The sequence below is a fragment of the Anabrus simplex genome, chromosome 3 (assembly GCF_040414725.1).
Source record: "Anabrus simplex isolate iqAnaSimp1 chromosome 3, ASM4041472v1, whole genome shotgun sequence".
Lineage (NCBI taxonomy): Eukaryota > Metazoa > Arthropoda > Insecta > Orthoptera > Tettigoniidae > Anabrus > Anabrus simplex.
The window spans coordinates 371855516-371999694 of NC_090267.1; the positions used below are offsets into that span (position 1 = coordinate 371855516).

The window sequence follows — 144179 nt, forward strand, 5'->3', positions numbered from 1 at the left end:
ATAATTTTGCCATCTTGTATACGCAAACTATTTCTTAAACTCATGCTCCAAAGGTTTCTCTGGTACTTAGAATATTATTCCCTCCTTCCCAAGTATCAGTATGCTTACTGTAAAGGTCGAAATGCTCAGGATGCGATCAATATGCTTATAATAGACATCTTATTAGCTAAATCTCGAAAAGAACGCACTTGCTGTCTTCCTCGATATACGAGGTTTCTTTGATTCCGTCCCCCTGAATATGTTATGGGATGTGTTATCACAGAAAGGCATCCCAACCACTTTCATAACTCTTCTACGTCATCTGTTAACGTCTCGCACTCTAATCTTCAAACCCCCTCTCACTACGCCATCCCCTCGTCAAGCTACTGTCGGCGTCCCTCAAGGTGATATCTTCAGTGGAATACTGTTTGCTTTATATTTATCCGGCCTCGAGCAACTTGCCCTCCAATCTGCCCGAATTCTTATGTATGCCGACGACATAGTTCTCTACTTTTCCCATAAAGACGTAGATGTTGCTCGCAAATGCATAACACGGCTGCTCATTCAAGTTCAGTCCTGGTTACACACTCATGGGTTCTCTTTATCACCCGATAAATGCTCTGCAGTAATCTTTACTACCAAGCGGGTTTACAACTCCGAGCCTTTACTGTTCGATACTTATGAAATTCCCATACGTTCGCACCATAAATATCTTGGCATTATCCTTGACCGTAAATTACATTTTTCCCAACATATACAACACCTACGCAACTGTACTGCCACGTATATTAACCTCCTAAAAGCCATTACACGTCCTTCGTGGGGAGCTGATCCTGCTACCGCAAAATTAGTCTACTGCTCCACCATCCGTGCTCGTTTCGACTACTGTGCACGTATAATTGATCTTGCATCACCATCTGCCCTTCAATCCCTCAACACAATTCAAAATCAAGCACTACGAGTTTGTTTTGGTGCGTTGTCTACCACACCTACTAATGCCTTATTAGTTGAAACTGGTGACCCTCCTCTTCTCCTTCGACGCAGATTTCTAGCATCTAAGTATCTCCTCAAACGACTTCTAGTGCTCTCCAATAACCTTCTACCCAAAATACAATTACTCGCTCAATCATTCTCAACACCTATCACACACTCTTACCGAGCCCCTGCCTTAATTTGGGCATTTGAGTCTGTCTCCCCTTTTAAATCTACTATTATTCGTAGTCATGTGCTACCATACTATTCTGTGGCATACGACGTGATTCAATATACTCCTACTATTATTCATTCTAAAGAATCTTCTTTTGCTATGCTCCCTTACCGGCTTTCATTTTTTCCTCTACATTCTAAAAATGTTCGCATTTCATCCACTAATGCCTGTCCCAATTTTTATACTGATGGATCCAAAAATTCTTGTGGTGTCGGCGCTGCTTTTTATTACGAACAGACTCAGTATGCTGAATTGTTTCACTTATCGTCCTACTTTTCTATTTTTTCGGCTGAACTCCTTGCCATACGACAAACATTACTGTACATCAAACATTCATCCATAAAATCTGCTAATATATTCACTGACTCCCTCTCCGTGCTCCAAACACTAAAATCTAACAAGTTTACGCTGAACTGGTATGTTTATAATGTCAAACACATCCTCTTCAATTTACACCAATTAGGTGTCCAAATAACCCTCATTTGGATACCTGCACATAAGACCATACCAGGCAATGAACGAGCCGATCGCTTAGCGAAAGAGGCTTCCCTCTTATCTACAACCCCAGCTACATTTTCTGTTCCAGCCACAGATTTCATCTCTCTCTTCAAATCACAACAACGGCAAATATGGCAAAACCACCGCCGTCTCAATCTCTATATACTGCCTGCTCTGTGCCGCGAGAATTGCGTTTACAGCGACATTGCAGATGATAGCACTTACCGCACCCAGAGCACATGTTGGTTAAATGAGAGTTGGTCCGTAACATCAATATAAAAAGAAAACTAATCCTTACCATGTTACTAATTGAGAAGATAATGCCCATACAGAATCTAATATTTCACATTTGAGATTGGCTTAAGATACAGAAACGTAAAATATATAAAATCTTACTAGTTACAGTAGATATATTAGGATCATCCCACTGCAGCATGGTACATACAAATTTCAGAATTTTCTCGACACGAGTAACAGAGCATCTTTTCAGTCCTTTCTTTACTGTTATTTACTAGCAGCGGAGGCAAAAAAAATAAATTATATCACTATTTCACTGACCCGTGGTTCATGACCTGTCTTCAGGATGGTTTTATAGCACATAATGCAGTGCGTGATTTCGTCATGTCATTAAAGCCACCACCTAATCTCACTGAACTAAATAGGGCTTCTATTGCGTCTCCAGAAAATCATCCAGTGAGTTAATAAAATAACCGATTTAGTAACAGATAAGACACACATTCCACTATAGATGTCACAGTTAGCGAGACTGCATCTGTCGTCTCATTAGTCAGACACTTCAGTTTTTCACGTTTTGATTCCAACTGAATTATTTTAACATACTCGATGAAATCATCATTCAACCATTGTAAGTAGTTTATCTGCTCGTGAATAGAAATGCACACAATCTGGATTGTTCTGCCGAAAGGCATTACAATAATAATTTCTGAACTAAAAAGGATACATCGGATACTTCTAAGCCTTTAACGAGGAAGTAGGCGGCAGGACTAGAGAACTTAAAGGTCGGATTACAAGAAAACACAACAGTTTATTCGGTGGAGCAGGAATTTTACATTATCTGTGTCGCATATACCTTCAACATTGACCACGCAAACGAACTTGTCACTGGTTCGGTCGTAGAGGAGCCGTACCAAATTAGCCATTTAATCGGCGATCACTGTTACACTCCTCTATGTTGGTCTGAGTGTTTTACATTAGATCTTTCCTTCACTAATTGGGAAATCCCGACAAATACTATCGACATTTTCCATTTAGGCTACCTGTCCAGAGTACTTTGTGACAGAGCTGACACTAGACCAGGAGTCCTGCCATATACATAACCGTTTGGGTTAATATTCCCCACCCCACACATTACCCCGTTATTTTGTTCTGACTGGCCGGATTTTGTCTTGCGAATATTATGGATTTAATTTTTTTAAACGGTCGTTTTTCCTTTATATCTGGCTGATCCCTTTACTTTATTCAGTCGATCAATTTCTGGGTTGTCTTCGAATTGCCTCTGTAGTCTTTAACCTCATCATGGTTAGTCATCAGCTGTAATCGGAGTCTCAGAATTCTTGATCGGAGCCTCTAATGTCAGATTTTCTGATCACTGCTGTCATTCTTACTCGCTGGAATATTGACTTGTATTGACACATCGTTGTTCAAATGAATTTCGTACTCGTCATCCAATGTATTTCCTGCTGTTGAAGAGCTTGTTTCATCGCAGATTTCTTCCGAAGAAATATCTTGTCGCTGTCTGATCTTTCGTGGAGTAATTTTTCTGGTTTGAAGGTAATGGGTATAATTCGAAGACCGACTAGGCACGCTCTATGGCTTCAATATATTTTATTTTAGTTTTATCTTTTATCTCCATCTCTAAAATTTAGGCTACAAACACAAGAATAATAGGGTGGAATCCATTGATACCCTTGGTTGATCCTTGCCTTGATATAGCGTTAAGCTATTCCCAAATTTATTTATTAGGGGGATAACAGGAATCTTCACACCTGAAGAATTTGGATTTCCTGCTTTGATATACAGAGAGGAACACAACAATTAATCATTTTACAACCAGAGACGCACACACAAATGCTCGATGTAAACGGATTGGAACACAATAACTTGGGTACGGAGATAAGTTGGGTGCGTTAGCTGGCGCCCCTAGCGGAGGTTCGTGACACTAAGAGCTCACGCTGAGAAGCATGTTAACCGCATAGCATAGAGCAGGCAGTATATAGGATTGAGACGGCGGTGGGCAAAACACATGGACAACATCTGCATGTCAGAAGGGAAAATTCTATCATAGTCTCCAACCCATACTACCTACTACATTCTGGTATCAACACGCCACCTACACTCGTCGTCATATCATCAATATCATACGTCTTCGCTTTAATCATTCCCTTACACCTCTATATAAATTTCGATTTCGCTTACAACCGCATCCCCTATGCCATTGTGGATCTGTAGATGCTGATATCAATCATCTCTTTTTTCAATGCCCATTGTACAACTCTCCTCGCCGATGCCTGTACTCCAGCTTAACACAATACAATTATCCACTCCCCTCGTCAATTGCATGTCTCGTATACAAGCCTTCTCCCACAATTATACGTATCTTAAATCAGTTCTTAGATCACTCTAATTTACAACTCTAACCCCACTTTCCCACAATACATTGACACTACTTACATATTTCATCATATTCTCATTTGCCTCCCGCCCTCCCTAACGCCTCCTCTTCAACCAAGACACATAGCTACCGTTTATTCTCATCTCCCCCTCCACCGATCACGTGTACATTTTCATTGATGTTCATATCAACACACTGTCGCCCCTCTTCATCTTTTGTTTACGATTTCACTGACACTTTGCGCTCTCTACCAACACCTCCTAGATATATAAGGCCTCACAACTGTTCTGGGAATATACTGTGACGTCAAAATCGGGAGGCAAGCTTGAACCTTTTCAGTAATAACACAGCAATGAGTTTGGCCATGTAACGCTGAAATTAGAAGAGTTTTAATTCGTTTAATGGTGCCAATTGTTAATACCGTTGTACGTAATGGTACTGATGTGTTGCGTACTCAACTTTAAGGAGAATTCCGGCAGTGATAACGAAGTGCATGCATTAAGTTTACGAAAGACGAGGTTATGCGGCAGATATGTTTACGTGCAATTCCAAGACAAGACTACAGATTTACTAATAACTCAATGGTGAGTAACTATTATTATTACATTCTCACACAATCATAATGAGTATAGGCCTTTGACGTATTTAACTACACGCAACAGCTGGTGATATGTAGGCATATTTACTCTTTAATGATATAAGGTTATGTTATATCACAATCATGGGATACATTATTTCAACGGTATTATTATTATTATTATTATTATTATTATTATTATTATTATTATTATTATTATACGCATTAAAACATACCACCTACAGGAGCTGCTGGTGTAGGCCGATTCACTCTGTAAATGCACGAATTTCGCTCACGGTGATACATTATTTTACAGGTATGCCACAGACATTTCAAAGTCGGTGATATTTTATGGGAAGTAACTGGTACTGATCCTGCCAGAATGTGACTATAAATATGATGGGCAGTTGGAAAAGATATAAGCCACTGCTGTCTCTGACAATCATGGTCTTGGAAGAGGAGTAGTTAAAAGAACCAGGCAAAAATGTAGAATAGAAAGGAGCAATAAACAGAGCCATTGAAGATAGTACATATCTCATACACAGAATTTCAACACAGCTGAAAAGTACAATAAACACGTTGTTACCTGATGGTTGTTGTACTGTGATGAAGGGAACGTATGTAATTTTTCTGTACGTCGATACATCACGGCAACCATACTGCATGGCATATGTAATCATCTTATAAGACATGGCCTTTATTATAAACGGGTTTTATTAAAGTAAAAATAGTTCTAGTGTATATGTGGACAAAATTTCTAATATAAATGCGGTATATTCTTTAGTTACAAAACATCATAGCTGCATCACAAGGAATGAGTGTAACAATGTGTAGAAAGATTCAATAAATAAGTTAATTCTAGTCCTTTTTGGTGAATTGGACACCGAGGATGATGTCCCCACAGTTAATTTAATAGCCATAGTTAAAACATTTCTTAGTTCATAAAGGAGTATGTGCATGATTTTCTTGTTATTTGTTCAACCTTCTGTCTGATATCTCCTCATGTTTACAAATTTATGGCCGACCCCGTGGTGAGGGGATATAATGCCTGCCTCTTACCCGGAGGCCCCGGTTCGATTCCAGGCCAAGTCAGGGATTTTTACCTAGATCTGAGGGCTGGTTTGAGGTCCACTCAGCCTGCGTGTTTACATTTGCGAGCTATCTGACGGTGAGATAGCGGCCCAGGTCTAGAAAGCCAAGAATAACGGCTGAAAGGATTCGTCATGCGGAACCCAAGACACCTCGTAATCTGCAGGCCTTCGGGCTGAGCAGGATCAAGGCCAAGCCCTTCAGGGCTGTTTTGCCGTGCGATTTTTACAAATTTATGAGACAGTAGCAATTTAATGTTGCCACAATATGTCAATACTTTTAAAAGAGTAGGCTCCAGTCCGAATGGTAGTCCAATATTAGGTTAGAAACTTACATACTTTCTGGAATACATAAAGGTTTCGAACAGAATTACAAATTAGTAACATCGATGGTAGGTGAAATTCTCATTAAACCATACATGAACTTCAAGAGAGGAAACATTGTAGGCTCATGTGCAAATACTGCCAGTGATGCTACATCAGCTTAGATGTTAGGCCTATGCTAATATTATACGTGCTAGTTTTCTTTTAAGATCACGTAATATCTATTTAAATTGAAATATGTTTGTAACATTCTGTTGTGATGTTAGCAGTTCGGCCTAAGTGAGTTAACATTGCAAAATGCTGTCGTGTTTTACAACTGTCTGCTGTTTATCTTTAATGGCAGAGTCACTAAAATACGGTAATAACGACAGTATAATTCAATATCCTTCAAATTTGAAACACTATTTGTTAGTAAATAAATTATTCCATTGGCAAAAAATATTAAATTCATGTCTGTGTTTAACTATGTTCCGCGTTTCTCTGCATTGCCATCGCCTCCGTAGCGTGACGTCACTACGCTGTTGTTAGGCCTTATTATCTAGGAGGTGTTGTCTCTACACCCCCCATATACGTTGCTCAGATATTTCTTTCCATCTGTCCAAAGTCCTACACTCTCACATATATCCACCCCTCCGTCGTTCCACTGCCCTCTCCTGCTTATCCCTTATATGTTGGCCCGGTGTGTATGTTTTGTAGAAGTCGCTGAGACGGCCACTCTAGCGTGAAGATTAGTAGCCTATACCTTGTGTCCCTGTGCTTTTCCTATATCTCCTAGTCTTGTATACGTATTTCCTCACTCTCAGTTGTCTAGGTGATACGTCTTTTCCTGAACTACTGCAAGTGCTTTGAACCCATTTTGTGAGTCCGCTGCATGGTCTACTTCCCTCAATCTTCAAGTACTTCGTACTCAGAAAACATTGTAAACTGCATTGGTGTACTACTTTATTGAAATTGTGTGCGCGTGTAGAACTAGTACAAATATTGTGTCTGGGTGAAATAACGAGCCCAAATCAACTTCACGAACAGAACAGAGTACCACGATTCCAGGCATCACTCGCGCACATCACTAGCAATAGGTCTTTGCTGTAGGTCACAGCAACAGCGCTATCGCAGTCCATGGTCCAGTCCGGTTAGGGGTCGGTTCGCAGCAATGTATCCGTAACACGATGGGACAGGTAAGGCTATCAGCTCGTATGAACAATATTTTTAAATTTTCAAGTAATTGATTGAATATAATCAACGTTAGCTGTTGAACGGTGTAAAATTTCGCTCCACGGTAATCGTATATTTGGAGTTGAGCTAAAATATTGCTTAATTTTGAGGTTGAAAGCAGGAATAGTCCTTCGTATCTGTCAAATTGATACCAGCAAGCATTGAAAACTTAATTTAGAACTTCAGAAAATATTCCTTAGGTGTGAAGTAGGTAGTGTTATATTTATAAAAATTATATCTGTGAGTTGAAAAGTATTACACGTATTTGCATTCGCTGTTCAGCAAGTTATATTGATTTTACTATTTTATTCTTCCCCATTCGAACTTCTGGGGATATACTGAAGACAATGGGTTGGGATATAGTACCATATCTGAAGTACTTATTGATTATTGTTTGCATGAAGGAGCTATTCCGAATTATTGGAGAGTTGCTATAGTAGCCCGTGATAGACAACGCTTAAAATTACAGACCAGCAAATAGCTTAATATGTTAAGCTATTTGAGACCAGTAAGTTTGACACACGTTGCATGTAAGCTTTGGGAAAGCACTCTTTCTGATTTTTTTTTTTTTTTTTGCGAAATTAACTGGTTCGATAGAAGGCAATTCGTCTTTAGGAAAGGTTATTCCACTGAAGTTCAACTTGTAGGATTCTAGCAAGATATAGCGGATACCTTGGATTCAGGTTGTCAGATGGACTGTATCGCGATTCCTATCTAAGGCATTTGATACGATAGATCATGGGAGACTACTGGCAAATAGCACTGCCTTCGTCAATGCAAATATGAGGGTTATAGGACTAGACTAGTGACTGAATAGGTGGCTATATTTCTAGAAAATAGAACTCGGTGAATTAGAATAGGTGATCCTGTAGGCCTAAATCATTAAGAAGGGAATTCCTCAAGGCAGTATTACTGGACTAGCATGTGCCCGCGACTTCGTCCGCTTTTATTAATTCAACTGCATTAAATGTTGCTAAACCATGAACGTTGCTTGCTGATGACTGACAGCTTCATTTCTTGGAGCAAGAATCGCTCTGACATAGCATTAGTGATCGGTGAAATGTTGTCCCCACGTATGTTATCTTCATTTATAGGAAGGGGAGTTACGGATTGGAATAACTTACCAAGGGAGATGTTTAATAAATTTCCAATTTCTTTGAAGTCATTTAAGAAAAGGTTAGGAAAACGACAAATAGGAAATCTGCCACTTGGGCGACTGCCCTAAATGCAGATAATTTTTTTGTTTGCACTTCATTAAAAGGACTCGTGCGGCAAGTTTCATTGCTAGCAAAATTGCAACGTGATACGGTACTTTAGGCTAAAACGGATCCAACACGGTCAGTAATGCTGATTAGTATTTCGGAGTCAATATCGACATTACACTTCAGTGTTGTAGAGACCTTACCTTGATCACTATTACTGTCAGTATTTTGGTCAGTACTTGTGGTATTCCATCAGAACAGATCGTAAAAGACGGACATGTGTAGCTATCATATTAGCACTCTGCACGAAATGCAGTGTTAAACATAAACGTAGGTTAAAGATTGGCTTAAACGAGAAGAGTATTCTGATATGAAGTTGAGAGAAATAAAATATACCGATGCAGAAGATTATCGAACCTACCTCCAAATGAGTAATTTGAGAAATTGCAATACTTAGAATGGTACCGGTAGAGCTTTTTCTAACACGTATGCGAACCTGTTTGTCGGTGACAGATTAGCGGTGACATTGAAGTATCTTTCAACTAGAAATTTTGAAGATTCAAAGTTTTCCGCTACCTGTATGTCACTAGTTTTCATCAGTACGGCAATTGTAGAAACATGTGAAGTATTGTGTTGTTCAAAAGTACCTGTACATGAAGTTAAGACATTCATTATAAAACCTCATTATTATTATTATTATTATTATTATTATTATTATTAAAAATATATATCAGGGCTATGTTTTATTAAATCTAGTCAGTTTATTCCTAGGTAAAGTGAAAAGTTTGAACACCTTTGTTTATGGGAGTGTTGAGCACAACCGGAACTTCCGCTTTATTAAAAAACTGAAGCACATAAAACACCCACGATGGTTCGTAAATAGCCTATCTGTCCCAATTCCTGAGCGTTTTGATTATACTTTTTTAATTATTTACGGTAATTTGAATGTAAGGTACTAATTTTTTTATAACGTCTTAATGGGTTGCATTAGCTTTCAACTTGGCGTATGTTACAACTAAGTTTATCGATTGCCCGATTCAGTTTATTTTTGTTCAAAGACAGGAGGCAATGGAAATATTGTTCGGAGATTAAAAGAATGCACATGCCCGGCGAGGCACGGGGCAAAGGGGTTTTCGCCAGCAGAGCCAGTGACGTAAAGGTTACCATAGCAACCCCGCTACTCCCAGGCGACTTTATATTATCTTCTACTAGCAGCTCTTCGCTCTTCTTGTCAGTTGTAATCCAGCTGTGTCTGCGTTCATTGCCATTGTCTTTAGTATATCCCCCGAAAACTTATCAATTCCAGCTGCTTTTCAAGTTTTCAACTTTTGTATCTTACTGTAAATGTCATTGCTGTCATAGGCAAATTTTAATACTTCTTTAGTGTTAGTCACCTCTATCTGGACATTATCCTTGTAACCAACAATCTTTACATACTGCTGACTGAATACTTCTGCCTTTTGAAGATCCTGGTATACACACTCCCCTTGTTCATTAATGATTCCTGGAATGTCCTTCTTGGAACCAGTTTCTGCCTTAAAGTACCTAAAGTACCTATACAAACTCTTCCATTTTTCGCTAAAATTAGTGTGGCCACCAATTATGCTTGTCATGTTATCCTTAGCCGACTTCTTTGCTAGATTCAATTTCCTAGTAAGTTCCTTCATTCTCCTTGCTTCCACAGCCATTTCTAACTATTTCTTTCCAACCTGCACCTCCTTAGTCTCTTTACTTCCCTGTTATAATATAGTGGATCTTTACCATTCCTTGCCACCTTTAAAGGTACAAACCTGTTTTCACATGCCTCAACAATTGATTTAAACCCATCCCAGAGGCTGTTTACATTTTTATTTACCTTTTTCCACCGATTATAGTTACTTATGAAAAACTCCCTCATGCCTGTTTCATCAGCCATATGGTACTGCCTAACAGTCCTAATTTTAATCTCTTCCTTTCTTTCACATTTATTTTTAATTACAACAAAAACAGCTTTGTGATCACTAATACCTATTACTTTGGTTTCTGTACAGAGCTCATCTGGTTTTACCAGCACCACATCCAGAATATTCTTCCCTCTAGTTGGTTCCATCACTTTCTGAATCAGGTGCCCTTCCCATATTAACTTATTTGCAATTTGTTGGTCATGCTTCCTGTCATTTGCATTACCTTCCCAATTGACATTTGGTAAATTGAGATCACCCGCTACGATCACGTTCCTTTCCTTATCGTTTCCCACATAGCTGATTATCTTATCAAATAATTTGGAATCAGCAACTGCGCTACCCTTTCCTGGTCTGTACACTCCAAAGACATAAAGTTGCCTATTATCTTTAGAAATGAGCCTTACCCCTTGAATTTCGTGCTTGTCATCTTTAACTTTTTCGTAGCTTACAAATTTTTCTTTCATGAGAATTAATTCCCCCCCTCGTCCTACCATTCCTATCCTATCTCTACGATACACCCTCCAGTTCCGTGAGAAAATTTCTGCCTCCATTATATCATTTCTCAGCCATGATTAAACTCCTATTACAATATCTGGTACGGTAAGTATATATCTATTAAATTACTTAATTCGATTCCTTTCTTTACAATACTTCTACAGTTGAGCACTAACAGTTTTGTCATCCCTATTTGATTTCCAGTTCCCTGTTCCCTTAACACCACTCCCTATCGCACCCTGTTTCCCTGAATGTACCTCCCTATAACCCTTCTAAAGAAATTTCCTAACTTATATGTACCACAGCCGTTTAAGTGAAGGCCATCTGAGCGCATATATCTATCTCCTACCCACCCATTAGGATCTAGAAATTTCACTCAGTCTCCCACATACCCACTCCATAGTCTCATTTAAATCTCCAATCACCTTCCAATCAGTATCCCTCCTACACAGTATTTCGCTGACAACAATCTCCGCCTCCTTAAATTTCACCCGTGATGCATTTACCATTTACTGTTTATTTAATTAACTTCATCGTTCATATCTTCGCATAGTGTTCTAAGCAATTTTATGAGCACCATATTGCTAACCTTTATACTAAACTACTGCAATAATTTGCACTTATTTGAAGATTTGTGATAGAAAGTGGAAATTTTATTATTCTGAAAGTATGTCATAGACTTAATGCATTGTAAAGTGATATGATGATGGGATAGAAAAGGCCTAGGAATGGGAAGGAAGCAGCTGTGGCCTTAAGGTACAGCCCCAGCATTTGCCTGGTGTGAAAATGAGAAACCACGGAAAACCATCTTCAGTGCTGCCGACAGTGGGCCTTGAACCCGCTATCTTCCAGTTGCAAGCTTACAGCTGCGCGCCCCTAACTGCACGGCTAACTCGCCTGGTAAATGCCAGAATGGTATCCAACTTAAGGCCACGGCTGCTTCCTTCCCTCTTCCTTTTCTACCCCTTCCAATCTTCTCAGCCCCACACAAGGCCCCTGTTCAACATAGGTGAGGCCGCCTGGGCGAGGTACTGGTCCTTCTCCCCAGTTTTATCCCCCGACCCAAAGTCTCAAGCTCCAGGACACTGCCCTTGTGACGGATGAGTTGGGATCCCTCGCTGAGTTCGAGGGAAAAACCAATCCTGAAAGGTAAATGGATTAAGAAAGAAGGTAAAGGAAGGAAGGTGGAAAGGAGAGAAAAAAATAAGTATAATATTATGTAGGCCTATCTCATATAAGATAGTGATTTTTTTATAAATTGTTATGGATTCATTACTATTGTAGATAAATGACTCTTAAGGGATTAAAAAAAATATTTCTTAACGGACGAGTGTTATGCCAAGGATAATGAGACATCAGTGAAATTTAAAAAAAAAGAAAACGTAAATCAAAATACTGGAACTCGAAATGTCTATGTAATAATGTTTCACCATACATTGGTAATCAGGCAAGTTGGCCGTGCAGTTAGGGGGCGCGCAGCTGCGAGCTTGCATCCGGGAGATAGCATGTTCGAACCACACTGTCGGCAGCCCTGAAGATGGTTATCCGTGGTTTCCCATTTTCACACCATGCAAATGTTGGAGCTGTACATTCATTAAGACTACAGCCGCTTCCTTCTCACTTCTAGCCCTTTCCTACCCCATCGTCGCCATAATATATCAAATTTATAAGCTTTAAACCTTTATCTCCAACTCTTTGGCTCTGGAAGTTTTCGAGGCAATAATCCTGGTTTTCATAGCATGCTGAAATAACGCAAAAGATTTAGCCAGTAATTTTGTAGACTTTTCTTCTTATTAATTCTGTGATTTGATATGTGCGAGCAATACCAGTTGTGGCAAAGCAATATGTGGATCAAAGTAAAAAAAAAAAAGACTGATTCTTCTGAGTGTTCATATATCTGATTTGATCACGCGAGACGCTGAATACTGCCAGTGTGAGTCAATGTTTTCGTGCAGATACGAGCAGATAAGAGCCGATCTGTCTGGCCTGAACAGGAAGTTGGTGCTTGCAGTCACATTCCTCATTCTTGCATTCATCTCATCTCTACACAGTATGTATGTTGACAGTTCCCAGTTTCGTAGAATGAAACGCAGACTGCACGGTTTAGATAACATACTGGTCTGATAATTGTAGTTTCCTAGTCTTTCTTTGCAACACTTTTCCCCATACTTTCCCATACTTTGTTAGTGTTCTTTGTAGATTATTTCTTTTGGGAGGAGTTTTGTTACTGCGTGCCGAGTATTGTTTCAGCATTATATGTATGATCGACTGTCTAAATTTTTTCTTGTATTTTCTAGGAATACTCAACATATACAGAACTGAAAACAAGGCATTGAAAGTGGAATCAGCTCTGTCCAATTCTGGTAGAACAAGCAGCTTGAGGAAAACTGGAAGATGCTCTGGTGTGAACAAAGTTTCCGTCCGTATTGCAGACTTGACAAGCACATTCACCGTAGTCTCAAGTCGTCTATGCTGGTCATGTGTAACTTGGGAAATCATTATTCTCTACAGAAACAGGTCTGTTATGGCATTTTCACTTATGGCTTAATAGTTTTCGATATAAATATGATTTATTGTTGATCATACAAAAATTTGTAAAATGTAACCAGACATAATGCATGACGGATGTGTAACCTACAAACTGTGTGCAGGCTTTGTCTTATGGCTAGAGCCCTGCATGGATGCAGAAGTGATAAACTTATCTTCTTTGACTTTCAGTTTAAAATAACTACCACAGGTACTGGAACATATACCTCTACCAACTGAAGTAATTCTAAGTTTGACACAGTTAGTGTCTTGGCAGATACAAACCTATATCGTAGTGGAGATAAATTTGCTGATAATTTCTAAATAATGGTGGTCATTGGTTTTGTCAGGTGTACTCACATTTTTGCCTGTGCTTAGGCTACTCTTGTCATTGTTATTGGAGAATATATAAAGAGCCTTGAGACCATAAAGCTGTAAATCTGACCTAAGCCTAACTGGCTACTGCCTGCAGTTAATGGAAAGAGCAAAGGTCAATAAGTCGGTAGTTGTCACAAGACAAAATCCCGCATAAACCTGTAACTGTAGGGGTTCTGGTGGCAGGTATCAGGCCTATGTTAACAGATCTATCCGTTTCAATACCGTGGGTGTAATAATAAAATTCATTGGCAACCTCAGTCATTTGAGGAAGAAACTGACAAGAGTATCATACAGTATAAATTTAGTACAGAGTAAAAAACAATTATTCTATTGATTATGTACAGAAAAAAAGTGGTAGATAAATTACTTTAATTGAATTAAGTGGATGGTGCATAGAGGTGATGCCTCGAGATTGCTATTGAGGCATTCAATGTTTGCCCCAGGTCACGATGGTCTCATTCGGCACACCAAAGCGTAAGTAGGTGACCAGTAGTTTAGGAATGGTGCCCCTTGCACCCAGTATGAGCCTTATGACCTCGATGTCCTCACAGTTGTACTTATTGAGCTAATATAGATTGTTGGTGAATATATAATTTTTTCTTTGTCCTCAGTGGGCTGTTAAATATTTACAGTATTCGCAGATGCGGATGAATTTTGTATATCCACGCAGTGGTAGACATCAGCAGCCGTTGATGGTCATGACCGCAAGACATATTTGATACTTTGATTTTTGCAAAGAGAAAGGTGGTTTCTTTTAGAAGTAGCTCTATCCTTTGAAAGCTTATTTGTTTTAAATATATTATGCATAAAGAAACCCTCGTTTTTAAGAGAGAATGGGGTTGGTGTAACTGGAGATTAAATTCACCCATAAATGTATAAATATCTTTTCCGTTGAAATAAACTTTGAATTAGAAACATTTTTTTCCATGCAAGATGGGGAAATTCAGACCTTAGTAGAGGTCGCTTGTATCAAAGTGTGTAGCTTGCAATTACTTCAGTTGGTAAAGGTGTGTCTTCCAGTATCTGTGGTAGTTATTTTGAACTGAGTGAAGTAAAAAAAAGCATAAGTGGATACATTTTCTTACAATGTACATTTTCTGACGCAAAGTGATAGGCTCAAATTTTGAACACATTATCGTAGGTCCTTTCTAAGTCACTTTTTCATTTGTTTGACATACTCAATGCTTATTCCCTATGAAGAAATTTTCATTCTTCCACCCTTAAAGTTTTCTGTGAGTCTCCCATTCAACCACCATCAGCACTGTGGCAAGACTAATTTCTCCTGCATATTGGAGTTTGATCTCATTCTACCTACTTATCAAGAGTAACAAAGCTCCTTAAACAACAAAAATAGACCTAATTTAGAACATAATACTTCTCACTAACATTACTAACACTTCTTATTACAAGCTTAAGGATCAAGATTTTAAGGCCATTATTGAGGCCTATTTGAATATGAATCCAGTGTATGTATACAGATAAGATGTAGTCAGACAACTAGTATTTTAGATAACGCCTGATTAATTTCTATCTACGTTCTGCATTTTCCTATAATTATACAAAAGTGCCCTTACGTGGTTCTTTCTCTGTGTGTATCCAAGTGTTCAGTTTTCTTATTGAAGAACATTGTCTTAAAAAGACAGAACAGTACCTAACTATAAGAATTTTAATGTGTCAAGACATTCAATGAACAATTTAGACTTTTTCAGGAGCATCACTTAATTTTAATAATTTGCTTTGACTGTTAGTATAGTTTTGGACTAAAATGTATTTAACACATAGTATTCTTACAATCATGTGTTAAGTTAATTTATTATGAGAATATCGGAATCCTGACGATTTGTGATTTTGGGGAAAAGGATTTGGCTGAGGATGCCCACAATAAGGAGGAAACATGTCCCAATTGATCATAATGTATAAATCTTAAGCATTCTCTTGAGTGTAATGTAGTAAAAAGGTTGACCATATAATAAACTAATTATTTTTAAGTTAATACTTAAATTATTTTAATAATCGTAAAAAATCATTGCACAAAAATCGCGGCACGACAGATCCATCTTGCACAGTGTCTAACTCGACACTGCCCGTGCTTTCTTCCTGCACCGTGCAGGAACCACTGCTGGGAGGGGTTGTGCGTTCATGTTTCAAGGTGGAGAAACATCACACTTTCAAATGAAAAGAATTCCAATGTCCTCAGAATTACGGTTTATGGGCTGCTAAAAACTTTCGGCATCTCCTTCCTACAGCCTACTAGCTGCTTGCACGGCTCTAGTACAACTAGTGAAGGGACATGTTTCTAAATAGCTTTATTGTGGCTAATGTGTCGTTCTATTGTGTTAGATTATGGTGAGAAAAGTTGTTTTGTATACAAACGCAAAATACTTTGTTGTATTAATTGTATTAGGTTATGTGTAGGAAAAAATTATTTCTACATGTGGTAAATACTACCTGTACTGCAGGCAAACATAAAAGCTTGTTTAGGAACACAACATAAACAATGAACGACAAACTGTACGATTGTATTACATACTCAGCAAAGTACATTGCTATGGCTTTGACTCCGCATATTCACATCTAGTCTTGACAGCACAAATATTAGAAGTCAGCTGCTCTTGGCTCTTCCCGCGGTCATGCCGTTAGCTCAAGGAGTGGAGCTGTCTCATTGCCCACCTATGAATTAGATTTTATCATTTTAACTCCTTTTTCCCAGGTGTGATTTTCAAGCACTTGCCATCTCTTCCTGTCTGCATAAGTCTTCTCAAGGACATCTTCCTATTTAAGACCCCTTGTCCACGTCGGATTTCTCAGCGTATATCCAGTTTCCTTGGCCATCCTCTTGATCTTAGGAAATGTAATTTAGAATCCAGATTTTGACTTCTGAAGAGGCCCTGAGGTTCACCCAACCTGCACTAAAAAGGAGTCCCAGGTTAAGTGGCTAGGCACTTCATCCTACTTAAGTGCTGAATAGTGGAAGTTGTTGTTTTTCACTCAGAGCCTTCATGGTCAATTTGGAGAGTTTTGCCATTTTAGGCTGGGTTATGAACTTGAGGTAGAAATAAAAAGGTTTGGATTATCATTGATCTGCATTTTGTCTTTCACAGTGGTGGCAGATTCTGTTATTTACCTAGTCTTAAATGATTTTAAAGAACTTGGAAATTTATCGAACATTTCCATTGGTTAATTATTCCATTCTCTAATTCCTCTTCTTATGAATTATTTTTCCCAATTTATCCTCTTGAATTCAAACTTTATCTTAATATCTTTCCCCCACTCAAGGTTATTCATGTACTAATGTCGTATTTCCACGGACAGCTCGGAACATCTTGCTTAGTTGAGCAACTCCTCTTTCTTACTCCCAGGTCTTCCCAGCCAAATGTTTGCAGACATTTTCATAACACTATTCTTTTGTTGAAAATCAGAGCAAATTGTGCTTTTTTTGTATCTTTCCCAGTTCTCGTATCAAGTAATCCTGGTATGGCTTCCAGACACTGGAACTGGGGTCTTAACAGGGATTTATACATCCTCTATACCCTTAAAACTCCTAAATACCCTCATAACCATATGAAGAGATCTGTATGCTTTACCTCATTAATGTGATCACCACCCCCTGTGGGTGGGGGACGCAGACGAAGAATACACCCACAGTATCCCTTGCCTGTTGTGAGAGGCAACTAAAAGGGACGACCAAGGGATGATTATGTTAGAACCATGGAACTACTTGTGATTAGTACCACCATGCGGGGAACACCATAGGTCGCTTTTACTTGCACGTACTACCACTGTTTGGTACCAGTGATTAGTAGCAAGAGTGCACGATGGCATTTACAGTACCTGTGTTTTGTAGCACTATATGAGCGACACCATGGGTTCCCTCAACCCATGGTTCTGGCTCGCCTATGATTAGTACCCACTATGAGGAACACCACGGGATAGGAGTCCCTGTGGTTAGTACACCTATGTGATGAACAGCATAGGTTTGCGTTGCCTGTAAATGGCGCAGCTATGTGCGAAACACCGTAGATCTGTAATACATGTGCGAAATTCATTACCTTTGAGTAGTACCGTAATGTGTGGAATACCGTGAGTCTACGCTACTTTTGATTAGTACTACATGACAAATACCATGCGATGGTTCTACTTTTCTAGCGATAAGTACCGCTATGAGGTGCCGATGACTTTGATTTTCGACTCCTTTAGACTACAAGCATCGATTCAGTATCGTGCTATAGAAGCAGTCCCTTGGTCAGTAATACTATCGTTTTGTGCCAGCTTCTGTGCATGTGAGGCACTGGGTGGATTCCACTGATCATTTTAAATTTTCATTCATTCTTCGTCCTCACGCTTTGAATTCTGTTCAGTGGAGGATTTTGTACTTTTAATTTGTCATTTCATTTCGTCTCATTTCGTACCATTAGGGGCTAATGACCTTGATGTTAGGCTCCTTTAAACAAGCATCAATCATCAATCAATGTGATCACCCTGACGATCTTTCCTGGTATTTACAGCTAAGTATTTAGAGGTCCCTATGAAGTACTTTTACCCCATCAAACCAAGGACTCTTCCTCATGGTGAAACTTAACAACCTGACTTTCATCCTGTTTATCATACCATTGTCTGCTGTTCATATTGAAATGTTTAGGTCTTTTAGGATCCACTTGCTAACCTGTATAGATGATGGATATGATCTGTGCTAGACAGCTCCAGGAAAAATGCAGAGGAACAGCAGCCTCTGTATTTGGTTTTCTATGATCTGGAAAAAGCCTGATTCAGTACCAAGATCTGTTATGTGGAAAGTACTGACGTTTTGGATGTCCGGAACGTTATGAATTGGTTCAAGCTCTTCATGATGGCATGTCTGGGCAGGTTCTTCATGGTAACTCAGTATCAGAATCTTTCCCTATCACTCATGGATTGAAACAAGGCTGTCTGCTTGCTCCTATACTCTTTGCACTGTACATGGCTGCCATGCTGCATGAATACTCTGCAAATGAAGGCCTATTCAGTTTGGCAAGACTTTGCTCACAGACGTATTCTGGTTACCCGGGTGACAGAACTGCAGTATGCCGATGACACCCCATCTCCTGCTCTAACACTTGCAGAACTACAACAGTCAGCCAACTGCTTTAAAACTGCATGTGACTGCTTTGGTCTTGCCATTAATGCAAAAAAAAAAAAAAAGGTACTTGCACAACCTGTCCCAGGATTGACTCTTCCTGAGTTCAGTATCTAAATCTTAGACACAACACTGGAACAGGTTGATCACTTTTCATATCTTGGAAGCATCTTGTCTAAACGGTGTACCTGCGAACAAGACATTGATAAAAGAATTGGGGCTTCTCGTGCAGCATTCAGACAGTTAATGCAGTCTTCATGAATAACGACCTAAAACTGCATACCAAATTCATGGTGTACAAAGCTGTTGTCATTTCCACGCTGCTGTATGGCTGTGAAACTTTGACACACTATTGCCATGATATCAAAAAACTTGAGTTTCCACCAACAAAAAGTGATGCATCTTGAATATTAAGTGGGACTATGTGACCAACATGGCAGTTCTCAACAAAGCACAACTAAATAGCAGAGGCAAGTCATTGTTCATCAACTGAGATGGTTAGGCCATGTGCACTGCATGAGTAATACCAGGCTTCCCTGCCAAATTCTGTATGGTGAACTTTGCCCTGGCAGTGGACCTCATGGAGCCCCTCTTAAGCATTTTAAGGACCAGCTGAAACACATCATGAAGACATCTGGTATAAAAATAGACATGGGAAGAATGTGCTGTGGACCGTTCAATGTGGCGGAACACTACATCCACCACTGTCAACTTGTTCAAAAGAGAACGCTGCAAACATCAAGAGGCCAAGCAACAAACAAGAAAGCTCCATCAGTTACAACCCCTCCCTCATGCATCCATTCAGTGTGATTTGTGTGGGCGTATGTTTTATGCCAAGATTGGTCCATTCAGGCATCGCAAACACATCCATAAACCGAGTTGATCTGCTCACCTTATATAGGAAGAAGTTATATGTACTGAATAGTTACGGGAGATGACAATCCTGCAACTTATTTATTACGCTATACAGTATAACATCTGCAAAAATCCTTATATGGGTCAGAAATTGCATCTGCCTGTATAATACGTGGCAAGAGGTGATAAAATATTACAAAAATTTCTGCAGTGCACTTTGTGCCCGGCAGATCCCTGGACAACCTCTGTCAGCGCTGCTGTGGAGACTCCTCACGTCATAGGATCTTGTAAACACTGACAGCTTTTGTGAAACCCTCGACACCATAAAATTAAATCGTTCATAACCAAAGAACTGAAGAAGTCCTTGAATGTCCACGAAGTTAAAGGCTTTAGCATAGTCAATAAAGCATACATACAGTTCTTTCTGGAATTCTGCTGGTTTTTCTATAATCCAGCAAATGTTAGCAATTTGATTTCTGGTTCCTCTGCTTGTATGAAAACTGTCTAGACCTCATCAGGTAGTTCTCGTTTTACATACTACCAAAGCTTATTTTGCAGGATCTTGAGCATAACGTTGCTAGAGTTAAGTGCGATTGTTCAGTAGTTACAATATTCTTTAGCACCTTTTTTCCGAGTTGGGATGAACATTTTTTTTTTTTTTTCAATCTTTTGGTCACTACCGGGTTATTCATATTTGCTGACATGTTGAATGCGACACTTCCACAGCTTCCTCTCCTAGGATTTTGAAAAATTCTGCTGGGATTTGATCATGTGTAGTTGCCTTTTTAAAATTTATTTCATAAAGGGCACCTGATTGCAAGAAATCTGCTTCATATCTCGTATCAAATCTTATTTACATTAAATCAATAAAACTAAATTTCCACCTGTTTGATACTATATATTTGCTCTAAGAAAATTATTAGACAGTTTCATTCCTTAGGAACAGCTTCAGTTACATTACATTGCTTAGGTGATATCACAAAGATTTGTTCTCAAAAATCTTTAAAAAATACCTTGTTATGCTCAAAACGATATTAATTTAAAAAGGATAAAAGTATTTAAAGTGTGAGGAGGGTTGAGTGAGGCAGTGAAGTGGGAAGGCAAGATAGATCTGCTTATGTTCTAACCTAATTTAAAACTATTTCCTATTCACTTAAATAGATGTTAAAAATTTGTTGGTATACAGCACTTTTGTTCATGTATGATGCGAGACAGAAAGCTGCATCAGTTGCTGCTAGACCCCTCCAAGGACACAGTAGGCTGCCGACATAAGATTTTGGCGGAGCTTTTTTTCATAACAAGACAATCGGCTTCAGAGGACCCCTTAATAAATAAAATTTGAGACGCATTTTCACCAAATTAAATCAAACAATACTCACTTCAGAAAAGAGCTATCTGAAGAGAACAGTTTAAGATGGAATATCGACATGAAAAATTTGTTTTTCAAAAACGTTTTAAAAATGAACTAGGGAAAACATATTTCTATTTGAGCCTTTAAACTCTGCTACTAGAAGATGGAATACACCTTTGGCACATTTGGAGGAACTTGGTATTGCATCAGGTATGTTTGAACCACAGAACATCTGAAGAGCAGTTAATGCAGATATCCTCCAGACGTCTAATGCTTTATTCATGTGTATGTGCAAAAACAAGGTGCAAATGAATTGCCATCACTTCTTCCCCGTATAGTAATGTAGTACTGAGGCAGATTCCCATCCATACGATCACTTCCATGTATTCTGTGAAAATCATGGGGTATAGCACATTGATCTCTTTGTGCTTGAGAATGCTGTGGAAGTTGATGGGAGGCATGATTGCAAGATGATGCAGCAATGGTGACAGAGTTTAATGTTCAGCAGGTTATAATTATTCCCTCATACTCCGTTCGCTGCCTTTTTGTTTCATGGAACTGAGGGGACAGTTTTTGGCATGTTATTCTCTCCAATAGTTCCTGTTGGCCTCATAATCGTGGGTCTTCAAATGGCTTAAGAGGCCAAAACCAGTAAATATGATGTTAAAATAATAGGCAAACACTGAAGATAAGTTCTGTAGGTAAATTGCAAAACATTAGTAGTAATGGAGTTAATGCTTTTCCATAGTCTGATTTGCTTTTAATCCTGGTACATGTCAGTTCACTAGGGAGCCATCAGGAGTGTTCAGACAAGACTTAATATCCAAACCTTACTGGTTTTCTCTGTATGTTTGCAGTTAATGTATGCTGAAGTATGTTGTTGTACTTGGATAAAAGTTAGAACACTGTTCTCCCCTGAAGTATTCCTTAAATCTTCCCTGTACCTTCTGAATGAGAGGATGAGAGGATCCACAGCATCTATTCTAGTGTCTGCATAGTGAATAAATACATCTCAACGATTTGTACAAAATATTCTATGCATTGCAGTAGTTCGACTTACTTCTGATGCCTTCATATACCATGAAATAAAATTAAAAAAATTAAGTCTTCAAACATTGTTTGGGAGTTAAACATGTTAAGAAAAAGGCATCTTTTCTTGTTTGCTGAACCAGAAAAACAAAACTATTTAATCATCAATAAACATTTCACACATATATTTTTAATGAGTAATAGGTATACTAATCCTTTATAGAAAATATATTTTACTGCCTTTGTAGTTCTCAACACTTCATGTAAGCTTTCTTGCAGCCTACAGATGTGGGCAGCAGAAACTTCCCTCAATTGACAGTACTGTTCTTGAGGGAAGAAAGTATTGGTTCTTGCCAAGTGGGGTTCTGAAACAAATTTTGGCTTCAAATATCTGTTCTTGCAAGTAATACTTTGTGCTGAAGTGGCATCTGATGACCAGTACTGGGCCAACACATTTAGCACAGCATCACACTTTGGTGTGGGTTGCTCTAGATCATGGCCTCTCAAACACCCAATATCTCATGCATGCAAAGTGAGGCGCAGAGTTCCTGTTCACAGTGCATCGGTCCCACTTGGCTCGGCTTGGACCAACGCTTCGTCTCTGGGCTACTTGGCTAAGCTCGGCTCAACTCGGATGTGGAGCACTACGGAGCAAGTGAGGAAGAGGAAGACAGGCGTGGGGAAAGAGACAACGCTATTGCTCCAAATCGAGGAGTGGGGGTCTGCACTCTGGTCAACGAAGCAAAGTCGTCTTTTGCACAGTGCATGCACCCTGAGAGGCCCTGCTCTAGATCATCCTTATCACACAACTAATTACTGTAAAGTTGTCTGTGTCATTGTTGAATTCCTCGACAGGTTGTCTATGACCACTTTTGCTCATGGTTGTGACTCGCTCAGGTTATCAGGGAGACCCACCCCTGTCATTGCCCTCATCAAAGTCTTCTTTGGGCAAAATTATCTATTGGCTCTGTATAGATGTGATCCGTGTCTAAATCACATGGGGTGATGATTTTGAGTGAGGGATCCCTGGACTAAAAATTAAACTAACATTTACCACAAAGTTCATTAATCATTTAGCTTATTATGTACACAATTTATTAATGATTGAGCCATACTTCTGTTCATATAAGGACAATGAATCTATAATTTCTTTTAACCACTTAAAATACAACTGAAAAGTCATGGTATTAATCTAGTGGTCTGATAACACTTGACGAGCAAATGTATACTATATTTACGAAATGCTATATACCAACATAATGCAGGTAGCCAGTGAGTGTACCAGTGCTAATATTCAACACATACAATTTACGGTTAAAGAAAAAGAAATAATACACAAGTCTTACTTGAAGTGAGCATCTGCCAAATATTGAGGACATTGTAGGTGAAGTTTGTAGAGAACTGTCTTGTGCTTGGTTCCAGTATTATAAAGCCAGAAACCTTGAGAATGGCTGGAAAATATGAATGCATGTGTGAATTGGTCTCTGTGGTTGCCTGTCGTTAGTAGTGGCTCAATTTCTCTAACCAAGAGAGCTGAAACAAGCTCGGAGCCCAGTGAGCCTATCCAACCTATTTGCTCAGATAATCTGACTCAAGCATATTGGATGATTGAACAAACCGAGCTTGGAATGAGTTTGAGCCTAGTTGGAACAAGAATAACATTTTGGACCACAAAGCTGAAAATTGTTGGCTAGTGTGCTGTTACAAACTGCTTTTTACTGTTATATAAAAATTGTAATTCCTTGGGAAATTCATTGGAAGACAGCACCAAAAATGATTTCTGTTGCTCCTTGAAAATGTATTTAGGTGCGCAAAGTGGAAGACTTAAGTAGACAAGTGATTTGAGCTTGGGCCACAAGACCTATGAGCCTTAACTCATTTTGTTTAGTGTGTCAGTGTTGCCCAGAGAGACCAGAGTGAAAAGAGATGAAAAGCTACATACAATTGGAGTTGAGTGACATACAAGGCAATCTTGGCTGGAAGTAAGTCTGATTTAGAGGAAATTAAGAATATAGAATATTGGACTGAGAAGAAAGGGTTAAGAGACTTGAATTGAAGGATGTCACAAGTCAGCGAGGATATACAGAGAAGTGTACAGTGAATTTCTCATTGGTTGGTTGTCAGGCGTCCCCAGCTTATCTGCCTCCTGCTGACTCATCACTCCCTCCTCTGCAGCATAGCAACAAGGACGGCACTTCGCTCGCTTTATCTGTGCATGACATAAGCTTGTACCTTATGACAGGAGATGTTGAAAAGATTTCCTCCTGCATCCACATTTCGGGCATAGTCTTAGGAAACTCTAGTTCACACGCATAAGTTGGTCTTCCATAGTTAAGGCCATTTCTCTCCAGATATGTATGGTTTCATTTTTAATATTTTCATAGCCCGCCATGCTGAGCTCTTTGAAATTCGGGCTTTCTGTCCAAGTCGTCTTAGGGATTTTGTACGCGTATGTTCTAAGCTTTCTGAGATTTCGTTTACATTTCCTCATTAAATACACATTTAACACTTCGATTCTTATTGAGTAAAGAACCAGTTCCTCTCAATTTGAGAGTTTCCACAGTCTCTGTGTGGAGGGTGTACATCTGAAAATTGTTAAAAATTGTTTAAAGACTTCCCTTCCAGACTTTTTTCACATAATTATCGTACATAACCTTTCCTCTACAGTGTACACATGTGGAGGCATCATGAGAATTATGTCCCAAGTTAACACTTCACAACTTGGAACGGTTGGAGTGGCAGATCAACACTTAATACAAGTTCTAAACATGGACCTGAACTGCAAAGTGTGGGCATTACTGTGCTGTTGCTGCACCGTGTAACTGGAAGTGATGAGTCAGTGGGAGGTAAGATGGATGCGCCTGCTGGCCAACTGAAGATAAACTCGCTGTAGTAATATATGAAATAGAAGACTCCAATAAGAAAAATTTCAGTGGGATAAACAAATTAACCTTGCCGATCACTGAGAAAGTGAATTGTAGTGAGTGACATTACCAAGGTTTTCAGAATAGGAAAAAATATGGGACACAGTTTTGGAAAACGCTGTGACCTTGAAAGGGACTAAAATGTGGATCAGAAAGATACTGAATTTGGAAGAGATGAAACACCTATACTTGAGTAAATCACGTAACTGGGTCTCAAAGAATTTATCTGGGGAAACAGACTAACGGTGGTAGATTCTTGATGTGGCAAGCAGCTAGAGGAAATGGCAGAAAGCTGTATCAGCTGTGAGTGGAAAGGCCAGTTTTGTGGTAGGCAAGCAAGTGATGACCGAGCAGAAACATCAGGGGTAACCCAGGAGGCGGAACGTTTAAGCGTGTGGAGAAGCAACCTTACAACATCCACAGTCCAGAACTGTGGAAGCAGAAGAGAAAGCAGTTTCCTGAACACATGACTACACAGTAAAGGAAGGATACAATTGCAAGATATCATAAAATAAAAAGGTAACAAGGAAATGAGAAGTAAAAGTAAAGACAGGGTTACAGAGGAAGACCTAATTTGCTTCCCAAGTGGAAGGATCATATAGTACAACTAGAAAAAGCAAGTCTCTTGTAGAGGTGTATTACAGATATTCAGATAGGTAAATACAATAAAACCTCAAGACAGTTCTGTAGAGGACAAGGAAAGAGAAAGTGCTAACCGAAAAAATATACTATCAATACTCGAATATGTCGGTGCGACGTAAAGCCCCTAGAAAAAAAAAAAAAAAATACTTGAATAAAAAATATCCAACAGGGATATGCAAATGCTAGACAAGATTTTAAAATGGACAAATTTGACCATTATCGGTCCTTAATTGGTCCGTATTGACTCGTACCAATAATGTACAACGGGTGATTTAGTCTGCCCTGTCAATATATTATCAGTATTTGATGTTTTACAAGTACATGTTTCGGGAGCCTTAACTCCCTTCATCAGTGCTTTCTACATCAATATCGATCTTCCCCCAAACCCCAAGATCTAACATCACTGTTATACATTAAATATTGGCATCTGTATTAACTCTAACCCATATATATACTGTTCATTTCTTGTTAATGTCTGTTGTAATGTAACACATTCACACATACTAGAACATTTAAAACACTTCTGAAAAGTTCAAATATTCCTCCTATATTGTACAACTCTTACAAATGTTTCCTAACCTTAAATGGATTTACTAGCAGTTGGCCACAGATAAACTGATCCTTGTCACTATTTGAATTGTCATTTAAGCGTAGGTCCATTTAAAATAAACTAATCATCACATTTAAATCACCAGAATTAGTTCCCTTATTCCTCGTCCACGTCCCATCACATAGAACCAGAATGAAGATCATATTCCTTGCTGTCTGCGTTCTCTTACAAAAAAGGTTTAAATCTGAAATGAAAAGTATATAAACATTTATGAAGGACACAAATATACACAAAATGTACAATCCTATATTTTACAAATTTACATAAACAAAGGAAAATACTGAAATACAAGAGAAGAGACAGGAAAGAACAAGGAAAATTGTTAGGTGAGAAGTATCATGACATAAGGAAGGATACAATAGGCAGATATCTATGTTCTCGTTGGTAGATAAGGTGTGGCTGGAATACATTCCGAAAAGGACCTTTTTGTAAGAGAAAGCAGACTGTAAGGAATAAGGTCTTCGTTCTGGTAGTACGTGATGGGACGTGGATGGAGAATAAGGGAACTAATTCTGGTGACCTAAATAAACCATTAGCTGCTTTAGGTTGGCTATTTTCCTCTGAGCAGGGAGAGTTTTGAGGTTTAGTTTTGCAAACACTTGGTTAGTGCTCAAGTTGCGACAGGCAGGGACTCTGGCTCTGACAATTGCACAGAAAATAGTACATGGTCAAGATGGCTGAGATTTGAAGAAGCAAAATTGGACCAGACTGGAGAGGCGTATTAAACAATCGGTAGGATACAGGAAGCTTGGAATGTTCTGAGAGCATTTATTATTAACAAAAATGTAAAACAAAAGCTAAAGGTTTCCACCTATTCAATACTATTTAGTAACCTTAAAGTTACATATATTTCATGAAACTAGTTTTGGTCTTGCTAGAGACCATCAGTCAAAATCAAGTTAAGGCAAGACTTGAATTATGGATAAAATTTATGAAGCAAGCGTGTTAAAAATTCAATGCAAGTCAAGTAAAGGTTTGAATGTTAAAACACTCATCACAATTGCATGTCTTGTGTAAGTTCTCAGTTTTTCCAATTTGAAGAAAGCACTTCACAGAAGACCAATTGAAACACTAAGAAGAATCTTCTTGAATTCAGTTTAGTTGAAACAAGTTATGTTTCTTACCGTCTGCTCTGTCTTACAAAAAGGTCCTTTTCTGTACATATTCCAGCCGTGTTTGATACCTCAACAAGAACCTAGAAATCTTCCTACTGTATCCTTCCTTCCGTCATATTTCTCACATAACTTGTGACTATTTGCAGTGGGACCCATGCAGATCACTCTTTCGGATGGTCGTGATCGTTAAGACGTCAAGTCGATATGATCAGACACCATGGTTGCCCAGTTAGTAATGTTGGTCAAAAAAGTTTTCACCATCAGAATGTTGGCTGGCAGGGTAGGAAAGATGGTGGTATAAAGTTTCTAAGCTTTAGATTGTGTGCCAGTTAAATTCCAGACCTCTGCAGTGTTTATATGGCTGTTGACTATTTGTCTGTCAGATGATTTAAAGCCTTGAGGAGACCCCTTAGTGCTATTTGACAGTAGGCCATGTGCAGGTGCGAAGTTTCACCTCCCTTCGTACTATCATATATCTAGTCATTCATTTCATCTCATTAACTCCTTTGATGAGGTTGTCAGAAACGGCATCTGGTTATAAAAACTTGCTATGATGATTCATCTTGCTTCATACTGAACCCTATAGAGAAACAGGACAAGGGTTGGACATGCATACTCTATTAACTCACAGGTCAGTCAGGGAAAACCTTCTGTGCAGTTTATCGGGATTATTTCCAAAGAAAATGATCATCAAATTTATTCCTGAAAAATGTAGCCAATGGTCATCTTGTGATTCAAGAAGTTGAATAAGATGCAGACATTAGATCTACTGTTTCATGACTGCCTTCTTGGCATCCTTGTCAATTTCATTGCAACTGTGTATAGCTGACAGAAATCGCTATGTAGGTTTCATGATGGACAAAAGTGTTGCTGTACTGGAATCCAAACATACAAAACTTCAAAGCTCTCGTTTTGCTCGGGTGGTATTTCTCTTTTGTTCTTTTTAAGAGTACCAAAAAAAAATGTGAACTGGTGTAATAGTTGCCTGTGGTAATGTTGCGGTTCAAATTTTATATTGAAACGGTCAATATTTTTAAAATGTCGGGTAGATTATTGGGCATCATAAAACGACCTGTTTCCAAATTCTGCAATACAGCTCAAAATTAGATGTGTAATATGTTTTGCTGTTGCACAGTATGTATAATTTTAAGTAATATTTGGCCAGTTTGTTATATACTGTAGGAAAACACAGCGCCTTCGAAATCCTATGAGCATTTGGTCTACTGTGATGTCTATATGAATAATTCAGTTGACAATGGAGGAAGCTTATATGCAATTCCCTCTTAGCTGCTTATTTACCACATTGCTCTTAGTGGAATCTCTTATGCATTTTGGAAAGAGCATAAGTTTTATGCTGGGAATAACAAATATTGAGCACAGTTCTTGATGGAATGAGAATCGTAAGATTTTGGCAAAAAGGAATAAAGTCCCATATATAAAAGGAACAGAACTAATACAAATTGTTATAGGGGAGACTTACCCAACTTTATACTGGAAAAAACTCATAAATGGGTGGAGGATTACTAGAGTTTTGGTGTACCAGTCTTGATTTAGGAAAGGAATGAGAACTTCAGACAATATATTTGTCATGAAAACAATAATAGATAAGTACTTAAAGTGAAAAGGTGATAAATTATATATTACAGCTATAGATTTAGAGAAAGCTTGATTCTGTCGGCAGAGGGGCGGTTGCTGCCAAGTTGGCTAGAATTGGGGTGTTGATTAAAATTAATACCATAGAAAACTGCTTTCAGAGGTTAAATGCAAGATTAAAGTGAAAGGCGACTTAGTGACAGGAGAGATCTATAAAAATATTGGGCTGAAGCCTGTGTGCAAATTATCACTTTTTTTTTTTTTTTTTCCTTATTCAGGGCCATTAGAAATCTTGTCAAGTAACTATAAGGGATTTCTGAATTTCATACCAAAATCATTGCCTTCTTTTGCTGGCCGCCTATCATCAGCCGCTGTTCTGCTTTTGCTCATCGTGGAAGTTGTTGATCACTTATCTGTATTTTGATTGGTTAGAGATGTCCTCCTTAATCCCTTCAACCATTTATCGGAGATGTTCGGTCTGTTGCCCAATATGTGAAAAATGTTCAGTTGAGTTGCATCCATCCTTTGGGAATGAGAACATAAGTCCATGTCTTAACATAAAAACAAAGCCTGGTATGGTCTTCACAGATAACATCCTTCTGCTATCTTTATCATTAATCTGTATGCAGAGAAGCATCACAAGGACTGCTGAATATTGTGCAAAATGGCATTTAAAAATTAACATTTAAAAAATGGGGAACAACTAAAGAAAAAAGTGGTATTTTGAAGGTGTAGAATTAGAGGTAGTGAATAAAATAGAACATTTAGGAATTATACTAGCATCTAACAGTAAGTGGAAAAAACAAATAAGATGAGGAAAAATGAACGGACAACATTTCAAAGAAAGAGATGTTTGGAGAGGAAAATAGCAAAGAATATGTAATGTGATGCAAATACTCCAGACTTACCTTGCATATTCATTTTAAGACTATCTTCATCTGCCCTTGTTCTTCACATACTGGCTGCCATCTTGCTCAGTCAGTTGACTCTCCTGCTCCCCTGACGTCAATTCTACTTGTAATTTCTGGAGTGAACTCAAATTCATATACAAACTTGCCACTGGGCCTAACCCAGCAGGTTGAACAAGAGCCTTTTCTCTGATGGATGTATGAGCACATGATCTTAGACAGAGCTGGTTCTCTGCTCCATGGACTGTAACAATTTTCTAGGTGAGACATAGAGTAAATAATGTGAGAGCTTTTATCATATTCATGCTTGTTTGGAATTGGGAGTCATCGAAGTATAGGACAGTATTTTTCCTTCTGTCTCTTCTGCACTCTGTTTGCCATCTCCTTTGTGGCTAGTGTATGTCAAGATACATGTGGCAATGAAGTAAAGAATGAGATAATACATAACAGGTTCTACAGAATAATAGACTACCAGAATGTAAAGTATACAAGCAGGTAACAAAATATTGGTTAATATTAGAGGGGGAAATACTGAATTGAGTTAACCAACTTCAGATGTAACCCAAGATGAAAAGGATGGTGGATAGAATATGAACGAGACTGCTCTGATATACAGAATGAAGAAAAGCTGAGTAAGAAAGTAACTATTTGAGTGAAAGATAATCTAAGATAAATTGTAGGCATGATATGCGCATATGCTTTGTCAACAAAACAAGGTGAAACTCTTTACGGAGGAGATGGGCACTAGTCTCGTTCAAGGGTAATGGTTATAGCGATCTACAGATTGATAGAGCCCTGCATCGCAGAGGGACAACTGATCGAAGCTCACAGAAAGAGGTGAAGGAACTGCCTACCTGCATTACATTCACAACACCCCAGACGGAATTGCCAAGGTCCTTCACAAGCATAACATAAAAACCGTGTTTGGCACTGTCACTAAAATTGCTTGTAGTTTAGGTAAAAGCAAGGACAAATTGTCACCTCTTACACCCTGAGGTATACAAAATTCCCTGTACTTGCAGCATGGTATACATTGGCCAAACATGCGGTCCATTGGGACTCATTAAGGAACACCAAAGAAATGTCTCAACCAGCCAGACAAGTCAGCAATAGCTGAGCACTACAGGTCTAGGATTATATGGGAAGCTGTGGAAATACATAAGAATCCTAACAATTTCAACAGGGACACTGGCTATCAATTAATACGTGGTTGCCAGCCATTAAGGATTTATGTAGGTATAGTTCTCTGTCCTGTCCTTTCTATATTATTTTGTTTCGGTGTTTTCCAAACTTGTACATTCATCACCACTTGGTTCATTCCAAGCCGTCATGTCATATTGGAGCTTTGTTGTCATCTCCCGCTTGGAGCGCTGTGCCAGCATACAGCGAGCCACCTGGTGATGAAGCGTACCACTACAGTTCTCAAACGGTAAAATATTCTTAAATTCAAACCATCATATTTTCTCCTGAAGATGTGAAGCAAAGTTTTCTGCGAAATGTAAAGAGTTTATTTTCTTGACGTGGCATAAATCCTATAAGCCCATATCTTGTCTACAAGTACGGGCTGTGAAAGCATCCCTGTTAACTAAGATAGAATTCTTACAAAGAATTTACATGTATAAAGTCCACCTATTCAATACAAATTGCCATTTAATGAAGGATCTGTTTAACCCATTCAATGCCAAACCCATATATATATATATATATATATATATATAAAGTTTTGGTGCAATGTGTACTTCACCGATCTCACATGAATGGGATTTAGTGTCATGCTTTGAAATTCCATGCAAATGATCAAAGAAGTTCTGTATGGAAGATATACCACTCCATTTCACTTGTCTTGAAAGCGATGTAATGTTATTTCAGCTTTGTTGAAGTGGAACATCTTTCCTGCTAACGTGTAGCCATCATGGAGTCTTGAAGTATACATTCATCTGTTGAAGAAATTGAATGTTTCCTCATAAATAGTGATTCTGGTGAGCTATATTTTGATAATGAAGATGAAGAATATACAGGGGGTGATATACAACTACAAGAAAGTGCAAGGCAAAGTAGTAATAACAATAAAAATCCATGTTTAATAATGTTCATTGCTTCAATCTTGTAAGATGAATCTGGTTGGAACAGGTGTGGTCCAACTGTGTTTACCACACAAATTGACTGGCTGAAGGAATACTTCAAAATTATGACTCAAATGCTATCTGTTCGTCACATTTCTGGAAAGGAGTGAAGTTTTGAGCTCCATAAATTTCTTCACAGAGAAAAAATGTAACCAGTGTCTAAGAGTGAAGCCAAAAAGCAGAGTGTGAGAACGAAAAAAGTTGAGGTTGAGGAGTTGGAAACGTTACTTGCTTCCTCTTTCTTCCAGCCCTGTGCTTGTATAGTTAAAGTTGGGTTGGTGTTGACCTTCACACTGACTGGGGACTGCTCTGAGATTGTTCGCTAGGAGAAATGGCGGATGAGCCAAGGGAGAGGGAGCAGAAGAATGGGAGGATGGATCTGTATTGTGTTGTGGCAAACTTAATTGTATATTGCTTCGTATCTTTCTAGATTATTGTCAATGAGGATGTTTTTTCTCTGGAATATCATTAAGATTATACATGGAATTAGATTTTTAATCTAGGTTGTTAATATTTTCTAGAATGTTTAATAAAGCTCCCGTTTTAGTTATCTTTGCATAGTGCATTGGCACTGCCGATGGCTACAATTAGCCTACACACTGGCCTCCACGGTATGCACTAGCCAGCGTCTTGGTAGGTGTGCTAGGTACCAACTGATGAGCCCAGCCTAGCACACAAGGGTGAAACGCTGGCAACCAGGAATGAGTTAGCTGTAAAATTTATAATGTCCAATAACAGACCATTTATATTGGTATTATAAATTTACTCATTCGGAACAAATATTTCAGATTCCCTATGGGAATCAACATCTATATCATAAGTGGTATGTTCCGAGCTGTCAGCGGAGAGATGGCGTGGAATGACATTAGTAGACGAATAAGTTTGAGTAGCATCTTTAAAAGTAAGAAAGATCACAATATGAAGATAGTTGGAATTCAAGAGGACAAATTAGGGCAAATATTAATTTATAGGAATGGGAGTTAGGGATTGGAATAACTTACCAAGGGAGATATTCAATAAATTTCCAATTTCTTTGAAATCATTTAAGAAACGGCCAGGAAAACAGATCCACCTGGGAGACTGCCCTAAATGCAGATCAGGATTGATTGATTGATTGAACTAGTCTCTATTGTCAAGATTGCCTCCTTATATAGGTGCCTGGCCAGGCTTCTAGAATGATAGGTTACAAAAATACCTTCACATAAAATCTCGTGCCCAACCCTATGGTTATAATGGACTGAATATTCTACCATCTCGTCTGATCTAGAACCATTCTGGATGTTAGTGTGTTTCACAATTCTGTAGCAGATTACACATCATATACAGGTAATAATAATAATAATAATAATATATATAATAATTTACAGGTTTTTACATTAACTGAACTCGTACAAATATTTATGTACAGCACATGTTTCATGACATAACCTCACAAACTTGATTGTATCGTATGTAATAATAATAATAATAATAATAATACTAACTGGATGTAAACACTTCATAGGCATATATTACAAATAGTAATGATAATTGTAAAATAATCATTCAAGCTTGATAGTTGCATTATTTATCCATGGGTTAAAGAATGTTAAAGAATGTTGTTTTCAAGTTATATCAGTTTATCACACTTGCGTCAACTTTCGCCTGCCAACCATCAACATCTTGAACCGCACAAATATTTTTGTCTGTAATGCTGGTCTGAGGAGTGCGATCGTGTTGCTGATTTTCCACACGTTCTTGTCCTTCCTTGAACTTTTTATGCCAGGCAAACACGTTTCCTTAACAATGTTTGATCACTGAACTCTGCAGTCAATATGTGGCATATTTCAAGAAATTTTATAATTGTGTTGCATTGTGGAGGGGTGCACCTGTTGCTCCGACATCGTGAGCGTTACTGACAAAAAGGCAGGAAATATCTAACAGCACACTCTCTCACTCCTAACGGTCTCGCCTAAGCATAGCAGAAGTGCAGGGCGAGTCCTACCAACTAATGTTCAGGAACAAAAATTCTGTTTATATTTGATTTTGTATGTGCTTGTTAGTTTTCTTTTACACTGAGTTGTATTTGAGTGTGATTCACTTCATGCATTAAAATGAAGTTATACAGGAATTTAAAGCCTGCCTGTTGAAGGAAAATTATTTCATAATCTTGGAGATGGTCAGATGCCTTTGAGATATGTGAAGTGAAAGGGGCAGCAGATGAAGTATTTACCATTCAGCAATGTGGATAGTAATATCCAGAACAGTGGATTGTGTAACATTGTAATGATGTATAGATGCTCTGCAAGAACTCTATTTTTTTTTTTAAAGTATTTTTTAAAGTCTTTACTTTGTTGCACTGACAGATTTTATGGTGATGGTGGGATAGTGGGAAGTTGCAGTGGCTTTACTTAAGCCAGTGTGAAAAGGGAGAAACTGTAGAAAAACATTTTAAGGGCTACTGACAGTGGGATCTGAACCCACCATCTCTGAAATGCAAGCTCACAGGTGCATGACCCTAACTGTATGGCAACTTGGTTGGTACTATGATTGTACTCACTCCATTGCAATAATATATATTTCCCTCCATATTTTGGGGTCATTTTCTCTCATCTTGTCTATTTTTGGTATTTAATATCTTCAAAATGTGGACCTATTTTATAAATAATTCTGTTGATAGATCCTGTGACATGTGCCACTCTTGTCTAAATGAACCTTGACAGGTTTCTTTCTAATTGGTGTGATGGTTTGGATGTACACTTTATTATATACAAAGTAATATTATAATAGTACATTATGCAGCATGCCTATATTGGCAATAAGTAAGAATGAGCATGTTTATAGTAAGAAAGTAACCTTTATTTTTCTCCCGATCTTACAGTTTCACAACCTAATTGATCTTAGCGGAGAAAAATGGAAATTCTCAATTGAAAAAACAAACGAGTAAAACTAGAAAAATTACAAGCAAAAAGCAAAAAAATAAATAAAACAGACTACATAGACAATACATTATAAGGATACAATAATACCCCATGCTGGTGGGCATAACAACATTAAACACAAAAACAAGGAAAAAGTAAACCCACTGGCCTTGTGGCCAACTGTGTTAAACAGAAAACAAAACAGGCAAAATATGGCAACCCAAGGTTAACAACTTCACCTCCTGGGTACGTAATGGCATGTCACCCGATCTCTCCTGACCTAGCATCTTGCATGTGCTAGGATGCCTCCTTGTGGTGGCACACACCAGCACCTCCCCTCCCCCCTTTGCTGCTGCTAGTCAGCAGCGAGGAAGGTTGATATTTCCTCTGATTCGTGAAATTTAACACTGCCTGTGTCATGACAAACCACTACTAGGATCTTCCTCCTCTTGGCACAACTGAGAATTTGCCTTTAAGGCTGCTGTACATCTTTTTCTGATTTTTGTCAAAAACCTACACAAATTTCCAGCACTCTTCCATTCCAACACTAACCTCCTCAAAAGCTTATCTCCATTGCACGGATGAGAGATCCACTCCAATTGTTTAATAAACACCTGCCTCTCTTCCAGAGTTTCTTTATGCTCTTTCAGCAAATGAAAAGTCCTTTTCTTCACCACATAATACAACGTACTTACTTTTATCTTCATCCAACCTTTATTAATATATACACCTAACAACCACCAGATTAGCCCTCTCCTCCTATTTACATTTTCCACTCTCAAATTTACCATCTGATTTACCCTCAAACATTTTTAGGGTAGCCCTAATCAGACATTTGGCCACCAGCTCTTGGTCAGCAATCTCTCTTGCCCTCTTATTCACGTTTCCAATGCGTGCTCCTACTCCTCCCCCATTTAAAATTATAAAACTTGCCCAACCCCAGTCTATCTAAGGTAGTTTTAACCTTGTCCACCCAGTAATCACCATAATAGTCCTCCATTTGATTTTGGTAGGCTGACTGCAGAATTAGCCCCCCCTCCACCTTCTCTTGATCTACACCAGTAACCAAGCACTCTTTTAAAAATATCGATCTTGATGTACTCTTTACACAGCATCTTCGCTCCTGCACTTGCGGTGCATAAGGGTAGGCCCATAACAATCTTGCAGAACATGCTCTAATATCACACTCCTTTTCTACGCCCTAGACCTCCGAAGCATGCAGCATTTTACTCTTCACCACTGCATTAAACACCATACTTTGTATAGCATAGCTTGCCCCCCCTAAATTTATTTTCAGATATCCTAGTTACTGAGAGTGCTGTTTAGCCCTTCCATTTGGCCTGCCTAATCTGCTCCACCCAGCTACCATTTCTACTCAACATCACCCCCAGGTACTCCATCTTTTCCACCATCTATCACTTCCCCATTTATTACCCACTTTAGCCCCTGGTTTCTTTTTATTCCCTTTCCTGCATACCATCACCTTAGACTTCTTACTGTTGATCTTCAATGACCATTTCTTCACAAAACTCCCTACTTCACTCAAAATTCTTTGCAGACCTCCTGTCAATGACGGCAACAATAAGTCATCTGCAAAGATCAATCCAGGAATTTGTTTGCCTAGTACCAGGTGAGCCCACTTCCTCTTTACATGACCACCTAGTAGGTTGTTAATAAACAATAGGAAATGGATTGGCGACAATTTACATCCCTGTTTCAGCCCAACTTTAGACTCGGTCACTCCACTCACCACCCCTTCCTCCACCCTGATGCTACAATACTTTCTTGTATATACTTCTGATTGCTCTTCTCATCTTCTCTCCCACCCCAACCCTCCCCAGTCTTTCAAACAAGGCCTCCCTGCTCACTGAATTGAATGCCTTCTGGAAGTCAATTGTAGCAATAAACACTTTAGTGCCTACTTTTCTCACATATTTATCAATTATAGTTCTCACAATCATTAAATTATCAGCTGTCATCCTCTTTCCTAAATCCATTTTGAAAAATTGATAGAATTGAGTAATCCTCTCCCCTTTGTTTTTATAAATAGGACAATTGAAGGAGTCTGGGCAAAAGAGTGCCAAGCAACATTTTCTTAACTTTAAGGGAGAGCAGTTAGAAAGTTTGTTCAAGTCGTGAAATCGTACCATTCACGGGAATGATGTAATAATAGCTTTGAAAGGTTCAGTAATATTCATTGTATGTGATTTGCAGGCATAATTTCTTTTGGGCTGCTATTTGTAGAGTAAGTCAATACTTTTTTAATACCATGTTACAGAATACTGTGGCTTGGCACTTATTGCCCCAATGGGAGTGACACTTATCTTAGGAATATTATTTTGTGATAATGAAACAATGTCTGATATTTCAACTATTTTAATCAGAAATGAAAACTAACACCAATCTTCAATTAAAATAACATTTCCACCAATATTTAAATTGGTAGCAGTGGAAATCAGGGTAGAACTGGCAACTGAAAAGAATTTAAATAAATCAACATAAACCCATCACGGAAAAAGGTCTATCTTTTAACTATGATCTTTTCAAAATATGGAATTTAGGGACTTACAACTGCACATGCATAACATTAAAACTAAAAGATCATTTGCTGCTCCTTTCCTACACTTCTTCAACTTCATTAGTGTCTTCAGAATCAGGAATCAAGCTGAGATAAAACTGGTGATGGACAGGTGGGACATAGTCCAGGAGTTTCAACATATCTTGCAGTTTATTTTTCTTTATTTTTCGCACAGTAGTGTACTTTCGTTTCAAGCTCAACGTTGTGGTGTTGCCTCTTTTTTGCTCGCTACAGTCTTCAAAATCCATATTCACTCTTGTTTTTAGTTTGATAAACCATGGATTACTTGCTTCAAATTTCATCAAATTATGTTTGTGATTTTAAATTCCATGCCACTTACACGTTTTTTTACTGGTGTTCAGGAGTCCAACTTTGAATGCTGCCAGGTCATAAAAGTCGTCTTGTTTCGTGTCTGTTACACTGAACTTCTTTCTCCCACATTCTTGAATGATACATTTCTAGTCGGCAGCATCGTCGAGGCGGTTAATTTTGTTGGTACTTCTCAATTTTAACAAAGTCTCTATCTGATGGCAAGAATGTGTGACCAGATGTTCAAAACCAGTGTTCGATCTCATTAAATCGTTTAGTGTGAATTAAATAAGGCCAGAGTGCCATTATATTCCAGTTTTTATTCTGGCCCCTGCAATTATCAGAAAAAATCACAAGCTTTTTAGCATCGATGGCGTTTGTTTTCAGATACTTCAAAACTGCACTACCTATTTTGTCACTGCCTCTCCTACATTACTCTTATCCCACAAAAACATGCACACTAAGTCTTTACCACAGTCATGAATGCCTACATTGTATGTCCACAATTTCTGTAGCTTGGCTCTCCTTCAGGTGTCCCGTATCTCTGTTTTACAGGAATAGCTCCAATACATCCAAATAAATAAGCATTTTGCTTATCAAAATCAGCGAGATCCCAAAACCCATTAAATATTGACAATATCTGTTCAAGTTCAAAACATCTCAGGAGACAGTGACATAGCTCTCCAACTTTTGCTCCTGGAACAACTTTTCTGGTCTTACGTGCTACATATTCTCTTCCTAGAATTTGGGCCTTTCTCAGGCAAATGTTATGGTATCCTTGAATGATCCAGGATATCCTAAACAGTGTAAAACACGAAGTCTTAGTATGAGAAATACCCATGTTGTATCCTCTGTTATGTAACTAATAACGATTACTTTAAGAGTGCAGCAAAATTATGCACTAGTTTTTCTGTTAACTCGTTTGAACCTCTGATTGCAAGTGACAATGTAACCTTTCTTGAGAAAGATGACTGACACCAACAGATTTAAAATTGGAGCAATGTGCCAAGCCAAATAATGCATATTTGTGAATGTTGGTCAATAAAGGCCTTAAACTAACTTCAGTAAACTTTGAACTGAAAAAGCCACTTGCTATAGATCCAAGAGTGTTATAACGGTTCCTAAAACATTACCTAATGACTTAATAATTTACATAACCCCAGCAACAATGGTGGAAACTTTAGTTATGGTCAAAATAATGCCAAGCAACACTTACCTCACTTCCACTTTGAGAGGAAATTTCACATGCTATGTGAGGAAGATAGTCTGCGTCTACATCAGGATCACTGAGATATTCTTCAGAATCACTCGAAAACACAAGCTTCCTCCTACAATCCATGGTAATCTGGGTCTCCTGGTTGCTTGACACTTTTGCTCCGAGTTTCTAAGAACTGTTGGGGGCAACAAGATGAGTCACATGCAGTGCCACTTGAATGTGTTTCTATGCAAGTTTTCAGTGTTTACTGATAGCTTATCATAATCCTCAACAAATGGCACAGACAGCTCAGTTTTGTCAAAAATGTTGCTTGGCATTCTTTTGCCCTGACCCCTTCAATTATGATCCCCTTCTGCCATTCTGTAGGGAATTTTGCCCAAACTCTATCACCTGCCTATTTTTTGCTACTTCCTTCCAATACACATTAGTTATCCTACTTTCCCCTCTGCAGTCCTGATCTTCAGTTTACTTATCACTCGTCACCACCTCGCCTGTTCTCTTATCCAACTCTTGACAGCCCCTCTCTAACCCACTTTCCACTTTATAACCTCCATCAACCCTTACCCACCCTTCCTGTTCGCCTAATAGTTCCTGGAAATACTCCACCCATGTTCCATATTTGATTTTTGGTTTCGTCTCTACTCGTCCCCTATTAATTTTATTAACCCTTGCCCACACCTTATCTCCTTCCCTGTTTAAAGCTTCTGTTTGAGCCTCCTGCCATGCCTTTTTCCTCTCTCCTAGCATTTTCTTAAATTCCTTCAACCTGCAGGATTGTTCCCTTAACCCCCTCCCACCATGTTTCCTGAACTTAACCAGCCCTCTCATCACTGCCTTCCTTTCTGCCTTGCATTTCTTATCAAACCAACCCTCCCCCACCTCTCTGGTCTTATTCCTGTGTGATTTTTTCCTATGCTACTCTCCTCCCTGTATATTCCAGTAGCTCTACTGTCCTATCAATATAATTGCCTTCTGCTGCTATCTCAATCCCTACCCTGATCTGGAATTCTTCCTCTTCCAGAAAATTACTTAACTTTGCTTTACCCTCCTCTGTCCAGATATACTTGGGGACTCTGCGGCCTCTCACTCCCCCCCTCTGCACCCCCATTCCTATTCACGATTATATATACTGGGGAATGATGAGATTCTACCCAATCAACCACTTCCATCCTGTTGATTCTGTCTAACATATCTTCTGAACTAATAATCAGATCAATAACACTTCCTCCTTCATTTGTAATGTCATTTTTCCTTCCATTGCCCTTCCACCACCCATTTAGAATGTACAAGTTGCTTGCCCCACATACTTCTAACAACTTCTGTCTGTAAATGTTCCTCCCTTTATCTTCACTTACCCTACCTCCCATCTTTACTCTCATTTCCTCTGTACCATACTCTGGGCTGGAGCACCCAATTCTCGCATTCAAGCCCCCTAACAAAATCACTCTGTCCTCTTCATACTTGCCACTAATAATATTTATTTTCTCTATCAGACCATCAAAGAAGTAATCATTTGCATATATTGATCCCCTTGGTGTGTTGTATATGAAATCCATACACACATTCTTCCTTTCAGCTCCCTCCATTTTAAACCTAACCCATAAAACCTCTTCTAGCTCATCTATATCTAACTTGATCACTTAATGAAAATAATGAAATTCTGCCAGGATTTCTCCCCTTTTTCTTAGTGTTATTCCTTACCATGAACCCCTTCCAGGTTAGATTTATCCCTTCTTTTAGCCATGTCTCTAGGAGGGCTACTATGTCATAACTCTCCACCATCTTACTAACCTATTCATTCCCTAGCTTACTTCCTACCCCTTCAATATTTACAAAGCCTATCTTATACCCTAGCTGCCTACTACCCTCCTCTGCCCCCTCCTTGTCACCCTATTTCTATTTACCTCAGCTGCATTATTAAACTTGTAGTCCTTCTGTTTCCTCTCTGCTCTCTACCTTCTTAGATGTCTTACCTGACTCTTTGCTCCTGCTCTCCTCCTGCCCTTTATTTTTGTCCTCCACAGATCTTTCAGACTTACACTTCTAGTCCTGGTCGTTACCTCTCTCCGGCTACTTGTCTTCTCCAAGACAGCACTTTCCGGTGGCACACGACTGCTTATGCCCCTCTCTGTACGATGAACATCCTCTTCTTCCTGGCCATCTTCACTCTTGCCTCTTCTTTCTTCATGCTGGTCCTCTCTCCTCCCCTTGCCAACAGCCGTTTCTCCATCATCCCCTGCCGAGCTCTCCTCTTCTCTTGTTGCACCTGCTGCTCTCTTTTCCCTAATTTTGGTCCATATGTTGCAGCCTTTCTATTGGCCATTCTCTTACCCAGTGGCTATTCTCCACCACCAACTTATTGCCCTTAATGAACGCTCTCAGCCCTTGTTTCCTCGCACTCCACGTGTCTTAATACTTTAAACTCTCTGCTTGCTTCACTACCTAGATCCTGTTTCAACCATACCTTCTCTTCCTTTAAATTCCCTGTGTTCCTTAGGACAATGTCTACCATCAGGGTAGATATCAGCTTGAGCTTAATTGGTCTCCCACCTCTGCCTTTCACTCTTCCCACTCTCTGTACCTCATCACTATCTACTTCCCATCCATTTCTCTTGAGTTTTGCCACCTCCCTCTCCAGTAACTGGACTTTCAATTGCATGTCCTCCATCTCTGCCACATTCTCCTCACATTTTCCTTCAGCTCATCCACCTCACTTTTAATGCACTGTCTTAGTTTTTTAACTCCTTGGAATGATCTTGTATAATCTCCTTTAGTTGGTCTGACATGCCTCCTCCACTTTTAGCGCCTCTCTTCCTACCCTAGGGCACCAATTGGGCTTGGCCCTGGGTTTAACTCTACTCTACCTATTATAAGCAGTGCTGATAGCACCACTGCCACCAGCAACCCTGCCATCTCCCCTACTTCCTCACCCTTCATCCTCTTACTAAATTGATCTTCCTCTTGCACTGCTAACTTCCAATCCTCACTTGATCAAGTTCTAGCGCTATCCCCATACTTCAGCACACACTCGGCATATCTGCCCATACTGCTTACTCGTTTGGGACTCGCATGTTTATAAAATGAGCGTCTTTATTACCATTATAGATGAGTTGCATATGACTGTATGCTCAACAATAATTCTAACTTTATTTTTTTAAATATTCATAAATTTCTGTTGATATGTCACTTGACAGTTGAGTTTACTGAACAGTGCAGAGTGCATGTGCTGTGTTATTGATTTTCTGTGAGTGGATCAGAGACCTTGACAATGTTATGTTTTAAAAGCTTTGATAGGTTATCATAACCTAGCTTTATTTCAAGTACAAATTGTTTATTGTACAGTTGAAGTGAATTTGTGGGAATGTGCTGTGTGGTTGTGGAATATTAGTAGGTGCATTGATGTTAATGTGTGACATGTTGGATTTTGCTATCCTTGCCTAATTAGTCAGTTGTATCATAATGAAACTTGGAACTATAATGAGCCTCATTAAGATTGTTTTCTGGCTTATATTTTGGCATTGTTGAGCATAAATGATATTACAGTTTAAAGGATTAGTTTTCAGTTAACCTCTTTTGTGATTTAAAACAAAATTGTAAAAATCATTTTCTTTTTGTTTGCAGTTTGGTGAAAGCTGTCTCTGTGTATTTTGTGGAGGAGGTGGAGATTTGCTATGGCAGTTAACAAGTTTTTCAGCAACCAGGATGAGAAAGTACTGGTGTAATTTTGAATTTTGCACAGGAACTTCATTTTTTATTGAAACGAATCATTACAAGCTGGACATTATTAATACTTGTATTATTTCAGTGAAGGAAATGAATATAAAACTTTCTGACAGAACTATGTTCCTAATCAAGTAATGAAGTGCATTGATAAAAATAGCAAGTTGAAAATAAATTTCTATTTGAATATAGTTAAAGTATGAGGTGGTTCTTTTTAAGGAATTACAGTTTTGATATAGAAAGAAGTAATGTATTTTTCAAGTAATTCTTTTACCTGTAAGCCTGTACCTCAAACTAATTCTCACTGTAAGTTCTAAGCATATTAAGGCACTTGTCACATGAAACCAGCTTATGAATTCCATCCTCATAGAAATCTTCTGCCTGATGTGCCAGCCACTGCAGTGTAGTTGATTTTGGGTCATTGTGGTGGTGCTGACCTAAATGCTTTTTTTTCAAATGTAGGAACAAGTGGTACTCACTAGACACTAGGTCACATCTGGAAGATCAAATTGTCCCAAACCAAATGAAGCAATGAGGTCTCGGGGTTGATTAGCCGTGCGAGATCTTGCATTGTTGTGAAGGAAAAGAACTTCTGTTGTGAGCATACCATGCCTTTTGTTTTGGATTGAGTGAGCACAACTTCTGATAATCTAAGCATCCTGACATAATTTCATAAAGGACACTCCTTGACATTTCAGGCAACTCAACTTATGACAAAACTAAAGCATCTGTTTCCTGGAACTGTTGTGTCAACTTTTTTGCACAAAGTCTTCAGTATTGTCAGATGGTTGCCCACTATGATTTTTGTTGTTGACATTAGTTCTTTAAATCCTCTAACCCATTTTCTTACCATTTGTTTGTTCATAGTGTATTCTCCATTCACTTCACTAACCTGCTGATGAATTTAAACAGCTTTCATGCTTTTTCCATTTAGAAATTGAATCACAGCATATACTTCATACTTGGCAGGACTGTTAATTGTCGGAGCCATTTTCAATACGCACAAAGAAACATAAATACGGGTGAATGCTTCCATGATGGTGTTTGTGGCTAGCCTACAGATGTACACACTGAGTTTGCATGTTCTGAATGATTACCAAACCACTGCAGTGGCCATATTTGAAAATGGTACTTAAACATGCTTTGTATATTGTGGAACTTTCTGTAATAGACTACATAAAATTTAGATTTTTCCAATAACTTCTGAAGAAAAACTGTTTGGTATTTTAAACTTTAACATGGGACAGAATTGAAAAGAATTTCTCAAAGTGTCTTATTATATAATAAAATTCTTAGTAACTTAATTTTTTATTGAAATAAAATATTACAATTTGAAGAACATCACTAATACTTTCATTATTTCAGTAAAGGAAATACATATAAAATTAACTGCACAATTGAAAAAGTTGTGGGGTTGTCAGGCATTTTTATTTGAAATGTTTTTAATAGTTCTTATGGACAATGAAGTTATAAAATTAATGTTTTTTGAGGACATATATTGAGTCAAAATGAAACTTGTACACTAAAAGAAAGCTTTTTTTATTTGAATTCAACAAAAAAAATCTTTATTTTAGCCTTGGTTCTGATTTAACAAATACACATTTCTCTAAGGTACAGAGTAAATACTTTTATTTCTTGTACTTTCAAAGAAAATTAATACTATCTTAAATATAAATGAAACAGGTCAAAGTAAAACTTGTACACCTTAAAGTGATCTGTAATAACATGTTTTTAACAGTCAATACTTTGTAGGATGCCCTTTTTCTCATAGGCATAGATTGTACCAAAAACTTTTTGTAATAAGATGGATCTTTTCTTCCATTCTTCACATAGCCATTTTCAGATTATCTTTGTTTGAAATCTGGTGCTTTGTTATTGCTACTTCCAAGTAATGCCATAGATTTTCCATCACATTCAAGTCTGGTGACTGAGGTGTCTTGTACTTTTGGGCAATTATATAGCAGCCACATCTGCTTTGGATTATCTTTGTAGTACTTAAGCCTTTGAGCATTAGGTCTGTAAATGTTCTTTCAGTATATCTAGATACACATTTTGACCCATGGTCCCATCAATAAGTCAACTCTCCTGGTCCACTAGTTGACATGCACCCCCAGACAGTTTAAATTACCTCCACAATGTTTGACACTTGGATGTAGATTGTTTCAACTCCTCATTTGGTTTCCTTCAGACAATCTTCCCATCTGATCTGAAGAGATTGTATTTGCTTTTATCTGCAAAAGTAATGGTCTTCCAGAAGTTAAAATCATTTTCTATATACTCCTTAATCAAGCTCAAGATTTTCTTCCTATTAATCTTGCTAACATGTTTTTTCCTAGCTATTTGTCCATGCCTGTTACTTTTCCTTAGGATAAGTTGAATAGTTTCTGGATGTCCTCTCTTATATTCTCAGCTATCATAGCCTGTTTTGGAGCATGAATTGCTGGATTTTTCTTTACTTGTCTTCCTATCAAATGTTCCTCCCTGAGGTTGAGATTTTTTCTCACTCACCTTTTTTATTTTCAATGCTGTGAGTACTTTTATATCTGTTTGCAATGCACTGTTTCCTGTTTGAGTTTACCAATTTCTTGGAATGATTATGATGAAAAATCATGAGTTTTCTTTTGAAGATTGTCCTCATTGATGCCTCATGATAGCCTGGAACTTGTTTGAACTTAACAGCTCACCACAACAAACTGAATGTGGTGTTGAAATGCAAAAATATAACATTTGTACTGCCCTCTTATCTGCCCATGTAGGACTGAGTTTCATTTTGATGAGTCCCAGTAATATAGACAAAAAATCTGTTATATCTTAAGTGATATGACTAGCCTGTGGTGATTTAATAATTCAAGACATCTTTGTTTCACACATAAACTGTGAACATAAATTGTCCACATTTCTATTCATTTTGACTTTCTGTATATTCTGAAATAGCCATATGGCGTGTCATTAGTAATGGCTGGCTGAAGTTGGGATTTTGAGTTGGCTATCTTATTGCAGTCAAATAAGAATTTAATTCTGTTGACCTCAAAAGTTTGTAGGAAAGACCTTATATAAATAAGCCATGTTAAAAAAAAAAAAAAAAACAAGTTCTGCAAGGTACTTAAATATGTATAAATATGTTGTTACATATAGTTATAATTTGAACTTAATCCATTATATATTTGGTATTTCATATTCATTTTGGAATATAGAGAAGCTAATATTTTTGAAATTTGAGAAGTGATCCAAATTTATACCATTCCAGTACTTTTCAAATTCATAATGCCAGTGTTCTTTTTTTGGTTCATTGTTGTGACCTGTTATTAATTTGAAGTTGGCAACTGCTTCCTATTAACTGCTGAATAAGTGCCAGGTTTCTCATATTTAAAGTGCAGTTTGTGTTTTAGCACTAGAGATTAACAAAAGGTGAATGCTTATATTTACATGTAATGTTGAGAAAATTAAGTAATAAAGGTTTGAAAATAACAGGACTTGTTAATGTTTATACATTCCTTTAATTTTCCTTTCAATTTAATAAAATACACTTCTGGATTTTGAACACTTCACTTTTCCATTCTAAATAAATGAAAATTACAAAAGTTTGGACTTAGGTTGTTTTTTTTTTTTTTTTTTTCATAATTGCATAAACATATGAATCACACAAATACTTTACAACAATATTTCAGAAGTTTGGACTTAGTTTTTTTTTTTTAATTTTCAGAAATATAGTAAAAATAAATTAAAATTAAACATTTTTACCAGAAAAACACCTTAAAAATATACCCTAAGTCCAACACCTCATTTCAAGTGTCCAGGTTCAGCGTCGAAACTTTTATGAATCGCGAACTTTCCTGTTCAAGAAAAAAGAATTATAGAAAAATTAATATTAATAGGTACAAGTAATACAGTACTACTATTGCAGAAGAGGGGAGCATTTTTACTCCCCCACTTGTGCAATAGCAGTACTTAAAACACATCAAAGCACCTGAAAAAAAACACTGTGTGATATCAGATAAATCTTTGATAGGACTCTCACTACATCGAACCTGAGGGGGTTTTGGCCAATAGGGTTTTGTTACCCATTAAAACATTTTACACAGGGGTATCCGCAGGTGCAACGATAAGCTGTTGCTGTTTTAAAACATTAAACACAGCAGTATTGTCAACAATTGGAAGTGTGTGTGTGTGTATGTAAATATGATGCACACAATTACCTACTAGCAACAAAATAATCTTTCAAAATATTTATCAACCAGCCTTATTTTGTTGGCACAATGCAGGGTCTCTCTCATAAACCCAGCCCGAACCCAAGGTGTTTGTACTCTGCGCTACAGCAGCTGCAGTACGGGAGGCGTGCACATAGTTCTAGACCTTGCAAGCAGCCTGCAAGTGCCAGTCTGAATCTCAACTGTTAACATGGTGAGACAGTTATCACTGCAACGCAGTGTTTTTGTATGAAAAATTTCTGGTTTCATCTTAATGGTCGTGTGAACAGCCATAACTCTCGCTATTGGTGTGCAGAAAATCCTAAGTGTTTAGGAATATTGGTGTTTGGTGTGCTGTTAGTGCAAGACAGGGGCCAATGACCTAGCTGTTAAGCCCCTTTAAACAACAATCATCAGTGCAAGACAAATAGTTGGGCATGTTATCTTTGAGATGACAGAAAATTTATTTCACAGAGCTTGGTAGCTGCAGTCGCTTATGCGGTCGGTATTCGGGAGATAGTGGGTTTGAACCCCACTGTCGGCAGCCCTGAAGATGGTTTTCCATGGTTTCCCATTTTCATACCAGACAAATGCTGGGGCTGTACCTTAATTAAGGCCACGGCTGCTTCCTTCCCAGTCCTAGCCCTTTCCTGTCCCATCATCACTATAAGACCTATCTGTGTCGGGGCGTCATGAAGCCAATGGAAAAAAAAATCAGTAAAAGCATGCAAAAATTAAATGGAAAAAAGAAGATGCTCTACTAAACATTTCGACATAGTTTGACAAGCCACTATTTTTCATGGCGTGTTTGACACCGTTCTTCCATCAGTTAACGGAAGAAGAAAAATTGCGTGGATGGTTTCAACAAGATTCAGCCTCTACTCATGCAGCAGAAGATTCCCTTCTTACAATATCAGAAGTGTTTGCTGACAGAGTGATCAGTGCTGGTCTATTTCCCCCTCGTTCTCCAGATCTAACAAACAGTGTGTGATTTTTATTTGTGGGCTAAACTGAAATAAAAAGTGTATCGAATAAATCCTCACACATTGGAGGAACTGAAAGAAAATATTACGAATGAAATCAGAAACATCACAGTGGCAGAACTCACTCGCGACAGCTACCATGCCTTTCTGGGTTACATACCCAGAAAGGACGACACTTCCAGCATCTCTTATAAGGTAAGATTTCATATAAGATGATATACACGCTTAAAGCAGGGCGGCCACACACGACATAAGTTCAGCTGAGGCGTCTGCCGTGGAGTACAAACACCATGCGTTTGGCCTGGATTTATATGAGAGAGCCTGTATATTGACAGGATGAGTGTTTACCATCCCTTCAACTATTATCAGTCGTAAGACACTTACTACACTATTCAGTCACACTTCCTGGGACATCCAAAGAATAGTGAAAATGAAATCCCAACACCAGCAAGGAGTTGTGCTAGATAAACAAAATTGAGGTGGCATGTTTGCACATCTGAAAGAAGAAGCCTATTCAAATTTGTGCGCTAATCAACAAAGAGTGGTGCTAGTAGCGCCATTATGACTTGCAAAGTAAGTTTCCTTTAAATACGTGCTGTACACTTTGTACATCCAATGCTGACGTTATGAGATAGGCGAGAGTCAAACATGCCTTTATAGAGATGAAGGCATATCAGCAGCTTGCGAGGCTGTGTAGTAGGACTACAAGAAGGTGGTATGTTCTTTATACGAAGCTGCAGAAAGCCTTGGCAGCGATGTGTCCACAGTGCATCGGTATTAGCAACAATGGTCACAGGGAAGCACTTTCTCAAGAAGACTGAGGTGACTACAGAGAGGGAAGAGTCTTATTTGCTGCATGACTGTGGTGGTTTGTACTGCATCTGCAGCAGCCATTAGAGCTTCAGTTGACACAGGAGTGACACAAGAACTTAACAAATTTAATACTTGAGAGACAACTCTGAGCCAGGTGTCCTGTAGCACTCATGCCACTAAGTCCGAATCACTGCCAACTGAGACTTCAGTGGTGTCAAGCTAAGCTCATTGGAGGGCAGAGTGGAGATCTATCGTGTTCTCAGATGAGAGCCATTTCTATCTTGGTGCCAGTGATGGCCGTAGTTTAGTAAAGAAGAGGTCAGCTGAATTTTGGAACCAACCTGTCTGCAAGTGTCAACACACTGGACCTAGACCAGGAGTTATGGTCTGAGGAGCGATTTCCTAAATAAATAATGTTATTTGCTTTACGTCCCACTAACGACTTCTTCGGTTTTCGGAGACGCTGAGGTGCTGGAATTTAGTCCCGCAGGAGATCTTTTACATGCCAGTAAATCTACCGACACGAGGCTGACGTATTTGAGCACCTTCAAGTACCACCGGACTGAGCTAGGATTGATCCTGCCACGTTGGGTTCAGAAGGTCAGCGCCTCAACCGTCTGAGCCATTCAGCCCGGCGAGTGATTTCCTTTGACAGCAGGAACAGTCTTGTCATTATCCCAAGAACCTTGGGAGTGGATTTGTACATCAGACTGGTGACTGACTGGTTGTGTTGTCGTTCATTCGCAGTATTCAAGGGGATGTTTTCCAACAGGATAAGGCTCATCAACACCCAACGTGCTCTACAGTGTGTCGATGTTGCCTTGGGTCTGTGAGATCACCAGAGAGATCTTTTGCCCACTGAGCATGTAATGGGATATTGTGGGACGACAAATCCACAGTCTAATTGTTGCTGATTTGACTGACCAAGTATAGCAGGCATTGAACTCTACGTGCCCTAGTGTATGCACGATTGCGACTACAGCAGTTATTAATGTACCGTGTCGCATGTCTTCTCGTGCCTACTTGAACCCGTGACTGGGAACTGCTTAGCCAAAACTGCATTTCTTCACACTGTCTTCTTGGTGTTGGGATTTCATCTTTTGCTAGTGTAATTGGTTTCGTTAGTATTATTAGTTTAAACATTTTATAATAATTTCTCCAAAACTGACCAAAGATTGGAAAGTTCTTAACTTAAGGTTCAGATTATTGGTATTTACAACAAGCACTTCCAAGAATTGACACTACTACTAGATAAACAAAATCACTAAGCATTTCTGATAAGTATGGATAACTTCCTGATCACTGACTTGTACAACTTAAATTGGTAGGCCCCTATATTATATTCAGATTTTCATTTTGCTTTTTCTACTCTAAGAGTCCACATAACTAGGGTGAAAGTTCAGCAAAAAATAGCATTTCTTTAACAGAACCTTTGAAAATTGAATCCTGATCCTGAAGTCGAATGTATTGGGAATGTACAGTACTGTAGACTACTACTAGTCCAAGCGGCACCTGTCCTTGAATGAAGAGGGAAAAATGAGTCACGCTGAGGGAAGTGCAGCTTTACAATCGGCAGTGACTTATATCGAGCAGCTGACAGAAGCAAAGAAGCAACAGCAGATGATGTAATGTTTATAAAGAAGTTGCGTGATTTTGCTTCTAAAAAAAGAAATTGACACAAAAAACAGAAAAAGATGGCCAATTTCTTTTAATTTTTTAATTCTACAGAGTTTATGTCACAGTACTATACTGCAATGTGAGTTTCTTCTGTTTATGACAGTCTGTGATGTTTATGCAAAATGTTGGTGTACGTTTACACATTCAATTCTGAGTTTTTGTAATACAGTATGTTTTTCTGCATTTAATTTTCCACCACGAGTGTTTATCTCTCATTGGGGGTGAAACTTCAATAGTGTATGGACGAGACATCATAAAGACAACATCAATTCATTTCGAGTGCGTACATTTAGTAAAGACACATTAATACTACTTGGTTTTTTATTTATGTACTGTACTTCACTTAAGCTCAATATAGATATATTGTCGGTTAGTCCGGCCTACGGTCCAAACTAGATGAAGTCTATTGTACTTTGCTACCGTTGATAATGACACAACAGAAATACAAATTATCCTACATGCATTGGCCACGATTCAAACCACACCTGCCTTTACGAGGAGCCAGTGATTATGACACTTCACTACTATACTCAACATACATACAGGATTATTTTTCAGTATGTGCATGTAAGAATTAAAAAGAAAATAGAAGATGCTTTACTAAACATTTTCAGATAGGGTCTGACAAGCCACTATTTTCCACGTTATTCACATTTAGTTTTCACATTAATTACAGTTATTTTATTTAAATTTATCACTTTACAATACCATAACAGTGACAAACCTGAATTTCGCACCTCACAACTAACTTCAGTGCAAGCACTTAAATGTAACTTAAAAGCTTTTCACACAAGTTCAATATAAATATTACACCACATTATTAAACAAGACCAAGATCAAAACACCACCCAGGTGGATGACAGTTGAGAGGGAAAGGTTTTAGAAAGTGGGGTAATTCAAATATCTGGGGGAGTGGATAGACAGTACCTGTCAGAAAGAGAGGAACTCTTATCAAGAATCAACAAGATGAAATTGGCATATAAACTAACTATGAACACAACAAGAAGAATATCTCGATCAATGCAAAACTCAAGACACTACCAGTCAGTCATCTGCAAGGATGCTTTATATTGGTATACTTGTAAAAAAAAAAAAAAAAAAAAAAAAAAGCAGGATTGGTCAAGAAGTTCCAGCTAGTGGAGAGAAAGATTCTGAGGAAGATACTGGGACACCAAGAACAGAGGATAGATCATAGAGAAAGAAAGGGAACCAAGAATTATATCTCAAGTTGGAGAAGATCTCAGATACCATGCAGAAGAGGAGAGCCATGTTCTTCGGACATAATCTACACAATGAACCCGGGAAGACTGACCAATCAGATAATAAGATTTTTTGAGATCAGGAAATCTCCTGTGCGCTGGTATTAGGAGGTGAAGAAGGACCTGGAAGAAATAGGAATACAAGGAATGGAATTCAGCGACAGGGATGTTTACAAGTCGACGATCAAGGTCACAAAGAGGTTTCAAGAAAAAGTTAGATCCCGTACACAAGCATCATGGACAGAAGAAGGAGGAGATTAGAGAGTGAAAGGATGAAGGAGCACTGGACAAGGATTAAAGCCCAGAAACAGATCAACCTGAATTTGAATCAACGTGGTCCGTAGTCGGCCAAAACAAAAGCAGAAGAAGAAACAAGGAATAAAACTACACACTATTCCTTGTTTAATAGTCTGTTTGTCATTATTATCACATGCAGTTTCCAGCTGTTGGCCAGATCTGCTTAGTATGTTATAGCGTTCTATTTACCTGTGTGTTTGACAGACTGAAAAGCTTTCAAGTTACATTTTAATGAGTCGACACAGGCAAGAGTAGCTTCCTTCATAACAAATCAATGTAAGACGCACCCTTTCAAATCCCAGGTGACTACAATCCTGTCCCCACTGGGGTCTTGAGACTGTATAAAATTAGACAGGACTGATCGTTTGAGGCAGGGAACTTCTTGTCTGCGAAGGCAGCTTAAGGGTCAGCCTGAAGACTAGGCAATCCACATTGCATTTTTTGGTTACCTACTGTATTGTCTTAAATAAATAACACCCACTGTATTCCCTGATTTCCGTAAGAGGTGACTAAAAGGGGCCCCAAGGGATCATATCTAGAAAGCATGGGATGGTGCCCACGGAGCCCTTAGCTCAGTCCTGGCATTGGTTTCACCTACTTGTGCCAGGTTCCTCACTTTCATCTATCCTATCCGACCTCCCTCGGTCAACTTTAGTTCTTTTCTGACCCCAAAGGTATTAGGGAGTCTTCCATTTTAATGACCTTCATGGCCCTTGTCTTTCTTTGGCCGATACCTTCATATTTTGAAGTGTCGGATCACTTCCATTTTCTCTATAATTAGTGTTAATAAAGGATGATTGTCAGTCAATTTACAATTCCACTTAAAACAATAATCACCACCACCATCAGTTTATAGTCCACAAAGTGGCCCTGTCTTATTGTATTTACATTGTCATATGACGGATCATTCTATGAATCAATCATACCATTTGAAGACTCGTACAAAACGATGGCGTAGTACTGGTAGAGTTTCAGAGAGCAGTCAGACATTCACCTCGAGTATGGGAAAGAATGTAGCAATGTCCTCACAGCTGAAAGGCTGTACAGGGAACGATTTCCCAATATGCATCATCCATCACGATGAGTGTTCATTTCTGTAGATATGTGAATACGGGAGATTAGTTTGTTGTAACCAATATGAGGATCCTTCTCACGCCCCCCTTTGAAGGAGGAGTTGGAATGTATTGCAGCAAACATCACTACAAGTATTTGTCGTGTTACATGTGCAATGGACCCTGGCAAGAAATCCACAGACAGTCCATGCACTGAATTGGACTGACTTCGCACTAAGGATTGAATGGTGTCGGTGGTTGTTTCAGCAATAGAATGACTGACAAGATTCTCTACAGTTCGTGCTGTTAATTGACGAGAACTCATTCCCTCGTAATAGTACCTGCAACAACACGAATAGCAGTGTGTGCGTGGTATGAGGAAAATGTTATGATCAAGTTACACCACCAAGTACATTCTGCTGTGAAAATCTGGGCTGTCATTAGCTCACTGGGCTAATCAACAACATGCTCGTGGTTCATACAATGAGTTTTGCCTACGCTGTTGAAAGACATACACTATTGCCATTTTGCTTTACGTCGCACTGACACAGATAGGTCTTATGGTGACAATGGAATAGGAAAGGCCTAGGAGTAGGAAGGGAGCAGCAGTGGTCTTAATTAAGGTACAGCCCCATCATTTGCCTGGTGTGAAAATGGGAAACCACGGAAAAACATCTTCAGAGCTGCCGACAGTGGGATTCAAACCCACTATCTCCCGGATGCAAGCTCACAGCTGCACGCTCCTAATCACATGGCTAACTCGCCCGGTGAAAGACATACACTTGGCAGACCGTTCATGAGCTGATGTGGCTGCAGTGTGATGGTTCCCCACCTCATTTCAGTGAGGGTGTCTGCAATGATCTGCATGTTACATCTGCTGGTTGCTGGACTGGAAAAGGAGAACCTATTTCTTAGCCAGCGAGGTCAAACAACCTGAATCCATTCAATTATTTGGTATGGAGATATGTAAAATTACTGTGTGTGTAAGACCGCAGTGGTCATGGACATGGAATTAGATGCTATGACCGTAGTCGCCTGTGATGTGATTCAAAACTCACTGGGGATATCTGAAAGTGCAGAAGAATCTCATATGCCAATGTCATGCTTGCACTGAGGTTGGTGGCAGTCACTTTGAGCAACTGATGTAAAGTACAAAATGGTAAGTCAATTCAGGTTTGTCAACGATATGGTACTGTACAGAAATAACTGTAAATAATATAAAGCCAAATGTAAATAAATACATGTAAAATGTATCTTAGATGTGAAGCTTCCACGGTCTGTTGAGATATTTAGTTCTTCTTCCAGGTTGAACCGGCTGTTTCTTTTTCTGTACCTTCCGTACAATTTGCCAATATTTTGAATACATGCACTAAAATGGTAATCAGTCTCCCAGGCAGCTAAATCAACTACAAGAGTGGTTATTGTGCTTCACCTTCTATCTCGCAGGATGACGTAAGCCGCACGGGGCCTCCTGGGAAGTCTGGAACGTGTGTGTCACTTGCCAAATAGCTGGTGACTGCCGGCGCTATTACATAACGAGGGTTCGGCCTGTACATTCATGGTGTGACCTACATATTGTAATCTATGTATAATAAGCATCCAAGAACTGCTGATTCTGTCCTTACTCTAAATTCATATTGTTTGGGTGTTTCTTAATTTTGAAAGCTCTCAGATTTTTTCTTGAGATTCTAGGGAATAGTTGCTAAGATCTAGATTCTGTCAAGTGCAATTCTGTGTCTTGTTTTGCAGGAATGCTTGGCTACAGCTGAAATATATAGTCATGGTTCTTGGTGTGATGGATATTTCAGTTGTAGCCAAGCATTCCTGTGAAATAAGACGTGAAATTGCATTTGACGGAACCAAAATCTTAGCTGCTATTCCCTGGAATCTCAAAAGAAAGACCCGAGAGGCTATGAAAATTAAGAAATACCCGAACATAAATTTAGAGGAAGGATACAAAATCAGCAATTCTTGGATGACTAATACACATAGATTACAATATGGAGGTCACAATACAAACATATAGGACCAACCCTCGTTACGTAATAGCACCGGCAATCCCGAGCTATTTTGCAAGTGACACACATTCCAGACTTTTCTGAAGGCCCCACGGGGTTAACGTTAGCGAGAGAGAGAGAAGGCTAATTAAAAGTGAAGCACACTAACCACTGTCCTAGATGATTTAGCTGCCTGAGAGACTGATTACCTCAGTAGAAGTAAAGAGTATTTCAGTCACCTTGACAAAGAACACCAAAATGTATTTGAAACGTCAACAAACCATATGGAAGGTACAGAAAACAGCAAAACATTCCAATCTGGAAGAAGAACTAAATGTAGCTCTAAATGATCCAGAAAACAGTAACAGTGATAAACATATTTAACTCCACATCTCCTTATGCTTTCTTCTAAGAGCCTACGTTTTCTATCTCAAAGTGTTCAGTAGAATATCCCCTATTTACTATTTTTGCATACACTTATTGAAACACTTTGTAAAATGTAATTGAATGCACATCTGTGTGGAAAAGTGTTGCAACAAACTGCATTTCCTTTCATCCTGACATATTCTGTCGACTGTTATGATTGGATTCCACACCACCCAGTCTCTCTCATAATTTTGCAATTTGAAATGGATGGAACACGTTTTTTTTTTAAATCTATATTTCCATTATAATTTGGGCACAAGGTGGACTGAAATGTAATAAGTCACACCTGAAGATCAAAACCAGTGATATTGTTGGCCACATCCAAAGGTAAACTGAATTACTTTGACTATTTCAAAACCAAAAAGAAAGGTTATTTTACAGTAAACCTCAATACCTGAGACAAGATCAAGGCAATATCATCTGTAAAATAATGTAAATTATAATCAAAGAGCTAAATGAGACAGCAAATAAGTCAATTAATTCACTCATCCCAGGAAAAAAAAACAGGTAAGTGAATTCTTTCGTTTTTTTTAATTTTTGCAGTAACCTACTTAGGTTAATGTTCTCTATCCTTTGATGCTAACAAGATAAGCCATTTCATCATAATATTGAAGAAATAGCCAAATTTTACTTCCAGATTATTTAATAATACACAACACTAGAGAGGAGTAGCTAGTGAATGAGTTGTTCAAAATGAACACTTCACTTCTATGAAGTGTGAACTAACCACTCAATTTCAATGAATTGGCAGTTCAATCACTTCATAACATTCAACTCATTCTATTTGTCTGTCACTCGCTCTCTTCCCTCTCCCACTATCTGTGTCACTTTTTACCCTTTCACTCCCAGGCCCATACTACCTGTCACTGCATTCTTGCACAGATTTCCTTCTCTGTTTATCTCTTCCCTGTACATATTGACCATCATCTAGATGATATAAGCCACTGGGTGCCCATTATTACATAGCTCTGTAATATTATATAGGTTTATCGAGTGAGACACTGTGAACGAAGTCACTGCTGAATGACATAGTAAGCATCATCGTTCAGGCTACATTACTTCATGAATGAACTACTTCATTTGAACGATTCACAGTAAAGAGTGTGAATGAGTGAAATAGTTCATACGAATGAACTGATTCGACTAATTGGTACACAACAGCCCACGGTAAGAAACAGATAAGTTGAGTTATCTCGTCAATATTTTGAATTAGTCGTTACAGCATCAGATAAGAAACTAATGCCTAGTCAACATAGGACAAGTCAGTTTCTTTCATGATCCAAAGCAGATACTTCATTCATATTTTGAATTAAACAAAATCCAACCAAAACCACAATTTAAAAAGCTGTTTCATATAACACAGAATGGTTTTCAACATTTGGTGAATTGGTGATTTTATACTGTTTAAAAACAAGAAAATGCTTCCCCTAAGAACTTTAATTTTTTATACTTATCTTGTTATTTCCTGACATGAGTGAATTAGCCAAAGAATTCATCGATACTTCTTAGGGGATCAAATGTATATGGACTGCTTTGGTACAACAAAATATCTTCAGTTTAAGAACACGTTTAAAATTCTATTACCACACACTGCTTCAAGAAGGTTATCCATACTTGTTTTACAATGATAAGTTCTCCTAAGTATCTTCATTACAATGAAAACAATTTTAGACATACCATTGTAATGAACAAATAAATCAAGAGAACTTACAGGCTGGAAGAAAAACTGAAAGAAAATCTCAAACTGGTCACCATAAAGCACAGGAAGAGATTTATCAAGTTTTTCTTCCAGCCAGGTTTTAACTACAGAAAAACAATTTAAAATTGTTAAAACACACCCATTATTCAGTTTCCAAATCATATTTTCTCATTATTTGCCGGTCTATCAGCAAAATATAGGGGGAAACGACAAAACGATGCTTTAAATATTACTTTTCTTCTTTACTGCAAGGAATTAAGCTAGTATCTCTTTGATCCAGGCACATATCTGGAATTTAGAAATACCCACTTTTGTTTCAAATTATGATTTGGACAGATAATACAAGAGACCTGTGATACCTTACAACAGTGCTTTCATTACCGCCTGTTAAGTGATCAAATGATGATAATAGGATTGTATGTTGCACACTGAACAAGAGACTCATCCTATCAAGTTAAACTACATCGTTGTATGAGAAAAAGATCATCATTTGGCTTGCCAGAATTGGTCTGCAAGTCAATTACTTCAAAATATTCCTACAGAAAGCTATCAGCCACTTACTGTATATATTCAGTTAAAACATCAAAACCTAATCAAAAGTCTTGACATCTGCAGCCATTCCAGCTATTTTGGGTCCTACAGGAATCAATCAACCTGACGGTAAACATCATATCTTTGAAGAATGGAAAATCCTTAATGTGGGATGAAACTTGCATGGATACTGTTACAGCTATGCATTTTACCAACCACCTCTAAAGTAGCTGAGTCAGCAGCAGATGCACCCATTCTTTTAAAGAGAAATAATTAACAATCCATTGTTGATAATTACATTTTTCATCGGTTTGCTATTGAAACGTTTGAGCCATGGTGCTCTGAAGCAAAGAAACTCGTCTCTGAAATCCGGAAAATGCTACAGGACATCACAGATGATTCCCGAGCTACTGAGCGCCTCCCGCAAGTGTCATGGGAACATTTGCTTCCTCTCCTTCCTTGGAAGTAACATTTTATTGTTAATTAATTTAGTATCATTGTATATTTTTTTCAAAAATAAAGTTAAATCGTCTAACCATTTTATGTTACTCAAAATCATCATTCCCAAGGTGAATTCCATACAGTCACAGTGTCATCTAACTTGACTTTATCTATATAAAGATTGTGAGCAACTGCAAAAAGACCTCAATAACATTATGACATGGACTACAGGCAATGATATAATGATAAACAGAGTTAAAAGTCAGGTTGTGAGTTTCACAAATAGGAAAAGTCCTCTCAGTTTTAATTACTACACTGATGGAGTGAAAGTTCCTTATGGGGATCAATGTAAGTAGCCAGGTATTAATACAGTATAAGGAAAGACCATCAGTGGGATAATCACATAAATGGGATTTTAAATAAAGTTTACAGATCTCTGCACATGGTTATGAGGGTATTTAGGGGCTGAAGTAAGGGTGTAAAGGAGAGGGCGTATATTATGTCTCTGGTAGGACACCAATTAGAGTATGGCTCCAGTGTATGGTACCCTCAATAGGATTACTTGATTCGAGAACTGGAAAAGATCCAAAGGAAAGCAGCTTGGTTTGTTCTGGGTGATTTCCGGCAAAAGAGTAGCGCTATGAAAATGCTGCAAAGTTTGGGCTGGGAAGACTTGGCAGAAAGGAGACGACCTGCTGCTGCAGGAAATCAGCTTCATTTTCCGTATCAAATCTAATTTACATTAAATCAATAAAAGTAAACTTCCCCCTGCTTGATACTACAGTATATATTTGCTTTAAGCAAATTAATTATTTGTAGAATGTTTTATTCCTTAGGAACATCTTCAGATTCATAACACTGCTTAGGTGAAATTACAGATAATTTTCTTCTTCTCAGAGAAAAAAAAAAAAACGCACTTTAAAATAGTACCTTTGCTATGCTTAAAATAAAACTAATTTAAAAAGATAAAAATAATTAAAATATGTGGGGAGTGTTGAATGGGGCAGTGAAGTAGGAAGGGAAGATGGATCTACTTATATTCTCACCTAATTTAAAACAATTTCCTATTCACTTAAAAAGAGATTAAAAATTGATAGTATACGGCAATTTTGTTCATATGTGATGTATATGTTTTTCTTAGTTGTTCAATAGTCCGACTCGTTGGCTGAATGGTCAGCGTACTGGCCTTCGGTACAGAGGGTCCCGGGTTCGATTCCCGGCCGGGTCGGGGATTTTAACCTTCATTGGTTAATTCCAATGGCCCGGGGGCTGGGTGTTTGTGCTGTCTCCAACATCCCTGCAACTCACACACCACACATAACACTATCCTCCACCACAATAACAAGCAGTTACCTACAGATGGCAGATGCCGCCCACCCTCGTCGGAGGGTCTGCCTTACAAGGGCTGCACTCGGCTAGAAATAGCCACACAAAATTATTATTAGTTGTTCAATCTTTTAAGTTTTTGAAAAGGGCTTTTCACGTTGATGTTAAGTCTTAATTAAAAAAACTGTTCTCTTCAGCTGCTCTTCTTTTCCAAAGCGAGTCTTGTTGTTTGATTTAATTTGGTGAAAATGAGTCCCTTGAATTTTTGTTCATTGAGGGATCCTCTGAAGCTGATGTTAAGAAAAAGCTTCCACACAGTCTTGTTATGTCGTTATTCCACTTCGAATGCTAGCATTGTACCATATACGGCGCCATGAACATACCACTTACACCTCTATTATTAATGCCTAATTCAAACTTTCACGAAGTCTTCCTCGTTAATAGTCGAGATTTTCTTTTAAAGACGTGGAGCAAAGTTCTCTGCGAAACGTAAAGAGTTTCACCTTTATTTCTTGACACGGCATAAGCCCAAAAGCCCAAATCATACCTATAAGTATGGGCCGTGAAAGCATCAATGCCAACATCAGAGCTGTTATTGACAGATTATATGCAAAGGAAAATCATGGTAGAGAAAAATTCTACTTCTCTCATGTGACTCCAGGTAATGTAAAGAGCGCCTTCAGTGACATAAAATCGGGGTCTACTAGACACGATGGAATAAACTTGTGCCTCTTAAAAGAAATACTAGATATCATTCTCCCTACAATAACACACATTATTAACACCTCACTCATCATGGGAATCTTTCCTGAGAACTGGACAAATGCCATCACCTGACCCTTGCTGAAAAACAAACGATTACCGCACAATTGGTATCCTTCCTGTACTACTAGGGAACGTACCGGAGAAACTAGTACACAAACAAATGACAGGCTATCTTTTACATCATAATGTACTTGACAGATATCAATCAGGGTTTAGACTAAATTACAATACCACCATAGCCTTAGTAAAAGTAAGAAACAACATTTAGCTAGCAATGGACAACGGACAAATGACTATTCTAATTCTTCTTGACCTTACTGCGTACAAAGAGATATTTTATTACCCAAATTAGAAACTGAAATTTTCTAATGATGTACAGTATTATGCTGGGTTCGTTCCTCTCTCAGTGGACGTCAACAATGTGTGTCAGTGGGAGATAGTATGTCTAGATGGCAAAACACAGAGATGAAGGTAGCCCAGGGTGGGATTTTATCACCCCTTAGACATAATTAGCCTCAATCAGCAAGGCCCTCTCCTTAACAGTACTGAGGAGTGCTTCATATTCCGTGACCAGTTTACTAATCCTACTTTTAATATCAATGAAATATCTGAGAACAACAATATTCCTTTTGAGACCATAATTGCCAACCACTACAATAAGAAATTCAACAAGATAACATGAGCAATCACCCATATTGTACCAGGAATGTCTACGGCCTGCAACAATGTGATTTTAATTTGCAAATTATTTGCGACATGAAGGCGCAAGCACTTGAATACAGCGTGCGAGGTGAAGGTTCGAGACGGAGTTGCAAGCTATGTGTGTGAGAGAGAGAGCACTATGTCACAGCCAAGAAGCATGCAGGACGACATAATCTCCACGTGCAGCCGGCTCGCCAGTCGAGAATGTACTAGAATATTTGTTATATCTTCTAAATCCTTCTAGATACAAAATAATAAAGCACATCACCATGAGGCCCATAATTTAAATATAACCTTGCCAAAGTTTCAAGTAAATTAACCTATGAATTCTCAAGAGATTGAGTTGGAAAGAAAAAACACATTTTCCACGAGAAGCAGAGAGCCAGCCTCGACTTCGGGTATAAAAGAGCAACGACGAGAGAGGTATAATCAGTTACAATCTACAACTCGCCGTGTGCAGGTGTCGAACCTGAGAACTTTGTTGCGTTAGGCGGAGTAAGTCGTCGTACTTATAAAATTTTTGCAGTGCTATGGACTTAGAAAAATCTGGTGTGTGCTAAGACGGACTCTAATATTTTCAGTGACATCTCCGAACTCATAAAATATCAGCGTATGCTAGAATGAGTGTTTAACATTTGACAGTGATATATATATATAAAATTAGGATATTTCGAGAACTCAGAACTTAGTATTTGTCATAATCAAGTGTGGACAATTTTTTACAAGTATTACTTGTTTTTGAAAAGTGGTATCAAATAACCTAGTAAATCTTAAGGACATTTTGCGGGAATTCCGTGAAATATGAACTCAAGTGAAGTGAAATAACACATTATATCCCCTTAATATTTGTGTTATTAATAATTAGGAACATTTGAATAAGTCTTACATGTGTAGTAAATGGACTGAACTGGCACTTGATATATTCCAATAAGCTTTAATCTTCAGGTTTTATTTTAAACCAAGTACAGTTCTGACTGACAGTAACATTATTCTCATATGTAAATAGTATGAATTATTTGAAAAGTATTTCAAAAACTTGAACTTACTTGAACCATGCTTCAAAATTGTGATTACCTAAAACTGTGCTTCTAAAGGCAGAAAATTTTGAACAGTGTTATGTGTTTCTAAACCATAACAGTTTCAGACTGTGCTTTAATTTCACTCAAAAGCCATAATTATCTCAGAGTGTGATTATTACTTTGAATTTTACGTAACAGACTGTGATTCAAAGTGCAATTCTGAGTACTGTTTACCAGTGGTTTACTAATGTTCACTTGATCAGATAGTGCTATAATTAACCGTTAATTGAACTTTGTCGTGTCTTCACAATTAAGTGACACCAGAAATCTTGACCAAGTGTTTAACCCTCATATCAACCTGACAACTGACCCGACGTGGGAGATGGTACGTGGTACAGCGTGGGAGATGGAACGTGGTACAGCACGGGAGTGAACGTGGTATAACATGGGATATGGTACGTGGTACAACGTGGTGCTCACAGCATCGAAGGAGTTTCAGATGCTGTTCGTAGAACTGCATTCCCCAATTCCAGCGTCATGAACATCCAGGTGATATGAGTGCATTTAACATGAAATTTTGAACTGTTAAAGGCAGTGATTACTAGACATTTACGAACTTTATGAAAAGTTGCTTTATTCTTTTCAAATTATTCTTTTCAAGTGCTAATTTAATTTCAAGTGCTAGGTTAAACAGACTTTAAGAAATTTAAGTAATATCATTTTAGAAAGATTGTAGTTTTTTTCAAATAATGATGTGAAGTGAATAGGTTAGAAAGACTAAAGACTGTAGGCATTACAAGTGAATATTCTAGAAAGACTGTAGGCATTACCAGTGAATAATTTAGACAGACTGTAGGTATTACAAGATAATAATCTAGAAAGATTGTAGGCACTACAAGTGATTATTCCAGAAAATTCTAGAGGATTACGAAGCAATATTTGCTTTACGGAATTAATGAAGAAAATAAGTTCATTTTAAACTTTCATTTATCACAATAATTTTTCAGGATTCACAATATTCATTGAAACATTCAAGGTTAAAGCTAACAGAGGATATTTCCAATTAATTTCTAATTTTCAATGTGAGATAATAATGAAGTTTTTTTTTGCCAAGCCATTTGAATAAATTTAAGTTTTGCAAAATAACATCTATTATTTTGCTCTGTAAACTCCTTTCTCTGTACCGGCTCCTAAGAACCGAAAACTACCTAAGACCTTTCTCATGATCCTTATTCCCACAACTTTTCCTGGTACAATATGCATCTCATAACTTCCTCCACCCCTCTCCCCTTCCCACTTCCTCCCATTGCCTCGAGCCTAAACCTTCACCAAGCTCGCACAACACTACAACCCATTAACCCGCCGCATGAACTCCCACTGGAATATCAAGGGGTAAGGTACTTACACTTGGGTTTTTCATTATCATTCTGCCTTCTGTTCTCTCTGTTTTCTTACTCCCGTTCATTTAGACGTTTTAGTTATCTTTCACAAGCCTTGTTCACCATACTGATCGATATGGCTCTATGTATAATATAATTATTTAAAATAGTTTATTTGAATCTGCCTTGATCAATACACTCATTTTAAAATGAGTGTATTGAGTCAACATGGACCAAACACAATATTAACCTGTCATGGTTAAGTTTATTAACAATGGCTCTATGTTTCAACATAATAACTAAGACACCCCTTTGAGACCTAACTTTCTCCTATTCAGCATTCAAAGGACTTCACTACAACTTTAATATTCAACAGAATACCACCTAACAGCCAACACAGAAGTTTGCATAATCAACTAGTGTCAAACTCAACATGTGATCTTCAGGTTTTTCTTATACACTGAGTGTCCAAAAGTCATGAGAAGGGGTGTCCCATTAGAAAATGTGCCACGTATGACCCCTGAACATTGTGGCTAGCTGCAGCATAGCTGAGCAGTCTGTCACAGACACCAGTGTGATGAAAATAGCAACATGTCATGAGGAATGGAATGATCACTGCCGCTTGGCATATGGGTCATAGCATTGCAGAGATTACTCATGAATTTGAGTTTCCAAGGTCAACAGTGTCGAGGGTGGATCTTTTATACTGCAGAGAGAATGTTACCACCCACGTAAATGGCTGCACAGGAAGACCACAGGTGTTTAACGAACGGACATCATGTCGCCTCTGCAGAACCATACTTGGTGCTCAACGAGCTACGAGTCAGATCGCCGCCCAGTTGAATGTTGGGAGTCATGAACCCATTTCTACCAGGACTGTGAGGAGGCAACTCTACCCCATACGCTTCACCAGCCGACGATCAACTTGTATCCCTATGCTGACACCTCGACACAGAGCTCAACAACGTGCATGGGCTCGCGAACATCGGCAATGGACCTCGGACCGGTGGCAATGTGTGGTATGGTTTGATGAATTCCAGTTCCAGTTGTATCGAGCTGATGGGCACATGAGAGTGTGGTGTATGGCCCATAAAGCTATGGATCATGCGTGTCAACAAGGTTGTGTCTACGTGGGAGGTGGCTCAGTTCTGGTCTGGGCGGCATTCTCATGGTCGCAATTAGGGCCCATTGTCTGGCTGCAGGAAGCGCTGACAGGTGCACGTTATGTGAACATTCTTTCAAACCATCTGCATCCCTTTCTGGCGCTAGAGTACCCTGATGGGGATGCCATGTTTCAATATATCACCACTCTGTGGTCGCACTCAGATGATTGGAGGAGCACTCCAGTGAAGTTTTGATCTTGGACTGGCCCTCCAGATCCCCCAATCTTAATCCAATCAAGCACTTATGGGATGCTGTCGATGCTGGTGCATGCTCCATGAACCCTGCACCAACTACACAAGAGCAATTGTGAGGAGCAGTGCAAGATATGTGGGTCCAGATCCCTCCAGAATGATTCCAACACCTTATAAAGTCGATGCCTTGCCATATTGCTGCTGTTTTGAGGGCTTGCGGAGGAGCAACTCGTTATTAACATCACAATTATTCAGTGTATGTATATTGTTATTTAATTGCAACATTGTTTTTGCATTCACATCTATTATCTATATGTTTAATACATTGATCTTACATGAACATTATTATGGATAGCTATGCCATTGTTCCTTGGCATGTTTTATATTTCTACACGATCCCATTGGAACTACTAGCCTAGATGCTCAATGTGTTATTTTTAAGTTGAAGTTTTGCCACCACATTATTTTAACCTTAAACATCAAGATCTCAAGCTAACATACTACCAGTAACATTTTGGACTCTCAACCTTTTATGATCATTCAATTCCGCTAATTGTAATTTTGTACGCATTTTCTTGTTCGTTGTGTTCTTTTTCTGACAGTCCCTAGTGACCTGTTTTAACTACACAATTAACCTTCATATTTTAGACAATGTTATGTACTCAATTCTTGGATGTGTTTTATCCTGTTATTTGATTTGTTTAGCTCAGGACCTATCAGGGTGCATGCACAAGTGTATTGCGTGGCGTAGGGTACAAAAGACGACTTTGCTAGATTGACCAAAGTGCAGACTACCACTCCTCAATTTTCAACAATAGCGTTGCCCCTCTGTTTCCCTACGCCTGTCTCTCCTTCCTCACTTGCTCTGCAGCGCTCCATCGTCTGACTAAAGTTGAGTTGAGCTTAGCCGAATCGCCCCGAGACAAAACGTTGTCCCGAACCATGCGGAGTCGGACCTCTACAACCTTGGTTTGCAGGCGTGAGATTTTGAGCGTTTGAGAGGCCCTGGTTTAGCTGAAGATGATCAGAGACTGGGCAGCCCTGAAGATGGTTTTCTGTTGTTTCCCATTTTTATAACAGGCAAATGTTGGGGCTGTACCTTGATTAAGTTCTCAACTGCTTCCTTCCCATCATCACCATGAGACGCATCTGTGTTGGTCCGACATTAAGCAACTTGCATACCTCACTCTTCTGGTAACTTCCTGGAGCTGCAGCCATGTGCCTTAAAAGGAAAGTCGCGTTGCTAATCAAGCGATGTCACTATTTTACTGTACATCTATCTAAACATCAAGTAACAATAAATTTGAACCCCCAGACGTTTTATCCATGTGCTGCCAATGGTAGAGGGCTACCCACAAATTAACTAGCGAAAAAACAACAATGTGTTTACAGTCCCATAAGAATAGCTTCACTCATTCAGATCCCACACAAACCAACCTATGGAACTGGACAAAGAGAAAAAGTCGCATAATCCGATTGTCGCTTATTATCTCGAAAAATATATTGGATTTATCGTTTTCATGGTCGACACAATGGAAACTGTTGATAAACTTAACCATAATAGGTATTTGATTTGATCCTGTACTGACGTGTTGAGAAAAATCATAAATTTACAGACATTTCTAATGACATGGAATTAATACATATGGCCAAAAAAGGGAGAACTCATGAATGTTTTAGAAAGTTTAGAAATTTATATTGCTCAAAAAGATCACTTTGAATCAAGTTTAAATGAAAGAAGTACAGATGAGAACCCATTGTATAAACTAGTGTTTAATCATTTAAGGAAGAAAAGAAAAAAGAAGGAAAAGGTAAAACTTGGAGATAAATTTATTTAAGTATTCTCATTCAACATCATACAAATATTAAAATTTATGTAAAGATAATTTTCATGATCTTTCACCTATGTTTGTTTATTTATTGATATGGCTAATTATGATATGATACTTCTTTAAATTTTGGGCTAAACAGAAGATAGTGTTATATTATTTTTATTCTTCGATTGACTTCACTGATGAAGGGAATGTACCAAGTTCCTCAAACATGTATGAATAATTATCAAGTGTATTGACAAGGTGAACCAAACACAAGGGAAACCGTATCATCGTCGTCATCATCATAATCATCATCATCAATTCCCCTTTTCTACCTGATGCTGGGTGGGGGCAAATAAGGCTCCTCTCCACTTCGTCCTGTCTCTCCACCATTCCTCATGCAACACTGTGTTTCAGTCCAGGTTCTGTTGTCCTATGCTGTTTCACAGAGTCCATCCATCGTAATCTTGGTCTTCCTCATCCTCTCCTCCCTGTCATCTGCCTTCCCAGTGCTTGTCTTGGCAGACTTTCATCTGTTTGACCTGTCCAAACCTCCACAATTTGTTCTGCTTCAGTTTATCATTTAGTTTTTGCACATTTAGCTCTTTCCGTATGACTTCATTTCTCAGTCTATCCCTCCTTGTCTTCTGCTCCATACTCTTAGGAATTTCATTTCATCTTCCTGAACTCTACTCTCATCTCCATGAGTCTCTGTCCAGGTTTCTGTTGCATTTTTCATTATAAGTAACTAATATTCCTTCTTTAGCCTTCATTGGTACATCTTTATACCATATTGATCTCTATACCTGGTGGCAGAACACAAATGAACTAGTGAAAAAACAATAATGTGTTTACAGTCCCATAAGAATAGCTTCACACATTCAAAATCCCACACCAACCAACCTATGGAAATGGACAAAGAGAAAAAGAGAGTGCACAATCCGACTGTCCCTTATTATACTTTAAGGTTACTTTACGATGAAATTTATTTTATGTAATGTCCCTTATTATCTCAAAAAATCTAAAAGCATATCCAGTCTTCCATTTTCTGTCAGTTCAATTCCCAAGTATTTGAAGTGTTCTACTATTTCCAGTTCCTTGTCTCCAATTCTGAATGCTCCTGTTCCTTCTTCACTTCCTCTGCTCATCACCACTGTCTTGATTCTCATTCCCCACTGTTTAATCCTTCTATCAGTACATTCAGCTGTTTTGTACTTCCTCCTCATCTTCTCCCCAGATCACATCACCTGCAAACATCATTACATTCATTCTTTTCCCTCTATAATCTTCCCTTGCTGCCATTAGGATGTCATCCATCATCATTATGAACAGCAAAGGTGAAAACACACTCCCTTGTTGGCTTCATATAGCTGTAACAGTTATCATATACTGCTGTTATTAGTTCCTTTGGCGGCGGCGGCGGCGGCGGCGGCGGCGGCGGCGGCGGTGGCGGTGGCGGTGGCGGTGGTGGTGGTGGTGGTGGTGAGGAGAACTTAACACTGTTGAGCTGTTGCTCTTTAGCTGTTCACTGTGTTTGTGTGAATTACTGGACTGTCTCAGGAGTCAAACCAAGAAACAGTCATCATGTCTTGTGTGGTAAGCAGTCGTGTGTTCAAACGGGGTGATTGAGTTGTGAGTGCAAGTGAAAGGCCTGTCAGTCAGGTAATACCAACGAGCTGGACTCCCTGCTACGTGAAGAGAACAGAGACTTGTAAAAACCCAGCAATTAGTAAATGCAGTCATTTGTGGTTTTGTGTGTGTGTGTGCATTTATTGGTCATCCTGGAATAAATTAGAGTGATAAAAGAGATGGTGCTTTATTCGTAACAATATTATATGCAAACACTACACTTTGTCCAACATGGCAGCCCATAATTTGTGGCAAGTAAATAAATAAATAAATAAATAAATAAATAAATAAATAAATAAATAAATAAATAAATAAATAAATAAATAAATAAATAAATAAATAAACTAAAACTAGCGTATTCGTGAACTATCAGTCATCTAAGAAACAACTCTTACTACACTAATAGTGGGGTCTATACAGTAGTGGACATTTTGTCGAGCTTTTGAGAGGTTAATCTATGTGGATACAAATTACATAACTATTTTGAAATTCTCTTGAATGGGCTTTAATTTTTGAGATTTCAGCATGTCAATTTGCAAACGCCAGTTATAAGCTATCATATAGCCAGGTCAGAGTTGCGTTCTGGTAGCACGATGATCAAAGGCATGGGCTCTGTACTATAAGTTGCACAGGTTCAAGTGTCCACCAAGTCATTTTTTTTGGTTTCTTGAATTTTCAAATTATTTTTACTTCTTGCTGTTGTTTTTTTAAGAGCATGTCTTTTTTTCATATGTACTTTTAATGATGTTTCATTTCATTCCAATGTTTTATCATAACATCACTTTCTATAGTACATACAGTTCTTTAAAAAGTTCAGAATTATGAAAGAAGACATTTTGCGAAAGTACGGAGAACCCTGAGGGAGGGGGGATCAAACAATCACCACTGATCTGCATTTAGCGTTGTTGCCCAAGTGGCAGATTCACTATCAGATGTTTACCTAGTCTTTTCTTAAATTATTTTAAAGAACTTTGAAGTTTATCAAACATCTCCCTCGGTAGATTATTCCCAATTCCTCTTCTTATAAATGTGTATTTTTCCCAATTTATCTTCTTGAATTTCAACTTTTACTGTGAACTTTCCAATCTTTATAGGCTCCACTCAAGCTTAACACCCATCGTCTGTCAGGAGAGGCCTAACATTACAATGTGCCCTTTCCGGTCACGTGTCGGGCAAGGCCCGACATGACATTGCCACCGCTTGTCTGCCGTATATTACATGTTATAATTCTCATGTTAGGTCCGTATTGAAATGTACTATACAAAGTATGTTACAAGTGTTATTATTTTTTATATCCACCTATTCAATACAAAGAGATTTTTCTTAGAGATTAAAAATTATTATAAAATGTTAAGGGACATGTTTTGCCCATATTAAGGGCATCATCAGCCTCAAACTCAAACCTGTACGGTGAAAAATCAGGATCATTATTGCTCTTACAAGTCATACAAAGAGGATATCAATGTACGTGTCTGTCCAAACATAAAAATTATTAGAATGTCCTTGGCTAAAATCGCAGTATCAAGCTGCATGTCAAAAGTTCACACAATTATACTTTCCGGTGAAAGTTAAATAGACTATAGGCAGCTGAAGAGCCACTTAAGAGGGCTGTTGTCTTACCACAACATACGAAATTGGCATCTGTAATTATCAGCTTTGCTTTTTCTTATCCTCTAACAGGAGTATTCAAGGAAGCACATTTCTGTTTCATTATAAAGATTGAGCTGTTTAATGCTCTACCCCCAAGAAGTTTTTTTGGGTGCATTGACTCTAGGCTCCGGAAAGTATAATCGTGTGAACTTTTGACATGCAGCTTGATACTGCGATTTTAGCCAAGGACATTCTAATAATTTTTATGTTTGGACAGACACCTACCTTGATATCCTCTTTTTATGACTTGTAAGAGCAATCAGGATCCTGATTTTTCACCATACAGGTTTGAGTTTGAGGCTGATGATGCCCTTAATATGGACGAAACATGTTCCTTAATTTTTTATAATAATATTTAATCTCTAAGAAAAATCTCTTTGTATTGAATAGGTGGATATAAAAAATAATAACACTTGTAACATACTTTGTATTTGCCGTATATTAGCCGAAAAAAATACATGACAGTATACTGTACTGCCATCTTTTGGTTCAGCATGGAACTCTGTAAGATCCAGATACTATCTGACAGTCAGTCGAAAATCTATTATTTAGATGGCAGTGTAGTAGTCACCTGTGTCCAGTCCACTCACACACGTGAAGGCTCGAGCGATGGTAAACTAACATGGTCGCCATAAGCTTTCCTAATCATATACAGAGTACTGTACAATGTTGTGTACGTCAAGTAACTGTACAAAACCCCAGTATTTTTGCACCTCTACTCCTTCCGTGTACCCTAATGAACATATCTAAAAGCATCTGATGGTGCCTACAAGTGAACTGAAGATGATCGGCTTGTGTACCGTAATCCAACATTTTGCTGATGCTGACGGCTAGCGCAATTATAAATGAACAGATCCCGGTTTCAAGAAATTGATGTTTACAGCGGCTTTCAACTAAAAATCCGGCTCCATGGCTAAATGGTTAGCATGCTGGCCTTTGGTCACAGGGATCCAAATTCGATTCCCGGCAGGCTGGGAAATTTTAACCATCATTTGTTAATTTTGCTAGCACGGGGACTGGGTACATGTATTGTCTTCATCATCATTTCATCCTCATCACGACACGGATGTCACATTAAAAGACCAGCATCTGGCAAACTGAACATGTCCTTGGACACTCCTGGCACTAAAAGCCATACACCATTTCATTTCCAACTACAAACCACCACAAAGTATGAAACCAGAGACTAGATTAGAGTTTCTCAATTTTTTTAACCGATAATTTGTTCAGTGAAATTACTAACGAAACTAACAGGTATACAATAACGATGATAATAATAATAATAATAATAATAATAATAATAATAATAATAATAATAATAATAATAATAATAATAATAATAATAATAATAATAATAATAATAATAATAATAAAGAAGGCCAAGTTCAGTGTCAAATGCAACAAGACTTAACGTGGTCCTTGATGGCCCCAGCGAATTATATATAATAATAATAATAATAATAATAATAATAATAATAATAATAATAATAATAATAATAATATGGACAGAGTCTTGGGGAAGAAATACAAGATGAAAATAAATAAGTCCAAAACAAAAGTAATGTTGCTTTTATTTGCCTCAGTATAGCTTGCTGTAAACATTTATAGGCCTAAATACATCATTTAAGAACAAGTGCTATCTCTAAAATCATGAAAGATGAATACTGGGCATGTTGTTGTTTGAGTCATCAGTCCACAGACTGGTTTGATACAGCTCTCCATGCCACCCTATCCTGTGCTAACTTTTTCATTTCTATGTAACTACTACATATCCTATATCTGCTCTAATCTGCTGGTCATATTCGTACCTTGGTCTACCCCTACCGTTCTTACCACCTACACTTCCCTCAAAAACCAACTGTACAAGACCTAGGTATCCTAAGTTGTGCCGTATCATACTATCCTTTCTTCCGGTCAAATTTAGCCAAATCGATCTCCTCTCACCAATTCAATTCAGTATCTCTTCATGCATGATTCTATCTACCCATCTCACCTTAAGCATTCTTCTGTAACACCACATTTCAAAAGCTTCTATTCTCTTTCCTTCTGAGCTAGTTATCATCCATGTTTCACTTCCATACAATGCCATGCTCCAGACAAAAGTCTTCAAAAACATCTTTCTAATTCTTTTATCAATGTTCGAGGTGAAGAAATTTCTTTTCTTATGAAAGGCCTTCCATGCTTGTACTAGTCTGCATTTTATGTCCTCGTTACTTTCACCATCATTAGTTATTATACTACCCAAGTAACAATAGTGATCTACTTCCTTTAACACTTAATATCCTAATCTAATATTTCCTGCATCACCTGACTCTGTTTGACTGCACTCCATTACTTTTATCTCGTATTCCTTCCCCAAGACTCTGTCCATGCCATTCAGCAATTTCTCCAGATCTTTTGCAGTCAGATAAAATAACAATATCATCGACAAATCTCAGGGTTTTGATTTCCTAACCTTGAATTTTGATACCCCTTCCAAATTCCTCTTTGATTTCTTTTATTGCATGTTCTATATAAACACTGAAAAGGAGAGGGGACAAACTGCAGCCTTGCCTCACTCCTTTCTGTATTGCTGCTTCTTTTTCAAAGCCCTCGATTCTTATCACTGCAGACTGATCTTTGTATAGATTGTAGATAATTCTCCATTCTCGGTATCTGATCCCAATCACCTTCAGAATCCCAAACAGCTTGGTCCAATCAACATTATCGAATGCCTTTTCTAGATCTATGAATGCTATGTACGTGGTCTTGTCTTCCTTAATTCGATCCTCTAAGATCAGACTAAAGTCGGGATTGCTTCACGTGTTCCCACATTTCTTCTGAAGCCAAATTGTCTTCTCCCAACTCAGCTTCAACTTTCCATTCTTCTGTAAACAATACATGTTAAAATCTTGCAGGTGTGAGATACTAAACTAATGGTGCGGTAGTTTTCACACTTGTCAGCACCGGCCTTCTTGGGAAAAGGTATAACAACATTCTGCTGAAAATCAGATGGCACCTCTCCTGTATCATACATCTTACACACTAAACGGAACAACTTCTACATGCTGGTTTCTCCTAAGGCAGTCAGTAATTCTGAGGGTAGTCTGGCCCGACGGTGTAGGGAGCAATGCATCTGCCTGTCAGCTGGCAGCCCCAGGTTTGATTCCCGGCCGGTCAGGGTTTTTTAATTGTACATGATTTATATCCCTGGCCTGGAGACTGGGTGTCTGTGTCGTCCTTAATGTTCCTTTCAGTCACTTCAACACTTTACACTTCTGCAAATTTTCAAATACATGCAGGTCCAAAACATATGGTGCAAAGCAGGGGCAGAAGACGTCTTAGGTTGACGCCTCGAATAAACAGCATTTTAAAAACAAAAACAAAACAATTCTGAGGGTATGTCATCAATTCCTTGTTCCTATTTAGGTCTCTCAAAGCTCTGTCAAATTCTGAACTCAAAATTAGGTCTCCCATGTCATCAGCATCAATAGCCTCTTCTTGTTCCAGAACACTATCATCTACTTCCTTACCTTGATACAACTGTTGGATATGTTCCTGCCATCTTTCTGACTTGTCTTCTTTCCCTAGAAGTGGTTTTCCATTCGAACTTTTAATATTCATACACCTACTTTTCCTTTTTCCAAAGGTTTTCTTGATTTTCCTGTGTGCAGCATCTACCTTTCCTAGGGCCATACAACGTTCAACATCCTTGCACTTCCCTTTCAGCCGTTCTTCCTTAGCTGTCCTGCACTATCTACTTCATTCTTTATTCGCCTGCATTCTTTTCTGCCCTCCTCAGTGTTTGCATTCTTGTACTTCTGTCATTCGTCAATCAGGTCTAGTATCTCTTGAGTTATCCAATGTTTCTTAGCCAATCTATCCTTTCTTCCTAACTTTTCTTCAGCAGCCTTACTGATCTTATTCTTCATGACTGTCCATTCTTCCCCTGCTGTGTTTCTTTCAGCCTTTTCATTTATTCGCTGTGTTACATATTCCTTGAAACAATCCCTCACACTATTTTCTTTCAACTTATCTAGATCCCATCTACTTGCATTCCTTTCTTCAATTTCTTCAACGTATGATAGCATTTCATGACCAACAGGTTGTGGTCAGAGTCCACATCTGCTCCTGGGAAAGTCTTACAATCCAACACCTGATTTCTAAATCTGTGCCTAATCATAATGAAGTCTATTTGATATCTTCCAGTGTCTCCAGGTCTCGTCCATGTATACAGCCGTCATTTGTAGTGTCTGAATCAGGTATTAACCAGGACTAAATTGTGATCAGTGCAGAATTCAACCAGCCAGCTTCCTCTTTCATTCCTTTGTCACAATCCGAATTCTCATACTATACTACCTTCTCTTCCTTGGCCTACCACTGCATTCCAGTCTCCCACCACAATTAGATTCTCGTCACCTTTTACATACTGTATCAAATCTTCTATCTCTTCATATATTCTTTCGATTTCATCATAATCTGCTGAACTAGTAGGCATAAAGATCTGCACTATTGTGGTGGGCATTGGCTTAGTCAATGACCACAATAATCCTTTCACTATGCTGGTCGTAGAAGCTTATCCACTGTCCTATTTTCTTGTGTGTTTGAGTTATCAGTCCTTAGACTGGTTTGATGCAACTCTCCAAGCCACCCTATCCTGTGCTAACCTTTTAATTCCTACGTAAGTATTGCATCCTACATCTGCTCTAATCTGCTTGTCATATTCATACCTTGGTCTACCCCTACCGTTCTTACCACCTACACTTCCTTCAAAAATCAACTGAACAAGTCCTGGGTGTCTTACGATGTGTCCTATCATTCTATCTCTTCTTCTCATCAAATTTAGCCAAATGGATCTCCTCTCACCAATTCGATTCAGTATCTCTTCATTCATGATTCGATCTGTCCATCTCACCTTCAGCATTATTCTGTAACACCATATTTCAAAAGCTTCTATTCTCTTTCTTTCTGAGCTAGTTATCGTCCATGTTTCACTTCCATACAATGCCACGCTCCACACGAAAGTCTAATGGAAACAAGAGAGGTCCACCTATTCAATACCATATAATGTTATAAGAAAAATTACAACATTTTATTATACTCGGTACCAGTTTCGATGCTGGTGTGCATCATCATCAGCCAAAAATAAGAAAAATATACATAGACAAAGTTACAATAGACAATGCATAAAGTACATACAAATTTTACAAAACTGGCAAGACCTAATTAAAAACAGGATCCGTAAACATTAACCTATGACCTAAACTTAAAAATAGCACCAACTGTCTTAAAACTATGAATATACGTCCTCTTGATAAAAGTCCTCTGAATCTAAAAACATTAAACCATGTGCGGACAAAAACCAATGTTTCCAAGAGCATAATTTTAATTTTGTAAGAACATATGTGTAAAAGGTTTTCTTGCTAAATATTCACTGATTGTTAGAGTAACCGGTGCAAGAATTAAGAAAGCATTTTTCTATTGGTTATAAATGGCTGTCATTAAAATAACACAACCAGTCAAAAGACGTAACTTCCTATTTTGCGTGATAAAACATATGTCTTCTCTAAGTTAGCCGCTTTCTTTAAGTATTAGATAACAAGATCTTTTTAATGAAAAATTTTGGCGGATGCCGTGTTTCCAGGGTACTGTTCTCGGTTCAAACTAGGACCTCAAGCAAATAAAAAAGAAAAGAATGTCAAGAAAGGCTTTTTTTAAAAATCTTGTCGTAAAACTTTTACGTGAATAAGAGACTCACCTCTGGGAGCGTATATATTATGTGTTATTAGACGTTAGGGAAGACACTGAGAGCCGCAAGACACCGTGACCAATGCACCCGCGTTGGAGGGGAAGGGAGGGGGAAGCAGAACGAAGGAGACACTGAGAAGGAGTAGGAGGGGCCCGGGGCCAATGGCAATGAAGGAAGGAGGGAAAAGGGAGGGGAATTATGCAGGGCAATGCGGCGAGAGGGCATGGCGTGAGAAAGGTTTTTGTATGCTATGAAAAACTAATTTGCTATTGGAAGCTTTTCTAAGTCTGAAAAACGCCATCAAAAAATCGAACAATACTCTTGGTTTGTCAGAAATATCATTAAGATTCAAACCAGAATATAAAGTTTACCTTAGAATCCGAGAATAATAATCGTTTAAATTTTTTGGACCTAACGGTTACTCGTTCACTTTCTTTATAAGCAGAATGGTCTGGCAATGGGGTCACCGGCCTCCAGGATTTTGGCAGAGATTTACTTAGTCCACTTAGAAAATAATGCTATAAGCAAAAATTTTACCTTCAGTAATATTTATTTCTGGGCCAGATTTGTGGACGATACCTTCGTAATTCTAGATGAACGGTCCACAGATGCAAAAGCTACTCTTGACAATCTTAACAGTTTAGATCAGAATATAAAGTTTACCTTAGAATCCGAGAATAATAATCGTTTAAATTTTTTGGACCTAACGGTTACTCGTTCACTTTCTTCCTTTTCGTATAATATCTATAGAAAGCCTACTCAGACTGCTATCACCATCAGGAACGATTCTTCCCATCCTCAGGCCCATAAAAATGCCACATATAATAGTCTGGACGACAGAGCCTTTAGAGTTCCTATGTCGAAAAAGAATCTAAATAAAGAATTAAATTTAAACCGGGCGATAGCTACAAAAAATAGTTTTAAGAATGCTTTCATTGATAGAATTGTAAACAAGTTTAAGTACCGTCCTAATACCACCCTTTCAAGAAATTTTTTTTTCGACTTTTACCTTTACAAATAAAATACACAGCATCACCAACATCTTCAAAAAACATAACACTAAGATTTCTTACAGAACTAATAATAGAAGTATTGACATCCTGCATAACTCCACTTCATTAAATAGAAATAATGTTTTTCATAGTTCTGGAGTATACAGATTATGCTGCCATGACTGCAGCAGTTCTTATCTTGGACAAACAGGGCGTAACTTTAAAATTAGATACGCGGAACACGTTAATGCCGTTAGGTACAATAGGTTTTCAGCAATGGGGCAGCATAAGAAAGATTTTCAACATAATTTTACTAGCATTGATCAGGATCTCACAGTTTTACAGGTTATTAATAAAGGTACATTTTTCTTGACATCACTGAGAGCTGTTTTATTGACCAGGATCAATACTTTAATGCTGGTTTGAATCTTAATGATATTTCTGAGAAACCAAGAGTATTGTTTGATTTATTGATAGCGTTTTTCAGACTTAGAAAAGCTTCCAATAGCAAATTAGTTTTTCATAGCATACAAAAACCTTTCTCACGCCATGCCCTCTCGCCGCATTGCCCTGCATAATTCCCCTCCTTTTTCCCTCCTTCCTTCATTGCCATTGGCCCTGGGCCCCTCCTACTCCTTCTCAGTGCCTCCCTCGTTCTGCTTCCCCCTCCCTTCCCCTCCAACGCGGGTGCATTGGTCACGGTGTCTTGCGGCTCTCAGTGTCTTCCCTAACGTCTAATAACACATAATATATACGCTCCCAGAGGTGAGTCTCTTATTCATGTAAAAGTTTTACGACAAGATTTTTAAAAAAAGCCTTTCTTGACATTCTTTTCTTTTTTATTTGCTTCAGGTCTTAGTTTGAACCGAGAACAGTACCCTGGAAACACGGCGTCCGCCAAAATTTTTCATTAAAAAGATCTTGTTATCTAATACTTAAAGAAAGCGGCTAACTTAGAGAAGACATATGTTTTATCACGCAAAATAGGAAGTTACGTCTTTTGACTGGTTGTGTTATTTTAATGACAGCCATTTTTAACCAATAGAAAAATGCTTTCTTAATTCTTGCACCGGTTATTCTAACACTCAGTGAATATTTAGCAAGAAAACCTTTTACACATATGTTCTTACAAAATTAAAATTATGCTCTTGGACTTTTATGATAGTGAAACATTGGTTTTTGTCCGCACATGGTTTAATGTTTTTAGATTCAGAGGACTTTTATCAAGAGGACGTATATTCATAGTTTTAAGACAGTTGGTGCTATTTTTAAGTTTAGGTCATAGGTTAATGTTTACGGATCCTGTTTTTAATTAGGTCTTGCCAGTTTTGTAAAATTTGTATGTACTTTATGCATTGTCTATTGTAACTTTGTCTATGTATATTTTTCTTATTTTTGGCCGATGATGATGCACGCCAGCATCGAAACCGGTACCGAGTATAATAAAATGTTATAATTTTTCTTATAACATTATATGGTATTGAATAGGTGGACCTCTCCTGTTTCCATTAGATTCTCGGTTCAATACGGAATAAACATGAAGTTTTTAAACTTGAAAGAAAAAAACCACACGAAAGTCTTCAAAAACATCTTTCTAATTCCTATATCAATGTTTGAAGTGAGCAAATTTCTTTTCTTAAGAAAGCTCTTCCTTGCTTGTGCTAATCTGCATTTTATGTCCTTCTTACTTCTGCCATCGTTGGTTATTTTACTACCCAAGTAACAATATTCATCTACTTCCTTTAAGACTTCATTTCCTAATTTAATATTTCCTGCATCACCTGCCTTCGTTCGACTGCACTCCATTACTTTTGTTTTGGACTTATTTATTTTCATCTTGTACTCCTTACCCAAGACTTCGTCCATACCATTCAGCAGCTTCTCGAGATCTTCTGCAGTCTCAGATAAAATAACAGTATCATCGGCCAATCTCAAGGTTTTGATTTCCTCTCCTTGGATTGTGATTACCTTTTGAAATTCCTTTTTGATTTCCTTTACTGCCTGTTCTATGTAAACATAGCCTTGCCTCACTCCTTTCTGAATTGCTGCTTCTTTTTCAAAGCCCTCGATTCTTATCACTGCAGACTGATTTTTATACAGATAATTCTTCGTTCTCGGTATCTGATCCCAATCAATTCAGAATCTTAAATAGCTTGGTCCAATCAACATTATCAAATGCCTTTTCTAGATCTACGAATGCCAAGTACGTGGGCTTGTCCTTCTTGATTCGATCCTCAAAGATCAGACGTAAAGTCAGAATTGCTTCACATGTTCCTACATTTCTTCTACAGCCAAATTGACCTTCTCCCAACTCAGCTTCAACTTGTTTTTCCATTCTTCTGTAAATAATACATGTTAAAATTTTGCAGGAATGAGATAATAAACTAATGGTGCGGTAGTTTTCACACCTGTCACCACCGGCTTTCTTGGGAATAGGTATAACAACATTCTGCCGAAAATTGGATGGGACTTCTCCTGTCTCATACATCTTACACACTACATGGAATAACCTTGCCATGCTGGTTTCTCCTAAGGCAGTCAGTAATTCAGAGGGAATGTCATCAATTCCAGGTGCCTTGTTCCTGTTTAGGTTGCTCATAGCTCTGTCAATCTCTGACCTCAAAATTGGGTCTCCCATTTCATCAGCACCAAGAGCCTCTTCTTGTTCCAGAACCAAATTATCTACATCTTTACCTTGATGCAACTGTTGGATATGTTCCTGCCATCTTTCTGCTTTGTCTTCTTTCCCTAGAAGTGGCTTTCCATCTGAGCTCTTAATATTCACACACCTAGATTTCCTTTCTCCAAAGGTTTCCTTGATTTTCCTGTATGCAGCATCTACCTTTCCTAGGACCATACATCCTTCAACGTCCTTGCACTTCTCCTTCAGCCAGTCTTCCTTAGCTACCTTGCACTTTCTATCCACTTCATTCTTTAATTGCCTGTATTCTTTTCTGCCCTTTTCATTTCTAGCATTCTTGTATTTTCGTCGTTCATCAATCAGGTCTAGTATCTCCTGAGTTATCCACTGGTTCTTAGTTGATCTTTTCTTCCTTCCTAACATTTCTTCAGCAGCCCTACTGACTTCATTTTTCATGACTATCCACTCTTCCTCTATTGTGTTTCCTTCAGCCTTTTCATTTAGTCCTTGTGCAACATGTTCCTTGAAACAATCCCTCACACTCTTTTCCTTCAACTTGTCTAGATCCCATCTTTTTGCAATCTTTCCTTTCTTCAATTTCTTCAACAGATGGCATTTCATGACCAACATGTTGTGGTCAGAGTCCATGTCTGCTCCTGGGAAAGTTTTGCAGTCCAACACCTGGTTTCTCAATCTCTGCCTAATCAGTATGTCTATTTGATACCTTCCAGTGTCTCCAGGTCTCGTCCACGTATAAAGCCGTCATTTGCGGTGTTTGAACCAAGTATTGGCAAGGACTAAATTATGATCAGTGCAGAATTCAACCAGCTGACTTCCTCTTTCGTTCCTTTGTCCCAATCCAAATTCTCCTACTATACTACCTTCTTTTCCTTGGCCTACCACTGCATTCCAGTCTCCCATCACAATTAGATTTCCGGAGATCTGAATGGGAGACTATTTTACCTCCAGAATATTTTACCTGGAAGGAAGCCATCATCAGTACATCATTCATACAGGGAGAGCTGCATGTCCTCGGGAGTTAGTTACAGCTGTAGTTTCCCGTTGCTTTCAGCCGTGTAGCAGTATCAACACAGGTAAGCCATGTTAAGTATTATTACAACACTATATTAGTCAATCATCTAGACTGCCGCCCTTGCATCTTCTGAAAGGCTGCTGCCCCTTTTTCGCATATAGGATAGAAATACACATTTAAAATACGAGTAGTAGAGACAGCGCAGAGAACTTTTATATGAGGGGTAAGGGAAAAATTTATAATGTCTAATAACTAGAGCTGGGATTTTTATGTAGTATCAAGTGGCATAATATGTACATAAATATGTAACGAAAAGCACCAAAATATGTAGTAAAATATGTAATATAATATAATTAATATAAATTTACCATTTTATCAGTTACAACACACTAAACACGCTTTATATTACATTTTGCAGCACAGTGAACAATTAAGTATTTTTCAATGTTCTTTGGAGTCATATTATATGAATATATCACACATATATTCAATAGAAAATTATTATTTTCAACACTCAAAGCACGTTCCTTCAATTTTTTAGCACAGTGAACTATTAAGTATTTTTCAATGTTCTCTGGGGTCATGGAAAGGCATTTGTCACTTAGGATGTTCTTATATGCAGAGAAAGATCTTTCAACATCACATGATGTAACTGGGACAAATTTTAGGAGCGGAATTTTTGCTGGAGAAATGTTCTCAGGAGGATCAACGTCATCTCCATTTAGAATTCGGCACACACTGAGAAATGTTGAATAACCAGGATTTCTCTTCAACACTTTTTGCAATTTACTCAATACACTTGCACCAGTTTCCCCATGCACAGCACTTAGTTTTTCAATAGCATCCTCAATGATGGCAATAGAATCTTGCAGTGGCAGTCCTGATGTTTCTAGACGTTTGATGGTTTCTGGAAGCCAGCAGAAGTTGCCGCTGATGTAGGTGATTGAGGAGACCACTTTGGAGTCACTAAAGGCAGTTTGTGATTCACTAATAGATACAGCATTTTCAGGATCAAAAGAATCTGCCACAGTCTTTATAGCATCTGGATGCTCACTATAGAATTTAACTGCTTCTATCCATGTCCCCCACCTCGTTAACACTAGTTCCGGCGGCAGTGGTATCTCTGGCAATTGCTCTTTGTAAGATAGCACTCGTTGTGGAGCTTTTAGAAAAACCTTTTTTGTTGCTGAAATTAATCTATTCACTTCTGGAAACTTAGCTCTAATATCTTCGGCAACACGTTGCAGTCCATGAGCCAAGCATGTAAAATGGAGCATATTGGGATAAAACGCCTTCAAAGCAGTTGCAGCCTTAAGCATATATGCTGCAGCATCAGAATACATCACTAATACCTTTTCCTCTTTCATCTCAGTCAGCCACAGAGCTCTTAATCCATCATTAACTAATCTTGCAATAATTGAGTGATTTGTATAGTCTAGCTCTTTACAGTAGATCAAACATGGTTTTGAGGCGCTGTCAGGTTGTAGCTTCCTCACCACAAGATTTGCAATAAATCTACCCTTAGCAGCTGTTGTTTCATCAACAGCAACCCATATGAAAGAATTTCCTATATGCTGTCTTATGTTGTGCATTACCTCGTCATAGCAGACTTGAAGATAATTCTTGCGTAGTGTTGATTGGTTAGGAACATGTTGCTTGCAGTATTTTTCCAGAAAAGATGTAAATTCAGGCACTTCAAGTTTATACCATGGAATATTGGCTGCAATCATTGCACTCCATAAGTCTTTATAAAAAGGGTTACTTGAAGGTGAAGGCTGCATCTGTTGGTTTTTTCTATGCAGAGCACTTCGTGCATGTTGCTCAAGCTGGGATTTCATTGAACATGCGATATGTTTGTTGCATGCTTGGCAAATCACTACTTTGCTATCAGTTGCAAAGGACTCGTCAACTGCAATCCATGATTTTAACTTTGAAGCCAGCGAGGACGCTACTGGTGCCATATTGACTCTAGAGGAAACTGATGTTCATGAACGATGTTCTTCAGCTGTTCAAAAGAAACTAAAACCTAATTGAGACATTTCAAAGGAAGACAGCTCTAACAACAGATTTGTAAACTCCTAAGTACATAAGTTACAGAAATGTGCTTAGAAAATATGCCTGGAAACTCCAACATGAAAGTGGCTAGTTGTAAAGCAATTAACTCTAAAAGGGATGAAAGATTTAAGACTGGCACATGTAAAGTAACAGTTTTCCTGCAGCTAATTGGAACCTTTAGAATAACCTATTTTGCAAGGGTCTCTACCTGCACCCTATCATCCTCTCAAATACCTGTCACTCATAATTACCTTAATCCCCCTGTTGAGAGAACAGACAACAGCCCCACATTAAGTGTGAAACTTCAATTCAGCAATTTATTATATATGAAAACAGGAAAACGCTAAAATATGTAATTTTATGTAATATCACTAAGAATATGTATAATACCCACAAATATAAAAAAATATGTAAAATGAAATTCAGTAATAATAACCCTAATATAGTGTTTTGTGAACATATGACTTTTCCCAGCACCTAAATAGCAAGGAACAAAATATGTAATTACATAGAAATCCCAGCTCTACTAATAACGGACCAACTATACTGGGTAAGGGTTAATTGTCTACTCATGTCACTCAATGCCATCTCTTCATTGACAGCTTGGAACATACCACTTAGTCAAGCAGCTTGTCTCCTTGCTTCCAAATTTTCCCAGCCTAATGTTTGCAACATTTTCATAACCTTACTCCTTTGTTGGAAATCACTCAGAACAAATTATGCTGCTTTCCTTTTGACCTTTCCTCGTTCTCAAGTAAGCGTTTGATAAAGTGCCATGGAACAAATTGTTTCCACTTCTTGTTGAGATAGGTTGCCCAAATCGCATGATACAGCTGTTATATGAACATCAAAATGTAGTTATCAGGTTTGACAATGAATTAACAGCCTCTGTACAGACACTGAGACAAGGCTGTCTGCTCTCAACATTCCTGTTTAATGTCTTTGTTGAGGAAATCATCCATGAATCTATAATAAAAACCATGCTTGGGGTGAAAATAGGAGGGAGGCTAATGCAGACCATCAAATTTGCCAATAATCAAGCTGTAATTGTGGGTAGTCAAACAACTTTATCCAAAATGTTGCAAAAACTGAATGAAAAAGCTAAGGAATTTGGTATGAAAATGAATATTAATAAAACAAAAGTCATGATGTTTAGTAGGAATTCACGTCCAATGCACGTGGTGTGCCTGTGGTGACCAGATCATAACAGAAAACCTTCAGTGTCACACTGAAATAAAACACGAATAGCAATAGCAAAGCAAGCGTTCAGAGATAAACAGTCGCTTCTATGTCAGAAAACAATGTCCCTCATCTTATGTAAAGGAATAATTAAATATTATGTTCGGTCTATTGCGTTCTATTGTGCTGAGACCTGGACGTTAACAGACTGCAATATTAAGAGGCTAGAGGCCTTTGAGATGTGGTGATGGCATCGGCTGCAATGGAATGTTGGGAGGAGTAGAAGACCAGCACTGAGGTGTTGTACATTGTTCAAGAAAAGAGACAGCTGTTCAGTCAGATTAGGAAGAGACGACTTTCTTAGATGGGAGGAATGTGAAATTTTGGTAGGTAAAAAACAACAGGAAAACGCCCTCATGGAAGACCAAGAAAGACATTCACATACCTGCCAACTTTTAGAAATAAAAAATAACAAGATTTTTTATTTGGATTTCATCACATATATGGCACCACTGTCTAGGTGAAAAAAGGACAGGATAAAAGGCGTACATATCTACAGTTACAATGTGAATTGACCATTAAATTTAAAATCTTAAACTAAGAAAACATAAAAATGGTTACAAGAAAATGTACCTAATCATTCTCATTTATGACATATACATATGAATAATAATACTGTATTTATATCACACAGACACATGCAACAAAATGCATAACAGTTCCCTTTATCAGACTATAAAATGAACGGAAATTTAATTTTATAGGTATTTCTGAACACTTGGAGGTAATGTTTATTATGTTTCTTGGCCATAACGTGAAGAGAAAATACCAGAAACTGTCACTGACACAACTCCCTGAAATTCATGCAACTCATTAAAATTATGAAGTAAGAATGAATACAAACGTACAGAGATACTAAAAAACTACAACATACAAAACAGATCAATGTATCTCATACATTATGAACATACGACTTTGACAGGGGGGAAGGCATAGAACCGCAAGAGAAAACATGTGGCCTACAACTCCAACAAAACTACAAAACTACATGCAGAAACAGAGCGCGAACTACACAATAACAAACTCATTCTTTCATCTCGAGTCGCTAGCGCGCGCTAGCCTCTCTTGCTTGTAGGACAATTTCCGTCCCGAATCCCCAGGTGCTGTGGTGAGCGGGAAACACAATATACGAAGGCGACGGACGATACACTCGAAATAAACAATCAAGTAAATACGCTTCCTAGGGGAGGATTATTAACCGTACAGGAGGTTATATTTGTCAAAAATAGGAAGAAGTAAGAATAAATCGGAAAATCGGAAGACGAGTTAAAAAATGAAAAGTTTCCGGATAAATCGGAAGGGTTGGCAGCTATGCATTCATGATGACATTTCTTGTGAAGTCAGGATGCAGGGGTTATGCAGACACACAGATTGACCCAACTGGAGAAGACTCATCGCACGGACAAATCAGTCATTAGACTGAAATACTCTAAGAGTGTCCCATACACTACAACCATACTCTAATTTGGGTCATACCAAGACTTATTCACCCTTGCTACAATCCCTACATACCCTCACTGCCATATGAAGAAATCTGTATCCTTTATTTACAATCCCATTAATCTGATTACCCTAATGGAGATCTTTACTTATATTAAAACATAGGTACTTACAGTGCTCCCCATAAGGAACTTTCACCCCATTAACACTGTAATTAAAACTGAGAGGACTTTTACTCTTAGTGGGTGAAACTTGCAATCTGCCTTTTCACCATTATAACATTGTCTGCTGTCCATATTAGAACACTGTGAAGGTCTTTTTGCAGTTGCTAACAATCCTGTATCTTATTTATTATTCTATATATAGTATAACATCATCCACAAAAAGCTTTATTTGTGGTTTTTTAATGATATCGTTTGTCTAGTCTAGCCATAAATACTGTCACAAACTATTTTGTGTATAAGTGAAATATGAAATTGCCTAATTTTAGAGATGAAAAATTTCATATTTCTCATCCTTAACTTTTTCATAGCTTAGTTTCTTTTTTCCCCCCTCCTATTAAATCTCTCTCATCTCTACGATAAACACTCCAGTTCTGGGAGAAAATTTTTTCCATCCACATTATCACAGGGAAGGTTTAATGACAATGGCATTACGTTAATGAGCCAGTTTTCTACAGATCATCTGCCTCCAAGCTATATTTGTAACATAATTCCTAACCAGGTGCAAACATCAATAACAACCAACCACTGTTTATATGCAAACAATAGTTTCCTGAACACTGTTACAAGAATAACAGGCCATTAACAGGAAATTTACTGCAAACAAGTACTCACCATAATTTGAAAACTTCACCAATCTGGAGACTGCAAGTCCATTCTGTTGGCAAGTGAGAGAAGACTGGGTGACATCATCATCCAGTTCCAGTTTCCCAGGTGTGGTGACTTGCTAAGCTACAACAACAAAAAATGTTAGGCTTATCAGATTATGATTTTTTAAATTTACATGTAAATGCCAGCACACACAGAGAGCTAAGCTATGCTAACCTAAGCAATACCAATATAAATGGCCCATTATTCCCTATGGGAATCAACATCTGTATCAACCTAAGCAATGTCAAGGAGGACTGATTTTCATAGCAGAAGCTGACTTCGCACATGCACACAATCACTATTTTGCCTGGTGTCTAGCATGTGTGTGGCTTTTGTGAATTACCTCAATACAGCAGTTATTATATTGCTTAATTGTTTTTGTATTTGTTAATTATCATGGAAGGCAGACCAAAAGATAAAAAACTGATAGAAGAGATACAAAAATATTCTTGTCTGTAAAATGTTAAAGACAAATGTTGGCAAGAAATAAATGGAACTCTGGAAATCATATTTTGCTTTTACCTACATTTTTACCTTTCATTCTATAATTTGGGTACCCCATATTCATTTTTTCTTAACAGAGAGAAGTTCATGAAAGAGTTCCTGATTTAGACAAAAATAATTTTTAATTCATCATTTCCCTGGAATGCTTGAATCAAATGACTGAATTCACCATGAATTATTCCTCCTCCAATTTCACGTACACAGAACCTCTTCCTCTTCCTTCGTCTTCTACAAAAAGAAGCCATCTTTAAACGGCTGCCTACCATATTTTAACCTAGCTTTTTATTTGTGACACAGCACAACATAGCCTGGTATTGCACAGTTTAAAGTAGCTTATCTTAGCTTTCTGTGTGTGGCAGCCTGAAGGGTGTTTCACACTTAATTTCAGACTAGCTGTTATGCATGGCTTCGCTCACGTGCATTTCAAGGAAACATGCAAGAAAAAGAACCATGTGTCCTGATCTGGTGAAGGTCTGGCCAGTTCCTTTACATGTTTGGTATGTTCAGGGGTCAGTGCTGGCATTGATATTCTTCTCACCTAAGCGGATTGTCCAGGGGAAAAAAAAAGTTTCTTTAATTTTAAAGGAGATTCGAAATACCAATTTTTTTACATCTGTAAACTGTTAGGTTTTTGAGATATAGATATACTCATTGAAACAATTCATTATCACTCCTTAGCGAGGGAAAATAAAAAATATCCTCCCATAGTGAAACGTGCACTGTAATATAAATGTATCCCCAAAATTTAATTTCTTTATGTCCAGTTAGTTTTGGCTCAGTGATGAGTCAGTAAGTCAGTCAAAACATGTTAGATGCGAGCACTGCTATTTCTTGGAATGTCTCAAGTATTGCCCTCTCTCTACTTTCTTAGTGTTTAACAAGTTAGCTGCCATGCTACATTTGGCGACCCCCACTTAGGTGCCATTTTGAATGAAACATGATTTCTCCTATTTCCTATTTTATTGTGAATGTATACTGATAATAAAGCATAAACAAGGCAAAAATGTTAACATTCAGGGGCTCACAACTTCCGTTCCAATCAGGTTGGCACATTTACTTAACCCTAGACCTGGCAATGTTAAATCTTGTGGCAGCAGCCATATATGGCAGCTTTTACTTTTCTAAATAACAAAATATCCACGAGGTATGAAATAAATCTATGTAAAGCTAATACACTGAGGATTGTCGTGTTCACACAAAATTGCATATATGTTTTGACTAGAAAAAATGTACAGTCTGTTCAAAAGGTGTAATTTCTAAATTCAAAATAATGATACAATAATAATACAATTGTCACAAACAAACAATAATGTATCTGTTATGCACTAGCAAATGTTTCATCATTCTGAGAGGTATTTTCTTGAAAATATTAGGGAAATGTATTGGCATGTGTCTGCCTCTGTGGTGTAGTGGTTAGTGTGATCGATTCTCACCTCACCCTCCCCAAAGCGGTTTCCCCCGCTTCTCTTCCAGGCAAATGCTGGGATGGTACCTAACTTAAGTCCATGGCTGTTGCCTTCCCTTTTCCTTGCCTCTCCCTTCCAATATTCCCCCCCCCCCCATCACAAGGCCCCGGTTCAGCATAGCAGGTGAGGCCGCCTGGGCAAGGTACTGGTCCTCATCCCAGTTGTATCCCAACCGAAAGTCTCACGCTTCAGGAAACTGCCCTTAAGGCGGTAGAGGAGGGACCCCTCACTGAGTCCGAGGGAAAAACCAACCCTGAAGGGGTAAACAGATTAGGAAAATGAAAGAGTACTGGCATGCCCTGCTCAGGAGGCGTGACCTTAGGACCAAGTTGTTACGATAGGTTGCTCGTCATCACGTTCACTTTCCGATATTTGATGCAAAGAAATAGGTGATGCAACTGAATCTGACTCGGAATCTGTTGGTTCATTCCCCATATCCTCATCGACACTTTCATCTCCAACAAATTTTGCCATACTTCATCACTTCCTTAATGAAGACACACATTGTACTAAAAACGCATATAATCAATCAAATGACAAGACATATACAGATGTCAGTAACTCGCACCAAACGGAAACCTATAAAATAAAATGAAATAGAATAGCAAAGCATAGCCTGTGAAGGTTTGTTTACAAACACTACAGAATTGGCACTGAAAACTGCACTCATTTATTCCTGTGACATTGCACCCAAAGAGGTTATAACTATGCAAGTTGCTTTACGTCACACCGACACGGATAGGCCTTATGGCGACGATGGGACAGGAAAATGCTAGAAGTGGGAAGGAAATGGCCGTGGCCTTATTTAAGGTACAGCCCCAGCATTTACCTGGTGTGAAAATGGAAAACCATCTTTAGGGCTGCTGACAGTGGGGCTCCAACCCACTATCTTCCGAATACTGGATACTGGCCGCACTCAAGCGACTGCAGCTATCCAGCTCGGTGTTATAATTGTGAATTAAACTGAACGCACTGCTACTGTGGACATCGAGAATAACAGAAAGTAGACTCATGTCATCTGTTGAAGAACTGAGGAAATTACGTGATGAAATACAGTGCCACTACAGCAGGGACCAAAGTGTTGAACATGCGACAGTTAACAGTTCTAGGTTTAAAATAAACCTGCCGACCCAACTGAGCACTGACCACTATTTAGCCTTTCACGGGAGCTTTGGCGCGAGAACTTAAGAGCCACACTGTTTGCTTACTTTCACAGCGTTACAGTCCATTGCGTGTCAGTGTCTATGAAAATGAGTGATTACGTAGATGCAACCAGGAAGCTGGCTGGCTTCAGATCTGAAACCAAGCGTCGTAGCCTGCCACCGATGAGTACAGTCTGCAGGTTATAGATTTACTCTGCTTCATTGGCGGCCAAGCGTGGCCACTAACTAAAATTTCTCAGGCTGACGAACGCAGGCTCTCCCCAGCCAGTAAGCCTTCCCTATTTCTTGTCACACTCCGTGCTGAAATACGTTGTAATGTTAAATAATCTGTTCTAATGCTCAATTTCATCTTTGTTACTGCTACGTAAAATCATATGGCGACCCGATCAGTAACATCATGTATTGCATCATTTTGTAAGTAGTAGCAGACTGAATCAGGGGACAGCGTTACATTATCGGATGAATAAAAAGAGTTTCTTGAGATATCACAGTTAATTTTTTCCACTCTAGAATGCATGCAGTTAGAATAAGAATTCCATTTCACGTTACCTAGTTGGCCTGGTTTAGGTATTAATAAATATCTGTACAGCAGGTCTGAATGGACCCCCATGGCAGCTAATGTTAATAAAATTCAATTTACAAGTACTCACCTGCAAATTAAAACTTCACCAATCTGGAGGTTCCAAATTCATTCTGCTGGCAACTGATAGAAGACTTGGTGACCTATAATAAACCAAAAAATAATAGTTTTTTATATCACATATCAGATGTATTTTCATTTATTATAGGGATGTCTTAACACCCTCCCTAATATGTTGTACTAAGTTGTAGTGAAAAAAGAATCCCATTCTGTCATATATCGTACTAAGTCGTACCTGTGTTTTAGGAGCGTATACCTCTGCCATCTCTTGGTGAATTTTAGAGTTAACTACTGGCACTCTTAGCATGGAGTATTTAGAAAAGATTGCTATGTATCATAATGTTTATTGATCTCTGGATAGTAGTTTAAATGCTCTTAGAAATATGCGACGCACGTATCGTGGCAAGGCCGCACTTGATGTAAATGGAAATGGCGGCACGATGAGTCGTGTTACTGTTGAGGAGATGCCGTATTTGCAGGACGAATGTGTTGATTTAGGAGGTTATACCGGTACAGCAGTAGTGGTAGTGATTTTGAAATACAAATCGAAGGATTTGAAAATGTGGAGTGTTAAATACAGGAAGATGATGGACCTCCACCGGCGAAGATATCTCAACGAATTATGCCTATGCCTGTACAATGGTGTAATCATTTGGGTAATATCGCACCCAATATATGCACTGAATATCAAGGTGTTTTCCACAACTTACTGGTAGAATAAAGCATGTTCAACTAGTTTTAATTGTACTTTGGAGAGTACTTTTTTTAACTTTTGGCAGGCAATGCAAACCAGTACATGAAAATGAAGCAACAAAAAAAAAAAGGGGGATCAAAAATGGGAGCCTACAAGTACATAATTTTTATTATAGTAAAAATAAACTTTTCAAAAGTAAATATGCCTTTAGAAATAAAAACAAAACTGTTATATTTGAACTATGAGTTACATCTCTCCACTTGTTCACATCGCCTGCTATAAATTTTCCAAATTATTTTAATCTGCACAATTTTGGTTAGCGAAATTTTAATTTTCCTTTGCCACATTGTTACATGCACCCCTCGTAAAAATTACAGGTATATAAGAGTAGTAACTTTATATTTATTACTGTTCAAACGTTAGCTCTACAGATCTGGAGTTGTAAAAACAAAGAGTCTGGAAAGTTGCATTTGAGTAGCCTCAAAGATCTGAGGGAGAAGGTTGAGAACTGCCATCACTGAAGGTTCTTTAATGTTTTATAAAATACAATTTACAAGTGTAGGGTGAGTCAGAAATACGGCTATGCGTCTGATTGATTGCTGATATTTGATTATAACTCTTACAGGCACTGTCAGAGAGTCAAGCTTCCTTACTATCGACATACAACAATGCACCTACAAAATCGGTTACACTGTTTACCCAAATGGCGCAGAATATGCAGCAGCATGTTACCGTAGCTGCATGGGCGATTGCTTATCGAAACGATCATGAGGCTGTGAGATGCGCGAGACGTGATTTTAACATACCATTGCTACTGTCGACTGTAGGAAAGTATAGCAACAACTGCTGACAACAGGAAACATTCAGGAGGGAAAATCTCCTGGAAGACCTCGCAGCAGCACTGAAGCAACAACAACTCTGGAATAGTCCCTGGAAATCTAGTTCAATGGTTATAACAATACTTTTATTGAACGCATTATCAATAAATTTAAGCATCGCTCGAAATCAAATTTAATAAAGGATATATTTATTTTTAAAAATTCGACTTTCACTTTTGATAAAACCATATATAACGTCACCAATATATTTAAGAAACATAATGTTAACATCTCTTTCAGAACTAACAATAGAAATTCAGACATTCTACACAATTCCAACCTGATCAATAGTTCTAACTTTCTCAAAATCAGGTGTATACAGATTTTGATGCAATGACTGCAGCAGCTCATATATTGGACAAACTGGCCGGAGCATAAAAATCAGGTACATGAACATACGAATGCAAGTAGGTATAATAGGTTTTCCGCAGTAGGCCAGCTAAACACAAATTTTACGCAATACACCAGGATATTGAAATCCTTGACATGCTTAGCAAAGGCCCCCTTTTACACACTACCAAAAACTGCTACATTCACTTAGACCAATTTTTAAATTCAAACTTTAATTTAAACGACCTCTCTGAGAAACTGAAAATCCTGTTTGATGTTCTCATTGCAGTGTTTAATATGTTTAAAACTCCAAAAAATAGCTCATTCTTTCAGATAGGCCGTAACACTTTGACGCGATATCCCCTGATCCCGCCTCTTCTATCGCCCCTACCCCTCCCCCTCCCTAACACACTCCTCCCTCTTCCCTCCCTTCCCCAGTCGGTCCACACGACTTCCTAGTCAGTTCCTCTTCAACTCTGCAGCACACACAACCAGCCAACTGAGGTGAGTCTCTTCATAAAGTTTTACTCTCTTGCCCCATTTCCACTATCCGAGTTTAACTCGTTCTTATCTTTCATACTACAGGCCTGCATTGGATCAAGAATCTTTTAACATCTTCAACACACAGTTCCGGCCACAAGATCCACTCGCTCCAGTATAATATGACATAACATCGTATCTTATGAAGATGGTTTTCATATATATTATTTATTGACTTAGTGTCGAATTTATGCTCACAGAGGAACACCAACCACTCTTTTAACCTGTTACTGCACTGCACTCAGCATACAGTTCCCTGCATATGTTGTGACTACCAATGCCGCAAAAAGCACCCAAATCTATAAATTTTAAGAGTGTCAAAGACTTCGAACTTGTTTTTTGGCGAGGCTTCTAAGTTTCAGTTTTTTATTTGTGACTAACAAGTTGTCAAACTTGTACAAATTACGTATTCAAACCTGGATATTTATGATTAATATGTTTTGTATTTTAACCTGTTATAGATAGTTTTAATTATGAGGGTCAGTTTTGTGTGTTTTAACTTTAATATGTATCTTTGTATAATGACCCTAATTGGCTGACGATGACGTCCATGGATGTTGAAACCGGTACCATAAATAAATGAGGTTGTAATTTTAATCAACAACACATCTTGTATTGAAAAGGTGGATCTTGAAAAATCAAATTTATTGTTTTGTAACTTGACATCAGTCAGTGCAGTATCTCTCATGTTTTGAGATATGAGAAGTACAGGAATTTCAAGCTGCTTCTTGTTCATGAACTGAGAGAAGATGACCCTGACAGGCGGTTGCAACAGTGTGAATTTGTCACAAGAGAAAGTGAAATTAACGAATCTTGGTACAAAAAGTTGCATTTTTTTAGACGAAGCTGTGTTCCAGGCAAATGGGAATGTTAACTGACACAACTGTCATTATTATGTGAGTAAAAATCCTTAAGTTATTCAAAACAAGAATATGAAATGTGGATCAATGACAGTCTTGATGGGAAGGATTGCTAGGCATGTGAATTTTGGGGGAGAGAGTTAATGGTGACAGGTATTATCAAATCCTCAATGAAGTTGTGGTGCCAGTGATGCAAAGTGTTCAGCACCAACATTGCATGTACCAGCAGGATGGTACACCACCTCACTACGCTATTGCGGTAAAGGAAATTTTGAAACCTGAATTACCAAACAGGTGGGTGGGAAGGAGAGTGCCGACAGAATGGCCAGCTCACTCTCCTGATCTCACAGCCTGTGATTATTCACTGTGGGGGCATTTGAAGGAGAAAATTTATGCTTGAAAAGCACGAGACATCGACATGCTGAAAACAGTAACAGAGGTAGAAATTCGTGCTATACTGTTGTTCATGTATCAGAAAGCAAGGAGTGATTTTCCAAAGTTTTGTTGACTGTGCTATGATGTTAATGGCAAATAGTTTGAGGCAATTATGTGACTTGGTATTGTTGATGCTTTTGTTGCATTTTTGTATGTTGATAGTGCCAGGCCTTAATTTTCTAACTGGGTCATTCTTTCACCTGTAAGAGTTATAATTAAGCATAAGCATACCTGCTAACCCTTTCTATTTACCCGTAAACTTTCCGGTTTTTACTTTGTCTTCCGATTTTCTGATTCATTTTTACTTCTTCTGATTTTTTACTAATATAACCTCTAGTACAGCCAATATTCTTCCCCTAGGATAAAGGATAAATTCTTATGTCCTTGTGTAATTTACGAAACCTCATTTGATGCTTTATTTCATTTTTTCATGAGTGTTTTGTCCATCGCCTTCGTGTATCGTGTTTCCTGCTCACCACAGCAGCATGTGTGCTTTACACAACTGGGGATTCGGGGCAGCAATCGCCCTGCAAGCAAGAGGCTAACACGCACTAATGACTCAGTTAATCGGGACGAAAGAATGAGTTTGTTATTGTGTTGTTGGTGCTGTTAATATAGTTTCTGGGCATAGTTTCGTCAGAGTTGTAGGCCACATGTTTTTTCTTGCATTTCTATGCTTTCCCCCTCTGTCAAAGTCGTATGTTAATAATGTATGGGACATATTGAATTGTTTTGTATGTGGTAATTTTGCGTATTTCAGTGCATAATTTTAATAAGTAGAATGTTTTTAAAGGGGCTGTGTCGGTGACAGTTTCTGGTATTTTCCTTTCTCGGTATGGCCAAAAAAATAACAAACGTTATCTCCAAGTGTTCAGAGATACCTATAAATTTCCGTTCATTTTACCGTCTGATAAAGGAAACTACCGTAGTTTCTCACGTAATTAACACCCTTGCATAATTTACGCATCGCAATATTTTTGGGTGAAAAATAGAGAAAAAGAAATGTTCACGTATTTGATGCACCCACAACTTTGAACGTCCATCATTCAGCTCCGGATGCGTTTCGAAGTAAAGATGTCAACTACTCAAGTAGCAGGTTTTCTATTGCGAAAGTGGGTATTCCTAACACAGGGCAACGTGCTGTTATTAGCCGTCAGGAAATCCCACTGCACTAGTTTTACGAGTGTTTCGGGTATGAGACATTCTGTTATCTCAAAATTGTTTGTCAGTCCACAGTATTGGAGTACTACTGCATCATACAAACTCGCGGAGATCAGTTACGCCGAAACATACGGGAACAGAGCAGCAGGCAGCAAGTATGTGTCCAAATGAAATGTGCGCCACCGCGGTAACAGAACTGCACTTCAAGTGGCCAACAAGTCTCGCAAAGCATTTGTCGGACCAAAAAGTGGCAAGTTTCTGCAAGTAGAGGATTATCTGCTTAAATATATGATTTTGTTAAGCAATGTTGGATAAGCCGTTTCTCACAAAATGCTGTATTTTAAAGAATGAGAAATAGCCACAGAACATGGAGTCAGTGTCTCGGATCTAAAGGTTAGCCGAGGCTTGATTAATTTTATGAAGAGAAATGGACTTTCTCTTCGATGAAGAACAACATTACGCCATAAAATGATGAATTAGTTCAAACATTTTCATCACTTTGTGATTGAGAAGTGTAAAGTGAAGGAATATTTGATATCCCTTATAGCAACCGCAGGTCAGACGCCAATCAGTTTCCATATACCACAAAGTCGAACAATCAATAAGAAGGGAACATACAGTGTTATCGTACGTGCTACCGGAAGCAAAAAACAATGATGTACTACAGTACAATGCTTGCTGTAACAGTTGATGGCAGAAAGCTTGTACCGGTACCTTACATTGTTCTAAAACGAAAAACAATGCCCAAAGCAAAATTTCCGCAAGTGATGGACGTTCATGTTCAAGAAAAAGGGTGGATGGATACGTCACTCGTACAAGATTGGATACGAACGGTTTGGGGTAATGTAGCACGGTCCCTCCTTCGCTGCCCGGCCCTTCACGTGTTGAACAGTTTTCTTTTTTTGCCGGTATGTCATTCAGGTCGTACTGTCAGCTGGGAAGAATGTTTTCCAGTGTCGGTACTTCAAACCTATGTGTCTAACTTACCTGATGTACCCTATTTGACTTTTCAGAAAAAATCTCATGCCGGAATTTTACGCCAAATGACGATAACCGCAAATGAGTTGTTGAACCAATTGTGTTTATATTACCGGTATATTTGATGTATCTTTTAAATGTAAATGAGCTATAAATAATTTGAAAATATCTGAATTCCTTGAATAATTTACGCATCCGAAGTTTTCGCCTGTATTTTTCGTCAAAAAAGTGCATTCATTATGCAAGAATACTGTATTATGCATTTCGTTGCGTTTGTCGGTGTGAAATAAATATTATTATTCGTATGTGTCATAAATGAGGGTGTTTAGGTACATTTTCTTGTAACAATTTTTATGTTTTCTTACTCTAAGATTTTAAACTGAATGGTCAATTCGCATTGTTACTGTAGATATGTATGCCTTTTATCCTGACCTTTCTTCACATAGACTGTGGTGAAATATATGTGATGAAATCCAACAATTAAAAAATCTTCCTATTTTTGGTTTCTAAAAGTTGGCAGGTATGCATAAGCAATCAATCAAAAATGTAGCCATATTTCTGACTCACTCTGTACACTTCAGAATATTAAAACATCAGTCTGGAGGTTTCAAAATGTTTAATAAAATACAATTTACAAGTACTCACCTAAAACTTAAAAAACTTCACCAATCTGGAGGTTCCAAGTCCATTCTGCTGGCATCTGAGAGAAGAGCTACTGACCTATAATAAACCAAAAAGTATTAATTATGATTAAAACAATCCATGTAAGGGTTTTTATACTGTACATCAGAAGTATGTAAAATACTGCCCACTACAGAAGGTTCTGTATCTGTCGGTCTGTTTGTATGCCACATTTCCTAAACCACTGGAGCAATTTCAACCAAACTTGGTACACATATGATTTAACCATCATCATCATGACTTACTATCTGGAGAAAGACACTGTGTATATGGGAGGGGGGGAGCAAGCAGAATAAACTTAAATACGGGTTGCTGAGATGAATAGTGACACTCCAGATGACGTCTGTATGCATGTTCCAACATAGCTCTCAGCCAAAGTTGGTACAAATATGAGTTACTACTGCATCAGAAAAAAAATAAAATAAAATAAAAAATAAAATAAAATAAAATAAAATAAAAAACCTGTTGGGGGGGGGGGGCAAGACACCCCTAGGGGAGGGGATGAAATGTAAAAATAACAAAAAATGGCTAATATTAATGTAGAATCTATAGTTTTCAGGGTCCTTGAGATAAGCAGTGACACTCTGGATGTCGTTTTAATCAAGTTCAGTCCCATCGGCATGAGGATGAGACGGGATGGAAAAGAAAATGTCCAAAATGATAGAAATTACAGATGAATGTGAGCATGTTCCAGCATAGCTCTCCACCAAACTTGGTACATATTTAACTTACTATCTGAAAAAGTATTGTTGAGGTAAGACACCCGTAAGACCCCTAGAGGAGGGGTGAAAATGATTGAAAATGACTGATTTTGGTGTGAAACCCACAGTTTTCAGAGTCAATGAGATGAATTGTGACACTCTGGATGCCATTTAAGTCAAGTTCAGCCTCCATTTGCATGGGGGTTGAGAAGGGGTGAAAAGGAAAATGTCCAAAATGACTGAAATTAGTGTTGAATCCATAGTTTCCGGAGTCACTAGGCTGATGGGTGACAGTCCCAGTGACAGTTAGAATCGTGTACATATCTATAGCATGATGCGTACATACATATGTATAACTTAATTTGAATGAATTGATTTCACTTTTCATTAATTTTATTATTAACTTAATTTTATTATTTATTTGAAAGGATCAACTTCTTTCCAGACAATCTGTACAGCCGCACAAACAATGTTTCATGCAAAACTACATAATCTCAAACAAAAACTTTAAATTAGGCACGTAGTAATAACTCTGAATGTACAAAAAAAAAATGCAAATTATCATTCAACTTCACAACAAAGAAATCTACAGAAATTAAACATTCAAAAAATTTATTTTATAACCATTAGGTTTTTCAGTCCACCAAAACTTATTTTTGTATAAATACATTTATGAACTACCTGAAAAAGAAATTGTATGGTAATGGAATTAAAACTGAAAAAAGAAATAACTTAATTAAAATAGAATGACATGTTTCATTTTTGAAAGAGCATCATCAGATTCTATCAAATCACAATGAAATTTTTTTATAGAAATGTATAAATCTATAGCCTGGTTAAAAAGATGGACAACTCTATTTTTTTTACAAGTTGAGATAATGACAGACTTCAAGAGCACATAGCGTAGGTAATCCAATCGTGATATTTTATAGTTACAAAAGTATCCAGAAGAATGTTAAAATCGTATTTAAACATCTGCCTTGGTTACAAAATCGGCCAGCCCTAAAACATGTTGGTGACAAAAACGGCCACCTCCACCAAGCACCAATCACATACCTTTACTCTGTCATGTGATCTCGCAAGCTCATGGCATTTATTAGAGTCATACTGATGAGCGGTGTGTTCTGGATGGGAGTTTATTAATGAACAGTTATTAACACTGTTTTGAACTATACCATCAGAAATAATGGAAGGAGTTGTAAAAGAATCCCATGTATAAAGGAAGAAAGAAATTTCAAGATAATGTAGCTGTAATGTCATATGATATGCAAAAAAAATATGCTATTACCAAAACTTCCAGTTCAAAGCACGTACTCTTCAAGGCAGCTGTACTGCTATAATTTGACAGTGGTTTCTGGATGTTCTAGTGGACCTGGAGCTCTACGTAAAGACAATGTATCAATTTATTCTTGGGCAGAGCATCAAATGAAAAGTCTTCAAATGAAATAGCCTCTGCAGTATTTGAGGAACTTAAGTGTAAATCTAAATAAGGCTATTTTGAAGGGAAAGACCCTGTATGGCTTGTGGCAAAACAAAAATACAACCTTGTTAGCATTCTGCATTCCTTTGTTATTAAAAAGCAAAAACCTTGATCCAAAAATATGAAAAAAATTAGGTGCAATCGACATAAGTATTAAGGCAAAAGATACAAATGTGCAGCTTGAAGAGTACCATGAAGAATTTGGTAAGCAAGGAACGGACTAAACTTTTAGGAAAAGATTGGGCCAATCAAGACTGCAAGGCGGAAGCTACAGCCGGCGTTAAAGATCCAGTTAAACTTCATTTTAAGATTTTACAAGTCAAAAAGTTAGTTTTCACCAAGAAACCAAAGTCAAGAGGTGTTAGTGGCAAACAATATTATAATTTTGAAATCAACCAATCTTTGTCTGTCATGAAACCAGGGAAAGAATCTATAGACATTAGCCCTGAAGAACTTAAGTTTGGAGTAAATGTAAAAGTGTGTAAGACTGAAGATGTGCAATTTTGATATAAGCCTGGTACATCAGTCATGCCTTATTATTGCTGACGAAGCCCTCACCAGCAGACACCATCTTGGTGACAAAAGTGACTATATCCAATTGTTAGTCATAAACCCGGCCATCTCCATATCTCTTATAGCATAAAATTTCAGTACAGACTATTGCTATTGTATAATCAATGGACAATTTTTCAACAATACCACTTATCTGAAAGTATTTTAAACAGAATTTTGCCTCTCCTGAAAATTTTGCTACATAGAATTGGCCATCTTTGTAACCAGGCTACAGAAATATTGATGTTTAAATACTGTTTTAAGTCTTAAAAACTTGAAATATGGCACTTACCTTAATGAAGTCTACAAGACGATAGTACAACTAGACTCTTCATCAAGAATGCTAGAGTGGAGAGAAGCGAGGAGTTCCAAATTTCAAGTGCTTAAGGATTTAAACATAAATGTTTATACATTTCTAAATATTTTTGAATGGGATTGAACAGAATCTGATAATGTCCTTTTTTTTTTTGCTAGTTGTTTTACGTCGCACCGACACAGATAGGTCTTACGGCGACGATGGGACAGGAAAGGGCTAGGAGTGGGAAGGAAGTGGCCGTGGCCTTAATTAAGGTACAGCCCCAGCATTTGCCTGGTGTGAAAATGGGAAACCACAGAAAACCATTTTCAGGGCTGCCGACAGTGGGGTTCGAACCTACTATCTCCCGAATACTGGATACTGGATAATGTCTTTTTACGATGGAAACATGTCATTCTATTTTAATTAAGCTGTTTCTTTTTCAAGCATAATTCTGTTACCATACATTTTCCTTTCCAGGAAGTTTAAAAATTTAATGAACATAGGTTTTTTGTGGCTCGCTGTATTAAAATAAACAAACAAACAAACAAACAAACAATAAATAAATAATAAATAAATAAATAAATAAATAAATAAATAAATAAATAAATAAATAAATATATATGAGGGGGGTACCCAAAAAATGGAATGATTTTTGAAAGCTATATATTTTCAAATTTTTTACAAAACAACCTTATCCCCTTCAAAACACTCTACATTACAACTAATGCATTTGTCCCACCGGTGCTTCAACTGTTCGAAACATTTTTTTGTAGTCATCTTTAGAAATGGCCGACAGCTCCTCCCACGTCGTTTTCTTGACCTCTTCAATGTTGTCAAATAAATATTAAAGTTAATTTATTCCACCTATTCAATACATAAAAAGAGATTTTAATAATGAATTAAATCTGTAAATAAAATTATAGGGACATGTTTCACCCTTTAATTAAGGGCATCTTCAGCCTTAATCTCAATCTGAAAGATAATTAATCAGGTACCTGATTGTAATTAAATTACATATGAATGTGAAGATGATGTTGGAAATGAGCAAAATGGTTGACAATAGTTATGAAATTCTTAAAATGAGGCCTTAATAAAGTCTAAAATACAAATAGTCGCAAATTTATACACTTCCTTGAAAGCAGTTATGAAATTCTTAAAATGAGGCCTTAATAAAGTCTAAAATACAAATAGTCGTAAATTTATACACTTTCTTGAATGTCCTTGTTTAAAAATTGGTAACAAATTGTAAACTGGTAGTTTTATAAGAACGTAAATTTTGTAAAGTGGCGTCCTGAGGAGGTTGAGGGCGTTAGAGGAAACTTTTGGGTCTTAAACAGACTGAATGTCACAATAATAATAAAAATGTAGTTGATAATTCCAAATGGAGTATTAATACATATTAAAGCTGGTAAAGAGACTTTTCCGTTGCTCACTTCAAGTGAGGTTTATAATAAACTGTTACGCTGAAAAGAGTAAAGCGGGGCCTTTTGATGGTTGAGGGCGTTAGAGAAAATTTATTGGATGTTAAACAGTTCAAACGTCAGGATAATGATGAAGAATGTAGTAAATAACTTAGAATGGAGTTTAAACACAATTTTTAAAAATAGTAAAGAGACGTTTCTGCTGCTCACTTCAAGTGGGGTTTATAATAATATGTGAAGAGATAAAACTGTAGTCTTCTAGAATCACGAGAGAAGAAGAGTGCTTGATGGTAAGTTGCTGTGTTAAATGTTAGCTGGAAGGAACAAATGTAGCCTCTTGTATAGAGTCGAAAGGGAAGTTTGGATTGAAGTCTCTTTATTAATGTTGAAATTGGTTGACGTAAAGAAGAGTTGGAGAGAAAACGTTGTGTGTAATTTCATTTATTTTCAATTGACGTTTGAACTGTTTTAACACCCGATAAATTTTCTCTAACGCCCTCAACCATCAAAAGGCCCCGCTTTACTTGTTTCAGCGTAACAATTTATTATAAACCTCACTTGAAGTGAGCAACGGAAACGTCTCTTTACCAGCTTTAATATGTATTAATACTCCATTTGGAATTATCAACTACATTTTTATTATTATTGTGACATTCAATCTGTTTAAGATCCAAAAGTTTCCTCTAACGCCCTCAACCTCCACAGGACGCCACTTTACAAAATTTACGTTCTTATAAAACTACCAGTATACAATTTGTTACCAATTTTTAAACAAGGACATTCAAGAAAGTGTATAAATTTACGACTATTTGTATTTTAGACTTTATTAAGGCCTCATTTTAAGAATTTCATAACTATTGTCAACCATTTCGCTCATTTCCAACATTATCTTCACATTCATATGTAATTTAATTACAATCAGGTGCCTGATTAATTATCTTTCAGATTGAGATTAAGGCTGAAGATACCCTTAATTAAAGGGCGAAACATGTCCCTATAATTTTATTTACAGATTTAATTCATTATTAAAATCTCTTTTTATGTATTGAATGGGTGGAATAAATAAACTTTAATATTTATTTGACTTCATTGTACATTTCAATCATCATCATCATCATCATCATCATCATCATCATCATAATTTCCCTTTATCCAACTGTTGCCGGGTAGGGGCAAATATGGTTCCTCTCCACTTTCTTCGGTCTTTCCACCACTCCTCCTCCAACACTGTGTCCCAGTCCAGGTTTCTTTCTATAATGCTGCGTTGGATGGTATCCTTCCATCTCAATCGTGGTCGTCCACGGCCTCTCCTTCCTTGGATTTGCATTTCCATCACCTTTTTTGTCATTCTTTCATCGGCCATTCACTTTATGTGCCCAAACCAAACATTTCAATACGGACCAAAAATTGAGAATTATAACACGCTCTTCAATGTTGTCAAATCGGTGACCTTTCATGCCCCTTTTCATGCGTGGAAATAAGAAAAAGTCGCAATGAGCCAGGTCAGGTGCGGCGCAGCGGAATCAGGCCATTTTTAGCTAAAAAATGTTTAACAGATATGGCTGGGTGTGCAGGTGCATCATTGTTGTGGTGGACAAACCAGTCTCCTGTCTGCCACAACTCGGGTCTTTTTTAAAAATAATTTATGAGCACTGTTGCGCAATCTTCTTAAAACTTCCCAAGAAAAGGTTTGCACGTTGTTCACTTAAACTTGTGATCATAAAAAAAGAAACAAGAACAAAACGGCACTAGCAAAAGCAATTATTGCACATGAACAGAACAAGCCAGGTGAACAACACAGGTGGCACTGGACTGGCAATGAGTTGCGCTATACACGCCTAGCGGCAGAAATGCGTACTACACAAGCTTCGCCCATGGCAATGTTACTCTGGTTATTCTTTTGGTACCCCTTCGTACATGGAGACCTGTACTCCATAAACACATGCATAACACCACCACAACACAGCGTGACGCACTCCAGAAAGTGTCGACAGAGGACGGCGAGTCAGTAACTTCCCTCCAACCACCACAGTAGCGTGATATTCCCCGAGTCCAGTTAGTAGCGGGGCTGTGTATATTATCGTCGTGACTTCCATGTTTTTTGAAGAATTTCTATGGTCGTCAGAAGCAGACCTTCACATGCCCTGATGAAGGCCAATGTAATTTGGCAGAAAGTTCGGCTTTGTTTTAGTAATAAATAGGTGGCTTTAATCCAGTAACTGACTCGAAACAGAAAAGAAATAGCTTCAGACATCACAAAAATGATTTTAAAATGTACCTGAGCAGAGCTGGGCACTACAGCTAGTGTTTTATAAAATACAATTTACAAGTACTCACAATAATATTAAAACTTCACCAATCTGGAGGTTCCAAGCCCATTCTGCTAGCAACTGAGAGAAGATCCGCTGGCCTATAATAAATTTTTAAAATAGGAGAGTTTTTTTTTCCACACTTTGCTTTATGTCGTACCGACATAGATAGGTCTCACGGTGACGATTGTAAAGGAAAGGGCTAGAAGTGGGAGGAAGCAACCATGGCCTTAATTAAGGTACAGCAGCAGCATTTGCCTGGTGTGAAAATGGGAAACCACGGAAAACCATCTTGAGGACTGCCGACAGTGGAGTTCGAACCCACCATTTCCCGAATACTGGGTGCACTTAAGCGACTGCAGGTATCGAGCTCAGTATAAGGGAGTTTTACATCATTTTATCAATGTTGTTGTGTCCCTAGCAATGTCTAAGTACAGCCCACTACTGAAGATTTTTATAATGTTTTATAAAATAACTTACAATTTTGCAAGTACTCACCATAACTTTAAAACTTCACCAGTTTGGAAGTTCCAAGCCAACTGGCTGACCTACAACAACCCAAAAAATATTAGTTGTTGGGAATGGGAACTTTACATAAATATCATACATATGTTCTTTTAAGAGGTGTCATATGCAAGATGGAACAACAGTACAACTAGATTCTCAATCAAAACTTATTTTCTCAGTAGGGAATCTTAATTTGATTTTGTAGTGTATGTAGTTACTTAGTTACAGTTGCCAAGTGATATTCTGTTTATGTTTTTGTAGGCTACTATTTTTCCATTCTATGTTTCATTAAAGAAGTTATGCAAAGAAGGTTGTTATTATGAAGACATGAAATGGGCTTTTGAGCTTAAGCCGTGTCAAGAACAAGGTGAAACTCTTTGCATTTCGCAGTGGACTTTGCTCCTGATCTTCAGAGCAAAGTCTTGACTGTTCACGAGAACGTCTTCTTGAATTCAAGAATGCATTACCGTTGGAGCTGTAATGGTACGCTCGTTTGTCACAAGGTGGCTCTCTGTATGCTGGCACAGTGCTCCAAGTGGGAGCTGAAGACAACATTATGCTCCAGTTAAGATGTTCTGTCACACCGCGTGTGCGTGAGGAGTATCAGAGAGGACATCAGACGAATCAAAGACGAAGGACGAAGTGGTAAAAGAAAATAGAAACAAATAAAATAAAATAAATGCATAGAAAGACACCAGAATAGTTCGGAGCTGAAGAATGGAAAGAAAGTATGTGGAAAAAACTGGAGGATGATAATGATGTGAGATGATGGGTGGAGGGCATAACCACTGTACACGCTATGAAAGTAAGACATTAACACACAACACATAACTTGGAATGAATCAACTGGTGATGACAAACGTACGAATCTGGAAAATACCGAAATGAAATACCAATATAGAAAGGACAGGGAAGAGAACTATTGATGTAAATCCTCAATGGCTGACAACCACCTATTACTTAATTGATAGCCAGTGTCCCTGTTGAAATTGTTAGGAATTTTATGTAATCCCACAGCTTCCCGTATAATAAAAATAAATAATAAAATAATAAAACCTGTAGTGTTTAATGTGGGTAAGAACTAGAACATCTTGGAACACATCATGGCCCGACGATAGGGCGTGCTCAGCTATTGCTGACTTGTCTGGCTGCTTGATTATATTTATAAGCCATAAAATTCATTTTTGTTCCGTATTAAAGTGCAATTGTGAGAAATAAATTGACAAGAGGTGATGACTTGCCATAATGCCATTACATTAGGGTAAAGCAAATTGCATCATCATATTGTTTCAACAAAATATGTACATTTTTTAAATCACCCTTATGTTCTTCAATACTATATGACTGGTTGAGATGGATACTTCTCTGGTGTTCCTTTATGCGAGTTCCTTAATGTGAGGTTGTTACTGATATATTACAGATTTCACCAATTGAGAATATCAATTCAACAAGACACTGTTTCATATGAACAACTATAAAACAGCCTGTAGAAAGGCAACTAGTAGGTACACCTGTAACTTTAAAGCCTTTCAGTTTGTCGAACACAAACTATAAAACCTATAACACTATAACATACCTGTAAAAAAAGACTAACATACGCATGATATAAATTATATACCCATTGTTAAATGCGCTACTGGACAGTTGGCGAATGAATATGATCCATCTTACCCTATTGATAAAGTAGTTAATATTTATCAAAAGTAGGTTATCTTTATCTTTGTGTGCATGCCATCCATTTGGTGCAATAAATATTGGTGCTTTAGTGTTTGTTTCGGGAAATCAAGATTAGAGACTTTTATTTAAATTGTAGCCTACACTGAGTAGTTCTACTGGTGTTCGGTAGATCACGTAAGTTAGGTTTTTTACTTTGTTTCGTACCAAAGAGAATGTTTCATACGGTATCTGGCTTGAGTGATATACGAAATAATATTCCAGTTTTTCGTAGAATATTTATAAAAAACAGTTTAATGTATGGATTTGCACGTACACTTTCTGTATAGGCAAATACCGGAGACATTAAAACTTCCCCTATAAGCCATACTTGCCGTAACGCCATTACATTAGGGTAAAGCAAATTGCATCATCATATTGTTTCAACAAAATATGTACATTTTTAAAATCACCCATATTTTCTTCAGTGCTTGACAACGCATTACGGTATTCCAAATGGGGTAACTCGGAACACAACCAGCCACACACATATGTATATGTTTTTTCCTGAATTAAATCAAACCCACAGATCACACTTACAACAACACATCGGTATTGAAGGTTAACTGCTGCACTACACAATAAAATAAGCTCATTATATTTTAAGCCAGTTAAAATGTAGGTCGTGCAGGTCAGAAGTTTAGGAAGTGCTATAAAAATATCTTTGTAACTGGAAGAATATATATGCAAACACAATATTTACTTACATTTTCCTGTCATGAGGAAAATGGAAGAAAGACCGCGAATCCTTCTGCACTTCATAGTTATTGAAGCCAAACACAGCACATATCTTTCCACTCATATTGAGAGGAGATATAAAGGAATGACACACGCTATGATTTACTTATATCAACTTAATGCAAACGCATAAATAACGCCAAAAATTTCACAAACAAATACATGTGCTCTAATGACAGAATCAGTAACTCTCAGGTCACTCCGCTATCTAGAGGTCCCTCGTTATCTCGCAGAGTGTCGCGTATTGTCTCCACTGTATTTGGTATAGGTACACATGATATTTCACACAGCACTTCCGTTGCACCTATCACGAAAGAAAGAATTTCTTTAAATACTGTAAATACTGTAATTTACTGTATTTCACATAGTACTTCCGTTGCACCTATCACGAAAGAAACAATTTCTTTAAATACTGTAATTAACACAGTACCGGTAACATTGTAAATTTAGTGAAAGAAACTATTGGTCTTTTATTGTTAGTGATTATTGCTGCTCCTCAAGTTCAAATATTCCTTTGCTGACATACCGTCCAGTAAATCAGCAGATTCGTAGTTTAAGTTTCAGACACAGTTTTGAAAAATTAGTGGCTAGTGACAAGGCCATTGGGTTTAGGGCCTCCAACCAGCCAACAGGCAACAGGGATCAAGTAACCCCCACAATCTTGCAAAAATGTGACAAAAAATGATGAAGTGGCAAAAAATAATGTTAGAGGTGCATGCCTAAACCATATGAAACTGCATGGTAGTGATGTGCGCGAATGACGCCTGGAATCGCGAGAATCGGGTCCTACGACTCCAGGTTTGCACTCAATGTCGCATGCGAAGAATCGGTTCCCGATGATGTCACCGGAGTGTGCTGAGCGCACACACTAGAGTGAGTCTTCCGTATATACGTGGGGCAAATTCGAACATGCAATATTTACTATTTCTTTTGTATACAGTGAAATGTCATACCGGTATTAGTTGTCATGAATGAATTATGCCACATAATAATGAAATAGTCTGCCTCTGTGGTGTAGTGGTTAGCGTGATTAGCTGCCAACCCCGGAGACCCGGGTTTGATTCCCGGCTCTGTCACAAAATTTGAAAAGTGGTATGAGGGCTGGAATGGGGTCCACTCAGCCTCGGGAGGTCAAATGAGTAGAGGTGGGTTCGATTCCCACCTCAGCCATCCTGGAAGTGGTTTTCCGTGGTTTCCCACTCCTCCTCCAGGCAAATGCCGGAACGATACCTAACTAAAGGCCACGGCCGCTTCCTTCCCTCTTCCTTGTATATCCCTTCCTATCTTTCCACCCCCCCCGCAAGGCCCCTGCTCAGCATAGCAGGTGAGGCCGCCTGTCGAGGTACTGGTCATCATCCCCAGTTGTATCGCCAGACCCAGAGTCTGAAGCTCCAGGACACTGCCCTTGAGGCAGTAGAGGTAGGATCCCTCACTGAGTCCGAGGAAAAAGCCAACCCTGGAGGGTAAGGAGATTAAGAAGAAGAATAATGAAATAACAATTTATCCTGGTTGTCTAGAAATCACATTTCACAGTTCGATACTGGGTATAGCAATCGACATTGTTATTTATGCCTAGGCCTATACTGTATTTTCCGAATGTGGTTTTCAAAAATAAACGTATAAAGTCTGTGGAATTAAGTTGCATTTTTTAAGTACACAACTTGTTTCGTAGCATACCTGTCTTCAGTTACATTTAATTTGAAATGAACATTTCGTACTACTGTCTGACTCATTGGCTGAATAGTCAGCGTTGAGGCTTTCTTTTCAGAGGGTACTGGATTAGATTCCCAACCGGGTGGGGTATTTTAATCGCCTCCAATTAGTTATTTTGGCATGGGGACCGGGTGTTTGTGTTTGTCCCAAAATTTTCCTCTCCATATTCAGACAACATATCACCAACCACCACAGAAACACTCAATAGTGATTACATCCCTCCACATAGGGTTGGAGTCAGGAAGGGCATCTGGTTGTAAAACAGGGCCAAATCAACATGTACAATACAGTTCGCACCTGCGACCCCACAGGTGTGGGAAAAGTGGTAGAAAAACAACATTTCATACTACTGCTAAATATTATTATGAGAAACTCTCAGAATTACTATTTTTGTTTTCATCACTGCATAACAGTAGGTAAGGTTGTCTCCTTAGGAAGGACAAGTGTATTTTCGTGAAATAGTAGTACTAATATATTATGTCATAATCCCCATACAAGTTTTGTTTATTTATGTCAGTAATCCATACAACGTGATTAGTTTTAAACAGAGAATCATATATTGTGATCAAATTACAGTTGTATTAAAGCAGGGCCTCTCAAACGCCCAAACTCTCACGCGTGCAGAGCGAGGTGCATAGGCTCTGTGCACTGTGCATCGGTACGCTTCGCCTCAACTCGGTTTGACTCGGATGGTGTAGTGTGCTGAGAGCGACGAAGCGTTTGGTGGTAGACGACGTGTTTATCAGTGAAATAGATAAGCGCACGACAACAACATAATAATGCAGCAACCTGTTTCGAAGAAAGCAAAGACTTCCGAAAGTCCATTTCAATCAAACTGGGAACTTTCGTATTTTTTTGTTTGTTTGTCGTGACGATAACGCCAAATGCTTAATCTGTGGGACGATAATTACGTGCGTAAGAAAATCGTCTATTGAAAGACACTACAACAGACTACATTCAGAAAATTATTGTGAAATCATAGGAGACGTCAGAGAGAAAGAATTAAGGAAGTTGAAACAGCTTGAAGAAGAGCATTCTATATCCACAAATAAGGTTTGTTCCAGTACTGTTGGTTACGGGTTCTGCATTTTTTAAAATTATGTTTACATTCCTCTCAAACATGTATGTGTATTTCTAATTCACTTTTTAAATTTTTTTAATAACACTGGTAACCTTGTCCCATACAACTGTGCGTCTCCGCCCACCACACGTAAACATTTCGCAGTGGGGGAGAAACAGCAGTGAAGGTGAGGAACGCGGAGACAGGCCGAACGGGGAGACAGGTGTAGGGAGAGAGGAGTGGGGGGTCTGCACTCTGGTCAACCAAGCGAAGTCGTCTTTTGCACCGTGCACAGTGTATGCACCACGCGCATGCACCCTGAGAGGCCCTGTATTAAAGTATATAACTCCAGACCTCTATAATGAGATCAGGCATGGCTTGGAGAGTGACCTGGTTATAAAACAAAACGACCTCACATTACAGAACACATTCGTGCTGCACGTGTTTCCACATCCGCATCATAGATGGTGCTACTAAATCCTCGGAATCGATTCTGGAACGGGTAACCCATTGAACCTATCCTCTTCTATCTACCCCCAATGACCACAGCATAGAAGCCGATTTATGCATACAGCTTCATCAATCGATTTTTTCCTAACTTGGTCTTAATCTCCTTATTCCGAGTACCCTCCTGGCATTGTTCCCACCAGCTTGTATCAGCGACCTTTCTTGCTACTGTCATGTCTGTTACTTCTAATTTATGAATAAGATATACTGAGTCCAACCAGTTTTCACTCCTGTAAAGCAAAGTATCTGAAAACAGACGGATGTAAAGATAGTTTCGTCCGGGAGCTGACTTACTTCTTACAGAATACTGCTGAAGGCAATTGCGAACTCACTGCTTTAGCTTTACTGCACCTTGATTCAGTCTCTTACTATACTACCATCCTGGGAGACCACACTTTCAGAAATGTCCTAGCTGTTCAAGCTTTGTGTTGCCAAGCTGACATTCAGTTCTCTTAGATTTCTTCCCTACTAATATCACTTTGGCCTTGGAAAAGTCTGGCTCCATGGCCATGCTGGTCTTTGGTCCAGAGGGTCCCGGGTTTGATTCCTGGTCAGGTCAGGGATTTTAACTTTCATTAGTTAATTCCTATGGCTCGATGGCTGGGTGTATGTGACGTTTTCAGCATTAGAGTTCATCTTAGATAGGACCCCATCCTCACAGATGCGCAGGTTGCCTGCACCAGGCCTCTCGGGAGGCCGGGCGCTATTATTATTAGTCCTGGAAAAACCTGCCTAGTGAACATAATCATTGAGGCATCAAGTTTATATGGTCTGACACCGTTGTTAACCAGTTTGAATCCCACTGGTCGAAAAAAATTCACCGGCAGGGTACAAGAGGTGGTGGTATACAATTTTGAATCACTTGATTGTGTGCCAAAAGCCTAGATTTAATTCCAAACTTCTCTGCAATGTTCATATGAAGGGAGGGCATATGACACTCTTGATGGTGATTCATCTGTCGGATGGGGACGTAATACTCTGAGCAGAACCCTTGGTGTTATTTGATAGGAGAAGCTACATGCCGACACCAGGCGAGCCGAAATGTCCTCGGATACTCTCGACACCAAAACCCACATGATAAGTAAGTCTTGGAAAAGCTATCATACTCATTATCATCATCATCATCATCATCATCATCATCATCATCATCATCATCATTTAACAGTCTCCAGTTTCCTGGGCGTGGTACAAAAGCGCTCTCCACTTATGTCTACGCAAGTACACTTCTTCTTCTTCTTCTTCTTCTTCTTCTTCTTCTTCTTCTTCTTCTTCTTCTTCTTCTTCTTCTTCTTCTTCAACTTTACACAATTCCACTCCTGTCTCTTGCTGATCCATCGTATCCTTGGTCTGCCCCTAGGTTGCTTTCCCACCAGATCTTGTTTGCTATTTGATTTAAGTCACACCGACACAGATAGGTCTTACGGCGACGATAGGACAGGAAAGGCCTAGGAATGGGCAGGAAGCGGCCGTGGCCATAATTAAGGTAGAGATCGGGCCAGCTAGGAAGACATCTGGGAGCGCATGCGCACTGTGGACTATCTCGCGTAGCGAATCCCCTCCTAACAGAGCTTCTGCTAAAAGGACAGTTCAGTGCATAAGTTTACACTCAGCTGCTGCGCTCTGCTTTCTAATTTCCCGTTGAGTAGTAACTGAGGTTAGTGGTGGTGTATGATAGGCCTATCTGTGACAGTATGGAAGGCGTTGAAAGTAGCATGCATCGTAAGGTGCTAAAGAGTCAGACCCGTGCAGCAATCTTGAACGTTATAGACTTTATTGAAAGGGAGGCAATGGAAGAAAAGTTCGTGATAGATTGTAAAAAAAAAAAAAAATGCAGGAAAGAGTAGCAGCAGCTGTTGGAGTGTCAGAAAGTTCTTTGGTACGGATTAAGAGCGAGAAACGAAAGAGTTAGGAAAACCTATGGATAGTCTGTTTGAAACACCAAACAAAAACAGAATGCACACAAAGAATATTACTGGATTGGATGACTTTGAAGAAGGTGCCATACGTCGTATTGTTAGTAATTTTTATTTAGATGAAAAATGTTTACCTACAGTTTCAAAAATTTGTGCAAAGTTAGGTAAAGACTTCAAGTTCAAAGGATCCAATACTAGTGTCAAGCGAATTCTTCGATCATTAGGATATCATAAAAAAAACTAACACTAACAAACACATCCTAATGGAAAAACATGACATAAAATACAAAAGGTTTGTTTATTTAAAAAATGCCCAGTATCGGGCGGAGGATAGTTGTACATGCTGGCGGTGAAAGGGGTTTCATCGAGAACTGTCTGCTAATCTGGAAGTCTGGCAGCAAGAGTGGCGACTACCACGATGACATGAATAGTGACTTTTATTTTAAGAGAATGAAAGATATGAAAGATAACTTCCACCTCGCAGTGTTCTCGTGATTGACTACGCATCATATCACAACAAGGAACTAGATCGAGCTCCAACCTCCAGCTCACGTAAAGTGACGATGATCTCCTGGCTATTGAATAGGAACATTTCACACCACGATTCGATGTACAAACACGAGCTTTATGAGCTTATCAAATTGCACAAGCCGCACACAAAACCTACGTCCTAGATGAACTCGTGGAACAGTACAGACACTCGGTTATTCGACTGCCCCCATATCACCCTGAATTAAACAGTACTGAAATAATGTGGGCAAAAGTGAAGAACTGAGTAGCTTCTCACAACGTCACCTTCACTACTGACGACGTAGAGAAACTCACTAGACAAAAATTCGCGTCAATATCCGCCAAAGACTGGAACATAAGAGATGGGGAACATTTTGAAGACATTATGGAGTCCTTTGCGATCCAGCTGGGAGCAGACGACACATCATCCGGTGAGGACTCAGTGGAATTGAAGAGATATAATGGACATAATAAAACAAGAATGTGCTCATTTTGTGAATAATTATAGTGTCATTATTTTATTACTTATTATTTCTAGTGCCATTTAAGTTATCTTCGTATACATACGTTGTTACTCAGCATATGTAGACCCTTTATGGTGTTTCCTTTTATGAATTATATTTTGTTTCTGTACATGAGAACAATTCTATAATTATGTATGTCATATTGTTAAATCACATTTCTTATTTTACAAGAATGCAAAAAAATATTGGCATTAAGGAGCTAGGGACAAACGATCAAATAGTCTAACATTGCGTTCACACCTTAAAGCAAAAGTACTTATTTTTATTATTATTATTATTATTATTATTCTTTCTTTCTTTCTTTCTTAATCTTCTTACCCTCCAGGGTAGGTTTTTCCCTCGGACTCAGAGAGGGATCCCACCTCTACCGCCTCAAGGGTAGTGTCCTAGAGCGTGAGACATTGGGTCGGGGGATACAACTGGGGAGAATGACCAGTACCTCGCCCAGGCGGCCACACCTGCTATGCTGAACAGGGGCCTTGGTGGGGGATGGGAAGATTGGAAGGGATAGACAAGGAAGAGGGAAGGAAGCAGCCGTGGCCTTAAGCTAGGTACCATCCCGGCATTTGCCTGGAGGAGAAGTGGGAAACCATGGAAAACCACCTCCAGGATGGCTGAGGTGGGAATCGAACCCACCTCTACTCATTTGACCTCCCGAGGCTAAGTGGGCCCTGTTCCAGCCCTCGTACCACTTTTCAAATTTCGTGGCAGAGCCGGGAATCGAACCCGGGCCTCCAGGGGTGGTAGCTAACACGCTAACCACTACACCACAGAGGCGGACATTATTATTATTATTATTATTATTTCATTTCACCCTCTTTGGGGTATGTTGAATCAATTCTTTCTCTGTGCGTTGTTCTCTTCTTAGTGCCCAATATTTCTTCATTCTTTCTGATCTTCGTTTCTTCTTGTCTTCCGAGATAATAGATTTGGCTTTTAATGTAGATTTGTTTTGGAATGTTATGTTTTCTTCTTTAGTTATTACTTTAGCTCTTCGACCGAATAATGATTTTTTTGTAATTTTTAATTCTACCATGTCTTTTTCAGTTTCTTTAAACCAGTTCGGTTTTGTTTTGGGTTACGGAAGAAGTCAAGATTTGTTCAGTTAATCATAGAGTTCATTCTGAGGAGAAGATGACAGTAAAAATTTATCCTCCTTCTTTGCATAGTATCTGAGAGTTTTTCAATTTCTTGTAGCTTATTATTATTATTATTATTATTATTATTATTATTATTATCGAGTTATTTTACATGACGTGGCTCAGGTTATGAAGCCTGGTGTTATAGCAAACCATATTCTACACTGTACATCTACAGCGTCGTAAAGTTAATTTTACATCACATTATAATTTAAAAATAAGGACTACGCAAATTGATACACGGAAACGATTTTGACAGCTACTGTAATAAGAGGTTAAATTATGTTCTAACTCCTTCAATCTATCTGTCATCTGTAATGCATTTATTTCGGCTAGGTATGTCTGTAATTTACAGCCGGAAGGGAATCCCACTAACTGAAAATCTGCGGAGTGTTACATGTCAGTTATAAGAAATATTTCGGGTCAACTGCACGTCGCCACAACACTGAGAAGGAGAAGTCAGCGTTCTCGCTCCCACGGCTCTGCTTTCTCACTTGCACACTTCCCCTTACCGGATGTCTTCCTAGCTGGCCCGATCTCTACATCCCCAGCATTTGCCTGGTGTGAAAATGGGAAACCACGGAAAACCATCTTCAGGGCTGCCGACAGTGGGGTTCTCCCGGCATCTCCCGGATGCGAGCTCACAGCTGCGTACTCCTAACCGCACGGCCAACTCACCTGGTCCACCAGATCTTTGTCAGACCATTTTTGTGCTACCCTCTTCAGATCCATCCTCTTCAAGTGACCAAACCATCTCAATCTGGATGTAGCTAGAATTTCGTTGAGTGGTTTCACTTGGAGGTCTTCGCAGGCCTTTTCATTCCGGATCTTATCTTGTCTCGTTTTCAGCAGCATTGACCTCAGGAATTTCATTTCTGCAGCCTGGAGACTGTTGTTATCCGTTCTGTTGATGGTGCAAGTTTCCAGACTGTTTGTTGTTATTTCATTATTTACCAAATGCACCTAAAGCCTCCGTGGCTCAGACGGCAGCGCGTTGGCCTCTCACCGCTGGATACCGTGGTTCAAATCCCGGTCACTCCATGTGAGATTTGTGCTGGACAAAGCGGAGGCGGGACAGGTTTTTCTCCGGGTACTCCGGTTTTCCCTGTCATCTTTCATTCCAGCAACACTCTCCATTCTCATTTCATAGCATCTATCAGTCATTAATAAATCACTTTGGGAGTGGCGACCCCATCGTACTAATAGCCTATATCTGCTTCATTCATTCCATCCCTGACCCGGTCAATGACTGGAAAACAGGTTGTAGGTTTTCATTCACCAAATGCACCTATTTTAAAGTTCAAATATATTAATCTGGAGCTTTCTGCTCAATCTGCAATTCAGACCAAGTTGTCGACATACTTACTACATCTAACTAAATTCCTCTATGCCAGTTTATACCTTTCAGTTAATGATGCATGTAAACTATGAACAACAAAGTTGAAAAATAACAGCCTTGTCTAAACCCTGTAACAACCTTAAACCAAGAACTCATTCTATCATAAATTCTAACCGAAGCCCAACATAAATTTCTTTCATTGCTTTCAATAATCTGCCCTTAGTCCCTTAATATCCCCCAGTATGACGAACATCTTTTCCCTCAGTACTCTGTCATATGCCTTCTCTAGATCTATGAAACATCATAACTGTCTATTCCTCTCACAGCACTTTTCAATTACCTCATTCAGACTGAAAATCTGATCCTGACAGCCCCTCTGTGGTCTGAAACCACACTGGTTTTCATCCAACTTACTCTCAAACACTGATCGCACCCTCCGTTTCACAATGCCAGTGAATACCTTGCCTGGCATAAACTGAGCAATGAAATACCTTGATAGCTGCTGCGATATTTCCTGTTAGCTTGCTTACAAATGGGTGTAATTACTGCTTCCATCCAATCATAAGGTACCTTCCTAAAATTCCATGCTAATTTTATCACCCTGTAAGGCCATTTCATTCCTGCCTTTTCACTTTACTTCACCATTTCAGGTCTAATTTATCTATTCCTACTGCTTCATGAAGAAGGAATTTATTTACCATCCTTTCCAAATCCTCCAGCTTAATTTCACCTACATCATTGCCCTCCTCCCTAAGAGCTCAGTTGTTAGCGACATTAGCAGAAATATATCCATTTGTATTGAGAAGATTTTCAACATATTACTTCCACCTCTCCAGTGATTTCCTGAGATCTATTATGAGTTCACCTGATTTACATAAAAAACTATTCATTTCCTTTTTTCCTCCCTTTCTAACATTCTTTATTATTGTCCAGAAAGGTTTACCTGCCTCTTGACCTAGCCTTTCCAGTTTATTGTCGAAATCTTCCCAAGACATCATCTTCAATTCAACAATGACTTGTTTTGCTCTATTTCATTCATCTACGTACAGTTCCCTGTCTACATCAGTCCTTGTTTGGAGCCAGTTTTGATATGCCTTCTTTTTACATTTACAAGCTGTCCATCATTCCATCATTTTCCCAACTTTATACACACGGTTGTTCCTAGGCATTTTCTTGCTGTTTCTACAACAGCATCCCTCTATGACACTCATTCTCCTTTTTTTTCTGACTTGCTCAATGCTTATTGTTTGGAACTTTTCACTAATCATATCCATCGTACTTGTCTAATTTATTCTGGAGCTTTTCTTCCCTTATCCATCTGCAGAAAGATTTCAATTTCTCTGTCCTAGGCTTGGAGATACTTACTTTACAACATATCAGATAGTGGTCTGCATCATCAAAAAATTCCCTGAATACCCACACATTCTTAACAGATTTCTTGAATTCAAAATCAGTTAAGATAGAGTCTATTTTGGATTTGATGCCCCTACCCTCTAATGGGTAGCAGGGAACAGTCTTATGCTTGAAGAATGTATCTGTTACCGCTAATCCCATACTAGCACAGAAGTCCAGTAAACGCTTCCCAGTCCTATTAGCTTCCATATCTTCCCCACATTCACTCATCACCTTTTATCCTTCAGTTCTATTTTCAAGTCTCGCATTGAAATCACCCCATAGCTCTACCCATTCTATCCTTGCTGTGACTCTGACGTCATTCAGTGAATCATAAAACTGTCAACATCCTCCTTATCTGCACCCTCACATGGTGAATATGGGGACAATTCTTGACCTACACATAATTCCTCCAAATGCCAAAACTACCCACATCCTTCGCTCATTCACATGCCTAATAGAAACTATGTTGTATGCAATAGTATTCCTGATACAGTCCTACGCCAAGAACACTTTATTATCTTCTATCTCTTCCTCGTTATCTCCCTTTACCCAAATTTTATTAACTCCAGATGCATCCTCTTTGCTGACACAACCGGTTCTACTTTCTTTCTCCCATAAGCCCCATTAATACTGATAGCCCCCCCATCAAATTTAATTTCTTTTGCCAAGTTGTTTCGAAGGGATTTTGTTACTCCCATAGGTCCAAGGCTTGCTTAAAACTTTCTGAGCTCGGTAAGTTCTGTGAAGCAGGATGCTAACTCACTTACACACAGTCCCAGTGAGGAAGTCTCCTCTAATGGGTTAAGGACCACAATGGATTGTACAGTCCTAACCTGCTGAGCAGGAGGAGGCCCATGAGGAAATGGTAAAGTAGGGGACTGGAAATGATATTGCATTGAAATTTACTCACATGTGTTCAGCAGTCAATTTGAATATTTTCAGATCCCGAAATGTAGGATTTTTAGTGTTTTTATGAGTACCGGTTATACTGGTAATAATTACTCATAATGATGTAGGAGGATGTATGTATTTATTACAGCCATCTTTGTTTCCAGAGATGGTATGGGATAGACCAACACCGATAGACTGGGCACTTTGACATTAGATCGAAGCATGGAACTTACAATGAAAATCACGGAGGTTACAAGGGTTGTTTATGTTATGTAGGATTTTTATTGATTTTATGGGTAATATTAATATTAGTAATAATTACTCATAACGAAGTATTTCCAGAGATATTACGGGATAGACTGGTCACTTTCACTTTAGAGGAAAGCATGGAACTTACAATGCAAATCATGGAAGTTACAAGTGATATTTATGTTACCGTGGCTATGGTTAAGTAAGGCTCTATAAGATGGGTATGCTTAGCCGCCATTTTGGTTCATACATGCGCAATGGGCCATGTGATCAAACTCTAGTTTCTCCTACGAGCGCTCGCTCCGTCACATTGAACGTATTGCTTTAATCACCGCGTGCAGGGACAGAGTAGTGTTATATTTGTGTGGATATTTATTACATAATGGTGGGTTGTTCTGCACCTAATTGCAGTAATGTCTCTACTGCGGGATACAGGTTGTTTAGATTTCCTTCTGGTCTGCATTATGCATCCACTCCCTATGCTACACCTAATTCAACTGCTGACTTAAACCTGCATCCAGCTCCCACTGACACTTCCACACCCCTTAATTCAGTCACATTGATAATTCAATATTCAGTTCTGCCCCCAAAGTCCGGGAACAGGTGTTCAACATCCATGCACCACAGTTACAATATTTGTCAAAACTAATTTCATATGACAGAAATAATTTGTTTAACGTTGATGGTAGTACAACAAATGCATTTTTGTAAACCAAGATCTGTGGTAGGCTTATATGCAGAGAGGTACATCACATTTCAGAGTTATTTTTGTTCGATGAATATTTTTCTTGTTATTTCGACAACATTGAAAATAGCGCCGAATCAATTTTACGCAAGTGTGAAATACCGACTGAGATCACGTGGTATCAAAATCTTCTATCACAATTTATATATCTTCGACACTAACCGATTACTTCGTCAAATTCCACGATTTAAAATTGCCAGTAGCCTATATCAATACCACGGTGTCCCTCATTTCATTAAACGATACCGCGGCGCATAGCTTACGAACAACCTGTCTACTTATCAATAATATAATAGTAAAACAACGATTTATTAGTAAGCTATTTTTTCTAATATTTCTCCAGTGAGAGTACATCCCTAGTTTGTTTGTTTGTTTATTAGAAGGCAAATTATCAACGACCTTGTTTTTATAATCACCGTCTCGAGTAAAAATTACACAATAATGTACGAAATACACTAATATTTATGTTGTGTAACCGTTTGAGTAATACTGAGAATGAGTATTTTTACAGTATGTTAGCTTAGCCTTATTTTCTAGCGTCGAGAACAGTAAAAAAGAGGAATATATAAGGCTGGGGCGGTCAACTGCCTTACCAACGTAGTGCAGGAATGAACCATAATGGCGGGCGAGCATACCTAGTCTTTAGAGAGCCCTATGGTTAAGGCCGGTCTCCACTGAATGACATTTAACAACAACTAAAAGTGTAAATGTTAACTGGTGACACCATCAACATGTTAAATGTTGATTACTGTTTCATATAACATTGTGTCCACACTTAATAAACATGTTAAACTTGACTTTCGTTGTTTATATATAGGTAGTTCATTATATCAATGTGCGGCAATACATTTAGGTGGTGCCTAGTATTTTCTAACAAGGAAAATTGACTCAGATGAAGAGGATTTGGCCTTTGTTATTGCCACTGTTGCTTCTTGTTATGATTTAGAAATGCAGTTTTATTAGACACATTTTCTCCCCTCATTCTGCTCATTGCTTCGAAAGCAATAGTCGACTGTTCTGGGAGCGGAGGGACGCTAGTTTTCTTTTCGATGCACTCGCGGGAATAATTATCGATAATTTAGAGTTCCTGGAAACTGTCGGCTTTCTTCGCTTTATCTCTGTATTCCTTTGATGAGACGTCCCACAAACAAGGCCTTTCTATTATGTCATTAATTAAGTCCAAAGTAATCTTGCTCCACTCGATTTCTGACTATAAATTTTAGTATAGAGCAGAGAGAACGACATGCGTGTGCGTATCGGTACTGTATTTGTAGGTTATAACAAAGAGAATGAGTGTTGTAACCGTTGCCTACGTTATAATACAAGGCCTGGAAATAGAGCCCGTAAAACGCTATGGAAGTGATTACACTGAAGTTCAATGCCGGCCCGCTAGGATCACTATCTTGCCCCCAGTCTACCAGGTTCGCTCCTTTAAAGGTGTTTATTAACTGAGTTGGTTGGGAATGTATTATGTATTCGTCTGATGTTAAGCACTCGCAGTTCCAGTCATGGTTTATTCACGAGAAATTAAAGGTAGTGGAATTTCGTTTCACAAGTTTCCAGTGAATGTTCAATGATCGAAACATTATACAGAGGAAGTATTACGCATGAGATATGACTTCAAGTTGATGAAATTAGGCCTCTGTTCCTAAGTTTTGATCCGAGTTACCTCATAAGAATCGGGCGATCCCAAAATTTGGCACTGGACTTTTTTGTAAACAAAGCTACCGTGACCGGCGATCATTTGAGAGGCCTCTTCAAACTCAGAATTTGGAGAAAATGAATGTAGCAAGAGCTAAAATATTGTATTTTCCCCTGAAACAATCTCTGATTTGAAAAGTATGCAGGGGGTTTGTCCTGAGAGCATTAAATATAGATTAAAATAAATCATTTGTTTTTATGGAGCATTTTATGAAATTGTTCGATGCGCATGATGTCTGTAACACCTCACATGGCACACATTCCAGGAATGAGAAAAACCGAGCATCTTTTAGTACTGAAGATGAACGCCTCACTTGGTTAATGAATGATTTCCTGTCATATATTAAGAAAATTCAAATGCATTCAGAGAAACTAAAAAAAGATTCATGAGGGAAATGTATCAGGCATAGATCTTGACTACTCAATCCACTGTAGCCTGCGTAAAATGTCTCATAAGTATGCATTTGCATTATGCATTGACGAGGAACCTAGCAAGTGATGGCATCGAGCTCTTCTTCAGCTACCTAAGACGCCAAGCGGAATACAATGGCATTATGGTTCGTGTGGCAAAAGAACAAACAGACTGTAAAGGCTGTTTAGAACATATCTCTTCTCCAGCTACTCAAAGTCCAACATTGTGTCTTATTCGTTTTCAAGATCGAGGAGCCCTCAGATACCGAAAATCATCGCTTGTGGCACTTCTGCAGTGAACGGCGGAATTTGTCACCTCCGCTACGCAGTACTTGCCCCGAAGAGAGTTACTGACAGGTGTGCGTTTTTCTTTCGAAAGATATGTTCAAAAGTGAAATTAAGTGTAGAAAGTGTAAAGACGAAAAACCACCTCTTTTTCTACTATGAAAATTTCTGAGACCTCTGTTAGACAACATTGCTTCGAGCCACTCAAGTAGAAGAGAGAAAGTTTTGAAACTTGATAAGAAGCCCCACAAAAGGAAAGTTTTGAAACTTCAGTGACATATCCAAGCCCATGCAGCACTGCTTTATAAATAAAGTACTGTCAATACTCGCAAAAATATTCAGTTCTTTTTATTTAGGATATAATTTACTTATTGACATATACGGCCATGCGAACACAAGGGGGGGGGGGCAAGAACACTATCCTAGCGGCTGAATGGTTAACTAGGATGCCACCTGTTTCCATGAGTGCATTTCAAGGCCTTGTATTATAGCGTAGGCAACGGTTGTAACTATAACCTACTTCACGAGAGGCACGTCGTTTGCGTCCTTTGGCTATCTGTTGACATGAAAACGGCAATGAAGTTGCCGAAGCTGTGCCAACATCTCACGAACAACGAATTGACTTGACATGTTTTCCACTTGGAGCGGAAAACACGTCAACATGTTAAAAGTGTTAACCTCAAAATTCTGAGTTAACATGCAAAGTCAATTGGAAAACACAATCAGAATATACATGTCAAATATAACATGTTAAATTTAACATGATGGTGTTAAATGTTCATCAGTGGAGACTGGCCTTTATTGATATGATGAGACAATGGTACGGTGTGGAGAAGAGCAATGATTTGGGTACAAGAAAAGTGGGTCTGGGGGCATAAGCCCCCAGGTTACAGCCACGAAGCGGCCTTAGGCCTGTAGTTTCGAATGCTTATAACACTATGACGGGTCTATCCAGGCCAATGCACTTTTCCAGCCCCTATTCTAACCAGTCCAGACCAATGGTCTAGTCCAGGCCCTACCCTAACCAGTCCAGACCAATGGAGCTTGCAGTGCAAACTAGAAGCCTACAACCGCTTCGCGGCTCTATCCTGGGGGCTTACACCCTCAGCCCCCCCTTTCCTTGTTCCCACATGATTGGTTTATCCAGACCAATGCACTTGTCCAGATCCTATCATAAAGGGTCGAGGCCAATGCTCGTGTTCAGATCATTTCCTAACCAGTCCAGAACAATGTTCTTGTCCAGATCTTTTCCTAAGCAGTCTAGACCAATGCACTTGTCTGGATCTTATCCTACCCACTCCAGACCAATGATGCTTGCAGTTCAAACTAGAAGCCTAACGCCGCTTCGTGGTTCTAACCTGGGGGGTTTCGCCCCCAGACCCCCTTTGTTTGTCCCCACATGAGTGGTGTATCCAGACCAATTATCTAGTCCAACCCCTACCCTAAACAGTCCAGACCAATGGTGCTTGCACTGCAAAGTAGAGGCCTAAAGCCGTTTCACGGCTCTAGTCTGGGGGCGAAGCCCCCAGGTCCCCCTTGTTTCTCCCCACCCAGATCATTCTCCTTCGTAATACCATACCATAACCTATGAAAATATATTGCCTTATATCAATAAAAACAAAACTTGTAACATCCATGCTTTAAGTTGTAACACCTATGGTTTGCTGTACAGGTTTTCGAGCATAGAAATAGACAGAGAGGGCGCTCACTATGTTTCTACCGTTCAAGCGTGGCACCAACATCAAGCTCTGAGCGACGATATATATCTTGGTATTAGAGTGGATTAATTTTCTCCCGCCACGTGAACTACTTCAGAAAAACGTCTGCTACGTACATTGAACTGCTAAAAGATGTTACTCGTCGTTAAAGGGGGGGGGGCGCAGATCCTAACACAGCCAAGTTAGTTTACTGCTCTACAATACGTGCTCGCTTAGATTATTGCGCACAAATTATTGACCTTGCTAATTCTGCGGCACTTCAATCCTTAAACACTATTCAACATCTAGCACTTCGTATTTGTTTTGGAGCATTGCAAACTACCCCGACGGATGCTCTACAGGTTGAAACGGGTGAACTTCCCCTTCAAATTCGAAGACAGTATCTTGCGTCAAAGTACCTTCTCAAACGTTTTATAAAAGTATCTAATAACATTGTACCCAAACTTCAACTACTATCTGAAAGGTTCACCTATCCTAACATACAAAATAAAAGAACCCCAGCATTAATAGGTGATTTTAAACACGTCTCCCTACTTAAAACAACATTCGTATGAAGCCAAGTCCTTCAACACTATACTGTATCGTATGATGTAATACAATACTCTCCATCAATTATAATCGCTAGACCTGCTAGTCTTGACCTGCGCCCGTATCGGCTCTCTAACTTTCCAACAAACTTTAAAATTTCGTATCTCTTAGTTCACTGTTGGTAATAATTTGTACACAGAGGGATGGATCTAAGAATGCCTATGGGGTTCCATTATGAACAAATTCAGCACATCGAGTTATATTATCTCAACTCCTATTTGGGTGCGACGTGTAGATAACCTCGTGGTGTGCCCTGGGCAACGGACTGCTTATGCAGGACGGCTGATAGTCTACACAAATAGGGGACCGAACTAGATCCCGGACCTCACACGGTCAATCAAAGTTACATCAGAAGATGAAACATACCAAAGGCACTTATCAGAGCCAACTGACAAGGAAGCTTGGAACCAGCGCCCACATTCAACAGATAAATGCAGAAGGCGTGTCAAAGGACAAATATGAATACCTTAGTAAACTAGCTGATGACCTGAAAATTGACATCCTAACAATACAAGAAACTCATCTGACAGAGGAAGATTTGGAAAGCAGGGGTAAGATTGCAGGATACAAAATTATAGCGAGTCTTTTTCTCACCTGTCCATGGATCAATCATGTATGCCAGAAGTAATATTTGCAACGTTTCAGAAATGAACTCCCAAAGAATGAAATATATAGAAATAATCACTGCCAAACTAGGTCATTTGACTATCGCATCAGTTTACAAACCACCTCACTCCAACTGGCCATCTCCACCACTGCCTACACTGCCCACTCCTTGTATATACTTAGGAGACTTTAACAGCCGTCGTACATCCTGGGGCTACCCAAACAATGATGAAAATGGAGAAACACTGGCTATGTGGTGTGATAGCCAAGATCTGTATCTCAGTTTTGATGCTAAAGCAGGGAAAACAATCCACTCTGCTAGATAGCAATCTGACACCAACCCTGATCTGGTTATTTTTTCCACAGATGAAAGAAAACTCCCCCTAGACCACACAAGAAAAGTCCTTCAACATTTTCCAAGAAGCCAACACAGACCCACTCTTATCAATATAAGTCTTGAAATATCAGTTATCATATCCATACATAAACCAAGATGGAACTTCAATAAGGCAAACTGGGACCAGTACATATCAGAAGTAGATAGTAATCTGAGTTGGATTCCCCGAAGGCAGAAAATGACAAGAGGTTTCTAGGCGTTGTCATCGGTGCAGCTATGCGAAACATCACCCGGGGATTCAGGAAGCAGTATATTCCATGCTGTGATAAAACTACCCAAAAATATATTATAGTTATCAGAAAACTGGAGATCCTGAAATGGGAAAAGGGGTATTAGAAGGTCTGAGAAAAGGAAGAAGAGAGAAATGGAGAGCTCTCACATCTCAGCTGAGCTTTATTCACTCCAGCAGAAAAGCATGGACCCTCCTTAGGAAACTTGGCGCTGCTTCAAACATACGCAAAGAGGAGCCAGGAATAACACCAAATGAAATGGCACTACATATCAAATCAAGAGCTGACAAAATTCCAATAGACCCCACTATAAAGAAACACATTGAGAGAGGGATGAAGAAATTGGACAACAGCCTCCAAAATTACTCTACTCTTGCTAATTCATTCAGCCAAGAAGAAAATGAGAAAGCCATCAACATGCTAAAAATGAGGAAGGCCGCAGGTTCAGATTGTATTTTCCCTGAATTCATAAGATATCTTGGGAAGCATGGGAAAATATGGCTGAAAAACTTCTTCAGTGACGTATTAAGGCTTGGTTTCTCAGAACCGACGCATGCGAGGTGCGAGGCCCGCCTCGCACAAATTCAGACTACACGAGGCTATGCAAGTGGTCCTCAAGCTGCGCGGTGTGCAGTCTGCGCAACTTCGCAATGAGATCTCGCAGCGACACCGCGCACTGATTCGTTCGGCCAGATTTGTGCGAGGCGACATTGTTTCTGTTCTTGTTTTCACTGTTTTAAGCAACACGATGAGCTTTACGGACGAAAATGGACGAGGAAATGATTGAAGTAGTTCGAATGCACCCAGTGTTGTATAACTTACAACACCAGAGCTACAAAAACAACGTTGTGAAAGACAAATTATGGAAAATGATATCGCTGAAGCTGGATAGAACACCTAATAAATGTAGCTAGTTTTATGTATCATACGATGGTCTTGAGAAGGAAAGAGTTCGTAAAAATAGAAACTCCAAAAACGGAGGTACCAGACGATTAATGTTAATTTACTGTCATTTGGAACCTCCGTTCTTGGGATTCTTTGTTTTTTCATTGATGTGGTAGCTGCCTCTGTGGATCGGTGGTAGAGTGTCTATTATTACTATTATTATTATTATTATTATTATTATTATTATTATTATTATTATTATTATTATTATTATTATTATTTATTATTATTAATGTTACTTATAACAAATATAATGAGTTCAGCTTCAACGGTTTAAATAATTAACAGAGTTAGAAATGATATATCAACCAATAAATCCATTACTTTAATATCAAATATGCCAATATATATAATTTTACAAAATTTGAGTTCAGTATTGTTCATTTAATAAAATCACGTGTTTTATTTTAATAACGGTGTTCATTACGTTATTATTACTTTACAGAAAAAGTAAACTATAGGCAAACAAACACATGTTTGTCCGTTAGAAAAAACTTTCACTCCATCCTGTTAGCATATTCTCTTTGCCATGCCAATTCTCCCTCCCTGCTACAAAAATATTCCTTGAAGCTGTCTCTTATCATATAAGCATCATGTGTAGAATTTCCCCCGTTGTAAGCTGCCAGAGGAATCATGTTTTCTTCTGTTAATTCCAAATTGCCAATAAAGTGCTCATTCGGGCAAGGAATTCGCTCATTCCGGAGAAGGTTGGGGACGATACAGGCTGACATAACAAGATCATCAACAGTTTCCATTGATACTGCTATAGGGATGAAGAAAATCCTCCAGTACTGACACATAATCCGCTTCCTCTTCCAACAGAAGCGCACAGGCTGCGAGATCCATTGAACAAGACATATGATCGGCAACTGATCCGCTTCACAGCCTGGGAAACCACGAGCCTCGCAGAGTCATTGGGACGAAAGGACGCAACGTCGGCCTCGCACCTCGCACCTCGCACCTCGCACCTCGCACCTCGCACCTCGCATGCGTCAGTTCTGAGAAACCAAGCCTTTAGAGACCGGAATCATTCCCCCGGAGTTCAAGATGGCTCACACCATGGCAATCCTCAACCAGGAAACCAGCTGATGACCCCTCAAGCTACCGTCCTATTGCTCTACTGAGGCCCGGTTTCATCAAAACATGTTAGTACTTAACAAGGTGTTACATCATTATAACATACAATTTAAGAAAATTCGCGTTTCATCAAAAACTGTTAACGTTAACATATGTTAAAATGCGTATTAAAATTAACATCCGCCATTTCCCATGTTAAATGGCTAACATTAGCATTTAGCAACCTGTTCCAAAATGGCTTCTGTGAATCTCCCTTTAGATACGGAATTGCTCTATTTAGATCTTTTACACAATAATACTGATCGAAGAAGAGTTCAGCAACGTAATGACTTTGAAAATTTGACGGATGCAGAATTTCTTCATAGATACCTACAGGTTATCGAAAATAGTCGTTGCTAAGGTTGTTGACGAAATTCGAGTGAGGTTGGAATATACTACGAAGAGAAACTTACCTCTTTCTCCAATATTGCGATTTTTTGGTACTGGTTCTTTTCACATTATGGTAGGAGAAAATGCTGCAATTTCTAAAGCGAAAAGAGTGGAGTTTCCGTAATCATCCGGTACTTATAAATCTACAGATCGCAAATGGCTTAAACATGGGGACACACTGGGACAAGACTGCGGCGGCAATGACCAATTTTACTGAGGAACAATTACGTTTAAAATTGGTGAATGTTATCACCTGGAGGCAATAGGGCCGAAACATATCGTAATCGGAAGGGATATTTCTCTGTTAATGTTCAGGTGATTAGTGATCCTAACCTCCAAATCAGGGATATAGATGCTAGGTGGCTTGGTTGTGTACACAACAGTACAATATTAAATAACTCCCATATCAGAGCACAGTTTGAAGTGGGGGCAATTAACGAAGGGATTTTGTTAGATGATAGTCGATAGCCGCTAAGGAAGTATCTGTTAACCCCATTGAAACCCTCGCGGACTTTCTCCCACGCCTCGTCCTTTTCTTTTATCGTCAAGCGATCTGTGCGCTTGCAGTCAATAACTTCTCTGTATTTACTAACAAATTTAATTAACAACTCCTTTTCGAAGAAGGAAAAATTAGAGCTACGACTCCGTTTCACTTCACGCGCCATATTTAACAGCTGCGCTCAAACAAAAGTGCATCGGAGCGCGCTGTAAAACAGCATGTTTATACCACTGCCTCCTTGATTCGTACCAGTTCACAATGTTGGGAGAGTTACCAGTCGATTAGTTAACATTTCAAAAATAAAGTTTGATAAAATGCAAGAAACCTAACAAGATGTTAAATTTTTAACCCAGTATTAACTAACTACTTGTTAGTATATATTTAACATGTGTTGATGAAACCGGGCCTGAGTGTCTGCTACAAATTGTTGGAACACCTCATCCTCAACCGAATCCAGGAAATATTAAATGACATAACACCAACATACCATGCGGGCTTCAGAACCAAACGAAGCTGCTGTGAACAAGTATTAGCATTAAGATCATATATTGAGGCAGTATTCCAGAAGAAGCTAAAGACATCTGTCGCTTTTGTTGACCTGGCAGTGGCATATAATGCGGTATGGCTGGATGGACTACTATTCAAAATTGAAAAGCATACACGTTGCCGAAATCTTACAGCTTTTCTGAAGAACATACTGACAAATCGTTACTTCAAGGTCATCATAGGGCAAAATACAAGCAAGTCTTTTACAGTAAAAATGGACTAAATCAAGGGTCTATATTAGCCCCACTACTTTTCAAATTGTACACCATTGACATGCCTGACACCATAATCCCCCTGTGGGTGGTGGCGGTAGAATAACACCCGCGGTATCCCCTGCCTGTCGTAAGAGGCGACTAAAAGGGGCCCCAGGGGGGTTGGCGACCACGGGGCCCTTAGCTGAGTCCTGGCATTGCTTCCACTTACTTGTGCCAGGCTCCTCACTTTCTTCTATCCTATCCGACCTCTCTTGGTCAACTCTTGTTCTTTTCCGACCCCGACGCTATTAGTTTTGCGAGGGCTAGGGAGTCTTTCAATTTCACGCCCTTCGTGGAACTTGTCTTCCTTTGGCCGATACCTTCATTTTTCGAAGTGTCGGACCCCTTCCATTTTTTTCTGTCTGATTAGTGTTATATAGAGGATGGTTGCCCAGTTGTACTTCCTCTTAAAACAATAATCACCATCATCACCACCTGACACCATCAGCAAGAAATTCTGCTATTCTGATGACTTAGAAGAGGGGGAAAGCATTCTCTCTAATGACTTGGAAACCTTGAATGCATACTACACGAAGTGGAGACTTCGCCCAAATCCGGCTAAGACAGAAGTATGGTCACTCCATCTGTGTAACCTAATAGCTCACCAAAAGCTCAACGCTGTGTTCTGCCAACAAAGAATTAAACATAATTTCTACCCAAGTACCTTGGCATCACCTTAGACCGTTATTTAACATACAAAAAACACCTGGTAAATACAAGTCAGAAACTTAAGTCAAGAAACAACATCATGGAGAACCTAGCTGGTACGACATGGGGAGATGATGCATCCTCACTACGCACTTCTGTCCTCACCATGGTTTATCCAGTGGCTGAATATTGTGCCCCGGTGTGGAAACGTAGCACTCATACTAGGAAGATCGACGTCCATTTGTACGAATGTATGAGAACCATAACAGGCACACTAAAATCCACCCCAATCCCATGGCTACATATTATCAGTAGCATACCACCTCCGGAACTGAGACGACAGGAAGCAACTATACGTGAGTGGAAAGAGTTACACTATCTTGATCATCCACAGAATCTCCCAATCCATGAGGTCCTTACTGACCTACCTCCTTCTCGTCTTAAATCAAGGAACCCAATATCGCATGACATAACTGGCTTCAATATCCAGAAAAATGGCGTCAAAGCTGGAGCTCTGTATGTGTGAAACGCCAAGGCATCCAAGACCCCGCAACTGGACTCCGATGATTTCACCTGAAGAGACACCAATAGATTAAACTCAACCGTTTAAGAACACGCCACACTAGATATAATGCCATGCTACATAAGTGGGCCTTCGAGAATCCCCTGCCTGTGATTGCGGAGCCCCTTTCCAGTCAGTGCGGCACATTATTGAGGAGTGCCCTCTGAGGAAGTATGGTGGACCAGCACAAGATGTCATCAATGCTACACCCCCCTTGTTAGAATGGCTACAGCTACTGGAAATTGATTTGTAAATGAGAACGCTATCAACATTCTTGTCCTTGTATATAGTATAAATTTGCTTTTTCTTTTGTATACTTGCCATATGATAAATAAATAAATAAATAAATAAATAAATAAATAAATAAAATCCTATTTCGCTCTCTCTTCTCAGCTGAACTATTTGCAATAAGACAAACGCTGCTGTATATCAAAACGCATCTCTTCCGTCTGCAAATATCTAGACAGAATCACAATCTGCGTTGCAATTATTAAAGTACTCTAAATTCACTCTTAATTGGTATGTATACAATATCAAGAATCTATTGTATGACTTACATCAATCCGGAGTACAAATTACCCTCCTGTGGATCGCCACTTACGAAAACATTCCTGGCAACGAAGAAGCAGAAAAATCAGCCAAAAAAGCTTCCATGCTACCGAACCCTCCCTTGACATTCATAGCTTCTGCAACTGGCTTAATTCCTGTGTTACAGAAACAACAAACATTATCATGGCAACAATACTGGAACGAATCGGCCAGTATGAAAGGAAAATTCCATCACAGAATCCAACTTTTAATTGCTACTTCACACTGGTATCAACAAACATCATGCAACAAGAAGACATACAATTAATATAATTTGCCTTCGTTTCAACCATGCCCTTACTCCTCAATATAAATTCCACTTTAACATTGTTAACCAGCCCCTATGTACATGTGGATCAACTGAAGCTGACACTAATCACCTAATTTTACAATGTCCGATATACAACCCTACACGAAATCGTTTGTACTCGGGCATAATACATTTAAAACTCCCTCTCCCAACGGGTGTTGAGTGTCTTGTTTTAAAACCCACTCCCGAGAGAATCCAGATCTTAAACTGATGTCTTGATGAGGCTCAAATTATGCTATAAGGATTGTCATCTAATATTTTTCTCCCATATTGTATAGTTCGCTAACACTTTTCGATTTTTAGTTGTTTCTTTGCACATTTTAGCATTGATTAGGTTCTTGTAGTTATTTTCCTCAGTAGCATCTGCAGCTACGCCACCTCTAATTGCATTGCTACTGTCTTTTGTTATTTTTACTACTAGATTTTTTGTGTGTACTTCGACTGATAACCACTCCCTTCAGCACAGGTTCAGTTCTTAGGTTATGACGCAGACACTAACAAAAAGCTCTTCAGGTATCTTTGCCATATTCCTAGATCAAAACTTCCTGGTCATCCCTACCCATGTTGTTTTCCAATCACCCAAATGATTTCCTATAACGTAGTTGGTATATGTTATATCTTTCTTCCTAATTGTTGACCCGGTCCTGTTCTTCTCGTAATAAGCCGCCAAGATGGATCACTTCGACGTGAAGATTATAACCTTGTATCCATGTGCTTTTTTCCTATATTTATTATCCATCTAACAAATTGTTGCTTCCTATGAATATTAGAAGTTATTGGGTTATAGAAAACTACGCCAAGTAGTACAGTTCCTATACACATACAATCAAAAAATCGTGATTAGTTCAGTCTTTAGTATGTCCTCTGTTTCACACTTGCACTGCACTTGAAAACGAATACACTGATTGTCACTAATACGTTAATATGCATGACAGTATGAGAACAGAAAGAAAAAGGTCTATGTACAAGTAATGTAATAAAAAACATTAGTATGTTGTATCTGTACGGAAACACTGACACGTAAGAAACCAATAGGCATATTACAACTGAAACAAATCTGAGAAAACGAGTCTGAGAAAACCTGAAAAATTCAAAAGCAAAGGTAAAAACTAGTGATGGCACTTGTGGTGCCGTAAATAATAAAGCACCGAGGGGGGCACCACTGTTGCGAGGAGCATTCCACAGGGAATGAAATTAGCAGTGAAAATGAAAGAATAAAACGATGAAAGTAGCAGTGGTGAGAAAGGATAGAAGCTACGAGAAGTGATAAGGAAAGAGATTAGAAGTAACCGGAGTGCGAGTATGGTGACGAAGGGCGGTAGCAAGGGGGAAAGACTGACGGCTTCATAGAAAATAGAGTTATTATTCTGAAGACCGTTACGGAGATATTGGACGCGGAGATCATGGATATGGGTGATGTCGGGGAAGGTATAGAGAGGACGCAAGTTGGCAGACCGAGTGTCAAGAGAAAGGGAGTAGGCAATGCGCATAGCGTGTCGATCGAGTTTAAGAAGTTGTAGGTGTTGGGTTCGTGTCGCAGTCAGCCAAGTCTTGGAGGAATAGGTAACAACGGGACGGATGAAATATTTATAGACATTGAGAATTTGAGTAGATTTGAGTCCCCACGATTTACCCGTAAGTAAACGGAGGACCCGAAAGCGTTGAAGGGCGCAGCGAGGTGATGATTCCATTGAAGATTATTTTGGAAATTAATACCTAGATATTTAAGAAGATTGGTTTCTGTTCAACGGATATGATACATGGTGAAGAGGATGCAATGGTGCGGGCGACAAAGGCGGGATTTCTTACGGAAGACGATAAACTGAGTTTTGGCAGGAATTACAGTGATATGCCAAGAGTTGAGCCATGATTCAAGGGTGGTCAAGTAGGTTTGAAGTAGTCGGGTAAGGGAGGGGGTGTAAGAAGTGAGGCCAAAGATAGCTAAGTCGTCGGCGTATTGGTAAAGTCGTAATGGTGGGGCGAGATGGGGAATATCATACGTAAAGAGAATGTATAGGAAAGGAGAGAGAGAGGCGATCCTTGTGGAAGACCGGCAGCAGTTTTGCGTGGACGGAGAAAAGTAGTAAGGGACGCAGAGATGTGGAAAAGATGAACCGATTTGAGATTGAGGGAGGAGACCGAAAGGGTGTAAATGAGAGGATAGTCTCTTACTCAAGATACCTTCGAGGATTTTGGACAGAACGGGGAGAAGAGAGATAGGGCGATAGGATCTAAGATCAGAGGGAGGGTTGTTTGGTTTAAGAAAGAGGTGGACATTGGCCTTACCCCAATGAGCGGGGAAAGCGCCAGTGTAGAGAATGAAAGTATAGATATTGCTTAATAACTCAAAAAGAAGGGAAGGTGCTTCTTGTATGTGGCGATAGGTAAAGTACGAATTTCCTGAGGAGTAATTGGGGCATTTAAGGGATGAGAATAATCTATATTACTGAAATGATAAAAAGAAGGTTGTGACTCGAGGAGATCAGGGTGGGAAAGCTGTGTAATAGTGGACTTATCAGGATGAAGATGAGGGGTTGTGGAGAGAAAAAAGACTTTAGTATAGTGAAAAGCAAAACGGTCGGCCTTGTCTTTATCTGTCGTGGGATGGAGAATGGGGGTACTGAGGAAGAGGTTTATTGGTTTTGATGAGGCGGCGGAAAACAGTCCAAAAATGTTGAGGGTCCTGTAAGTCAGAAAGTTCATTGCAATTGTCTATCCAGAGTTTGCGTTTGATAGCCTTTACATAGGAACGGGCATGGCGTAGCGTACGGCGGTGTTGTCATAAAGTCGTCGGGTCTTGAGTACGAGTATAGGCGCGATATAACTCATGCGCGAGGTGGAGAAGACGAAGGGCTTTGGGTGGAATAGGAGGTTTGGGTGGATGAAATGAATGACGCGGTACATGAAGGTGATAGGCTGTGATAATATCTGTTTCAACTTTATTGATGGGGCTATGGAGAGTGGGGATAGAAAGAGGAGGACGGAAATCGTGCAGTTGCTCAGTGATGGTAGTATGGTAGTGATCCCAGTTGGTATGAGAAAAGCGACGGGTTGGGGGTGGACGAGGACGAAATGAGGAATGATACAAAGAAATACCAGGGAGGATGATCAAGGCGGGAGCATGGTCACTGCCGATGTGCATCATAGGTTGTATAGTAGGTGCGTTGGCGAGTGTAGGAGAGGCAATGAAGATATCAGGGGTAGAATTATTAAGATGTAAGGTGGGGAAAGGGATGAACATGCCCCGGAGGTTATCGCATAAGTCCTGAAAGCTCGCAAACCATGTAGAAGTATAGGAGGTGGTATTAATATCTGCTAGAAGAATGTAATGTTGAAAATGGTTGTCAATATATTGAAGAAAATCGGAGGGGATAGGATTTCGAGAAGATAAGTAGAGGGTAGCAATTACAAAGTTGGAGGTAGGAGTGAATATTTCAAGGATTAAATATGCAGTAAAGTTATTAGGGAATGGAAAATAGTGTTGTTTGACGGTGAGACCTTTTCGGGCGCCAATGGCGACCCCTTCTCGAGGTTCATATAAACGGTCACCACGTAAGACAGTATGAAAGGGGAAATGTGGATGGAGAAAGGGCGTCAGAAAGGTTTCATTTATGTAACCGCTAGTTTCGAGCGCGTACATAAATACAAATAATAATAGAAATAACCAGTAATAAATTAATATAATAATTCTTGTAGTAAATAAGATAATACGTAATAATATGAATAAGGAGGTAGAAATATGACGCAGTGGCGGAGAATTCATATAAACCAAAACAGGGAACACTAGGCCTAAAAATGACAACTAAGACAGGATGTGGAACGTGCTGGGAAGCCCTACTGAGGTCCATGGAAACGTATGACGTTATGGGGGAGAAAAGATTTACAAGAAACACCCTCTAGCTCAACTATATTAGAAATGACAAGAATTTTACAGAATACAATTCCACGACACGGAAACAAGACATACTTAAGTAACTTAACATACAATTTGATTTAACGAAGAAGGTGATGCTGTATTAAAGGTATAGTTTAAACCGAAAGTATTTAATGGATGAAAGAATTGAAAGTACGGCAATTGGAACCTAGGGTAAACTCGGACACTTTAATTTAAACTTTTAAAATGACATTAAGAAAAGAAGTAATGAAACGCAAAAGGAATTAAACTAAATGAAACGAAACCAGAAAACATTGAGAATAACATAGCAAAACACTGAAATAACACTTACTTCGGAAAGGCAGGAGCTCCCGAGGGTAGCCCTCGAGCGCGAACGCCCGCTAGGGCGGTCGGATGGAAAAAGACGCCGAGCACACGCATCATTTTTCGAAGCCGGCCACAAGGCCGGAAATGGCCCGATTACAATCAACCAATAAGATCAAACTTACCCTAGATTCCTGGACCTTTTTGCCAATAGGAAATCTCGTTACCATATATGGTAATTTTAACATCGTTAGCAATTGCACAAGTTCTGGAACATTACGATTACAACACCAAAATTTCATCATAGGAAACCGCACGTGTGGTACAGGTACAGGATGCTCCAAAATAAATCACCTTACAAATTTTACAACAGATTACATAAAAACTACATTTAAAAAAACACTTCAAAACACTTTTGCATTCAGACAAATTAAAAAAATTTAAATTTACATTTCCAAACACACAGTAGTTTCAGTTCTCCGTCCCACCAACCGGTGACATTCTCCTCCTCCCAAAGTTGAGCTGGGCTCGACAAAAAAAAAATTACCCAAAATAACAAAATTTAAATGAACTTAAAAATGGGAGGCTTAATGGAGATTTGAAGATTCTTTCAACGCCACAAATTGCACCACACCACAATTTCTTATCATCGTTCTCTTCAGGAACGTCCATACAAGCAAAAACCAGTAGAGCGTTGGTATCGCTGTCAAACGAAGTCGCTGACCGCGGCCGTTGCCAGCGTCTCCATCCTAATTGCAGTCCAACCATTGCTCACATACAGCCTCAGCACAGCCCACCCAACTTAGTGAACAGGTCCATAACTGGCGAAGGCAGATGGCACAGCACAGACTACTGTCACCATTAAACACCTTTCCATTCCACCATCAGACATTAGTGGCCAATAGGTGCGTTTCAGACTCCAAATAGATATCCCAGGTTGAAAAGTCAGTGGCATTGCAGTAACTGGAACATAAACATACGCAGCAGAAATTTGGAACTGAAGAACTTAGGCCACTGGCCTGAACTATTGATGACGTTACGAAGAGCCTTGAGTTTCGAGGGTGGGTTTTTTTGTATTTTTTCATTAACAATTACAAGCCTCCTTAGGGAGATTCCCTCTCATGTTTCTGGGAAACCCCAGCCCTCCTGGCAAGTGCTATTTCAGAATTTCAAAATTTAGGAAAATTAAAAAACTAAAAGAAAATTTGCCAGAGTTTACCCTAGTGCCAAAAACATTATAAAATCCCTAACTAATCATGAATAAACTTCTAAACTTACCAACAGACATTACATTAAATTATATCTAACATGATTATAAATAACCCTTCCCATTACAACTAAAGTAACTTAACTATATTAACTACAAAACCCGAAAAATAGTGCGCGCCAATTAATTAAAATATGCTTACAACTAATTCCATATAACTACCAAATCAAGTTACCGTGTGCATTCTTAATCACCCAACATTAAGGAACAGAACGAGACAAATAAAAGGAAGATTTAGAATGTTACAAGGGAACTCAAAACCGAGAAATAATTAATTACGTTAGCTTGCAACCACTTTCAATGAATTGAGGATAGTAAGTCACTATTTATTTACCCTGTCATGTACTCATGAAATTTTTACATAGATAGACTCACATTACGTATTACGTGTCACACCAGTCAACTTAAGGCGCAATCAAGCCAGGAATACCAAATGAAAATCATATTACTTTATCAACAGGAACTCAAATATGAAAAACAAAAGCGATGCAAGAGTGCACATGCAGACATCCAACTCACTGATATAAGAAATAAAAAGGTACAAGAACAACCTTCATACCAGAGATTACCAGATAACCGCACGACACACAAAACTACCAAGCTTATCTGTCCTTCGACATACACACAGACAACATCAAACCACCAAAACAAGTGCGACGATCACTGAATCAGCATAACCAACGAATGGTAAAAGGCACGGACGACCTCAATACTGACTCTCATCACATGACACACACACACACACACACACACACACACACACACACACACACACACACACACACACACACACACAAAACACCCGTGCGATGACACATCAAGAAGTACCCACAAAATAAAAGGACAGAACATCAGAACATGACCTCAAGTACCCTTGAACTTATCACACGACAATGAGACTCTTAGGGCCAATTTTGTACTCCTAGAAGAGGAACGACCTCTCAGCACCTTAACCCTAAGTCTCAGTAGACACACACCTGCCTACCCGAGGCGCAATTATATTCAAAAATCGTAGGACAGATACAGCACAGCTACAAAATTTAGAACCGTACTCAGTCTACAGAATCCCATACTTCTACAAACTGAGTACATAAATTTAGAAGACACGAACCCGTAATGCAAGAAATTTTAACATTGATAAAATCGAACAAGACAAAACAATCAGGAAAATTAACTAAAAGGCTTAGCTAAATCACGATACCTTCAAAATTTCACTAGTGACAAATTTAAAATAACAGAAATAAAATCTTGACAACCTGCAGACCTACTAAGAATTAACCAATTCATAACTCAGCGTAAGAATACCAAAATGAACATTTGCAGAAAATCTTCCTAGTAATCATTCTTATAATCACAAGGGACATCATCTTCCATCTAGGCACCTAATACCAAGAACAAGATTACGAGGAATCTCATACCAGATACACTAGATTTCCAACATGTCACGAGCACAAGTGCAGATCCGTAACCCGTCAATTTTGCCCAAAATGAGCCTCAGCATTACCTGGTCTAAAGATATGGTGACCACGTGTCACCCTATGAGCCTATCCAAGTCCTCATAGAACCCTCCCTAGCAAATATAGGAATACACGGGTAAATAAATATACGTGACAAGGAAACCGACACTTACACGATGGAAAACCACAAGACAAACTAGGAAACTTTTGTAATTTAGCAGCTAGTTGGGAAACAGTCACCAAAATAGTCCCATACCTACTTGGAAACGAACCCATATCCAGCAAAAGACCAAAAACAACACAACATGACCGGAAATTTAAGTACATACAGAGCTACAACATGACGTAAAAATTACCTTTAAAAGATCACACACGTGGAATACTGCCAAATATAACATACCAGGCGACAAGAAACAAAATTTAGAAAATAATTTGCCGAAACACGAGATTTAAAAACAGGAAAACACTCGAAGAAATAGACGAAAATTCACAACATAACCTTAAAATTGTTGCCGAAAATTTACCAAAAGAGAAATTACAGAAAAACTAAGGAAACTCCGTGCTAAAATTCAACCAGAACACAATGATCACTCTGACAATTCACACTACAATTTACGTATCTGGAAGAAGAAAAAGAAGATGCTTACGACACGAGAAACTTTTATAAGATTGAATTGAGCGCTCATAATCTCGGAAGTTAGTCAAGCAATCATCTGTTTTCAACACAATACGCAACTCAGCTGTTTGGGAGATAACATTAGGTCATGCACTGAAGTACAGCACTTCGCATAATTTAATGACATCGCCTAAAGCAACAAGTAATCCCACAGGTGTTACGATGAAATCACACGAATCGAAGAAAAAAAACTTGACATAATCAAACACATTGAAATTTATCAAAGAAGACTTTCGGAAGGCGAACACGGCACACGACATGTGAAGATATCACTTTACTAAAAAAACACGTGGTCAAGTGAAATCTTGCCACACAGGAAAATTTATTGAAATTAACGAAACCAAAAGAAACTTGTAACAAATAGTGACGCACCATTTCCTCCAACCATTAATTACAAGAGAAACACAGTAACACAAGACTGCACATCGCGGAACGAAAAACACGTGGTGAGATGAACTCGCGCAAAAATCATGAAAACAAAAGCGGGAATTAAGAACACACAAGGAACACTTACAACCTATATTCAAACTTAAAAAATTTAAAATTAATTTTAGAAAAGTTAGCCGAGGATGATCATTGTAAGCCTTCGCTCCTTTCCATAACACACGCTCTGATACCAAATGAAACGTTCTTTCGAGCGTACATAAATAAAAATAATAACAAATGTTACCGCTGTTCGGGACAATTACGGTTACCATAAATAATAATAATAATAATAATAATTAATATAACCAGTAATAAATAAGATAATACTTAATCTGAATAAGGAGGTAGAAATATGACGCAGTGGTGGAGAATTCATATAAACCAAAACAGGGAACACTTACAGGCCTAAAAATGACAACTAAGACAGGATGTGGAACGTGCTGGGAAGCCCTACTGAGGTCCATGGAAACGTATGACGTTATGGGGGAGAAGAGATTTACAAGAAACACCCTCTAGCTCAACTATATTAGAAATGACAAGAATTTTACAGAATACAGTTCCACGGCACGGAAACAAGACATACTTAAGTAACTTAACATACAATTTGATTTAACGAAGAAGGTGATGCTATATTAAAGGTATAGTTTAAACCGAAAGTATTTAATGGATGAAAGAATTGAAAGTACGGCAATTGGAACCTAGGGTAAACTCGGACACTTTAATTTAAACCTTTAAAATGACATTAAGCAAAGAAGTAATGAAACGCAAAAGGAATTAAACTAAATGAAACGAAACCAGAAAACATTGAGAATAACATAGCAAAACACTGAAATAACACTTACTTCGGAAAGGCAGGAGCTCCCGAGGGTAGCCCTCGAGCGCGAACGCTCGCTAGGGCGGTCGGATGGAAAAAGACGCCGAGCACACGCATCATTTTTCGAAGCCAGCCACAAGGCCGGAAATGGCCCGATTACAATCAACCAATAAGATCAAACTTACCCTAGATTCCTGGACCTTTTTGCCAATAGGAAATCTCGTTACCATGTATGGTAATTTTAACATCGTTAGCGATTGCACAAGTTCTGGAACATTACGATTACAACACCAAAATTTCATCATAGGAAACCGCACGTGTGGTACAGGTACAGGATGCACCAAAATAAATCACCTTAAAACTTTTACAACAGATTACATAAAAACTACATTTAAGAAAACACTTCAAAACACTTTTGCATTCAGACAAATAAAAAAATTAAATTTACATTTCCAAACACACAGTAGTTTCAGTTCTCCGTCCCACCAACCGGTGACAATTTAGAACGAAGATGTCCGGGGCATATTGGGATAAGAAAATGGTTGTCAATATATTGAAGAAAATCGGAGGGAATAGGATTTCGAGAAGATAGGTAGAGGGTAGCAATTACAAAGTTGGAGGTAGGAGTGAATATTTCAAGGATTAAATATGCAGTAAAGTTATTAGGGAATGGAAAATAGTGTTGTTTGACGGTGAGACCTTTTCGGGCGCCAATGGCGACCCCTTCTCGAGATTCATATAAACGGTCACCACGTAAGATAGTATGAAAGGGGAAATGTGGATGGAGAAAGGGCGTCAGAAAGGTTTCATTTAGAACGAAGATGTCCGGGGCATATTGGGATAAGAAAATGGTTGTCAAAATATTGAAGAAAATCGGAGGGGATAGGATTTCGAGAAGATAAGTAGAGGGTAGCAATTACAAAGTTGGAAGTAGGAGTGAATATTTCAAGGATTAAATATGCAGTAAAGTTATTAGGGAATGGAAAATAGTGTTGTTTGACGGTGAGACCTTTTCGGGCGCCAATGGCGACCCCTTCTCGAGGTTCATATAAACGGTCACCACGTAAGATAGTATGAATGGGGAAATGTGGATGGAGAAAGGGCGCCAGAAAGGTTTCATTTAGAACGAAGATGTCCGGGGCATACTGGGATAAGAAGAGGCCAAAAAGCGGTCGCTTGACTACGAGAGATCGAATATTTGCATAGTAGATTTTCAAATTTTACCGCACAAAATGAACTGCACTTAGGGGAAAGAACGCAAAATGCATTCTATTCCCCGAGTACGTGATGTCCACATGTGTGTTCAAGATCAACCGAGCCGCTAGTTGAACCTGGGAAACGATCTGGGAACGGTGATAGGGAAGGATGTTCGGGAATATCATTGTGATGAAACGGATGATATTTTCAGAACTGGGGGTAGGAAGGACGGAAGAGGGGGCAGGAGTGGAAAGGCCCTGAGAGGTGACAGGAACAGCCGTCTCAGTATAATTGGGGTCAGGAAGGGGTTTAGTTTTGCACTTATAGTTGAAGGCTGGATGAGGAAGTGAACAGTTGATGCACTTTGGGGTGGCTTTTTTAGGGCAGTGGGGTGTGGGATGCTCCTCACTTGAACATCGGCGCATACCTGGGGGTGCCAGGCCGATGGTCGTAACGCTGGCATTTGTCACACCGTATCTTCTGAGGAGGCGAATATCTTGAAGGCTCCACTCTGTGACGGCGCGCATACACCATGGCACCATCCCGTGGAAGCGCGTCCAGAGTCACCACGCCCCGGGAGAGTATCCGAATCAGAGAAGTCTGTCCTTGGGCGTTGCGAATACGCAACAACCGATAGATTTGGTAGCCCGCAAGTTGGAGCTGGGCGGCGATCTCATCTTCAGTAAAGTCTCTGTCCTCTCCATTTGCCACATCCGAGAGTACTGCGACAGGACGGGAAGGAGACTCAGGGCGACGGGAAGGCCGTTGTTGTGTAATATTGGCTGCCCGACAATGTGAGCTAAGTTCGTGGGCTCCTGTGTGTGCCACGAAATTGTTATAGTAAGGTTTGCCAGTGCGCTGAAGTTCCAAATTATATTCAGAGAGGTTAGGTGTAAATTTAGAGTTAAGTTGGTAGATGAATCGAGTATTGGCCTTGTCTGGGTCAATGTGGACAAGTTTGATTATATAGAAGTTAGGTTCGAAAGTAGACATGGAAGAAGATATGATACTGCGCTGCCGATTGCTGGGGGAAGAGCAGGGTTGCAGACTGCCTGAGCATAACTGCGGACATTGCTAGGCATATACGTGCAGGAGGAAGAGGCGCTGGAGGTGGGTTGGCCGGACGAGAACCAGCCGTAGATGTACCTGCCAAGGAGTCTGCGTCCAGAGTATCGGGATTTTCAATGACGGAGTTGAGAGAAGTGTACGTCGATCCAGTAGAGGGCAGAGATGATTGGTCTGCGCAGAGTTTCTTCCTTCCCATGATCGAACTAGTGGCGTCATTGTCGTCGAGCCGTTGTGGTTGCTTCCCCTTGTCATTGGAATCCATTTCGTTGCCACTAATGATGAGAAAAACGTAGCTTCGGCGATGGTCGTTAAACACGTAGAGCGTCCTGAGGTGACACCTCTCTACAGTTACTCAGTCCGCCTAGATAGCCCACGTTTTCAAAGAGCAATAAACACTCGTGGCTTCGATCGGCGTAAGAACTGTAGCTGGACAATTGAGAGTGAAATATTCTCCTTCCCGGCTCGTGTATGAGCTATCCAGAGAGTTATTTTATTTGGAGGAGCTGAGGTTACAGTTGTTACTTCCAGCAATAACATTCTATGTGCAGCCGTCTGATATGATTCTCTTTCAGGCCCTTTCAATATCTGTATGCTACAGTTACGGGATTTGAATGTTCATTTCTCAATTCAATTCGGTAAATACAGTAATAATATCACAACTAATCCATCGTGCATACTTTGTAATTCAATAAAGCCGCCAGCCAACACAGGCCACCCACAGCAAGCCCAGTGGTTAACTACGTTGTCCTTGTTGTCAGTGAGGTACGGGAAAGTTGTGGCATATTCTTGGCGGCTAGTGCTGTTCATACTTCACAGTGTTGCCTTTAAGTGACTCCTACGTTTACATATTTTAGTGATATATACAGTAGTTTTCAACAAGTAGTTTCATAAATGGCTCCAAATACAAGTGATGTGTGGAGATACTTCACAAAAAGTCAATAAAACTGAAGTGAAGTGTAATACGTAATTCTGAAAAGTTCCGGCAATACCACAAATATGAAGGCTCATTTGAAAATACATACATTAAAACATAAAATACTACATACGCCGCCTCTTGAAGAAACTTCGAGCACGAAAGGAATTATTTAGTGGCAAGGATCAGTAAATCGTTCTTTAAATCTGGTGAGGCTGAAGCCCCTCATACATCATTCTTAGCAGCGTCTGCGTCTGTATCATCACCGGGAACTGCTACTGGGAAATTTACTACATCCACTACATCGGTGACCAACGCTGAGCTGTCATCACCGAGTACGTCTACAGCTGTCCAACCGTCTATCATTAGGAGATATTAAGAAATTTTCAGGTTAGTTTTACTAAACATTTTGGCCCTGTATTGTAGCTAAGCAGCCGGGATTTCATTTTTAACTATTACGAGATTACCGTGTTTTATACATAATTAATCTATTTTTTAGACATATTAAGCAGAAAGTTGGCCTGTTTCTTTAAAGAGCTGTTAGTTTCTTATTTTAACTCCACCCTTCTGTTCTCTGTAGCAATACTTTTCTGCTTTTGTACAGAAGGTGGTTTGCGGCACTGTAACATCACTGAAGGACTTTTATACTTTATTTGCAAAGATGGTATGCCTTTGTCGGTGGTTGAAGGAGAAGAATTCCAGCGTCTTATGAAGGAAGCAACTCCTCTACAAAGTGCCCACTAGAAACACTGTGAAGAGTCTGATTAACAAAAAATATGATTTGCTAAGCTCTAATTTTAAGAAGATGACCAAACACGTGGAATACTTTACAATCACAACGGATGTTTGGTCTGAGGTGATGACAACCACCAGCTTTCTTGGCTTAACCGTTCATTTCATTGAAGTCTTCAGTCGGATCAATCGCACTTGGCAATCCCATACAGCTGTTTACTTGGGCAGGCAAAGTTTGTCTGCATTAAATGAGTGGGATATCCCCATAGATAAGGTGTTGTGTGTTGTTACAGACAATGAATCAGCAATGTTGAAGGCAGTGGGAGATCTGTTTGGGAAAAGTACATGAGATGTTTGGCTCATTCCATAAATTTATTTGCAGAATCTGCTATCCAGAACACTCAAGGGCTACATGATATAATACAAAAGGTAAGAGGAATCGTTAAATACATCAAGCGCTCAGTGAATGTTAGCGATCTATTCCGAGAAGAGCAAAAAGTGAGAGGAATTTCTGAAGGAGAAGTGCTTAAATTAGTTCTTGACATTAGGACACGCTGGAATTCTACATACCGGTACTACATGACTGAACGATTTCTACTTCTGTCCAATATTGTAAGCAGCGTTCTAGTAAGTCGACCAGATTCTCCACCAAAGTTGTCTGCAGTAGAATTAGAAAACGCCAGAGAAGTACAAATCATGTTGTCTTACTTGGAACGTTTAACAAGGGAAATTTCAGGAGAGACCTATGTGACAGCCAGTATGGCTATTCCACTGTTGAATTGCTTGTTCCAGTCAATCTCCTCTGCATAACTGAAACAATTCATTGGAAACAGGTTGAAAACTAGTATCAGGGGCGGCTTTTCAGGTGAAGTAGGTGAAGTGCCACTTCACCATTTATTTTTACCAGAATGATTTTTTAAATTTACTTTTCTTATGACATTTGTTGGTTTTACGGAAAGAAAATATTTTTGTACTGCGTTTGGAGCACCAAGAGTTCGCATTACTTGATGAGAACCAGGGAAACTCACGAAAGCGCCGGCAGTTGGCCATCCAAAGTACGGCGCATGAGCTTGAGTGAAGACGAGACATTCAGCAGCTGGCTTCACCTCCCAAGTGCCGCTTGGCCTTGGCGGTTGCCATGACAACCGTGACGTCACCCGCGTACTCAACTCAGTGCGAAATGTACAAGTGAAGTTGCGGGAAGATCGGAATGTTTTGTCTTCGCTGCGTCATCCTGTGTAAAGTACGAGTACTAACGCATCGTGGTTCATTCGTAGTGTTGTGCTGTTTTATTTAAACATGTATCCTGTTTATGACAATGCGTATTTCATTAGAAACACCATTTTCACGGTGGAGGAACGAAGATCAGAATGAAGTTCTACGTTTTGATCGCCCTACTGAATCACTGCAAATTTGTGCTACAAAAAAACTGAAACATTCCGGTAAATCTTACAATCTTAGTTTCAAACGATCGTGGTTTAAACGATTTCTATGGTTGTGCTCCTCTCCAGCTCTACAGAAGTTGTTTTGTTGGGCCTGCTTGCCTTTTATCAAT

The 144179-nt window shown here is 38.8% G+C and overlaps 2 long non-coding RNA genes across 4 annotated transcripts; one reads left to right on the forward strand and one right to left on the reverse strand.

The window, feature by feature from the left end:
- The first annotated feature begins 7343 nt into the window (after positions 1-7343).
- On the forward strand, positions 7344-46512 carry LOC136866392 (uncharacterized). Its single transcript, XR_010859538.2, has 3 exons — positions 7344-7480; positions 13455-13674; positions 42949-46512. It is a non-coding gene; the product is annotated as an uncharacterized lncRNA (long non-coding RNA).
- On the reverse strand, positions 23634-117239 carry LOC136866391 (uncharacterized). 3 transcript variants are annotated; one of them, XR_011017936.1, is made up of 8 exons: positions 117108-117239; positions 103638-103687; positions 96343-96417; positions 89832-89904; positions 86013-86129; positions 32027-32138; positions 30202-30445; positions 23634-26769 (listed from the first exon to the last, which is right to left on the reverse strand). It is a non-coding gene; the product is annotated as an uncharacterized lncRNA (long non-coding RNA). The 3 variants fall into 3 exon arrangements; XR_011017937.1 differs by lacking the exon at positions 23634-26769 and adding an exon at positions 29739-29816; XR_010859536.2 differs by lacking the exons at positions 23634-26769; positions 30202-30445; positions 32027-32138 and adding an exon at positions 46771-46880.
- Positions 117240-144179: the final 26940 nt, after the last annotated feature.